This window comes from Gopherus evgoodei, chromosome 6 (genome assembly GCF_007399415.2).
Source record: "Gopherus evgoodei ecotype Sinaloan lineage chromosome 6, rGopEvg1_v1.p, whole genome shotgun sequence".
NCBI classification, from domain to species: Eukaryota; Metazoa; Chordata; order Testudines; family Testudinidae; genus Gopherus; species Gopherus evgoodei.
In genome coordinates this window covers 58,627,610-58,748,282 of record NC_044327.1, presented here as the reverse complement: position 1 = coordinate 58,748,282, position 120,673 = coordinate 58,627,610, and the positions used below count along the sequence as shown (strand labels likewise).

The 120,673-nt window shown below is 39.6% G+C and overlaps 1 protein-coding gene across 1 annotated transcript; it reads right to left on the bottom strand.

The window, feature by feature from the left end:
• Nucleotides 1-43,747: 43,747 nt before the first annotated feature.
• Nucleotides 43,748-111,399, bottom strand: CEP120 (centrosomal protein 120). Its single transcript, XM_030566431.1, is given in 24 exon segments — nt 43,748-44,264; nt 44,924-45,069; nt 57,846-57,944; nt 64,769-64,891; nt 69,564-69,725; nt 72,177-72,269; nt 72,731-72,820; nt 75,999-76,148; nt 76,242-76,338; nt 80,720-80,811; nt 80,814-80,884; nt 80,887-80,903; nt 82,159-82,308; nt 83,781-83,814; nt 83,817-83,862; nt 83,865-83,955; nt 87,786-88,006; nt 88,213-88,440; nt 89,523-89,720; nt 99,938-100,086; nt 103,156-103,297; nt 105,863-105,977; nt 106,931-107,087; nt 110,999-111,399. Coding segments are annotated over 24 exon segments (2,958 nt in total). The 5' UTR covers nt 111,048-111,399; the 3' UTR covers nt 43,748-44,026.
• Nucleotides 111,400-120,673: the final 9,274 nt, after the last annotated feature.

The window sequence follows — 120,673 nt, the reverse complement described above, 5'->3', positions numbered from 1 at the left end:
ATTTTTTAACCAAACCAAGGACAATTTTTTTTAACTAAACAATTTCCTTTTTTTTTTAAAGCCTGCTCTCGCTTATATCGTAAACGCTGCAAAAACATTCTCTAGTGAACAATTCTGCAGTGCCAGGCAGACGACTAAATGAAATAAGAAGGTTTTTCCAGCTGTAATTTTTCTGGTTTGTGCAGTATATTCTAAAGAGCAGATGCAGACAAAAATATCCTCTCACTGGATAGGTCAGCTCAAGAAAACTTCATAAGACTGAGCTGCAAAGCTGGCCAGCAAAAGAGAATTCCAGTAAATTAGAGCGTCACTTCTCAAATTCAGCTTCTTCTCAGTCTCTATCTGCCTCCGTCTCTATATCACACTAGCAGGAGTTACCAAGTCATTCACTGGATTTAATGGTGTCCAGGGGCCTCATTTGCTATGGGCAAGGGAGGAAGTTCCCCCTCTCCTCGAAGTTGGTTTGCCCCTCCACCCCTCAGACTTCTCATAGATCTATATGCTCCATTATGTCTTCCACTTTTTGCCTGCCTCAGCCTTTGGGTGCAGTCTTTAGGAAAGCAGTAATTACCTATTTTTTTCTCATTCATGATACTGTTTGGGACAGAGAATAATCTGTATGTTGACACATTTCCCTCTCCCTCCTTCCCCGCAAATTTTTCTGAAATGACACCTCTGAAATGTGTCTATGTCTGCACCTGGGAAGGAACAGTGTCATGAGCCTATATTATGATTATTCAGATAGGTATTAACAGAGAACATCCTTCATGGCTGCAGAGCCCAGTAGGCTATGGAGCTTCCATGGGCCAGCAGACAATGATGGTTTCTGTTCCAGGGTCTAAGAACTGACTTAATCCTTCATGAAACTCCACTGATTCAGAGTGACACCAAGGTTATACGCAGCCATAAACATGCAGCCTCCCTGAGATGTCTCTCATATTTAATCTGTAATGAAAAGAATGCACCCCAATAAATTATTAATCAGCTGCCCAGCAAAACACATATAATTCTAATGAAAGTAATTAATTGGGTCATCAGCATCCACCTACATAGATATTTGTCAGAGGCATATATTTGTCTGGGCCTGTTCCTGGTCTGGAGAAAGTACTAAATAATTCCTGTGTATTCACTCAACTTCTCACCCAGCCAGATCTTGTTTACCTATTGCACACTCCCACTATATTATATATGCTATATTTCTTTGCAAATAAGGTTCATGCCCTAGCCTTTGTCTTGCTGTAAAATAAACGAACAAGTGTGAGAGGTGGTTATTTTATTCAGTCATTCCACATAAATTCTTATCTTCCTTCTACTTTTATATGATTTTATTTAAGAAAAAATTGAGATATTTATATAGAAAGTCATATCTAAATGTCATGCAAGACAGGCAAGCTAAAGCCTGCAGTCCTTGTTCAGTCATTATCCTGGCACAGCTGCTACTGAAATCAATGGGCATTTAGCCTGAATAAAGACTAAAAGCTGCAGGATATGGCCCACTGCACATAATTACTAGAGATGGACAAACTAGACTGGAGAGAAGAAAAAAAAACAAAAGAAAACCTTTGCTCAAAACCAAAACCATACTGAAGCCAATTGCTTAGCCTTCTGCCGTTGGTTTTAATATTTGTGAATGACAATATTCACAGGCCCCCACATGATGTTGGCACTGAATGTGGTATCACAGGATGCTGGGCAACTTCACACAGCAGCCTTGTCTTATTGCAATAGAGGCACTGAGTTTTCCGATCACAGGTATTCTGCTATATGAGAGCAGAATTCAATTCTGCTCAGCACCACAGCAGAACCAGCAATGATACAAATACTTCCTATAAAGGTTAAAACTTACTACAGAGCAATGTTTGAGACATTTTGTTTTAAGAAAACTATGTACGTTTTGAAGAGACTGAGTTTCCATGAAATGAGGATTGAAATCCCAACTATCTAGCTATTTGTTCCACTTCTACTCAGCTCCCTCAATCTTCCATTCCCCTAGTTTCCCTACAACAAGCTTCCAGTGATGTCATGCTCTCTGCTCCATAATGAGCTGAATAAAGTGGAGTTCTAGTCATGGGGCCAGCAGACCAGTGCTCTTAATGCACCTTTTATGATAGCATGATAGTGCTGCTCTACCAGCCTGGCAAGAAAGGATGCCAACTCATTCAACCCCATCAATCTTTGTGTGCCTCTGCACATTCTGGTCTGGACCATAAAAACTATTTTCACAACATGTTGGACCCCAAAAGTGGATAAAGTAGGTTCAAACAGAAAGGTGAGCTCTCACTGCACCAGCCAAGGAGCAGGGGGAGTTTGGAGGGAGCACTGCTAACCCACCTGAGAGAAAGGCCTCCACCCCACACTTTCCTTTACCTTGACCCAAATTAAGGGTCCAGTTCTGCAACAGGTGTAGTCCTTACCTCACATGAGTAGTCTTGTAGCTGCAGTAGAACTACTCCTATGAGAAAGAATTATTCACAAGGGAAAGGTTGTCAGATCAAGGAAGGAAGGGCTGGAAAATTCAAAAGAAATTCTGTTGTTGTGAGATGTCCAGCTGTATTTCAGGAAAAACAATATTCAGATAAACTATGGATAAAGTATCCAAACATGTGGATATTTAGCTGATCTGAACCTTCTATGGCCTGAGAGTCTCATTAATAATAATCATCATAGAGTAATGCAGAGAGAACAACAGATATTTGCGTTTTGCTTTATGAAAGACAGACTTTTAAATTCTGGTAGTTAATATATGTAACAGAAAACAGCTCAGCTAATTTACTAGCCCTCCTGTTGGAGCAAAAAGGTGGCAAATCACTTACATAGCTTCAAGCTGGAAAAGTTCTTAAAACTCATATTTATCAATTGAGTGATTGAAAAATACACATTCATATTTTGGAAGGTATTGAAAAGTAGCCTCATAAATTTAATCCTCAGATGTTATGGAGCCTCAGTGATAAAACTTAAAAAAACCCTTCTCCAGATTCTTCAAACTGCAAAGGCAAATGTACCTGCTATATATTAACATTTTCAGACACCTAGGCATTACAGTGGATTTTAATGTGCTTCCTCAAAACACTTAAAGGCACTTTTTATAATATATGAACCACTAAATAAAAAACATGAAATGTAATCTTCAAGACACAGTGATTAATGCAAGATTGACTCGAATAAATGCAGTTTATGGCGATAGTCCAGCTTGCTCTCTCAATGCTAAAGAGAGTCATACAATAGTTTTCCATTTTCAAAATCACATCAATTTTTACTTATAACATTTTGAAAACAGGTACAGCAACTTCCAATCAGCTGCCCTGCAATAATTTAAGATACCATTTCCATTACATTGTAAAAGTTTGAATCATGGGAAGAGGACAAAGCTTTACAGTGTTGATCTTCTGGCTGTCATCATTTCCAGCATTGTCAATTGCTGTACAGTACGTCTCTATGAAGACATGAATAGAGCTGGTCAATTATTCATTGCAAATAAGTTATCCTGATGAATTTAGCCCTTCCTCCCCCACTCTCATTCATGAACCAATCTTGATGTATCCAGATATAGTTTTAATGACAAGTATTTGTGGAAAAGTTTATGTAAACAGATGCAAGGCTGGAGATTGTTCATGAACAATTTGTTTTGATTGATTGTTGTTAGTGCTGTGCAAACTGTCACTAACTCACATAATATTTTCTCCTCTCTAATCAGAGGGCAAACTTTTTGAAGAGGAGAACAACAAATGAAATATTTGTGAATAATTAACAACATCTAGGACCAGAGAAAAACAGACAAACATAACAACTTTGATTAACATGATTTTTAAGAATAAAAAATTTGGCTGAAATTGCAGGGTGCAAAGAGCTTAGCTGTTGGGTGAATCAGGGCTCATGTTGTGCTGAAATGCTCTGGAATGCTGTTCCAGGCACTATATGTACACACATCCCCACATACATCCACTATACATCCAGGGGCAAAATAACTGAGCAATACACTATACCTATATAATATATTTTGCAACTTTTTGTGGGATGTGGCACATCTCTTAGTGAAGCAAAGTGAAGTGATAGATGAATCAGAGCTCACCTTTGTTAAATCTGGTGTGCTCAGATCTAAATCTAGCTGAACAGAATGCAGCATTACTTTCCTGACTGACAGGTGACTCTGTGTTCTGTACAACAGGCATGTGCATGAAAAGGAGAGCAGGTAAAGCTTCTGGGGTGATTGGCCCCTGCAACAGGTGCTTTTAAATTTTCATCAGGTTAGTGTGATATGGGAGATGAAGTGTTTGGTGACTCTAGTCTGGCCTTTTGGCAGAAATGGATTATTGAAGCTGGGAATCAAGGAGGAAGCACAAGGTCACACATTGAGTGAACAAATCAACTAATAACAATAATGTCCATAAGCCTCTCCGTTGCCTAAGAGGAGTCGGATAGAAATGCCTAATCCTCATAGTGATATTTGTGGAAGTTTGTCACGGAAAAAGTGCTCCTCCCCACAAACCAGCAAAAATGTTATGAAACGTTTTACACAGTGCTCTGTCTGGAACATTTAGAATGTTGGGTGCATTTCCAAGGCAATTTAGATTCCCAACTGACCTCAGCTTCTTCCACTGCTTGCAGGAAATTCGATACTGACTAAAATATCATTTTCACAGTTTCTTAGAGCCTGTGGCTGCTTTGTGACCTGGGAGTAAGGATCACAGATGAGCAACATGGAGGTGTTATTCCAGACACCCCATCTGTAAGTGGATCCAAAAAGGCATTAGGCACTAATGAAAGAGATTTCACCATACACAAAGAAAACAAAAAACAGCAAATGAAAAAAGAAGCAGGAAAAATAAAGTTCAGACAAAGTCTTCATGGATTCCAACATCAATATTCATTTTTAAGACTAAAATGTTTGAACCATTTTTATGACAAGAAAAACCTTTTTTATTGGCTGCTGAAAGGTTTGTGATAGCTCTATGATCTAATCTATAATTTCTAAATTATTCTTAAACTTGTCCCTCAGGAATCTCCCTCCTGGTTAGCCAGAGGAACTTGAAACCTCACAATGTCATAGTCATCACTACTGCTGAAAAAGAAGATGCAGGTTCATAGTTACCGGCACAATTGTGTCTTGCCCATTTAACCTATACCAAATACATGCAAGGAGGAAAAGAATGGTTACTAACCTGGCATGTAACTGTTGTTTTTTTCCAAGATGAGTTGTATATGTCCGTGCCGCTTCACTGAATCAGAGGCAGTTCAATTTGGAGGTGGGTTTCAGAGTCTACCTGAACAATGACTGAAGAACTACTTGTCCAAACTTGGTATCATCCCTGGGATGCTGAGTTAGAGCATAACGGAGTTGTAAGGGTATGTACTGATGACCAAGACCTCTACAAAAATCTGTTATAGGTACTTGAGCAAAAAACTGTGGAAGCTGTCTGAAATCTTATAGAGTATGCTACCACTCTGCTTGGTGGGAGGAGGAAGGGGTTAATGTTGGCAACGTCATTGCACAAATGAAAAGCCTTTCATCCTGCATACATCTGATCCATGAACAGTTTGGATGAAATCTAAACAACCTAGTTCTGTCCAACTAAAAAGTCAATGCCATTCCAACATCCAAGGTACGGAGCCTCTCCTCATTCTTATGAGAAGTGGGGTTAGGGAAGAAAGTCAGTGAGACTATATCTAGGTCCAATGAGGTAGAATTCTCATACTACTTTAGCTAGGAAATTTGGATGTGGACATAAGTATACCTGATCCTTTAAAAAGCAGTATATGGAGGGTCAGCTACCAATGCTCATAAAACTCTGCCAAACTTCTCACAGGTATAATAGCTACCAAAAATGCTACTTTCATAGACAGATGCTGTAAATTCAGATAGCCATAGGTTCAAAGGGCAGACCCATCAGCCTTGTTAGCACCAGGGAAGAATGGGATCCACCACAGTCAGATATAACCAGACCCTTTCAGAATCTGATTGACATATGATTGGAAAATACTGAGTGGTCTGTGATTGGTGAGTGAAAATTGGATAGCTGTTAGAGGAACTCTAATGGAATGAATCAATAGGCCTTGTTGCTTCAGTTGGGGAAAAAACAGTCCAAAAACATATTGGACAGAGGTCAGGACTGGCAAAACACCATTCTGTTTTGACCCTAAGGAGAATTGTTTGCACTTCAATAGGTAAGTGTCTCTAGTAGATAGCTTCCTGCTATTCAGGAAAGTGTTTTGACATTCCCCAAACACTCCACCTCTTGAAGCATTAACTATGGAGCCTCCAGGACATAAGATGGTGAATGGCCAGGCTGGGATGTAGCAGGAGATCATGATCCTGGGAGATTGGGTCAGGTTCTGGAGGTAGTATCAAAGAGTACTAGCAGAGAGATTCAGCAGACTGGAATAGCAGCACTGGTGAGGCCAACCCAGTGCTATGAGGATCACCCTTCTTGAGCTTGACCATCACCTCGGGAAGAAATGGAATGGGAGCATAGGCCTGAAATTTGTCTTTCCAGGAAAGCATCTGTCAGTGAGCCCTGACTGACTTTCCCTGGAATAAAACAGTTGGCACTTTCTATTGAGATTAGTGAACAGGTCTGTGTGAGGGACCCCCAAAGTTTGAAAAATTAATCTCATGAGATCTGGCCTGAGAAATCTCTTGTGATCTCTGCTGAACAATCTGCTCATGAGATCCACCAATCTGTTCTGAACACCAGGAAAATGAGACGCTTTGAGATGTATTGTACTGGTGATACAAAACTCCTGAAGATGTATCACTTTTTGAGAGAGGGGGTCTGATCTTACCCTTCTCTGTCTCTTCATGTATGACAACATCACAGTGTTGTCCATGAGAACTTGTAGAGTCTCTCCCCTGATGTGAGGGAGCAAAGCCTGACAGGCCAGATGAATAGACCTCAACTCTTGCATCTTTATGGGGAGAATTAAATCTTGATAAGACTACAGACCTTGAGCTTGTAAGTTTCCTCGGTGATTCCCCCAACCTAGAGAAGTAGCATCCGTAACCAGAGTCAATATGGGTAAGGGAGAAGTGAAGGAAACTCCCATACACATATGGGCAGGATCAGTCGTCAAATCTGTGGAGGCTAGTACTCCTGCAGGTACTCAAACCAGCATGTTTTTTGTGATTGGGCCTTGAGATCTGTGAAAATGTGTAGCAATGTCTGGAATCTGGCTTGAGGTAGGAATGTCCTGGCTATGATAGAATCCAGGTTCACCCTATAAATTATGTTCTCTGAACTAGGGAGAAGACTGACTTGTCCTTGTTGAGCAACAGACCCAGAACATTGAAGAGGCATCAGATCCTGGACAGACTGATCTCTTGGAGCATGGATTAACTTTGTACCAGACAATCATCCAGGTATGGAAATATTTGAACACCTGATTTCCTTAGGATGTCAGCCACACCTGCTTTACATTTTATAAATACTCACAGGGCAGCAGTCTGTCCAAAGGGTAATGGGTGAAATCTTAAGACCAGAAATCTTAAGAACCACCCAAGATGGATAGTCTCATGAAAATATGTATTCTTCAAATTGAGGGCAGAGTACCAGTCAAATTTCACAAGTCTAGGATGAGTCTGAGACCTCCTTTTGCCTTTGGAATCAGAAAGTAATGTGAATAGAAGTAATTCCCTCAGTGGAAAAGGGGAACCTCTTCTATAGCTCCCAAATGGAGAAGTGACTTCATTTCTCAGAGGACGTCCTCATGAGAGTGGTCTCTGAAGAGACACAGGGAAGGGGGTTGGGAGGGATGGAAATAAATGGCAGAATGTATCCCTAACTCCACAGTACTTAGAACCCACCAATCTGTGGTAATGTGGAACCTACACATAGTAACTGGAACAATCTGTTGGAAAAAATAGGGGCGGGAGAAACCTGTACATCAACAATGTGTTACTTTGTCTTCAATAAGGCAGTCAGACAGACTGTTTGGGATTGAAGAACCCACCTAGGAAGAAAATTGAGGAGGAGTTGATCTTCTATGGTTTTTCCTTCATTTTCTGAATTGGTCAGGCTACATAAATGGGTATTTGTGGATAGAATGAAGGCAGGGAGACCTTCAAAGGGGAAATCCTGGATCATCTGCAAGACCTGTTGTGGGAGACCCAGGGATTGAAGCCATGAATATCTGTGCATAGTTATGCAGATGATATGAGTCTGGCTGCTGAATCTCCCCCATCCAAGGATGCTTTCAGAGAGATCTGAGCCATTATTTTGCCTTTGTGCAATATGGCTTGGAATTTCTGTCTAGCATCCTTTTGCAACTTTTCTGAGAACTTCTCCATATTGTCCCAGAAAGAGAACCCATAACTTGCCAAGAGGTTTTGTGGTTAGCAATGCAAAATTGTAGACCAGATATGGAATACATCTTTCTGCTGAAAAGTTTTAATTTCTTGTGTCTATTTACTTTAGGGCAGATGATCATCCTTGATGTACTCTTTCATTTACTGTGGAGATAACTGAGGAACACAGCTAAGAATGAGTATAAAAATGTTCATAGCCATGAGACGGGACATGGTACCTTCTCTCAGTTCTCTGAGATGTCAGATTCAGACAAGATGATGTTCACTACGATGATTTTGTAGGCTCTAGTATGGAATCATTGACAGGTAGAACCCATCTGCTGAAACAAAAATGTGCACCAGCCTGTGAGAACTCTCTTGGACCACCTAACAGAAACATCAAGAAAAGTATCTATTCTCTTTAAAAGATCTTGATAAGCTTTCTAATCATTGTGGACAGGAGAGGAATCCCAGGGAAGTACAGTCTCATCAGGTGATGAGGAGGAAGAATGTGAAGGAATTGTAAGCTGATCCTCCAGAAGTGCAGTGGGTTGAGGTTCTGAAACCTGACTCAGGCTTTGAGAGTCTTGCTTGGTGTGAACAACAACACTCTGTTCATGTGAGCTAGCCTGTTGTCTGCTAGGAGATCTGAAAGGCTGAGGAACCAGAGAGGATCTGGAAGTGGGAGACATGCCCTATGGCCATGAGTACAGCATAGGACCTCAGCCATGACTGCTTCAAGCATCCCTTTCCCTGGACTGTCTCTAGACATCCAGTGGGCACCAGTAGTGGAATTCCCTTGATGAAAGTGAAGGGAGTTCTGTCATCTATCCGAGGCTGAGGGACATAAGAACTTAGGGGGCACAAAGATGTTAATATAACCCAGTCACTGTCCAACATTAAACAGTGTTAAAGTTCAGGAATTGCCATACAGACACTTCGGCCTGCTTTAGTACCATGGCAAACACACCCTTAAAAATTCCTTAAAAGAAGGAAAAACAGCTAAAACTTTTGAAATGTAAAGGAAAGCTTTCATTTCAATATTTTAGAAGGAAAACCCCCTTGTCTGACAGTATCTTAGATGGTATCAAAGAAGTTAATAACTGTCCTTTTGAGTGAAAGATAAAAAGTTGAGACGGGCTGAAGCTGTTGTTGTCGCTGCTAGTAAAGTTCAATCCTATTTCATCTCAGATGTTGTCTGGGATTCAGTTAGAGCTGGTAGTGGTGGTGATGCCTCTCTTTGGCCCAGTCAAGTCAGAACATCTCTCAGGGTCAGGATGACAAAGGCTCAGGGTCCCAGGAAATGGTTGCGGGTGTTAACCATGATGGTGCAGCTCGCTCCAGTAACCTCCATCTGGTTCCTCCATTTTCCAGCCTCATGCCCCCCACGAAAGTCTCTTCCTTAAGGGAATAGCTCATCCCCGCATCATTTTGTTTACCAGTTAGGCCTATTTTTGACTCACCAGTTTTGATTTACTAATTTCTGGTTCCGCATCTTTTGTTTTTACTAGGCAGGATTCTAACATAGGCCTGCTCAAGGACTTTTTGACTACAGTAATTTAGTTTGTCTCTCTTTTGTACATTTTCCTATTCACATTTGTTATTATAGGGTATTTTGACATTTTATCAATTTTTTACCATACTTTTCACAGCTGAGTTTACAATTAGTGTATATTTGTAGACCCAGTTATTACAACATAATCTCTCATTTTTTAATGAGCCAATTTCACCTAGGACTGGACATCTGTTTTTAAAAAAAGCAATTACAAACAGAAACCTTATTTTAGTTTAAGCATTTAGAAGAAGGGAAGGAAAGATATTTGGTTATATTTTAAGGTTTGTAATTTGTGTATACCAAAATTGGGAGATATTACATAGTACTGGAGTAGATGTTACAAAAATTACAATTAAATCCTCCAAATATTAACAAAGACAAGAATTTACAACTTACTTTATTTGTAGCTAAAACAAAACTTGAAACTGTTGCTGTTGCTTGTTTGTAAGATGTTAAGAAACAAACTAGCTCTTATCACCTCTTTGGCTTCTTGCCCAGAATGAGTAAAAATGGCAAAAACTCCCTCCCCCATTTTGCTGCTAACATTGTGCAAATATACAGCATGAACTAACGACAAACATTCTATGTATTAGTGGTTACGCTTGCTTACTCAGAGAAGAACTTTAGCCCTGATGGCATTTTTAACTAAGAGTGTTGCCTCCTTTAAAAAGAAGCAACAAACTGATGTTCTTTTGGGAATCATTTTAGCATTCATGAGCTATTTGAAACACTCAACAAAAGGGGGAAAACACCGAGGAAAAAATTGCACAAACAACTAAAAAAATTTAAAAAATCAAAACAATTAGAAAAAAGTCACCAAAAAGTTTGGTGTTGCTTGCAAGAGCCTTTGGTTTTGGTGGTTTGAAATTTAATTTTTAGTCAGTGCAGCAGCAATTCTGAATTCAGCTGGCATTTGGTTAACAAGGAGGGCTACCCAATATGTTATTTTAGTAAAAAATCTGCATTAGCAACTTCACCTTCAACAATTTAATATGCTTTGTTTATGCTTTTTAAAAAAAAAATTAGTTAAACCTTTAAAATTACTAATAAAAGAAAATACGAACCTTAAAATAAAAAATTTAAAAATTGAAACAAAACATTTGTTAACATATTTTACAAAAAAAACCTTCAAAATTGTTAACTCTTTTTTTTAAAAAAAGCAAAAACATCAATGGATTGCTTTGTATGCTTATTTTAAACAAGCTTAAAACATAAGAATTAAAAAAAACTATTGTTTTAAGCTAACTTTGAAAATCATTGTTTTTTCTAAGGCGTTAGCTTTTGAGTATGTGTTAATCCTAATGCCAAAAATGTTATATTAATATAGAGAGAATATAGGGGCCCAAAGATGTTAACATAGTACAGGCACTGTCCAACACTAAATAGTGTTAAACAAGGCTCGGGGTTTGGTATACAGAGAACAAACACACCGTTAAAAATCCGTTAAATCTTTTATTAAAGATACAGAAAAGAAGGGAAAACAGTTAAAGCTTTTGAAATGTAAAGTGTTAAGAAAGCTTTTCATTTTAATATTAACATTTTTTCCCTTTCCCTTTAGCTGGAGTTTTAGAAGGAAAAAACCCTTGTTGGAGAGTTGCCTAGATGGTATCGAAGATGTTAATAAGCTGTCTTTTGGGGAAAAGAGGAGAAGTTAGTTGAGATGGACTGAAGCTGCTGCTGCTATTAAAATCCAATCCTATTTTCATCTCACTTGGTTTTGGGATTCAGCTATAACCGGTAGGTGTGGCAATGTCATCTGGACCCCCTCCTTCTGGTACAGTCTGATCTAGACACCTCTCCAGATCTAGATGACAAAGGGCCAAGATCCCAGGAAACAGTGGAGATGCCATACTTTTATATGCTTTTTATAGCTGAGCTTACAATTAGAGTAAATTTATAGGTCCAGTTATTACAACACTACTTCAGATTCTGAGAAGGGCCCTGAGTCACCTGACTACAGTAGTGCTGTGCCGGTGATACCGAAGTTCAGGGGTATCTTTCCAGAAATATCGGCACCAGGGACAGCATGCTGGGTCTATCCCAGGACCGCACCAGTCAAGAGAGAACTGGACATTCCGAAGACCTAGACCTCCATGGTCCTGAGAGCTTAATCACAACTCTGAGGTGAGGTAAGTCCACAACCAGGACCTGATGATACACTGGTACTGCCTGGCTTGTTTCCTGAACCATCAGAGAGTCTGGTACCAAGAGGGAGAGTAGGTCTCATGCTGTTGCATAGGCCCCCAATGCCATTTGTACTGAGAGACTTTCCTGGTGCTGTTATTCTACCGAAGGAGTCGGCATCTTAGTGGGGGTTGGTGTTAACAGACTGGGCACTGGTGCCAGAAATGATAACAACAGACAAGAAGAGGTTAGTACTGGGGAACATCTCTTTCCAGAAGATGGTCTGTCCTGTCCTCTTTGTTGTTCACTGGTGGACGGAAAGTGGGACCTTGATTCCCTAGCAGGGCCAAATCTTGGATCCTTCAGTCAGGGGTCTGATCTTTTGTGCTTCTTTGTCAGCATTGGAGAAGAGGATTGGTGCCAAAGCTCACTTCTTACCAATGCCAAAGAAGGTTCAGAAGGCAGATGCAGTGCAGCCTCCATGAGGATGTGGCATAGTTGCATCGCTGTTCCTTTTGCTGGGGTTTGAAGTCCCCGTAAATATGGCAGTGATATTGAATGTGACCTTCACAAGACCCTTCTGGCAGGTGGAATGATGGTCACTCACTGCCATAGATTTTTTGCAGATGTCACAAGGCTTAAAATACAGAGACTGATGCATATCCTGGTAGTGGGCATGAATAAGAGGGAACCCACACCAAGAAAAACAACAAAGCTGACCTACACTAATCTAATACTAATGAATATCACTACCTTAACTATTTACAAAAGGAGGATAATTTCCCTGCAAAGGGAGAAACTTGCAGTAGCAACTCAATGCAGTTTGACTACCAATCACACGTAGTGAGAAGGAAGCTGGGGGTGGGGTCAGAGGCAGCTCAACCTTTATACAATTGTGAACCAACATGAAGTGGCTGATGGCACATGTGCTGCCCTGGTGTACCACTAAGGGAAAATATCAAGAACTGTGGTGCACTGGGCATGCACACACATGAAGTGGAAAGGACACGTGCAATTGTTCAAAAAAGAATACATGGGATCAGGATGTTTAAAAAGAATTGTTACTGAACAATAAGAAGCAAAAGGAAAATGGTTCTGGATCTGATATAATTAATACTTCTTGGTGGATTGTACTTTGTGTCCTAGCAAAATATTTCAGGTTGGGGGTGGTGGTGGGGCAGGATGGACTGACAACACTGACTACTTGGAAAAAGAAAAACATAGCCCTTTAAAAGGTGTGATAGCCACTGAAACAGCCATGTTAGAAATGGATAGCAGTTTAACTAAACTAGACACAATTAGGACTTATCTGTCCCCACTCTTATGCAGTTCAGAGCTCCCAAGTTTGGCTGTCAAGGCTATGATTCTTCAAAGTACTTAACCACATGCACAACTTGAAGCACTAAAATCAGTGGGGTAAAGAAGAAGGGTACCATGTAGGAGATGGCAAATCCTGAAGGGTTCTATTTGTGTTTGGGGTATAGAATGGCCTTAAACTTGGCTTTGCTCCTGATCCAAGGCCCCCTTCTCATTGACTTTAACAGACTTTGGGTCAGGCTATTAAAGGTTGTGTGTAAGATAATTCCCTACATCTCAGTGATCCACAGCTACCCCAATGGGGCTATGGGCAGTCAGTATAATGTAGAGCAGCCTTTAGGCTACATTAAACTGAGGGAAACAGTACTGGTAAGCTTTGTACTTCATCAAGCTTGTTATAGTTCTCATGTAGCACCTGAGATAATATGGCAGAGAACCTTGGACAGAGCTCGCCAGCCAAAACATAGACTGGTCCAGATCAAATAAAGCTGCTCTGTAGCACCTTGAACTATACAATGCATTAAAAAAAAAAACACATCATTATTGACATAAGTTTACAAAAAGTGTAATAGAGATTTCTGTTACATCTAGCAAGTCTTCGTTTTGAGCAACAAAGGACTTCATTGGAGTCTTTTAAGCCTGGAGTTACGAGTACCACAGAGCCATCAACCCCAGTGGGGGCATAAGCAGCCATTCTGTTTCAGGGAGACAGTATGCCTCATCCCAGAGCTCCTTGTCATGGAGAGGGATCACTGTCACTGCTATACCCTCTTATGGGATGCAGCTTGCACTGTCTTGCTCAGTGAACCTGTGCAGAGGAGGGTCAGAGTCATGGCCCTGCCTGCTATTTGCCTTGTTTGGGGTAACCTGTAGCCTTGGGAGAATATTCAAGGAGCAGTCTCTGCACTTCCCTCCATGCACAGGCTACATTTCTGCCTGGCCCTCTACATGCACAGTGCATAGAGAAGGGGAAAGCTCTTTGTTGTAGCCCTTCCCTCATTGTGCTCCTGCATAAAGGCCAGTTACGATTTGGCCCATTGGGAGAGCAATGCAAGGAACAGGCTATACTAGTAAGGAATTGCAAAGTTTTCACAAGAGCTTTTTATTATTTCTCACTCTATAAACCAGTTTTCATTTTGATGCTGGAAGAAAGGTGCTGATTAAAGATTCTTCAGCGTGTGAGTTCATAAGGTAAGAGCCTCAGGTTAAGTAGCAATACTAATGCTCTTTCAAACATGGCTTGGGTCACTCCCCAGCCTCCCAATATCATCTCCATTTCAATTGGAAAAAAATTAGTTTGAAGTAGCCAAACACATATAATGTTTTTCTTTCTTTTTTTCCCCCCTCCAAACCTTAAATTCTTTTGCCTTGTTCAAGCTCCCTAGTGTTTTATGTGAGAATTCAGAAGTCTGGTTCTCTGGAAACTATTGTTATGTCAGCTGATATTAACACAGCAAGCACTTTAACTATTTTTCCACCATATCCATCAAAGGCAATGGCCAAAACATTCTCATTACTCTTCAACAAAGTTTCTCATTTTCCTCTAATTCCATCACTAGACAGCCTCTGTGCAGGCTCACTTTACAAAACTATCAAGTCATTTAACTGAAATGACTTTAGGAAACCTTTTTTTGGTGGTCATTTATGACACATTTGAACTCTTTAGGTCATAAGAGAATGAAAAATATGCAGTTTCATTTACATGAACAATCTAATTATCTATCACTATAACTAATTCACAAATTAGGGAAGTGAAAATGGTTCCCCCCCCCCCCCACAATCACCTAAAAACAGTCAGAAGAAAAACAGAGGCAAGAGATCTGCTACTAAAACTTGGAAAGATCTAGTTGCTATTGCTGCCCGTGACAATGGGACTTTCATAGAACGCACAATTAAACAACAATTTTAGAGATGTCAATTCCAAGTTTTTCCAATGAACATTGTTCAAGGAAGTACAGGGGAAAATTAGCTGGAATGCAGTTTATTATATGTATTTATATCATAAGGTAGTTGCAGTTAAAGGCTTAATGTAGGAGAGAATCAGGCCATCAGTGTTTACTAGCAATTCTACAGCAAGGTATCTAAATTACAACAGTTTTTGCCTAGGAAATGGCATCTCTGATACTTTTTACATGAAGAGCCCTAAGAGACACTCTAATCTACATTTCAGTTTTAAATACTAGCTCAAGAATTTATAGAAAAACTACTGTTAAGAGAAGTAAGCCCCTGTGGTACATGTTACTGGATTTATTTAAACAGAAGAATCATATCAGAATAACTCCAACATAATTTCTTGATGCACTCAGGATTTATGTGCAAAAACTCCCAGTGGTATTAACACAGGCTAACACCAGTAATATGCCTTTAAAGCAAGACGAGGGTAAGATCCTAGAACATACACAACTACACACACTCTGAGTGATAATATTTTGAGGAACTGATTATCACCTCAATGAGGCAGAAATAATTTGAATGTGAAAATCCTAGCAGAGTTATTAATGGTAATGATCCATTTCAATTTCTTGCACAGCAATAAGGGAGAGGGGAAAATACATACAGACATAAAAAAATGTCCACATAGATGAATTCATACTCATCCATACACAGGTTCTCAGACTAAGGTCTATAGAGCTCTGTCTAGAGTTAGCTAGCTAGCGGTCTAGGAAGAATAGCAGAAAGGGCACAGATCCCAACCATATACTATCCAAAATTGCATTACTTTTTTTTCCTGCCACATCATGCTGCAAACTCACATCTAATTTTGCATGTCTAATGTTCTGTCCACTGTCACCCCCAGATCTCTTACCAGCTTCCCATGGATTTTTCCTCCTATTGAGCAGATTATTAATAATTCAGTGTTACATCCTATAATATAATAATAATAATTGGAGACATACCTATCTCCTAGAACTGGAAGGGACCTTGAAAGGTCATGGAGTCCAGACCCCTGCCTTCACTAGCAGGACCAAGCAGGGTCTCCCAGAGGATTCAGGGGGCCTGGGGCAAAGCAATTTTGAGGGCCCCTTTCATTAAGAAACAGTTGCAATACCATAGAATACTGTATTTGTGTGGGGGACCCCTCTGGGGCCTAGGGCAAAGTATTGATTTTTGCCCCAGAACCTTAAGTGGACACCTCAAGGATTGAACTCACAACCCTGGCTTTAGCAGGCCAATGCTCAAACCACTGAGCGATCCTTCCCCCCAATAACAAAAGGTATGCATGTAAACCACTGCTGAACCTGTTCTCAGAAAACTACAAACGATTTGAAGCAGCATATTCTGAAGAGCAATTCAGTGGTAGAAAACAGATAACTCTAAAATGAAAATCTTGGAACACTTGTGAAGAGTTCATTTTAGCTAATATGTTCCAGAAATACAAGATAACTTCAAAAATACCTTGCAAACTGCAGATAATCCTTAACACTCATAAATGTTTTGCAGATAAAAGACATCGTATTATCTAGAAAAAGACCTCTAGAGTAAAATCCATATCTCTAGGTATTTCTTTTAAAGGGGAGTAATTTAATAAAAACAACAAAGACAGAAACCAAGAACAGTAACTTTCACTTTGCTTAGTTACATGCTAGTATTCTTGCTGTAATTATAACACAGAGGTCATTCCATACGAATTACCAGCCTTCAAATGATATGAGACAATTATTCTCAAGGGAGTCAAACAAATTTGTAATACAAATACAGTTGAAATTTCAGACATCAATCTCTTTTTTACCATAGCATGGGAACAAGGGAGCTGTGAAATGTAATTTTACCCTAAGGCCCAACAAACGATCACATTAAAATGATTTTTCCCTCCCCAAAAAACCTTGACATGTGAATATATCCTAGAAAATGAACATGGTGTTCAACTTTTATAATACAGTTTCCTGTGGGTAATAGCATTTGAAAAGAACCAAAAAACAGTTCTGAGAGACTTTATGGATCTAGATATAAATTCACTAAACCACAACCAGTATGTAAAGACCAAGCAGACACTCATTAGAAATCAGACTGAGCATCAATATCCAGATCTGAAGCTGAACTTTCTCAAAATTTCATACGTTTGAATCTGGGGTAAGGATATAGTCCATTATAGGGATTTGGCGCCAGACTTCCACAAAGTTCAGATCCAAGGTTTTGATTTGGGTTTCATTCTAGTGATGTTAGTGGAGACCCTTAAATTGCTGCTTACTGACTTCAGTGGTATTCCCTATATTTAGGGAATTTCCACAAATGCACATTTTTAAGAGCACTCACTATCTTGAACTAGAAGCAGCTTTTGTTACAAAAAGTGAATTTCCAGGAACCGAGAAGAATGCCAGGGCTTCATTTCAGCCCAAAGTGAATAAGAAATGAGCGAATTAAAAAAACCCATAACAACCCACAACCCCTCACAAATGGGAATTATAACAGGAACATCAACAGACTTTTAATTGTAGCTGCTGCTGCGTACTGCTCTCATTAACAAGGTACATTCTTCTCCCTGAGGACAGGAAAAATAGGAGATGGTGAATGAGCTTTATATTACCACATCATAATAACGGAAAACGTAGGGGACTTTCCCCAAGGAGAATCCTGTTCTCATGAGCCAGTTATACCAATGCTTGGAAGAAATGGATAAAATTAGTTTTGAGTGCTTGTTATCCACTAATATACTATTTGTGTGTGCACCAGTGTAACTGTGGGTATGATACTGTAAATTTTAGTATATACAGGTGGGAAAATTCTGCTGTCCTTACTCAGCTCAATGTCTATTCATCTGTCTGCCTGAGTTATTTATATAGTGTCAGTCATAGTAGTATCGATTTAAACAACAAGATTTAGCTTAGTATGTGTATTATATATATTCAAAGTTGTGAAGTCGGAATGGATAGAGGGGAACTGGTTTTTGGCTAATGTTTGATTTACAGAAATCTATAACACTCTCTTCAGATAAGTGCATTTCTTCAAATACCATTACTCAAAAAACAGGCTTCTTAGATATCTTTGCAGCTGATAAGTTACAATGTGACTTTTGACAACTTAGAAATACAGTGCTTTATGGTTTTTATTGTATTTAAATAGTATACTTATTTTTAATCATATGTGGAATTTAGGCTTAGTCTTTATGAAATAAAATCTTTTTTTTAGTTTCTCTTAGGCATTGCTTAATTTGTGCATGTGTACACATTTATCTACAGAGAGAGAGGATGTGTATGTACACACACAAATTTTCTCTACTATCTATTTGTTATTATGATGCATTCTTGTCCTTGGTAACATATACTGTCAACAGCTGACTACAGGATTGCATTAGGTATAGCCTGTGAAAATATTTACGTTTACCTGCTGACTTTTGTTGATTACACAAGAATGATTCCCAAATGGAAGCTGACAAATTAATGAGACATGCAAATACATTCCGGTGCAAATGACTGCAAAACAAAGTTGTGCCTGTCTGACTGATGAGGATGATTGACTTAGGAAGCCTGTGCAGTGACCTCCCTAGGTACTTGGGATGAGGATAGTGGTTGGAATGGCATATTTCTGCTTACCAGATCGAATAATCTCATCTCCCCCTCTCATCCCAACTGTGTTTCTAAGGTACTGTAGCTTCCCCAAGAGATCTTGAAGAGTTAGAAAAACTGGAAAAATCTTTGTGAAGAGTGGCAGACATTTTGAAGGTGACTTGAAGTGTTTTCTAGCAATACATCCACATCTAACTGATGGTGGGAACCAGCTTGGAGCCATATAATGCCCCAGCAAATTCCCAGCAGTACAGAAATTATGAGTCCCTTGTGTCACAATTTCCTAAATTATTTGTAAACTATTGTGTTGTTACATTGTCAAATTGGGGGAGAGGGAGATAGGGAATGTCCAGAACAGCAACAAGCAGAACAGTTAAAAATATATACACGATTTTTTTGTAAAATATAATTTCTTGCCCATTTTCATTTTTATCTAACTTAGGCAAGTCTCAGATCACGGCAGTGGTGGTTCTCTGATCGTTGGGATACTGTACCCCCCCGGTTTTCAAGCACACTTGAAGTTCTATTTACTGAATGTGGGCTCAGTACATTAAGCATTGGTAAGGGGGCATTTTGTTTTGATGAAGCAAGCTAAGGGCTTCAGTAGGGCAACATTTTTGGTCTGAGATGAGGCCAAAAGAAAAGGTTAAGCTGTCACTGCTTTCATGTCAACTCATGGTAGCAACTGAAACCTCAGTGCCAGGAACTTAAGGAGACTTGCTTGTGGGAAGAAATCATGTCATGTCCAGCAATGATTAAACTAAATTATGAAAAGGACTTATATATAAAATTCCCAAAGAAAATCAAATTAAAGTTAATGCTGAATCCAACAGTCATGTTAATTTCAAACAAAATGCTTGCAGATGGTTTTAAAAAGCTGTTGAACTTGCCTAAGCTGCCTAAGCTCTGCATCTCTCCTGTGTGTGTATTTGACAAGTAAATCGAAATTTTAAAATCTATGAAAGCAATTATCAAACAGCTGATTTGTTATATTTATATCCTCTAAATGAGGGATAACTTGCTTTAAATGTTAAAGACATCATTGACACTGATTCCCTCTAAATGCTTAGTTGTAACGACTCAGTCCAAAGGTAGCATATTCACTGAATTTATTTTATATATTGATATTACTGTACAAGTATTGCATATTGTGAATATATTAGTCTGATGTCATCTTAGCTTCACTCACATGAATTGTCTACTGTCCCATCATGAGCACAAACTATTTGTGATGTGAGACCAGTAAAGCAAGTTGTATAGAAAAGGAGCTTCATTTTCCAGATCTTTCAATTCATTTCTAGAGGAGTCAGAATTACATATGTCCAGAGGAATTCATGAATATGGGGGAAAAGGATCAGTTTAAAAGTAACTATTTTTCTTCCTGTTTTTAGTGAAAAAGATAAGAATCACATAGAACATTTGGCATAGTATTTTTTTTTCTTGTATATCACTATCATTATCTTATGGTTATAAGAGGTGACTCCAGTATCTCTCTGTTGGCCTCAATCTTGCAGATTTTCAGAGGATGCCCAGGAAAACTAACTACTTCTGCAAATCAGGCAGTAGAATTTAAGACAGAGGCCAGACAGACAAACATTAGGACGTCAAGTATCAGAGGGGTAGCCGTGTTAGTCTGGATCTGTAAAAAGCAACAAAAAGTCTTGTGGTACCTTAAAGACTAACAGATGTATTAGAGCATAAACTTTCATGCGTGAACACGCACTTCGTCAGACACATGATGCAAACATTAGGACATTAGCTCTGGTTGTAGTTCTGGTAGCTGGGATTGGCTCACCATGCTTAGCCAACTCAGCAATCTAACTTTTAAAACAAATATTTTCATTTCTTTGCTATGAACCTGGAAAAGAGATCAAAACAAGGCCAGATTCTCCACTGGGGTAAACAGATGAAGTGCCAATGAAGTCAATAGAACAGTTGTGGGCAACTTGTGGCCCATCAGGGTAATCTGATTGCAGGCTGTAAGACATTTTGCTGTCATTGACCATCCTTAGGCATGGCTCCCTGCAGCTCCCAGTGGCTGCGGTTCTCTGTTCCTGGCCAATAGGAGCTGCGGGAAGCAGTGGCCAGCATATGCCTGCAGCCTGCTGCTTCCTGCAGCTCCCAGTGGCCAGGAATGGCAAACCGTGGCCACTGGGAGCTGCAGGGGGCCTTGTCCGTGGACTGTCAACGTCAGCAAACTGTCTCGCAGCCCGCCATCAGATTATCCTGATTGGCCGCAGTTGCTCACCACTGCAATAGAAGGTCCATAGAGCTGAATTATATAATACCCATGGTTACAAAATGTGTTAAAATAATTTATTCTTTTTGTTGGCTTGCTCAGAATATGAATTTGTCTAAGGAGCCAAGCAGAGCTCTTCCACTCCACTGATTTGCAGGTGAATCTGAACAAACACACACACTCAAACAAAGACTGGCTGCCTTTCTGGAATATAAGCTTTAGTCAAACAAGTTATTGGGCTCAATATGGGGTAACTTGGTGAAATTTAATGGCTTGAGATATACAAGAAGTCAGATTAGATGATCTAATGGTCCCTTCTGGTTTTAAAACTCTATGACTGTATTGCTTTAAAATGTTTTTTTCTTTTAATTTTGTCTCAGCATCAGCCTTAAAGTAAGCTGGTACAGCACAGTTCCTACAGTGAAATGTGAACAGAAGTAAACTTGTTCCTACAGTAGAATGAAGAGTGAATTTCACTCTGAGCAGGTTTTTATTCAGTTTCTCAGCTTTGTTCCTGCTGATGAACTGATATTCATTTAAACGGATTTCACAGGACACACAGGAGCTGTGCAAATCAATGAGCAGTAAATATATGCTCTTAAACAGCCTTGTTGTGCCCTTGCCCAGGGCAGTTGTTTACACCATGACTCAAAGAGGGAGACACTGGTTATGGTAGTACCTCTATTTTAGGAAAGTTCTGAAAATGGGCTGCTACTGCTGAATGTATGGTCCCTGTTTGCTTCAGGGCAGAATAAAAAAAGATGCACAGTCGATAAGCCCGATGATCTCACAGTGTTCTTGGTTAAACACAGGGTTTTAGATAGAATTTCCTCTCACTAGACCTGTGAGACTCATAATAGAGTCTGTTCTGCAATCATTGCAGGTATTTTGTCTCATCTAGTCAGAGCTGGAATCATTTCCCTCTTTCATTTCTGTTTTTGTCATCTACCTCTATAGTCATTAAACTCATGTGCTATTTTGAACAGGGGATGTATGCTCTGCGTTACCTAATTCTCCCCTTCAACATGAACCCTGAGTTGTGTGCTATAACTAATGCTGCTAAGAGCATATGTGGAATGCTGGGAGAGGGAGGGACAACAGCTCTCGTACATAGCAAAGCACCCTTCTGAGGCATGCATGTAGTAAGAGTCCCAAATACTTGTGCCAAAGATTCATAGGTCAAATCCAGGATCTTGCTGCAGAGAAAATAAGCTTTCTAACAGGGATGGTTCAAATAATTGTTAGGTCTCCTGTAGAAGTCCACTCAGTTAAGGCCCTTCAGCTGGAATACTCAAGATTAATGGATGTAGGATTGCCAACTGTCTAATCTCACAACCCAAACACCTTTGCCCTACTGCTTCCCAGGCCCTCCCCACTCACTCCTCCCCCCCTCGGCTCCATTGCTTGCTCCTCCCCCACCCTCATTCACTTTCACCGGCGGGGCGGAGTTAGGATGTGGGAGAGGGGTTCGGAGTGTGGGAGGGGACTCTGGGCGAGCCAGGGGCAGTGGTGAGGGTTGTGGGGTTATGGGAGGGAGCTTGGGTGCAGGAGGGAGCTCAGGGCTTGAATACAGGGGATTGGGCTCAGGAGAGGGTGAAGGGGTGCAGCTCCTGCTGGTGGCGTTCACCTTGGACAGCAGCACAAAGCGGGCTAAGGAAGGCTCCCTCCTGCCATGGTCCCACGCCGCTCCTGAAAGTGCTGCACAGTCCCTGCAGCCCCTCCATGCACAGTCTCTGCCTGTAGGCACCACCCCAACAGCTCCCATTGACCACAGTTTCCAGCCAACGGGAGCTGAGGAGTCGGTGCTTGGGGTGGGGGCAGTGTACGGAGACTCTCTCCCTCCCTGGGGCCGCAGGGATGTGCCGGCCGCTTCTGGGAGCAGCGCGGGGCCAGGGCAGGCAGGGAGCCTGTCTTAGCCCTACTTGTTGCCCGACTTTTAGCAGCCTAAAATCTCCCAGTTTGACTTCAGTAGCCTCTAAGACAGAACCTGAATTTGAGAGACTCCCAATGAAACCAGGAGGATTGGCAACCCTAAATGGATGTCCTACTCCAAACTTTTTGGCCTGGCCTGTTTCAGAGGTAGGGGACAATGTGTGTTTATGGAGGGAGTTAAATGAATGGCATGTGTTAGATTAAAGGGAGTGTGTCCTCTGACATGCTTCAACCAGAAGCTCTCTGCTAGCATGAAGCTGGTCATACTCCAAGCTATGTAGCACAGGATATGAGCAATAAATAACACATGCTACTATGGCCTCACCACAACCCAGGCTCCCCAGTAGCTGTAGTTTCCAGGAGACCACTGGAATTGAGTTTGCCTTCTAGTGAATAGGAGTTGAAGAGTAGGAAACCTAATAGTCTAGGAAAAGTTTGAGTCGATCTATTGAAACATATATTCAAAATCAGACAAGAACACAAAAGGTTCTGCATAACTGCAGAATATCCTGCCTATTTATGCAGTGATTCAAAAAATTATGAAAACAGAGGCAGATAACCAGCAGGTGCAAATTGTAGAGCTTCCTTAGCTGAAGTCAGGGAGCTATGCCTAGTGACATCAGCTGAAGATCTTGCCTTGGAAATTTGAATTCAATTATTCTTGAACACACCTACTACAGATTGGCAGGGCGGAATTAACAGTGAGAGTTATTACATATATGACTTACCTTTTTTCTCTATTTTTCATTCTGCTATTCCTACTCATATCGCTTTTAAAACACATATGCATTTCCTATAATTTAAAGTACTAGGCAACAATTTCTCACCTGATTAAAACCAAGGGACCTTGCAGAGCAACTATATGTCATAGGATTTCTAATTTTTCCTGTTTTAAAATTTATTTAGTGCTGGTGAAAGGTGCCAGATGTTAGCTCTGAAAACTGAAATCATCCATGTAATTCTCAGAATAGGGGAGTATAGTAAGAGGCAGTACATGCACACCCTGCCCGTGACTTAACAGGCTTTTAAAGGAACAATCTCTGTAGGGTGAGAGAGTTAGCTTCCTTGTACATTCAGTCCAGGCCACTGTGTTGCGATTGTCAGACTAACAGCCAAACAGAGAGAAGGTTTGTGATATGGATCTATGTCTACTTGGAGCTAGATTTAAAGTATCAACTCATTACATATAAGCCACTGGAATACCTGCATAGGACTCAACCACTACCATCTGGACTGAGTAAAGACTGGACTGGTGTGAAAAACACTGAACATTATATTTCACGTCCAACTTTCTGAGCAATGTATCCCTCCATCTGATGTGGGTTTCATTCAGAATGACACAAAATGTAGCTTTACCTCTTCTCACCACTTCTCGGAAATGCTACAGAAAGCATGGTCTAGCAGTCCTAGCAGTAGATTGGGAACCAGAACTGGAACTTGGTCACGCCTCAAGTGCAGGAGGCTGGACTAGATGGCCTTTTAAGGTACCTTCCAGTCCTCACTTTCTACGATTCTATTGTAACCCTTCTGCCCCTCTGATTGGGCAGCACAAGGGGCCGGGTTCAGTATCCAGGGGTTCCATTTCAGTAACACAATGCAAACCGGCTCGAGCCCCCACCCGTGACCTGGAACACTCACATACCACACCCCCCTGGGCGCCTCTAGGAGGCAATACTTCCCCCTCTCGAAGCACGGAGTCTGAGTGTACAAAATCTTTTATAAAGGAGGAATCAATGCAGCCTCCCTTGGAGTAAACACCACAACAGGGTTATAACACAAACCATAAACAAAAAAACCCACCTCCAAGTTTGGCACTGTCCTTTTTCCCCTTAGGTTTTAAGTCCAATCACCCCAAAGTCCAACAACCCAAAAGTCTCTGGTCAATGCCCACCCAGAGTTCAAGGGTTATCTGTAGAGGTCCCTCCCCCCAGCCTGGTAGAAAGGGCACCTTACGTGGTCTGGGGCCAACTGCCCTGCCTCTACGTGGGTTCTGCTTCCACCTTCTCCACGAACGCTCCGCTTTTACCAGCTGCTCCACTCTGCTCCTCCAGCCGTCCTCAGGAACTGCTCCGCTCCACCAGCTGCTCTGCTCCATGAGCCACTCTGCCAAACTGCTCAGCCCGCTCGCTCTGTGGGCCGCTCCACTCGTCCCACAGCTACTCCCGCTCTGCCAGCCGCTCTGCTGCCACCAGCTGTCCCGTGATCTGCGACAGCCGTCCCCACAACTGCTCCCTCCGCCAGCTGCTCTGTTCCACAGTATATCTTCAGGCTCCCCCACTAGTTAGCACAGTACTCAGTGCTCTCAGCTCAGTCATTTTCAGCTCTTTCGTGATTTCACTCTTAGTGATCTCATGGTCCTTAGTGGGGGAGCCCAGTGCTAGTGCACCATTAGCCCAAAGTGCATTCAGCTCAGTAACCTGTATTTAGATTCTTGAGGGAAATAAAAAATCAACTCTGACATCCACAGTGGAGAGAGGAGGGGGTGCAACTGGTGCTTCTGGCTCCACAAGGAGCCTGCACCACCAGGCACAGACACCTGTCCCCCAGCCTCTCTCAGTTCACTGGGTTTTGGAACCCATGTCCCTTGTCTAGCAAGTACCACCCAACTGAGGGTGAGTCATTTGTCACCAAGCAGTCCCACCCGTCAGCAGTCTGGGATAGGATAGGCGTGCTATGCAAATACTTCTCTGACATTCTTTCCACCAGATGTCAGGGTAGAGCTTATCCTGACTCTGCTTACATCATAATGCCAATGTTCCAGTCTTACTACTGACTGACGCTCTTTTGTAGCCTTTAACAAGTCAATTAGCTTATTTACTTCTGCTTCTTCATGATAAAATATTTACTACGGCAGAGGGGTGTGGTGAAAACATAATGAAAATTAAAAGTACTATATAAGTCTAAACAGTAGTAGCATACTCTTGAAACCCAAAATTAACCATTCTAGTAACATTATATGGCCCCATAATATCAGTGATCATTCAATGTCATTCAGTGGAGGCTCACTCCAGGGAAATTTTGGTACTGCTAAAGCAGACCACTATACATGAACCTAGTAATAAGAATGATCCTCTCTCTCTCTCTGCCTTTGAGATGTGCAAGTTTTATTACAAGGAATATACAAAGCAGTCACAACAGTTTGCTCTTTTTTGCCAAAGTGGGACCCTGAAAGATCAGAGCAAAATTTCAAGTGAATAATAAACACCACCAAGTGCCAGACAGCCTACTAAAGCCTAAACCTTTTAACCTGCTGAAGAATTAATGGGACATCCCCCAATAACACTACATGTGCTTAAGCTAAGTATCAACATAACTGCTTTCCTGAATGGAAGGGATCTTAAAGATGACTGAGGTTGAGAGAAGTGGAAAAAGAACCACTGGACTATATTCTGCAAGTACATCATTTATTTCTCCTTGAGCAAAGGACATCTGATATTAAATTGATAACTATAGTTGAGCTTAACCAACAGGCCATCTGCTGTCCTCTGTTTTACTCTGAAAACATTGTGTGTATTTACCTGCAACAACCAGTTTCAATTGATTTTTCTAAAGGTATTTCTCTCTCCTCCACCCCCTTCTTTCACTCTGATTAAAATCATATCATGACCTCATCAGGCCTAGACAAGTATTGATGGGTTATAGTATCATGAGGCTAATAAAGAGTGTAATCCAGTATTTTCTCCTGACACATAAAACTCCCTTATGAAAGATACAGGAGAACAGAGTATAATATAAATGCCATTCTAGTACAGTGGTATTACAGAGTACATATAGCCAGACATTAGTGCATTCATTAATGGACTTAAACAGGGTTAGAAGTGTATGTGTGTATTTGGGGAAGGGGGGTCACTAGAGGGAGGGAGAGGAATGGAGTGGCCTCCAACAAAGTGAGCTTTCCAAAAGTGCAGCTGTTATGATTGGGGTGAAGTCAGACAGGTCCTGGTGCACTTCAGAGGAAATAAATCCTCTGTGTGCTCAGTCTGAAACACTAGCTTAGGACCTGATCCAAAACCCTTCCAGTCCGTGGAAAGACTTCCATTGACTTTAATGGGCTAAACATATGGCCTATGGAATACTACAAGAATGCTCTGTCTTGTGTCCTTCAGGTCTTTCTTTCATTATTTACATACTGATATATTATATAATGCCAATACCCTGGCTATATTAGACCTTTGCCTGTTTCAAAATAAATAAAAATGTTCACTGGAGTAGAGTTCTGTTTCACACCATTTGGGGAGATAAATGTAAACAGAAGGGATTTTGATTCAACAAATACCTCTACACTTCTTAATAAACCAAGAACGGTACCCAAATAATAATAAACAATCAAATATCTTACATTTATGTAACACTTTCAGTCACAAAGCATTTTAAAAGTAAAAGCCCAAAATACAAATAATTCCCAGATTTTTCATCCACCACTCTGGAGTGAAAGGCGGCAAATGGAGCGTTTCAGCATAATGCACAGTAGTTTAGGACACAAATTTAAACTACTGCTGGAATCTAGGTAGCCAGGAAAATCAGATCTTAAGCTCAATTTTTTTACAGCTTTCCATTGGCATAAACATAACTGATGTTTTTGAGCAAGGTTAGATGATGTGATGAAAATGCCTGTGTTTGGTCTACACTAGAACTTGCTCTATTGATAGCACCAGTGCAACTGCACTACTGCTTGAAAATGGGTATAAAATGTGGCTTAAGTTTCAGAAGTATCTGGTGATTTGGATGCCTCAATTTAGACACATAAGAGGGGCCTGATATTCAGGAAATGCTAAGTACACCCACTTTAGAAATCTGCCCTCTGTAAAGTATCTAAAGTTTGGCACACAAAAATGGAGGCAGCCATCTCCTAGTGTAGATGGACACTGGATGGTTACACAAATACCACATGATTCAGCACCACAGCTAATATTTGCTCAAGATCCTAGGACAGGACTGCAAGTTTGAGGTGCTTTGGCACAAATGTGTGGCATATTTGTATATTGCCTGCCCACTGTATACTTAGTCCTGACCAAAGTTTAAATTATGCCTATATAGTGCCAGCCCACTGTATTTCTGGTCCAGACCAAAGTTATTAAGCCTTCACTCTAAAAGGGGAATTAAGTTCACAACATATTAAAAAAAACAAACAAAAAAACTGGATTCCCACATTGCTGCAAACATATCAAAACCGTATATGTACCCCCACCTGCAGCATGCTTGCATATGTTATACCCTTCACCACAGCATGTGTACACATAGCCTATGGTGTCAAACAACACAGTACGCATGCACAGATTATTTCTTGTAGGACATGCAAAAAGCTATGGCTGTTTTTCTTAAGCTATTTTACTGTTGAACTTACTGGCTTTTATAAAGAAAAGAGGGAAATCCTGACATTCACATCTATGAGGGAGAGAAAATATCTTTCCTGAATTAAGTAATTTTAGAAGCTTGATGAGGATGGGGCCAGTCACTTCATGAAAACTCAACAACAAAAGAAAATCCCTCTTTTGTGTGTCTCCGCCCCCCAGCTCAAACCTTTGGAAATAACTTCACTCCCACAGAGTCCTTGAATATAAACTTTGCTCAGCACACTCAGGGTAATCTTTTCACATCATAAAACTTATAATCCTCCTAAAAGTGGTTTCTTAGGGTTTGAGGTATGATGCACTTATCAAATAACTGGAACAAATAAATCAGTTTATTTAGGCTGTGGTGTGTCTGTGTCTGTGTGTGTGTGTGTGTGTAGGGAGGGAGGCCAGCGCCATACCAACATTTGTATACATTAGCAACAAAGCTGTCTGTGACAAGCTGTCCTCTGCATAACTAAACATTTAGTTTGTATATTATAAGTAACTCTGAAACGATTAAAATGAGTTAGAGTGTGCTTTTCGTTTGTACTGCACTGAAAGCAATGTGGGAAGCCTCACTAGTATGTAATTATAGGCAACATGGCAGAGGTGATTACATGTGTATAGGGGATAACTTTTAGCACAATAACTTCAAGCTGAGATACAAAAGGAGAGGTTACTTACTATTCTCTGCTGCTGCTGCCACTGCATATTCCATGCTGTTGGGAAAAGGAGCCCTGCAGCCACTGAGTTCCAGAACCTTCTAGCAAAGTTGTGCCTATTGCAGACCACTTCAACACTGCATGTGATTGTTCAGTTACTGAAGTTATATGAGTGAGAAGCAGTTCCAGCCACTTCAGTTCTTTTGCCCCGGCTATACAGGAAGACAGGGAAGGTGCAATGGATGTGGTTTAACTGAGATGCAACTTTAGTCACTTAACATATCTGGGAATACCTGGCAATGAACTGTACAGTGCAGGTCATCGTTCTTTCCTTCATCATTTGCACCCATTTTGGAAGGCTGCCATAAACCCTCCCCCTTGCCAACCTGGTCCCAGCCATGTGCTGGTTGGGACCCTGCTATCCTCCTTGTGTTGTATGAGTGTTAATGGGAGGGGGTGTCCCTGCTGTAGCTAATGGTAGAAGTTGCAACTCCTTTTTTCCAGTTTCCTTAGAGAATGCCTCCCACAAATCCACTTTCAACTCCTGCTACAGGCTCCCTGATAAACAAGTACCTGCACTGGACACCTTGACAAGGAGGCATCAGCAATTAGGTGGATGCCTCCTCCACAGCCAGTTTTTACATACTTCACAGTTCTTTCCCTAACATCAGCCAAAATATGACTGATATGAGAGCGCGGCTTCTGGACTGCAGAGGTATAAATACCTCATTCTCTCCCCTCCCCACCTGCAATGCACACAATGGGTCAATGCCCTCATCTGATCTAGCCACATCTTGTTCCCCTCCTTTACTCTGCTCAGATAAGTCCACCCCCCCTTTCCCTCCCTCATTCCCCAAATGCAGTATGGACTTTTAAACAAGCCCCATCTACTTTTTCATGCCAGACAAAGACCCCCCACATTTAGTTGAGGTGAGCACTTCTTTCTATAGTCACAGTAGGTGAAACTACCTTTCTCTGCATAGTCTCTTTTCAACAAGACCAGGCTCCCTCTCTCTCTCTCTTTTTGGGGGGTGGGGGGCATGTATGAAATTTAAAATGAATCTAGTTAATTGTATTTTTTTTAAAATCATATGTAACATTTATTATATATCAATCACTGACTTGTGAAGATTACTGTAATCCCGTAGTTCTGTTGCAATTGTATGGAGACCCTGAGGCAAGAATTGTGGTACAGAAAAGGATGCAAGAGCTGATGTTATTCTTTGGTGCAATTTTACTAAAATGAAGTGCCTGGGTTTTTGTTTTGAAAGAAAATAGCATTTTTTGCCTGAATAAAATTCCAAATTAAAGTTAACTGTCTTGTGACAACTTGAGGGTGCAGGAGTTCAGTCATGTGGATCCTGTTCTATCATCTGGCCCAGCATTTGTGGTGTTTTACTATGAGAAAAAGATTTCAGCCACAATTTGCCTACTTTGAACAAGGATGTGGAACAGACAAGTTGAACAATCTTCAATAATATGAATCTCTTTTTCCTTTAGAAGAGTCATACTATGGAAAAGGACAGACAGAAAATGCCCATCATATAACAAAAATAGTTTATGCAAAAAAATTGACACTTGCTCGAGTGTAATAACACAGCTAGAAATTAAAAAAAAAAAAAGTCCTGTTCAAAACTGTCTGGAATAAATCTCACACAGCTTTGAATCCTACTGTTACTGGCCATGTTTAGTATTCATTGAAGCCTCCCAGACACTATTATAAGTGCTCTACAATCGTGTGCCTAGACTAAACCTGGTCTCCACCAGCAGATGCTACCTCTAAGACTTTATACGTTTCCCATTCCTATTTAAACTGTGGTTCTTCCCACTAGTTCCTAGTGGGAAATGGTTAAAGCAGTGCTGGTCACACGACTGTCACTGTGTTAGTTAAGGGACCATATCAGTGTTTTCACAGACCATGCCATATCCCAGCACATTACAGTTACTGTATTCTGCAGTCTAACAAGGTATATACCAATACCAACAACGTGGGACTATTTCTCCATTTTAAAGATGTAAATACAAACAAAAGAAACCTAACATCAGAATGGTTTCAATTACAAAAATAAAATGAGTTCTATCATCTAGTTCACTGTATTGCTCTATTTTAAAGATTGTACTGACACCCATTGTTGTGTAAGAGATTCTGTTATATACATATGGGAGTTCTGTGGATGGAGGCATAGGATATTTTTTTTAAACGTTCAAGTGTTACAGGAGGTAAATAATGAAATTAAAATGCATAAACAGTTGCTAGAAAGTCTGCCAAGGAAATAATCTACATTTTAAATTATCTACAGTAAATATGTATTCATATGCTAGTTCATAACAGCTCTGCAAATACTGAATGGATATTTTAATTATTGACATAGTAAGTATATTTGCTTGAAAATGTATGTATTTGCATAGACAGAACTATTAATGCAATCATGTAGTTTATAGCACTAATACTTCTGTTTTAACACGGACATTGTCAAAATGGTACTACAGGGGGATAAAATGATTTGCCTATTGTGTTTTTGAACACAGGTTTACAATACTTTCCCTAACCCCACCTGTTTTGTGGCAGTAAAGTGAAACTGAAATCAAGAGACAATTACTGTGTTTGGATTTTAAAAGAATAGGCTAACTTTATGATCATTGATAACATCTGCAGATCTGCAAGCAACAATGATGATTCCGCTCATGTAAAGTACCTTATGCTTTAAGTCTTCAGTTGATCAGCTGTGCAGGGAATTAACTACCAGAGAGCCTAAACCTGTTGCAACTGAAGAGACTAGGAGACTTGCCATGGCTTCAATGGGTCCACATATATACAGCATTGCACAATGGGCTAGATGTGATAGTAAGATGGGGTTCATCTGCCACTGCCAAACACTTAATTTCAAGGACATAGAAATGTAGGATTTTTCTATACAACATGACTCACATCAATTTCATTTTACTGCCAGGATAAAATAAAATGGGGGAAAGCATTACACGCGACTGAGTGTACGCCGCACACATGGAAAAAGAATCCTTGCACTACTCTGGCAACATAGAGCTGAAAGTTTGAATCAATAGATCAACTCAACATTGCAGCCCTTATTTAATACCATCCTCACTACCCCACCACCCAAAACACTGAGCTTCTAAACAGGATACAAGGCCTAGTGCTGCAATGTACTAAGAACCCTTCCTGGACAAGATAGGAGTGAAGGTCTCTCTCAGACACTTTTGGGATCTGGACCATTGTGGGCCAGTTTCTGCCATGTCATATTGAATGGCACCTTGTGCCTCAAGCAGGCCCACTGAGTTCTGCTTGGGACTACCCAAGCAGTGACGTGCTACTCAGTGTGAAGAGCAGTCACTGAATCTGGCCCCATGAACAGATGAATGCTTCATTTGCTGGTCTGCGATAAAAGTTACATTATATAGGTCAGATTTTTAGTCTCAAGTGTAAATACATAATTACTGGCTTTCTAATCTACCACGAATAACACATTTTAAAAGTTAACAATTAGTGGTAAAATTTTCAGGATAATCACTATGGTTTGTAAGCACTGCTACAGATGAGAGTAAACAGCAGCACAATTGAACAAGTTCCTCCCCTGGAATGCATATTAACGCGAAGTCCTGCCCTGATTTTTTTTAATCTTAATTTTTATGGAGAAATGTCATACTTGAGACAATGGCAACAAATCAGCCTTTATTCAAGTGTGAAAATTAAGGAACAACTTAATTCCTCTTAGCTCTCAAAACAATGTCCCATTACAAGAAATGTAATATTTTGAAGAGAAACAGGAAAAAACGTATCAAAGTTTTTGTTATTATTGCATTATCCTCTTGCTTGATCTACCAGCTATAGATATTCTGGGCCTGCTTAAGTGCTTTTCATTTTTCCCATAAGCAAATTCTGGTTGAAGACCATATATCTTTTTACTCTTGTTCACTGCTAGCCTCAGTGCCTCATTACAGCAGAGCACTTTTTGAGACTGAGCTACAGCCCAGATAAATGATTGTATAAAGTTTTAAATAAACATACATTTATGTTATGTTGTTGCACTGGGATAATTTATAGTCATTTTCTTCTTCCAGTTCTGAGTTCTGGACATAAAAGACACTGAGCTCTCTGCTGTTTATCAAGCTAAATCCTCTGTTTGTTCTGCATAAGCGTTCTTGATTCTTTAATATATTGCAGGCTTTAGTTTCAGGTTTATTCCCTCTGGGAATGGTGGAATTAGATACATTAACTGACAAAGATAAGGTATGGACGTTGTAGCTTAATAGCCATTAAAACAGATACTATGATAACAAAAATGGAACTAGAAAAAGCAGTTTAGATTGTGATATTTTAAAAACATGTATTATGAGGATGCATGAATGTAGGATTTTAAATCTTCCATTAAGAAACCTCCCAAAGCTTGTGTTAAAGAGATGAAGGAAACAAGAATTAGCACAAACCAGGAATTTTAGCTCACGAAAATCTCATGCTTGATGTTGCCTTTAACCTGCACCAACGCTACTTTTAATCCCCAATGAGTGTAATATCTACTTTTATAAGAAAATTACTACAATATTTGATGTTGGTGCCCTCACCTTTGTGATACTGCCTCATAAAAAGGAGGAAAAAAATAAATAGCAGTATTTTCTAGCTTGAAGATGTCTAACTATAACACCTATCAACTCCATATTCTACCATTCAGCAGCAGCACATTTTAAAAGAAATCTTGTATAGGGTTGTTCTATGCTTATTCCATACTTTCATCCCTTCATAAATGGATCTTGTTCCTCTTCTCTCAAAAGCAAACATTTGAAAGGGCTTCAGCAACTTCTATTGCTAATGAAAATGGAATAAATCTCTAGTTAAACCTCTGATTAAAATAGACATCTTTTATTATAACAGAGAAGAAATCAGTTAAGCTAAGACTTCAGGGACCATTAAAGGTGGTTTTCTTTTAATAAAAAAAGAAAAGTAAGTCAATATTAACTAGTATATAAGTAACAGTCTGGTACTTTCACTGCCAAAAGTTACCTACTAAAGTTTGAATCCAGCAATATAAACAGCAGACCTGCCTGTACTCACATAAGTTTGTTATTTTGTGGTACACAACTTACTACGTTGTTCATTCTCTGTAATAGATTGCATTCCTTACAGCATGAAATGTGTTTTTATCTGAAACTTGAGTGGTAAAATAAGCAGCAGCAAAATGAAGATATGGACAACCATTTATTTTTTAATTCTGGAAGCGTTTGTTATGGCTAAGGTACATTATTTCCATTTTTAGCAGAATATTTCCATTAGAACTGGAAGGACAATGAAAATAAATTTTTGTGAATAATTTATTTGATGACTGCCAAGAGACTGCCAAATTATTTCCCGACCACTATTTGTGCACCTATACATGCAAGTTAAAAAATTAACATTTGAGAAGAATTTTTTTGGCAAAACACTTCAGATTTTTTTTATTTTTTGGGGGCAACAGATACTCTGATCTAGCTTAATTTTGAGGTAAACACTTAAACATACAACTTTTATTTGCATTTACCCACCATGTGTTCATTCACACCTTTCATCAGTAACAATTTCACTAACATTAATTTCTGTTTGTAAGAGGAACTTGCCTCTCTCCTAGTGTGTACACACCAAAAAGAAAAGGGGGAAAAAGCTCCATTGTGGAGTGCGATTTATCAGTTTTTTATCACCAGTTTAGAATGGATAGACTCGTCACTCTAATCTAAGCTCTATAGCACTAGCCAAGGAGTAAGTGGCAAAACAAAGGGCTGACTACCAAACGGACTCTGCAGCAGCTGTTAGTCCTGCACAAAGTGTATCAGTCTCTCCTCCACCCCCCTACTAGCTCCCCCTCAGAGATCAGATATTTTCCACCATCACAAGAATGCTGGTAACTAGTTGATATATAGGGAGATATTTAGGTTTTGTGATTCAGCAGCTGATAGTGAGCATTCTCTGCAATAGACAATCAGCCAGAGCTAAGCAACTGCTTTCTCTGCCTCTTTCTCTCTCTGTGGTCCAGCATCCCTCAGTAGTGTTTATGCTAAACTCCAGGCCAGTTTAGAGAATTTATAGCTTTATCATTGGAATTAAATTCACTGATGAGGTATGTGTGTGTCTTTGTGAGGGAGACATTTGGCTTCATACAGGCTGAGGGTTATTGTACTAATGCTTCCTTCCAGACCGTTAAGTTTCACTTTGAACATTATCTGTCATGTTTCTTAGGATAATAAGGATTCACTTTTATTAGTACTCCAATACTAATAAGTCAGCAAATGATTTTCCTATAAAAGAATTCACTAAAACCCTCTCAATTTCTTACTCACTTAACATAAAGGATCTGATAATAAACAATGCCTCGCCTTAATGTTCTCAAAGCACAATACAAACATTAACTAGTTGATCCTCAACACCCCATTCGGATACATCATGCGCATTTTATAAATTGGGAAACAAAGGCAGAGAGGAACTGCCTAGAGACCACACAGTAAATCAGTGGCAAAGCCACAACTAGACTCAGAACACTATAGCACACCCCGCTCTGTGCTACACATCCATTTCTTTTCTCTAGGAAAAAAGCAGCCTGCCAAGGTTCTCCTGAGAAATTACGGGACTGGAAAAACCTCATTCAATTTTAGAAATTAAAAAATGAAAAAATCCTCTCTTAAGAGGCTCTTATGCTTAATTGCTAACCAAACTAGGAAGTAATAGTTGTTAGATTTTGCTGCATCAAAAGAAACTAACATAGGCAACTTCTATTGACTTGCTCGAGAAAGATAGTTCCAGTAGTGGCCAATCCCTCCTTCCTTCCCTCATTTTTGTGTATTATTAATGAGATAATAAAAATCCACTCTGATATATTGCTTTTCATTTGCAGGCCTCCAAGTGCTTTACAGAGGCAGTCAGAATCATTAATTCCATTTTACATAGGGGAACTCAGGAACAAGAGATGAAATGACTTGCTTGAGGTCACGCAGCAGGTCCAGTCCTGTGCGCTATCCACTACATTGCATGTACCACTGTATTATTAGGACATTAGGAGAGGTCAGCTCTGTTAATTGAAGCAATTAAAATTGTCATTCCACATTGTGTGATTGTTGCAGGGATGTTCCCTTTTGTTGATTTCTCCTACCACCCCTATCTGTCTGTTTTCTGTTATGCTTCACCTACACTTCCAGTAACCTGTGAAAATTAAATTTAAAAAAAAAATCAATCTTAAGAATCTTTACTCATTTTAAAGGTTTAGAACCCTTTTATTTTTGTGTAGAACAGTATCCGAACCGGATGCTGAACTTCAAGTTGACATGCCTGAAATCACTGTCTGACTAGACTTTCAGGACAGCATGAACAACCACTAAAGCTCCTTGGCAGTAGAGGTAGCAGTTGAAGATGTAATTCTTCAGACTCACTAAATCCTTGGAGTGGTAAACCAGAGACTCCACTACTAATGGAATATTTAGCATTGACTTCAATAATTTGAAGGCTGGTTCTAATCTAAAAGGGACTCTAAAATAGCATTGTGGGGTTCCATACACACTGTTTCAAATGACTCTAGATCAGATTTGCTCAGTTAACTAATAAAGGGGTGGTTTTTAAAGCTACCATTCCATACAACCTCAATCTGGCGTCTAAAAGTCAAGATGTATTCATTCTGGCACATGTATCGCCAACTGAAAAATAAAAAAATAATTCTGCAGTCCAAATTCTCTCCTCAGTTACACACGTGCAAACCTCTCTGACTTCAAATGAAAATGCTGGCCCTGCACTTAAAGTTTCATTTTTGCTGATGATGCCTAGTCGAGAATATAACCCAGTTCACTTTACTAGTTATGTTGGTTCTGAAGAGCTAAGCAGGAATAAATGGTAACAAGCTACTTATTGTTAAAATCAACTGATGTGACTCTCAATACAAATATAATTCTGATCTGCCGAGTAAGAAGGATCATTTCATTTCTGAGCTATTCTGATATCACCTCCTCTCTGAGGGGACAAAAGCTGTGACTGAGCTAATCATCATTACCATGATCCTTTGGATTTAGAAAGGAGCAAAACACCAGGAGCAGCTGCTCACCAGCCCTGTCCCAATCACTCGTCTCCTACCCCTTAAACCTAAAAAGGAGCGTCTGCAGGCTTCTAAGGAGAGAAGTGTGCAGCTTCCATCCCCATCTGTACTAACCTACCCACCTCAGCACATGGTTTGCTACTTTAGTCAGATAATCAGATTCCTCCTTTTTTATCCACTCTACATTGCATATACACGCGCACACACTTTTAGCCCTACAATGTGGGCATAATATTGTGGTTGAGGGAGACTCTAGACATTCTCCAAATTCAACTAACTTAAGATCATGTTAGATATATGATGGGAGACCAATGATTTGTTTTGTATGCAATAGGAAAATACAATCCTGGAGCCATAAAATGTCATTTGTTCTCAAGGGACTGTGCGTTTCCCACCAAGGATCACAATGTTATTCAGTGGTATTCACAAAACAAGGCAAGAAGCCCCCAGAAGGACAAGTATAGAGATTTGGATATAGTCTCAGGACTCACATGGTGCAAACTGGTTGTTCATGATAAGGCAGTACAATAAAAATCTACAAGTGGGTCAAAAGCAGATGGAAAAATGGTGGAGGAACTGGTAGGAAACAGAAAGCAAAGTCATTCAGGAAAGCATGTGGGTAAAACTTCTCCCTTTAGAGATTGGATGTATAGGGTGACATACATGCAAGCTTTCCCAAAGTGGTAGCTTCTTCTCCCTGATAGGGAGCCATGGTAGAGATTATGGTATGTGTGTGGTAAGTCAGCCTGTGCTCTTGCTGACATCCTGTGAATTTGCTTCAGGTTATTCTGAGTTGCAAACTCACCATTTGTTCAGCAGACATATTTGGGTTATGGTTAGCCCATAAACATCTCCAGAGAGAGATGAAATAATAAAATAGATGTTTCAAGTAACATCAGCCATACTTCCGAAAACCATAAAATAAGAAAAAAAAAGTATGTTAGCTAAGTGAATACATTATAGAAATTATACAAACCTGATAACATACCTTGACATAAACATGAACTTTGTTTTTAAACTCTTTTCTCCACACAAAGTTAAAAAGGGTCTCAGAGAAGTAGCCCAAACCAGCTCTCTACACTCACAGGTGTGTGACTGCTCATAAAAATAAGGGATTAATAGTATTAATTTAAATTACTGTACATAAAAATAAAGCTAATAAGCTGTATAAAACTGTAAGCTGTTTGGAGTGAGAACTGTTTTCTTATGAGTATACAGTGCCTAACACAATGGGACACTGCTCTCTAATAGGGGGCCTTTTAGGTACTACTATAAATAAATATGACGACTATTTCCAGTCACAGTCCTGCCAATACACCTCAGTCCTGATCTGTAACACCTGGTCTGCTCAAGTCCTGGGCGTCTCTTTCACAAACACAGACAATACATTGCACATATTAAAAAGGTGTGTGTTAACTTCCACTAGAATTTAAGATGAGACCAACAAGCTCATTTTCCCATTGGTGACCTACAGCAGAACTTGAATCACGTGCTGAAGTAAAAGACTAGTGCATCATCCATCTGTACCACCTTGCATCAAATCAGCAGCTTGGTTTAAAATACATGATAAGACATCATATGGAACTCATTTTAAACGATTTACCACCTAAATGCTTTGTTCAGCTGCAGTGCCATTATGACTTGATGTACTTTATTTAGCGTTTTATGCAATAAAACAGTCTTAAACAGGACTTAGAGTGATGACACCTTCTGTGAAAAAATTTTTAACGATTTCCTCTTATAGTAAAACCAAACTCCATACTGGTTAGAAACAGGATGGAGCCCCCCAGTGTGATCATTTGACTTATCAAATCTTGTATCTTCTGGAATCTTAAAACATGAACCTACCTTAAGTCTCCATACATGTTCTGAATGTTCATCATGAATTATTTTGTCAGTGCAAAACGTGCCTTTGTCACAAAGTGCCACACATGCACTAAAACCATCTGATCAACATTCAGCATACCTCTGTACTACTACACTGGTGTATTGTGTGTACATTTGTGAGGCAAAACTTTCCCTCCATAAACACACAAAATTCTCAAATTCTGTCAAGCTGCAAGTATTTTACTTGAAATAAAACTGGCCTACAATTAGTGGGTGCAACATTTCCAAGAGCATTATTAATGGGGCCCGTTTTAGTCTGCTATTATGAAGAATGACAGATTTGTGGGGGGATTTTAAATTAAGAATAGAAAACAATTTCTGTACTTGCAAGAATTCAATTCCTCTATCTTAAAGCCTCCATGGGGTTACTGTACATTTATATTCAAAGTGAGTAAATTATTTTTCCATAAAATTAGTCTTTCAAAGATGACTCCCCCCAGCCCCTCTCTTTCTATTCTGGATGCCAAACTCCTGACTGCTTCTCCACCACAGAGACTTCATATCTGGAGAGCCAACATCTGTAAAAACATTTCTAATGAAAACACTACTAATACAACCCCCCCGGAGAAGCAAATGAAATGAGATCTAAGTATACAGACGCTTTTCTGCAGTTCTGTCTTTAACAATAGCAGAGCTGGTGCTTCCTCTTCAAGACTTGACACAGGTCATGATCATTTAAGCACAGAAGTAGCAAAATACATAATTGAGTAAATATGTATTAACTAGTACAGACATAATTCAGTAGCACTTAACAGATGTGACAGACAACTTCCATTCTTTATCATTGCATCATGCGTTTGGGGAACCTCAATGGATGGAAAGGAGAGGCATCTTAATTCCAGTGAAAAAGGGTAGGGGTAGAATACATGAAACCTCAGCATCAGACATAATATTACCATTGTAGAAAAGGTGCAGATCTTGAAAGTGGATTACAAAGTGTAAAATAACAATTATAGTTATGAAGTGCAATTGCCATAACTCCACACAAAAAGCAATATATAGGAAAATAAACCATGCAAATCTATTTTAAAAATCTAGTTTCAAAGCACACACTGCTGTTTGTTTTTTTATATATATTTCATCTGGCAAATTTCTTTATCTACTGAATTCCATTGCACTGCAGTTACAAACTTTTTTAAAGTTAAGATATTTCAGATAAGCATTTTTATAATTAAACATTCTTTCAATTTGTTTGTACAAATCTCAAAACCTTTATCAAAGCTCCACTGTCAGTTGTGAGGGTATAAAAACATTACACATCTACCCTTCTATCTTTAACCAATAGCGCTACCTGGTTCTTTCAGGTAACACTTCTAGTAGTGAAGTTGTGTAGTGCAAGCAAGTCAGCATTGCTTGATATAAAATTCAACAATTAATGTGGCTAAGGGAGATGAGAAAATGGCTATCATATATAAGTAATAAGTTTGCAGATGCCCTCATTTTTGGAGGTACCAATGACCCACCACCAGTTGAAGAACGAATTTGGACAAAAACGGGCCAGGTCCTGCAATGATTCCATGCAGGAGTCTGCCCATGCAGAGTCAATCACAGAGCCATGGCCCTGACCATACTGGAGATTAAGACAAATTGAATTAATCTCTAACAAAACTGCAAAAACCAACAAACACAAACAGCCCCGATGTATAAAAGTATTATAAAATCGGGAGATCACATTATTGCAATTTTTGGATTGTCTAGAAATGTTTTTTCATGCTTTTAATTTTCAAACCCTGAATCTCTTAGATCCTTCCCTTTGGGATCACCTCCGTTAACGTGACTATGGTTTCAACATGAAAAACTTTGGGAACCACTTAAAGCTATTTCAATTTAAGGACCTAACACTGTAAACACTTAGAGATATGAATCCCATCTACTTCATTGGTGAAATCCTGACCTACTGAAATTAACAGGATTTTTGCCATGGACTCTGATGGGGCCAGGATTTTAACTATGTGCATAAGTAAGTGTTTGCTGGAGCTGGTGCATGTGAATTTCCTAGGAACCTGTTTCAGTTATTGGATTAACTTAAATAAACCCAAGTATCTTGTGTTTGTGTGTGTATTTGGGGGTGGGGGCAGGGGAGGACAGGGTGTTGGTCTTATTCCTGCCTCACTGAAACATTTTACGGCAGAATAAAGTGAGATTTGGTCTCACTGCATTGTTAGTGTGCTGGAACAAGATCAGATCTTCAGTTAATTCAATGCATTTAAAAACAGCTCTGGAACACAACGCGCACACACAAATACATAAAAACCTCTGGAAAAATGTATTGTACCGATATAACAAACAGCTATTTTAGACAGAAAAGCCTTTGGGCAAGTTATGTTTGAAATAAACTAAACCTACTCTGCATATACTAAAGTGCCTAAAACTCCATCCATATCCTTTTCAATCCTGGTCAAAATAGAAACACAATCCATTGTCAATAGGTACTAAGAAAAATGTACAGAAAACCTTTTATCTAGAGGGTCACAGAATATACATTTCCCATTCTTGCAATGCTGTTTTTAAATGTAAATGCACATGGACATCCAGGTAACATGCCTAGAAACAGCTTTAAAAAAATAAAGCGTCCTTATCTTGCGTATTACTAAAAACGTTTTAGTTGATTAAAATGAAAAATGTTTACGGTGATGAGGTCTTAAAAAAAAAATCTTGCACCACCACCACCACCTTTATTTTTGTTATAAAAGACTTGTAAAACTAGACAATGAATTAGAAACAAATGAGTTTTCAAACTGAATTTGGCAACGTTTTCATTGATTGAATATACAATTATGTGCAAGCATCTAACACACTAAGAATAGATTTTTGTAACAATAAATTGAAGTAAAATGTTTTCCCCAAATATACAGTCCTCTGTAAAATGTGAAGTTGTTTAAATTCAGATTTTATTTGTTAAATAAAAACATGAAAATCACAAAATTTAAAAAATTATAATTTTAAAGATGAGAATCTTTACTTCACTTAAGCCAAAGAAAATGCACTTTAGTATTTTAAGAGTTGCCTTTTTTTAGTCTAAGGCCCCCTCTAGTGTTGGAAAAAATTATAATCCCAGCAAAGGAATAAACTTTGAGAAAGATGACTCAAAGAACTCGGAACAGGTCTTGCATTCAAGATAATAAAACATCCCACATTTATTTGACTATATTTGCATATAATCATACATCAGTGATACAGAATATGTAGCCATAGTTAAACATCTACAATTCTCCATGGATTTATAATGGTTACCTGAGCATTCATTATTCACACAGCCAGTTGAGGTTTTTTTGCTGTATTTTTTTTTAAACTAGCATCTTTAAATCCATTAACATATTACAATAAACATTTTTTAAACATTGACAAGCTTACTAAGTATTGCTTTTTTTTTGTTATGAAATATATGCGTTTATTGATAAATGATCATTCCTCATGAAAAAGTTTTATGTTCACTTTTCCCCCCACAAAATAATTGTTTTAAAAAGTTGGTTTTCTTCCAAAAAAGTGACCTAAACAAACCCTCCATTAAATAAATTGCTGACCTGTGACAGAATAAAGAAATACTATCCTCTTTATCAACATGTCAGAAGTAAACCCAGAACCAATACAAAAATTTGTATTACATGAATGCAAAGCTCCAAAAGAAGAGTATGGCACTTACATGACTGGGACACCATAAAAAAGTCCAGTGATTATTTTAAGTAAAAAAATTAAGTTCTCTGTATTAATTGTCTTCATTCATGTTTGAAGTGAAACTGAATTGTTAGGGTTTGTTTTCAGTACTATGAGATTTGCACCAGTCACTAACATTTGGGCTAGTAGGTGATATATCAAAACCCCAGCATTCGTTGATGGGAGAAGAGATTAAGTCTAAGCTTTCAACCCTGCTAACACCACGAATTTTAATTGTGCCAAAACAGAGTAAAGGGTTTATAATGCAGAATGATCCTTATTCAACTTTGGCAGTCAGAAAAAAATAAAAACACCCTATTCTTTGTGCTCTTCTCTTATGGCAATTAACAAATACTGTATAACGTTTCATTTTTTTAAGCTTCTTTATATCTCAATTTCACATAAAAATTTAAAACTGAAAACCATAGATGATTGAAAAAAAACTCTGTAGCCACTGCCATTTAGACTTTCATTCAGGAAAGCATCTTTGTTTACAAAAGCACTAATTATAATTGTATTGGCATTAAGCACGTATTTACATTTAAGCGTGTGCTTACAAAGAACTAGTGTTTTCCTGAATAAGGATGGACTTAAAGCACATGCCCAAGTGTTTTTCTGAATTAGGACCTTAACTGCCTCATAAGCAACTAATAACTGTTTTACCTTTCTATGCAAAACTCTCATCAATAGCAAAGAGATTTCCATGCTAAGAATGGTTACAAGATCAGACTTGGAGTTACCTAATAATTTGTGCAGTTTCAGTTTGGTAAATTATACCTCTGGTTTTATCTTCAAAACTATGTCATCTACAATGAGTACAAGTTTAAAAGAGGTGTTCTGCTAAAAGAATGGTGAGCTACAGAATTTATGATAAAATAATTTTAACTGTGGTCACAGAAATAGTTTACAAATTAAAATACACTAAACATATTTGCAAATGTAACAGGATATGACATTTGTAGAAGTGCAGCACTTGTTTTGGCTAAGAATTAACAAAACTCATATCACTGGGAATTACTGCAGTCACTTTTTACTAATACAATTTTATTGAAAAACCTATTTTGAAAGAAATCTATAAAACAAGTTATGATAAATACTGAAGAGGAGCGTAGAATAGATATTTTTAAAAGTTTTATTATAAATAAATCCAGCCAGGGGATGGGGAAAGGTAGAAAATATTTAAACAGAAAATCCAAAATATATGTAAGTATATTTACATATAAATATATTTTAACATAAAAATGTGTTAAAAAAACAAAAACAAAAAACACCTTATGCTCTGATCCTGCATAAACTTACACATCTGCTGAACTTCACATCCTGTGAACACTTACATTGGACTTCAAAAGGTCTCCTAAGTGCGTAAAATATATCATGTGCCTAAGCCTCTTCAGGATCAGGGCCTTAGTTTGTAAAATTAATCATCCTAGTATGCTAAAACATAAGGTATCTGACTTAACTTACAAAAATATTTTCCAAATATACTATTTGCTGCTGCTTCTTTTTGCAAGAGCCTCTCTGATTTGGCGATCCAGTTCACTTACTATATGGTCTTCATGGTTATACACACCTGTTCTCAACAACGTATCTCTCTCTTCTATCAGGCGAGTGAGATAATCATCCAAGCTTTCATTTAATTGTCTAGTATGAAGACTACCCACTTGCTCAACTGAAATATCTCTGGAATCTTGTGATTGCTTTTTGTCTTCTTGTTGCTTTAGCCTGACAATAAAAGAAGTACATCATACAGGTAAAGGACACACAAAATTCTGTCCTGTTAAATACATTCTAGATGGATTTTTACTGAAATTTCTTACTGAAGTAGTAGAAATCAAAGAATTTTTTTTTAAAAGTAACACAAACTAACCCTTGCTTGATTAAATTTAAAGGAAGCCTTTCGAATCTAAGAATACCTTAGATCACTTGTGTACATATTACCATGATTTCATCAAGGTTTCTGCACTGATAATGCAGTTTAAAAACCCACATAAGTGATCAAGCTCAGGTTTCAAAATTACTTGAAGCATAATAATAAATGGAGGACAATATTAGATGTACTTAAAATATAAAGATATGGGCCAAGAGGAGAGTTGAAAGAATCACCATTAGTGTAGCTTTTTATGAAGCAGTTCTGCTTAGAGTTGAGGGTAAAAAAGGCTTGCTGCAGTATAAGCACAATCATGACAAAAGCTGGTTATAGTGGCCTTTGGCATAGATTTTCTATAATACAAGACTCTTACATTTTATAAATGAGCGATTTTTTACCTAAGGGACACTAAACTGTGTTCTTTTACTAGATTGACAGTCAATTAAAATTTGATTTAACTGAACCTTCCCCTATTTTGAGGCAGAGGGAAAAAATCCTACAAATGCTATAATACCTGTTCAGTTCATTTCTAATATCCTCCAGCTCTTTTCGCTCTGTTTTCCCCATTTCCTTCTCCTCTGCTGCCAAATAGCGCAGTCTCATGTGTTCCAGCTCTTGTTGCTGCTTTTTAAGGCGAGCCATAGCATTCTCTTGCTCACGCTAAGGCGGGGAAAAAAAAAGCAATCATTTGACATTAAATATTACTGATAAAAAAAAGTGCTAATTCTAACAAATCTTACAGTGTTTCAGAATCCACAAGTAATAATATGGAAACCGTAACTAAGTAGCACAAGTCAATACAAAATATTTAATGTAGATATGAGATTAATTCTGATGTTGGTCACAATGAATAAGATTGAGGCAAAAGATTGCCTCAGTCAAGATCACACTAAACATTTGTCCACAACAGATTGCAACTGAAGCTGAGGGCAAAAGTACTAGCTCAACTAGTAGCAGACTATCCAAGGGGTATATTTAGAGGTGGTGTGCAAGAGTCTGAAGATATTGCTTAAACTGAAACACAGACTAGTGTCTTAAATACCGCTCAAGTAGCTACAGTAACAGGGGTTATATAAATACCTAGACATAAAATTGTACGCACAAAAATTCAATACAGTGAGAATTAATATTTCAAAGCCCTAAGTTAACTGTATGCGACTCTCTCCCCCTACTAGCCCTGCTATGCATAGCACCACAAAGTTTTGTTCGGCAGAGATAAATTTATATTGTGAAAAGAACTACTTTTTAAACTGGTATCCAGTCTTAGGGCATGTCTACATGAACATTTAGTTCGCTGCAAGCTGGGATGTGAATCTACCCCGCAATAGCCTGTCATACACTGTCATTGTGGATCCTGTTGATATGCACTAACAGATAGCGTGCTTTAATCTGCTCCTGTTTCAAAGTGTGTAGATCAAGCCACATTAATGAACTGGACATTTAAGGTGCTGGAGGATAGTGTGGGGTAGATTCACACGCCAGCTTGCTGCAAACTAAATGTTCACGTAGACAAGCTCTTAGAAAGTCAGGGGTGAAAATCTAAATATTTAGATTTCTTCTTACATTTATTCAATTTTTAAACTCTGAATAAAAGCCCAGAGGGGGAAAAATGGAACAAAAATTAACTCAATATACATTTTTTAAAAACTTCGTTCAATTCCTAAATGGGTTTTTCAAAGTCCCATAATCTAAGATATAGTGCCTTGCCCAGCATCAAATATTACATTTTATAGCAGAACAAGGGACAAAACCTAATTCTTCTTGGTGATATTCAATTGCCTTAACAAGGACTATCCTTTCGTTTCCTCTTGTCTTCTGACTAATGCTCTACATAACCCTGCTTCATTTACTGCACACAGTCCATCCTGTACACTACAATAGGCAGGGGTCCTGGAGGGAAAAAACAACATATGATCACGTTATTAAATACTACGCCTTACTGCATGGTCCCCCTTAATTCTGGCACATCTTAACTTGCGCTTGCTTGACTTTGCAAAATTTTACATTTTTTGCATGAGTTTTACTCTCCACGGTCTGACTTCATTAATAAAATCTATTTGTGCAGTATACGTAATTCACCAGTCCTAGCACCACTAGCGAGCAGAAAAGAAGAGAAGAATTAGGAAAGGACAGCAACCTGTAGGTGCCAGCAACTGAAGAGAGAGTATCCAACAAGGAAAGAACAGATTTTGTGATGATTAGTAAATGAATGAAGCAACTACCAGGTTGCAGCCCTGCAAATGTCTTCATGAAAACGCTATGTCTCTCTTACCATGAGCCAGCTGCTGACTTACAGGCTAGATGAATGTCTGCTTACTAAAGCAGAAGTAGTTTCCCTACTGACTTGCAGACTGGAGCAAAGGACAGTAAGTCTATTTTGCTATATGGGTTTTGGACATAGTGAATAATCCTACTGAAATGGGGCATTTGGTATTAAATTCAATGGGGCAAAGAGACTATGACCTCTTTAATATCACAATATGAAACAGAGCACACAATCTGTAGAAGGATACAGTACTTATAGGTCTCAGCATCCACATAAAGGCAACTTTCAGTAGGAAAGAATAGGTAAAAAGGCGGAAGAGTAACATCCTAATTAATGTGAAAGGCTCAGTTCACTTGGGACAAAACTTCCAGAGTTGTTCACAATTCTACTTTTGTCCAGAAGAACTGTAGGAAAGGTTCTCCTTAATGGTTAAAGCTCCAAACTCATTTAATCTCCAGGAAGAGGTAAATGCCTAAGAAAAAAGTTACTTCAATGGTAAGAAAGAACAATGACCATATCATCCTGGGCTCAAATGGAGATTGGTACAATGTCAGCAAGACCAGATTAAATTTACATCTACGTAAGAAGTCAAAAGGTTGGTCTGATCATCTTGACTGCACAAAAGTTTAGAAATATGGAGAGGAGGATCCAGTGCTTTTCCATATATCCTCAAAGCTTTTGGTGCTCCCACTAGAACCTGCAAGCAGCTTAGTCTTTGTGAAAAGACGAGAAAGAGAAAATAAAGTCAGCCTCCAATTAAGGCAGTGTTAAGATTAATACTAAAAGGAGGAAATAAGGCTGCATACAGAGACAGTGTTAAACCTTGGTTGTACAGTTTTGATTGGACTTCAGGAGATTATCCACCATCTGAATATTCAGGAGATTATCCACCATCTGAATAGAGTAAATCCGGAAGTTTCAGCCTCTCCGTCTCTAGATAGAAAAAAAGAGTCTAGGAACATGCGTTCAAATAGCTGACCATGTGGCCTTTCAGAAGACCCTCAACAACAGGAAGTCTGAAGAGGTTTGTTAGAGAACTCCTTGAAACAGCTGCCACTAAAAGGTGGAATGCCCAACCACCATTATTTACTTCATCTAGTCCCACCTGATTTTCTTGTTGATGCTACCTAAACAATGATAAAAGAGGTATAGAAGAACCTCACTTGAACACAGCAGTGAGAAGATTTGACGTGCCAAGCCATCTTTACCCAGTGTCTGGGAACAACTGGACCATTTTTGTGACTGTAGGGTACAGCTGTGTCTACCTGTGGGGTTTCCTAGAAGGCCAGCACCCTGCAGAGAACCCTACTCCTTTGGCTTGAGAACTAGCCCAGATGTTGAAAGTTTCTTGTATATAGGAGGATGACATTATGATGTTCTTTCAGCCCAGATCAGAATTCTGAAGAGAAGAGCTCCAAGGGCCTCTCTCTCCTCTTTAAACCTGTATCACAATACAAACTGCTTAGTTGATATGTTCCAAAGGATTGCTATGGATTCTGACGAAGGAGTGAATTTCTAGAAGAAATATCCTATAGTCCTTAGGTCGAGCTATACTTCAACTAACCTCCTTCTATACTGCTGCTCCTGTCATGTAAAGGAAACTCAGATGGGTATCCTAGGTCCTCAAACTTGTTTCTCTCAAGATTCAGACAGAGAGATTCTGGGGGAGATTTCACTTAATTATCGGAAAATTTTCACCATCTCAGCAAACAAACAAGCTGGAAAGGTGTTGTATAGATTTAAGTTCTCTTCTTGGTAGTCTCCTCAAAAGAGCAAAAAGGTCTGAAGAGGTTAGGAGTGAAGCCTGTCTGTACACAATATTATCTGTATTACCGCAGAATATCATGAGGATGGAAGGTGAAGGAAGCATCAGAGGGTTGTGAATGGAATGAACAGAAATATTTTGATTGTATCCTTCAGTGTGTGGAATGTGTCACCGAGGAGAATCACCTCCTTGAGGTGAGAATAGGATCTGGCGCTTAGGTGGTCCAAGCTCCTCAAAAGGCAAGCCTGAGCTCTTGCTGAGGTTTGGCATAAAGCAGTGGCTTTGGAGAACTGAAAGAACCATGTTGGGGACCTAGGAAGCACTCTGAAAAGAAGAAACATCATATAAGGATTATCTAAGTAATGCAATAAACTGATACCTTCCCATTTAAGGCTGCCCAGTACAATCACCAGGAGTTTCAGTGTCTTGGGAACAAAGACACAACAAAAGGCAAGACAACATGCTGGTAGTATCATTTCGACAGCAAAGAAAACTCAAGTGTGCTAGAAAGTGAATGTACACATTTTTTAGGTTGATGGACCAGAATCATCTTTGGCTGGGTGGATACAAACTAGGAAAAGGCTAGAAACCTCTAGATTCTTTCTTAGTCAAAAGACAGTCTGGAAGTCCTCTTTTATGCTGGAATGGGCTAACAGCCCCCATGTCTAGAAGTTTCTTGATACAGGTAATAATTACTAATCATTTATAAGGGTCACAAATGAGGGACAAGCCAAACAGCAGTCACAGATGGGGTCTGTGGAGGTAACTGTGAGGGAGACCTTGTGGAGAAACAAGGCCTACATGACACTATCTTTGTCCTGCATTGATCATTTCATCCTGGCAGGATGGGTTGCATCAGGCCTTCCAGCCTTGCAAACAGGCTGAAGCAAAACTTCCCTGGAAGTGGAAACAGAGCTGATTGGTGATTGTACAAAGCAATTTTTTCTAAATGGGCAGAGAACAGAGAGGGAGCTGCTGCAGTGTGGCTCTGGAGATAGTTTAATTTGAGTGTGTTGAAGTGCCTCTTGTCCACACAAACTGGGAATTGATCTCCAAGAATCTTTTCTCCAATGACAGCTGGGGACAGTATTTCCCAGCAGTGTCAAGATTAGTAAATTGGGTACAGTATGATAATTTCTGTGTAACACATTTCTGATCAGATAAGCAAATCTTAACTAAACTTATTGCAATACAATCCTTCCACACAGTAGAAGACCAAGTCTGGTATATTTACTGCAGTCATTTTTTATTTAATTACTTTTGTGGGTTTATATTAGATTATTATAAAAACAATAAAAAATAAGCACTTTTATACCTTAAGAGGATCAAACAAAACAATAATGTGAATTACCTGACTAGATGTGTCACTGGAAGATGTACTTATATTTTTAGCATTGTCCTTTTCTCCTTTTTCAATACTACTTTATCACAACTATCTAAGACCAATCTTCCCCTGAAAAATCCATAAAGTACATGGGAAGTGATCCCATAGACTACAATGACAATTTATGGTGTATAATGTAATTATGTAGTTTAAAATGCAAACCTACATTCTAAACTACATAATATTATTTACCCAACATAGCTATTTGTAATCCTTTATAGTCTGTCAATCTGTATGCTGAACATACATAAATCACATTTGTTTATGAAACAGTCTGAACAAATGGAAACTAGCTCCCCATATAATTCTTCAATAAAGGAAAATGATGTCAAAGAATGTACATTATTTGTTTGATATGGATAGGAGAGTTAGCATACAGTATGTGAAAATCATACTATGTATGATACAATTCAAAGCTAAGATTTAGTACTAGACCAGATCAGAGGTCACAAAAAGAATGGATCCTTTGTAAAACTCAGATTTTGGGAAGGGAGGGTGAAGGAAAGATTCTTTACCCTTATTTGGTAATGAAAATTGCTTCCCTTTATCAAAGGCTCTTTCAGATAACCAAAAACCCAATCACACTTTCAATACCAAATTATGCAACAAGCTCCGTAATCACTGGTGCTAAAAGTAGTTTATTGTGTAGGATTATTTCAATTTTAATGGAAATTAGTGAAAAACATCTTTTGAAACCAGGAAAAGATATATAAAATGATGTAGCATTCTCACCTTCATTTACAGTATCTATATTACATACTACTCACACTTAATTGACAAAACAAGAACAAAATTAATTTTTTGCAATTTCTATAATGTTAAATACTTTCAGTATAAATCTTCTACATATTAATAAGAAATAGGAAAAAAAGGTCTCAATTTTCCGTTGCTGAAATCATGACACTTGGACTGCCACTGCAAAAATTTATACTGCCACTGATACTTTGAGGTAACTCTAATGCAACCATTAATCCGATTATTAAATATCCTCTAGTAGGGTTGCTGAACAATTTGTATAGTGGGGGTGCTGAAAGCCATTGAACCAAACTGTAAACTCTGTATATAATGGAAATCTCAAGCCAGAGGGTACGGAAGCACCCCCAGCACCCGTAGTTCCAGCACCTATGTTCTCTACCAATTTATCTTAAACGAAAAAACATGGTTAATACATTTTAAAAATGTATTTGATCTGAGCATTCCATTTGTAATACTCCTAACCTGAGGACAAACTGAAGAGTATTTTCAGGTCTGAAACTGCACTCATTGCTTACTGAGCTGTTGCTCTCCTCATGTGGCAGATGTATGCCTTAGACAGATACTTTGCCTGGATGGGTAATTTTTATATTACATCATCAAATTTTGAAGTTTAAAATCTGAAGATGGTTACTGAGCCCTGGAGCAGTCTAACTGGTTTCACTAAATGGTTGGAAAAAGTGTGAAACGTTCCTGAAATATATATCCTCAAATGAATATCTGCTCGCAGAGCAGAGAACTACAGCTGCTGTAGGAACTGCAGAAAAGCAAGAGGAGCAGCAGTGTGGTAGGAGATGAAGGCTGATAGTGCCTCTGAACTGAAGGTACCCCTAGTCAGGTATACCAGGCCTTCAAATATCAACAGTCCCCAGTGCGGCAGTGGGACAAGGTAACCTCAGAAGACCCAGACGCCCATGGACGTCAGCACACTACACTTTGTATTTGCTGAAGTGATTCTTTTTTTTAAAATGAGACAGAGTCCTGTGGCACCTTATAGACTAACAGAAGTATTGGAGCATAAGCTTTCGTGGGTGAATACCCACTTTGTCAGATGTTCATTGGTTATCTGATCCGACACCATTCTATCACTCTCTTCATATTGACAGTCTCACTCTCCCTGCCTTCCATGCTGTCCTGTCCTTCCCGTCACTTTTCCTCCCTCTATAATCATTTATTCCTTTTGCATGTTCTTATCCTCAGGTTAACTCTGCACTCTTGCTGTTCCTCCTTACTCCACCAATGACCCCATATCACCACCAAAAAACAAACAAACAAACAACCCCAAACATGTATAGTTAACAAGAGGTGCGCCAATCCTCTGATTATTTATGCCTAATATATTCTTTCCCCAATCCTTCATTTCTTTGTGTGTCTTGAGATTGCACGCCCTTTGGGGCAGGAATGATATCTTCTTAATGTTTGCACAGTACCTTTCACAATGGGGCTCTAAATAATGATTTTGGGCCTTTGGTACTACAGTAATTTAAACATTAATTAATTAATCAATCAGTAAGAAAGAAAAATAATCAGATTGTAAAAGAATCCCATCATGCTGCCAGGTGCTCTAGTTAAGAGGCTCTTCAGTCAAAAGAGGACAATCTATTTTGCCATAGCTGCCTATAAATCCAAAGGGGAGATGTAAACATACATACACTAGACTAAACAATGGCTAAATAGCAGCCACTATTCACTCTCCCACTCACGCATACCATGCAAGTGTGTGGGAAAAAAATTACGATTGAAGCTAAGGAACTCAAGTAAAGTTTTCTGAAAATAACCCAGAGCTGACAAGTCAGGAGGAGGGCCTGGATGGTTTCAAGACACAGTTTTTAACCAAGACTTGGACCTCCATCTGTTTTTTCTTTTTTTTAAACAAAGATTTACATCCCATCCTTGGCTAAATTACTTATAAATTAATCAAATTAATTACTCTGAGTGGATAAGCAGGAGGCTGGACAAGATAGAGCTGATGTCAGCCAATAAGGTCTGTGTTGTTTTAAACAAATCCATCAGTTCTGCTTTGAACAAATCCATAGAGTACAAATATGGTAAGAGACCTAAATCCTACAATAAAACCTCTTATCCCAAAATGTACATAATTCTAATTTTAAGCGTAAACATTGTTTTTGTTAATTTTCCAGACCAGAAAAGGGAGATTATCAGCCTTCAAAACTGACATAAAACACTGTTGCTAGTTACAGCTGCAATGGTAATATGCTGCATTATTCTTAAAAAGTGATTTCCTGCATCACTCAAACATTTGTTAAATTTTACATCTCGAGCCTGCAAAGTCTTAAACGTGTGTAACTCAGCACAGGAGTAGTTCCACTAACTTTAATGGCTCTACTTCCATGAGCAAAATTACACGTGCCTAAATCTTTGCAGGATCTGGGTCTAAGTTGGTAAATTTTAAAGGCCAAGATTTGAAAACTTTGAGTTGTAAAGGAAAAAAATGCACGTACATGCACCAAATGTGCACATTTTTGAATTTTTGATCTTAATTTTGAGTAAGACATTTTGTTAAGCAGTACAAATTAAAAAGTTACGATAAATACCTTCAAGAAAAAATGGGAATGGGCACGAAGGAGAAAGATCTGAGGGGCCTTATGATATTGTGAAAACCCACAGTCTATTTTATAAACTTTATACACCATGATCAAATCTGTTAAAATGTGTAATTTTGTAGTTTTCATATTTAAAGATGAGCCTATGTCACAAACATCCGTGTGCTTCAGGCCTTTCTCTAGTTATAACTGGTATTATGTTTTATTATCCAAAATTTCTAGATATAGAGAGAAATTAAGAACTTCTTCCTTTTAATGTCAAAACAAAATTTTCAAAGTTACAATGCACAAACTTCATTTTCTACAGAATATAAAGCCATCACAGCAGTGTTCTAACATAACTAGTTCTCAAAGAAAAAGAAAATGCTATAATTAAGGAAATATGGACTTTTAAAGTTGAAAAATCAGAAGAAAAGAACATTTTGCTAAAAATACTCAGCCAGCTGATTATGCTTTTTTATTTCATAAATTGACTGTACTAGGTCACCTTTGAGTAATGGAAAACTCTGTTTAAACAGTTCTTTGGCAATGGGCACAAAGCATTAGATCTCATTTCCAAGACTTACCAGCTGGGTTCTGTCATTAACATTTATTAACAATCTAAGATATGTCTTTCAATGTCTAATTCTCACTACACAAATGTTTTGTATAGTCCTCCAGAGGGCTTTGGTGTGACAAATTACTGGCACAGATTACAACCCTGTGGCTATTCACCCAAGGCAACACAAAATTAATATGGTACTAATCCAATTTAAACAAGAAATTGGATGAACTATTGCAATTCCACAAATTATCTGAACTAAAAGCTGATGTGGAATTCCTGAAGGCAACTAAATTTCCAAATTTATATTCAGACACAGTCCACGGGTTCCTGATCAGTTTTGCTTTTTAAATTTTTAAATAAATTTGAAGTGCCAGATTGACTAAATCCTATTTATCAATAGAATAAAGTATAGGATTAACAATAGTAATATAAGCATTAATATATTATTTCTCACAAAAAAAGCCTCCATCTAATTTTAAGAGGACTACTTTCAGGGATAAAGTTTTAGGGGAGTTTAAATGGTTCAGATATCTAACAAGGGTTTCAGTTGGTCCTGGACTGGAACCACTAGTTTAAAGTTACCAAACTTATCATCTACTGATGGTTTTTGTCACTACCCATCTGGCATGACTTGAACCAGTGAACTAAAGGTGAAATGCATCTAACAGGAATCTAAATAGTTTTTAAGGGAAAACAAACAAACAAACAAAAACAGGCAGGACATTTTAGTGCTTCCTTTGGGAAATCCAGCATCTGGTATGAAAAGATTAGAGGCAAATGATCACCCTGTCATGCATAAGTACACCTCTACCCCGATATAATGCGACCCAATATAACACGAATTCGGCTATAATGTGGTAAAGCAGCATTCCAGGGGGGCAGGGCTACGTGCTCCAGCGGATCAAAGCAAGTTCGATATAACACAGTTTCAGATATAAGGCGGTAAGGTTTTTTGGCTCCTGAGGACAGAGTTATATCGGGGAAGAGGTGTACTTCAGAAATATTATGGGCTAATTTCTGACACCTACAATAATTAGACAAAAGGAACAATCTGAGGACAGCACATAAAACTGAACCTTTGATTTTCTATCTATTATCAAATATACATTGCACTAATTTCTTTGATTTATCTGTAAGTTATAAAATAAAGAGCACTGAGAATTTCGGATCTCAAATTCATTGAGTTCAGATCTGGGCACTCAAATTGACTGGCTTATCCAAAGATTTTGACAATGACCCTGCCTTAGGCTCCATAACCCTCTGTGATTAGCACCCAAATTTCTCCTCTCCTCCCAACAAGATCATTGGACTCTCACTGAAGGACCTTCCTGAAGCTTCAGTTATTCATTAGATTGTGTTTTCTCTTCATGGGGGAAGGAAAGGAAAGGTAGAGAAGTAGCAGCATCCTGCTTATCCCTTCCCATATCCAGAAAGGGTCTCCTTTTGAGCAGATATCCAAATAGCTAGCTCCTCCTCCTTCCCAATCCAGTAGACTTTCCTTTCCAATCCACAGATGTAATTTTCTGAGAGCAACTGGTTGGCCTATTCTTCAGTAATGTCTCTGCTAGATCCTGCTAGATTACTCCTTTATGGACTGCACCAGAAAGATCTCTAGTACTGCAGGAAAAAGAGTGAGTTAGCCCCCCCTTCTTGCTTTTCCTCCTGGGTGTCTATATTCTGAGGAGATTAGAGCCCCCTTCATGCCACTGCATATCTTATGGAAAAACAGGGAAGGCAGTTTTTATACTGCAACCTGGATCATACACATCAAAACCTTGCAATGGAAAAGCAGGGGAACATAATCCAAAGAGTTATTGAGTCCTGCTGAATTAGACTTGGATTCAGGGAGCTGAGGTGCTCATTTATTCTGTGATGGGTGTCCTTAATGCTGGAGTGAATTAGAAGTGCCTCTCCTTGAAAAGTAGCCCTTCTACAAAGCAAAAAAAGGATGGGAAACAGGGGTGAAGATGGAGTATGAAAAATGAAGACCCTTGTTTGAATCCTCAGTCTTTAAATGTATTAGGCTTTGTTTTGATCTAGGAATTGGTAAAATTCTTGCTTTTTCTAGTGTGTTTGACTGTACCTAACGGAAGTGCTTATGGAATCTTAAATTACTGCAAGCACAAACCATACGATATTTATAGAAGGCAGTAAGTAAAGGAAAAATAATATACTGGCATGTATATGCATTACTGAGGATGAAGGAACTGCTGCTACATGTTTGCTTAAGAGAGATTTTAAATGCCTCACTGACAAACACAGAAAAATCCACAAAAACAAACCAACCAAAAAAAACCTCTACTGGCATCACTGATGGGAAAATTCAGAGACAGGAAAAAATTGTGTAACCTGTGATTTCTGGATCTCTCTAAGTTAGCTGTATTCTGCAATATTCTACAAATTCTATCACTCTTTAAAAGCTAAGGCCCAGATTTTTAAAGGTATGTAGGTGTTGCAGTATACCACACTGAAATACCCAACTGATTTAGGAGCATACATTTATTTTTCAAAAGTGATTTAGGCATTTAGGAGCCAAAATTCTATTGACAGTGGGATTTTTGGCTCCAAAGTACCTATATCCCTTTTGCAAATGAAATTTAGGCTTCTAGATACCTTTAAAAATCTGGGCCTAAGTATTCTTTATGACCATATAGCTGTCACAGTGTAAACTGATCTACCGATGCCTGTTAAGTCAGTTTTGCAAAAAACCAAAAACACAAACAAAAACAAGCATGCTTCCAAACCAACAGCAGCAAAGATGGGTACTTACCTCTACCCTTCATTCAACACACTACAGTTAGGATGTAGACTTTGTAAGCCTTAAATTTTTTTTTTAAGTATTTAAACACACAAGCAATTTTTACCCCTCAGTCACACTTCTGTTGGAAAATACAGAAAATTAAACACACAAAAACCAGAGACTAATGCAACAAGGTTTAATTCAGTTAATACTGTCAAACATGAATCTATAATGGATCCTCAGATACATGGGCACCTCATCCCCACCAGGAATAGATTAAAATTCAAGAGGGTTTCATTGCTTATGTTCCAGTACTACAGAATATGGTTTACAAACTTTACTCACAGTGATATGCCATCATAACCTGAGATACCTGGAAAATGAGATATTTAACTAAAACAAAACTCTAGGTTAGGTACATTGTAGGTAGCCACTTCCTGTTTAGCAGGAAATCTCCATCCACTATTACAAAGTCTACTTCTCAACTGCACAGTATTTCTGGACACATGATTTATACCTCTACCCTTCCATTTGACATTGTAAAGGAATTTGGGGCAAATTCCATAAGAGGTCGGGCAGCAAAGAACTTTTCCAAGTAATTCTTTTGATTTTGCAGCTAGTGGTGATGGCGCAGGTTCAGAATCAATGCTCTATTTCTCCCTACTATTGAATGAGACATTCTAGATTTTCTTAAAACAGTCCTGAATGCAATGTTAAGGTTGCACAATTAAAGTAAGGGTGTAAAAGAGAAGAAATGCCAGTTCAGAGTCTAACAGTGACATTAACTCAACTGCATTATTCATGCATAGCATTTTTCATTCTTGTTTTTCTGGTTCAATGCTGAATATGGTTAAATATGTTAAATATTGCAGTTTCTGGCATAAAATATAAAAACAGGATGTGCGCCATGGCCAAGATAAACCACTGTAACTTTTTATTTTTTTGACTTTTTCCAGCAGATGCTTACTGAGCATCCTCAGAAGTAACCTCTCTTTTTTTAAATCACCCCAGTTCCAAGCCAAGCAAAGACCTTGGTCTACAATGAGAATTATGTCCAAGTTTAAGTTCCAAACTTCAGTCAGTTGTTCAGCCGTAAAAATAAGTGTAGTCAGAATTCTTTTTTTAAACTTTGGGCAATAGATATTTTTCCATTTTTCCTATACTCAAAAATAGATGAAGAGATTTTGCTAAAAATGACTGTCAGACAAAGCCCATTTGCAAAAAATTCCAGCCCAAAGCTGACTGTTTAGGAAAGTTTTGACCGTTTTAAACATACACTGGTAGTTACAATGGAAATCAATACGCAACAATAGCAGGCATGACTAGCACATAATATTAAAAAAATAGTTTTTATCATAGAAACACAAAGAAAAAGACTACTACATCCTTATTGTGCATGTGCTCTACCCTATTTACATACCTGTTTTAGTCTTGCAAGTTCTTTCAGAGCCCTTGCCCACTGTTGCTTGTAGTGCAGCTTTGATTTGGTAGCTGATTCCAACTTTCTTTCAAGTTCAACCTTATGGTGATTAAAATCATATCAGCTGAAACACTATACTAGTGGTAACAATCATGGAAAGATTATACATACAAAGAGTCCGTTCAAGAAAAGTGCTTATGCAGTATAACATACGACATCATCTAAAGCTGTTATGTAATTTAATGTAAATATTATGACACATGAACATTTTCTTGTTTAAAATATAGCCTTATTTTTATTGTCTAGCAGTCTATACAAAAAGAACTAGATCCATCTCAGCCCCAAGACAGCTAATGTAAACTTTTTTTAAAGTCTCAAAGCGGTGAAAAACACATGCATTTTTCTATAATAAGCTCTAATTGTTAGCATTCCAGTTTAAGGGGCACTCTAAACTTTTAGGGCCAAATCTTGCCTTTAGAGGTGTAGGCAGCTTACTAAAGCAAATATATGTCTCAGAGGGCAGAATTTGGACCTTTGATTTGGGGGGGGGGGGGGGGAATCAGGAAAGTTGGCCTAGGTTTCATTGTTATCCTCTATACACAGGCAAATTTGCTATAGAACACTGCAAAAATATTTTGTTGTTTAACTTATCATTGATCAAGATATAAAACCAACTAAACAAATATTTGAAGATTACATTAGAATGGTAAAACATGGTAAGAGATAGTTACAATTATAGGCAAATACTTGTTCAGGCTATATTTAAAGTATACAGAAGCAACTAGGCACCAGTGGGAATAAAAAAAATATTTATTTTTATATGCACTAAGCAATCTGTTATACCTGCATTAAAGCCAATTTGGCTAATTTTCAGGAATGCGCTGCCTCAATGTCTCAAATTAAGAACCAAGTTAATTATTGTGGCCAATACAGAGTTGGAGTTTTATTAATTAAACGATAACAAAAAATCTGTCCAGTTTCAGTATAAATTCTCTCATATCTGATCTGACAAGTTGTGATACAAACAGAATGGCTAATTTTATCATTTCTGAATTGTGAATGATTTTGTAAAATTGTATCATAAAATTATTGTGTCATGGAAAGCCTACATATGTGGCTCCACCATGGGTTAGCAGAGTTGTGTCATATCTCTGCCAAGCCAGAACCAATGGTAAGTGATGTGCAATCATCTATTCAATGTAAAACATCTTGGAACAATAGGTTAGCTCTAGCTGAGAAAGATACCCTCCTCTTGTTTGAAAAGGGGGATGTGGGCAGTATTTGAGAGAAATGGAAAATTGCCAGGAGAACTAAAGGAAGTACGTAAACACCAGCAGCAACCCATAAAAGGGACTCACATGGGGGAACTAGGGAGAAAGCCTTTTTGTACCAGATTAAGATGAGGAAGGCGGCTGCTGGGACCGTGCATGCAAGGGAAGCGTGTATGCCAGTCTGCTTACCTGACAGAACACAGATGGATCCCCCAAAGACTTCCAAAAGAATGGTTAGCTAGTGAGGGACACAGTGTTTAAGATGTTTTATTGTTTTGTATGACCTGTACTCTCCTGTGCTTTATCTACTAAGTAAAAAGAGCATAAAAACATAAAAGAGGAGGCAATGTGTGTGTGTGTTGACAGCTTCGCAAATACTGCGTGCCCCGACAGAGTTAAACTGTAAACTAGAAGCTTCACATCTGTTGGAGTGGAGTCCTGGGAGAGAGATGTGTTTAAGTACTAGGGAGTTTGGGGCCAGTGCTGAATTCAGAGGGCCTTGGTGGCTGGACAGCAGATTCCAACATGTAGAGGGAGGTGTCAGACAGAAGGTCTGCACCTTGAGAATGTGCATAACGACCTCAAGATTGGTGCAGTGCTGGACTGTGTTCAGGCTCCAGGAGCTTGAAACATTCCAGGGATCCACAGCAATAGAGGTTTGGAGTCCCCTCAGAGCAGCCCTAGTGCGTGGTCAGGCAGGACTGCTCTCTAGGATGTGTGACAAGACATGATTCAAATATAAAATAGTTCAATCTTTTTCCTGACTATTCCTGTTCTAGGCATGGAATACAACTCCGACAAAGAAAATGAAAGGTAAATGTGAAAATGCCACTGCTTTAGAATTATGAATCATCTACATTTATCACAGAGAAGTTTAGCATGATATACAGAAGTATTAAACTTCATGCTACAATTCAGCTACAGAAATTTTAAAATAAATTACATTTTGGTAAGAGAGACACGATATGCTATATCAGAACATTTAGCATGGCTATCCTACCTCAAACTAGCAAAATGTTAGATACTTCAGAAATGGAATGGCAACTCCACAACACGAAAAAGAAAGAAGCCAAACTTAACAGCCACAGCTACTTCCTGAGTAAATACAAGAAACAAATTATCAACCCCAGAAGACCCACCACCCATAAACCTCTGGCCACTACATACAATTTTAAATATGTTGAAAAGCTCTGCATAAGGACTTCAGAAAAAAATAAAGAGACATCTACATCTCACATAATTCCACCTCAAAGAAGAAATCATCAGATGCTCCCACAGAACTGAAGGCGGGTGGGATAGGGGTGGAACTTCAAAAACCTAACACGCAGGAAATCCAAAGCAACTATAAAAAAAACTTTATGACAGCCATCCAACACAAAACCGAAAAGTAGAACCGACTACAACTCCACAATCCACAGAACATAACCTCCAAGAGAAACCACAGCAGCAGGATTCAGCACAAGACACTACCTGACACCCCAACATCAGTCTATCAAGACTGTCACTAAACAGAGTTGAATTATGTAGTCTCTCCAAAGGATTGAGCTTTTGCTCTATCACAAGCATGTGGAGGAACTAGAAGAACCCTTTCACTCACTCAAGGCTGGTCTTCACTACAGGGAGATTGCTGCTGCAAGATTGATTTAGTGGGTCTAGTGAAGACTCACTAAACTGATGGCAGAGCGCTCACTGGTCAACTCCAGCTCTCTGAGACGAGTAAGGGAGGTCGACCAGAGAGCGTCTCCCATCAACGCAGTGCAGTGAAGACACTGGGTAAGTCGACCTAAGCTACGTCGACTCCAGTTACATTATTCACATAGCTGGAGTAGCGTAACTTAGGTTGATTTACCCCCGTAGTGAAGACAAGCCCTCAGTCTCAAAGAATTCTTCCTCAAAGATGACACCACCCACACTAACACATCCCCATCGACAGTTACAAGAAAAGAAAAAAAAATCATCTGACTGGACATCCCCCAGTGGGCAAAACCACACACTTGCTTGTTACACTGATTGCTTCAGGGAAAACAAAAAACAGAACTGAACTCCTTAAACATCACATCCTCTCAACCATCAAGAGGATTGCTATATAGTTCCTGAAGGTCAACCACCAAATTGTGATCACATCAGCAGATAACCACGATGACAACATATCAATGAGACCAACCAACATCTCTCAGAATACACCAACTATAAAAAACTCAAAGACTACTTTGAGTCTACTACAATTCCCACAGGTATTTAAGGATATAAACAAATCCTCCCCCAAAAAACTCCAAGAGAATCGCTACATCATTATCCCCAACCCCAAGGACCGTCTACATGCTTCTCAAAATACAAAAACAAGGGAACCCAGACAGACCTATCATATCTGGTCATGGCACTCTTACTGAAGAAAATATTAGGACTCATAGAAACCATCCTCAAACCACTCCCCACACAAAGAGCCTGCTTCCTCCAGAAACTCTGCAACATTAAACACCACCGTCTTTGCCACCATGGTCTCACCTCCTATACACCAACATCCCTCACAATGACAACATTGCTGCCTGCCTCATATATTTAGTAGATAATGGACAAACCTCAGATATCCACCCCAAACACATCCATTAACTACCATACATTTAACAACAAACACTTTGTCCAAACCATGGAAACAGCCATGGATGTTAGGATAGCTCCCCAATATGCCAACCTTCATAGGCTACGTTGAGGAAGAATTTCTGGACAAATGCACCATGAAACCAATGATATACCTGAGATACAGCAATGATATTTTCATCCTTTGGATAGACTAAACTCCCTCAGATTTCTACAACTTCACCACTACCACCCATCCTTCAAACACTCTCTAGAATACTTCCACATGACCATTAACTTCCTGGATACCGAAATCAGCTTCAACAATGGAGACTCTAGAGATGACTATGCAGAAGAAACCCATGGATCTAGTAACTACCGGAACACACCAGAAAATCCATTATGTATAGCCAGGGCACCACAGAACATGCTCCAAGGAGAAAGTCTGAGATATATCCTTAATGTAATTAAAACCACTTTTACCAAACAAGGACATTCCATCAGAGAACCACATCAAAGAATGGGTATCCAAAGACCCTGAGAGAATCAATCACCCACAATACAGAGGGAGAACACAAATCCACCCCACCACTGCACACTTCTAGTGGTCACCTACAATCTCATACTGGAATCCATACCAAGTATCAATTACAATCATATTTGTAGGGAACCACATCCTGAAAGAAATGTTTCCCAATCCCTAATTCTGGCCTTCTAACAATGCCACCAACCTCACCAACATTGTCATCAGAAGTAAGCTCCCCACAGATCAGGATACATCAACTAAAGGCGCACCAGACGCTTCCATAACAGATGTAAAACCTGCAGACATACCTCACTGCTGCTGATGATCAACATGCCTTTCAAGATACATGAGTCCAAGACACATGGTATACCTCATTCAGCGCATCAAATGCCCCAACGACAGCTAGGCTGATTTCACCCATGTCACTACCCTCTCAAGTGAACAGAAAAATGATGAAAGACAAATGCACCTTTTCACAAAGCCATCACTGCATTTCTGACCTCTCAGTCCTTGCTCTCAAAGGAAACTTAAATCAGAAGTCTTCTAGACACCGAAAAACATGGTCTCAGAGACACTGGTTTTATGATTCATTACAAAAATCTGTAACCTGCTAACCCTCTTTTGTGCTATGACTGCAGAGGTGTTAATTGCCTGCTTCATTTTAAGTGGTTTCTTGCCCCATGTTGAACCCTAAGGGCATGGCTACATTAGAGACAGTTTATAGTGTGCCGCTGTAAACTCTAATGTAGCCATCCTAAATGACAGAAGAGAGCTCGTCTGTTGGCTTAACTTTTCCAGTCCCTGCAAGTGTCAGAAACTATATCGGCGGGAGAGTTTCTCCCACCAACATAGCGCTGTCCACACCAGTGTTTATGTCAGTGTAACTTATGTCACTCAAGAATGGATTTATTCACATCCCTGAGTGACAAATTATGCCGACAAAAACTGTAATGCAGACAGCCTTATTCTTAATTTGCTCGCCTTGTATTTCATTACCTTTTTCAGACCTGAAGAAGAGCTCTGTGAAGCTCGAAAGTTTGTCTCTTTCACCAACAAAAGTCAGGGCAATAAAAGATACTATCTCACCTACACTGTCTCTCTCAGATACTTCTGATGACGTTGTAAATGTCTTCCATAATACACTTAAGTGTGTTGCCATTACCCTATGAAATTCTTCCAGACTTCTGTCAGTAGTACATCATATTTTTAATTCGTATATGAAAAGCTAATTCTCTGGATATTTACTGAGCTATTAACCCCCCAAATCTTATGGCAGCGAGTTTCATAGGTTAATTGTATGACGTATTTAAAAAAGAAAAAAAAATAAACAACAACAACAATCATCCTATGGATCTTAATTTGATTTTGTTAATTTTGAGTGCCTGTTATGTTGTATTCTGGAAATGGTCCACTCAAGTAGTCCTAAACATTAAAAAACACAACTTTGATGAGATTTATAGTTTTTAACAACAACTATTTACTATTCAGTCTTCGGGGATCTCAAAGGAAACTGGCATGAAAAACAAATATAAACATTAAAGGCCAAAAATTTCAAAAAGAGTGGGCTTATGGTCTGAAGGCAAAAAAAACATATACTGAATTGTGTGTGTGCATAAACCTCTGTTCTCACTTTTTAAAAATGTGAACCACAGAGAAAAATTAATAGTTTGACCCAACTCATACCACCATGGCAGGAAAAATAGGGATCAGTGGCCTGAGTTGATAACAGAATATCTGGGGCTGGATGGTTCAGTGGATTAACAATGATATGGTCACTGCTTCTTAGAAACTAGCTCAAGTCAGTAGTAAAATAAAGTAGTCACTACATGACTGCTGTTCAGTGACCCATTTAAAATAAGTTGATGGCTTCAGTTAAAATCTCTGTAAACAATGTCCAGATGGGAAATGCACACTCTCACTGGTAGTCAAGCAAGAATGCAAAGAACCAAATGAACACAGACTAAAACTACTCTCTTACTCCTAGTTTTGGTGCCATTCTATCTAAGGTTGAAACTCATTGAAGGAGTTGAATGGGGGTAGTTATCATTGCTAAAGCAAATGTGGTTTCTGTCTGTAAACAAACAAGTGACTTCTTTCTGGAGCACTCTTTAAAAAATAATAGTGGAATGTCCATCTTAAACTTACCTTAACAAAAGCTAGGAAATTCAAAACCCTCAATTCTTTTTCTCCGCAGGTTTGCTCTTCAGAATCCCCCAATTCTAACTACAGTGGTAGTCATTAAAACATAAGCATTTTCCAAGTGGTATGTAAGTTTCTATGGTTTCCCCCTGTACTTAAAACTGGATATAAATGTGGTAATTGTTGTCAAATATTGACTTCTAATAGTCAAAAACTGTCAAAAAAGTTACATAAGACTATTCTACAAGATCAGTTTTACCTACAAATGGGTTCTAAATATTTAGTGGCTGAAGAAATTGGTGGAAGAGCCAAAACAAATGGAGATTAACCCATCTTGAAAACAAATTATTCTTTCATCTTCATTAATAATGAGAACATCATTATGGAAGATTAGTAAAGTCCAAAGGTACCTTTTCTAAAGTGAGAAGATTAATTTCTGATTGTAACCGGATTTCTGGTTTGCTGCATTGCTGTTCCTTGTACTGCTGGAACTCCTTTTCCAAAATCTTATACTTGTTTTCTGCTTCATAAAACTACATTAAAAACACCCAGATATGAAATCCATTAGAATACATTACTATAACAATAAAACACGTTCACAGGGGATGGATTGAGTCACAGAACTTAAATTAGCCCCTGGACCTAACATTTTATTTCAGTCAAGTAACTGATATAAAACAGACACTAAAAGCTTCACATTCGTAAGTAATGAATTCTTGATTATGGGCTATACAGAGAGTGCAACAGAAATAATGTTTAAGGAAAGTTTTGGCTACACAGGAAGGAAAGTTCTATTTCCCTCTGACATACAATAAAAATGTATAAATATAGCTGTTCACCAAATTTTTCATGTGAGACTTTGTAATTCTATAGAATTACAACCAACAATACACTTTTATCAAGTTTGTACACGTCTGTCTCTCTCTTTTTTTTTTTTTTTTTTTTTTTTTAAAGTAAACTATATTCGTATCTTCTATATGAAGTTTTTATTATTGACTCAACTTCACCAGTATAGCTTGTCCAGGAATGTCTGGAAGAGGAAATAAATAATATTTTGGTTAGCCAAATAATGTTTTAAAAGGCCGAAGCAGCAAGACTTCAGTGACAAATGACTTAAATGTTAGGCACCTTTGCCCTCACAGTATACTTGCAGAGTTGCAGGAAGACAGGATTTTTGCTTTCTAGATAGAAATGGATAATTTCAAAGATGCTGTCTTAACCAACATATGGCCATATCAGTCCATCAAAAGAAATAGGCAAGTCATATCTTTAAGTAACTAGCACTTTCAATACTCCAGATTGGAAATGTAAAGAAAATGCCTGGCAAACCAGTTTCAATTACCTACTAGGAGTAGGAGTACATAAAGTAATGATATAAGTTAGTTAGTTAATCTAATTGACTAATTTTCTAACAAACTTGTTTCACCTCAATAACACAGTTCACTTCATTAGTGGAAATAAAGCATTTCTAAAAGTTGGATTTTGCTTTTCTTTTAATATGTAAATATAAAACTCTCTCCATGGGTTCTCTCTTTAGCTTAGCAGTTTACAACCACATATTGGGGAAATTATTCATTGTGGTTAAATGCATGACATTGTTGCATTAATACATCTATTTATTTGGGCCCACTTGCTCAACACATTTTGGTATCCAACATTTAAAACTGTCTATTATTTTGTATAGAAATATCATCAGAAGATAGTAGTGCTTAAAAAAAACCCATCACACACAAGGCAAAGACATTTAGGTTCCAGTCATTCTCATTTATGCCATTTGAAAAGAATTCATCATACTTGTACTGTAAAAGTAAGGCAGCTAACATACCATCTCTCTTTTTATTCCTACTAATTCCTTTGTAAATATGGCATTATATGTTGACCAGCAACAAGGCAACTAACCGGCTCGGTTGTGAGGAAATGCCTGTAATGCTAAAAACATTTGCACCATATGTCTAATCCCTGGCTTGTTTTCCAAGACCTGAGAACCACTTCCAGGAGAAGTGTGGACATGTCTTGTAACCAAACTCAGAATAGATGCCCATGCTGTGCAAACAGTCAACGAGACTCTGCCACTGGGAAGCGTTACAAAACAATCTACATAGCTGTCAAAAACAAAACAGGATTCTGTTATTAGGTAGGTCTCAAATAGAACAGTTCGAAAACGACAATCCAAATATCCGTTCTTGAAAATGATTGGGCTCACCTTCATCCACCAGACACTACATGACAGTCATTTAAAATAGTATTTTGAAAGAATTCTTCAAGCATGAAAAAAATGAACTATCTTAAATAGGCAAATGAATGAAGACACAAAGATAGGCCTTTTAATAGGTCAGAAAAATGAAGAAGCCCACACTAGTGGATATGAAGATCCCTGCATGGGGTTACAGCTGTCCAGATTCACTTAACTGGCACTAAACAATAAAGATACCACAGGTCAGACTTCTCATCTCCCATTCGCTGCAACTTTAGGCAACGAAAAGGCAAAAGCTTTTTTAGTTTTTCATACTTTAGGTTACATTTATTTGAAGAGCCATAAAAATATCTGGGAAGCATGGAACGTAGTGAAGCATTTCTTGGTAGGTCATTCTTTAATTACTAAAATCACTGATACATATCTGAAGGAAACTGAGTAGCATGAATTATTCCTTTATATCAACATCAGGCCACTGGCAGTGTCATTGGGACAAGACAGCACTTGGTCTTCAAGCAATCGATGTATCCAGGCAAATTTGCACCAGCACAATTTGAAAGCAATGCACTAGGTTGGGCAAATTTGGGGACAGACTGCTGTACCAAAACCGAAATGTCAAGATCCAGCAAGTGGGGTGGAAGAGGAATCCAGTTGGTGTAAACCTGCATGAACGCCAGCAGGATGCAATAAGCTTGTCCACTGTGAATTTCATGGGACTGATAGGTCTGATGTATGTGGTATAAGGACAATGGCAGGTGGTCAGCACTATGCTACTCTGCTGAGGAAAAAAAATATATATGGGCCAGTCAGTGACAACTAATATTTTACTAATTAATTAGTGTGTCTTCTGGTTCATCACATTTACTAATATTAATGAATTTTAAGGCTATATTTAATGATCATCAGAGCTTAGCTTTGTACACTAAAGGCCAGATTCAGACGTGGTATCAGTGGAGTCTGAATATGGCCCTCAGTGTCCCAAGCTATGGTTTGATTGGGTTTCTGGTAATGAACTAATATATTAACTTAGGACAGGGGCGGGAAAACTTTTTGGCCTGAGTGCCACATCAGGTTTCCAAAAATTGTGTGGAGGGCTGGTTAGCAGAGGCTGTGCCTCCCTAAACAGCCAGGCATGGCCCAGCCCTGCCACCTATCAGACCCCTCCTGCTTCCTCCCCCCCGACAGCCACCCCAGGACTCCTGCCCCATCCAACCCTCCCTGTTCCTTGTCCTCTGACAACCCCCGGACTCTGACTGCCCCCTGCTGTCCCATCCAACCCCTCCTCTCATTCCTGACTGACTCCCAGGGACCTCTGCCCCATCCAACCACCCCTTCTCCCTGTCCCCTGACTGCCCCCTACCATCCCCTCTCCTTCCTGACTGCCCCCGGGGACCCTTGCCCCCATTCAACCCCCCTGTTCCCTGCCCTCTGACCGCCCTGACCCCTATCCACACCCGCGCCCCCTGACCACGCCCCCGAACTCCCCTGCCCTCTATCCAATCCCCCTCACCCACTACCTGCCCCCTTACCGTGCTGTCTGGAGCACCAGGGGCTGGTGGCACAGCTTGCACCAGGACAGGCAGCCGCGCTGCCCGGCTGGAGCCAGCCATGCCACCGTGCAGCACAGAGCACTGGGTGAGGCCCTGGCTCTGCAGCGGCACTGAAGGGAGGGGCCAGGAGCTCAGGGGCCAGGCAGGAGGGTCCCCGCAGGCCACTTAGTTTGCCCACCTCTGACTTAGAATATGAGCAGAGGTGTGGCATGACCAGGTCACATAAAAGTATTTCATGCTCTGAAGATTGCAAAATAGCTTAACTAATCTAAATAAAAATAGTTAATATGATTTATGTAAAAATTGCAATGTATGCTTGTGTGATATATTCACAATTTAAAATGCTGGCTGAACACAGCAGAATGAATTTGGAAGGTGGGCTCAATTTTTAAATGATCAAATATGAATACAACAGGCGTCATGCTTGTAATCAAAAGTCAATGATTTTTGACTCAACAACTGGACTATTTCTAGGTTGTCAACATCTCAACACCACAATGGAAAATTTACATTAAACCTTGATACACTGGATACTACTTTTCACATGAAAAAAAAATCTTAAAACCAAGATAATGCTAAATGAAAATTAAAGACATATTGAAAAGGACAAAATTGAAAAAAAACCAGCTGTTTCTAATACAAAGGATTCCTCTAGCAAGATACAGATGGATCTCTTCATTAGTCAGTGATACTGTGGGGATTACCAATCCATAAACTCTCATGTTAAGAAATGAAAGACATGAAAAACACTAAAGAAAAAAAAAATACCATTCAAATGAGCTAAACACACTACGGAATATTGCTTAAATATTTTTCAGTGTATTTCCAGTAACAATAATTGAAAGAGAGAGCTGTAAAATGGCTCAACTGTTAGAAATAATGCTACTGGAATTAAAAAGAAAACATGCTTTATTTTTCTGTTACCAACATCCTTTGTAACATTCAACAAAAAGGTTCGCTACCTATTCACATGATAGAAAGATAATTATACTAAGTGAAAAGAATAATGTATTCTCAAAATTATTTTTTCCATTTTCAAATATTTAACTATACTAGCATTGCTTTACAATTGGGTTGTAAAATGAAGTGGTCAGAATAGTTAGAAATGTCATTAATAAATTCTAACTGCTTCAGCAAAATTTTGGAAATATACACTACACTTCAGTAGCATCACTCCCAAACACAATACACCTTTGTAATTTCAATTTGGTTTTCAGCCTCAAAAAGAAAAATAATGCTACAATACCTAACTGGTAAAATAAAGGCCCTGCTCCTGCAATAAGCTTCTTATAGGTGGATGTCTATGCTTGCTTCAAGCTCATTGAATGATTGGGACCGAAGTGTTGATTTCCAAGTTGCCAGATTATGCTTGTGTCTAAATATACAACTTTTTAACATTATTTGTATATTTATTTCCACTTAACCCAGTGGGAAGGGAGGTAATTTAATTACTTTACTCACATGCTGTTGCAGGCGGACCTTGTCCTCTTCCAGCTGTTTGATCTTTGACCTCTCCAGTTCAACTTGATGTGCACATTCTTCTTTGACTCGCCGCACAGAATCCTGCAGTTCTTGAAAGTTCCGCTCATGCTGTGCTTGTAACTCTCTCTTTACTCTTTGGAGCTTAAAATTAAAACATTTTTGAATGCAGTAATAGACAGGTTTATGATCTTTAGTTGGAAGTCTTCATTACAACCACTGGTACCTGTTTTAATAAATTCTCATTACACTTGGATCCACTCTTTATGGCTCACATCTATGAAGTATTACTCTCACTTCCTTGATTGCTATATTTCCAATATAGACTATAGTCATCCGCTATTCCCTCCCAGACTCGAAATAGTGACCTTCACATTACTGCATACTGGCCACAGATCTAACTCTCCTCTAATTCACCTGCCTGTTATGGGCCAGAGATACCAACAACTTACTGTCCAAGCGTAGTCCACAGACAATAAGCCAAAGAACTGAGTTTATCCCATCTAGCCTATTATAGTGGAGCAATAACAGCGCGATCAGATTTAAGGTTGAATCAAGATGTTCAGTTCAACAGGTCTCAACCTTCACATCCAGAACTGAACATGAAATATGGTCTTTCTTGGATGCTTGAATTTTCCAAAAAAGGTATGAAGAACAGTAGGGTTGCTACAGGCTGAATAAAACCCTCTCAAAAAACCTCCTTCTGAAATTACGTACATGCTAAAGACTTCTTCAAAAACAACAACAACAAAAAAACATGTTGCATAGATACTGTCGAACACAACAGCTTCATAATATCTCTAAACCTTCAGGTCAGTCTCCCATTAAATCCAAAGCAAATTTTGAGCTAAAAATATCTAATTCAAAATTAATAAAAATACCTTCCCTCAAGACTGAAATGACCATGGCCAAACTCTGGCCACTGGATATTTGAACGAAAGCTAAAAAGGAAATTTGTCAGATATATGACTATTTACACAGAAAGTTACATCTCAGGTATGCAGGGAATCTCAATGTAGGGCAAGGCGTGGACAGAGCCAGGACAGCCCATTCTGAGAGCACTCTTATCTCTGTCCACAAACCTCAAAAGAAGTTGATGAAATGGAATGATATTCATATTGGGGGTGATAAACAGCCATATCTACCCACACTGCTAAGAAAATGTCCAGAAAGGGGGGCAATAGCGAAGCCTTCTCCACCCCACATCCACAATTAGCTTTCTCCTCCCCTAATACGGAAGATCCACTGGGACCCAGCAGCACTGTTAGGTTCTGCTGCTCCTCTTTCTCCCTTGTTCTTGGGGCTGTTATGCTAGGAGATAAACAGCACACACATTTTATCTGGTTGCCAGAATTTGAACAATTCAGCCCATCCAGCCCCTGCTTGGCACGTTTGTATGTTAAAATGGGAACAGGGAGGAGGTGGGGAGTCTCTTTCTGAAGCTATTAGAATAGGGGAGTAGGGTTCCTCTCTAAGCAACTTCTATACCCAGCAATCTTCTGCTCACTTGCCAGCAGGCAAATGCATCTGGTGGCCCTGATCAGGCTGCTCAGACAACAAAGGAGCTCTGAGGCAGAAGCAGGAGTCTCTGTAAAAGGGGCAAGAATTAGAGCTGGGGGAAGGCAGAATGCCCTTGCGGGCAGATTGATGCCCTCATTCTCAACTCAACCACTTATACTAGGATGGGATGGTGACACTACTGGGTGATCTGATGCATCCAAAAATGCATTCCTTATAAGGGGAGGCTGCCAAGGGGAGTTATTTGTGGATGTGAAGTCTTGGAGAACTCCTCCCCACTTTAGACCATTACTACAGCCACTGTACAATAGGCATTTAATACCTGCCTGCTTCTGCCTTTTGTCAATTCTACCTCACTTCCATATTCCACACACATCCTCCTTTCCAACTGCTGGGTCCTTCACAAACAAACAAACAAAAAAAGGCCACCCAGGAAAACAGCAAACAGAGACTTTGTTAAAGTCAGTTTAGGCACATCTAGGGCTTAACCCACCCACTCACAAAACCTAAAAATCAAAAAAAATTGCAAATTAATAGAGAATTTTTTTCCTGTACCTTTTCACCCATGTATCAAATTACACACTGTCTATGAGAAAATGTGGCCCTCAACAGAAAAGTGATGTTCATTTCTAACAGATACAGGTACATAATATACTCACCAAATTCATTTGACTTGCAATGTAATGCAAAACATTAACTATGACCTCAGTCTTTCCCCAAGAACATTTCCAATGTCATCTACAACCTGGGCAGATGTCTTCTCTGCACACATACTACTTGTTGCTGAGGTCACAATTCAGATTTTCCATTACCGCATATGAACAGGTGAATTAGGTGAAAGTAGAGTACTGCCACACAGATACCAGAAATAAAATTGCACCCTTATCTACGTCCACAAACTTCAAAACAAGCTGATGAAATGGAATGATATTCATGTTGGAGGTGATAAATCCCCATATCCACCCAACTGCTAAGAGAATGTCCAGAAAGGGGGGAAATAGGAAAGCTCAAGAAAATGTATATATGCATGCAGGATTTAAACACATTCTCTTGGACATATTGATAAGTATTTTTTACCTCTGATTCTGCACTGACAAGCTGTCGTTCACGCTTCTCTAAATCTGTCAAGGTTTTCTGAAGTTGCTCTTCCAAATTCGTATATTCCGCTACCTAAAACCCAAGCACCGATTTCTTGATTTTTTTTTTGTAATAAAATCCCAATTTTAGATAAGCCCAGAGCTCCAGATTTTATATAATTACACACACACACACCCCAATATTTATATAAACAGAAAAGATATTAAACTTAAAACATGCATGTATTAGGATCAGAAATTAGAGATGAACTTCTATACTATACAAGGCAAGTCAAATCTCCAAATATTGAGGCTGGCTAATATAGAAATTACATGGCATGGCAGAGATCCTTTTACTCTTTCTAATACACTACCTCAGTACCATGATAGGTAGCACAAGTGACCTTTGTTCTAGATTTAGTTTGACAGATGGATTTTGTCTGCCCTTTTAATGATGTGAAGTCTTGGTCCCCACTAACAGCCGCACATCCCCAACTATGCTCTTGTTTGAAGTCACCATATTGCAAAACAATTTGTGTTGATCACTCTCCTTACCTTTTTCTTTACTAATGCTTCTCTTTCTTTATCCCTTTTTTTCCACTCCTCTGCAAGTGCCTGCATGTGAGCCAACTCCTTCTTTTTTAGCTAACAAAACAAAAAACAAAACAAAACACACACTTCAGCTTTGGAAGTCAATAAAATAAAGCAGCAAAGAATCCTGTGGCACCTTATAAACTAACAGACTTTTTGGAGCATGAGCTTTCGTGGGTGAATACCCACTTCATCGGATGAATGCAGTGGAAATTTCCAGGGGCAGGTATATATATGCAAGCAAGACACAAGCTAGAGATAACGAGGTTAGTTCAATCAGGGAGGATGAGGCCCTGTTCTAGCAGTTGAGGTGTGAAAACCAAGGGAGGAGAAACTGGTTTTGTAGTTGGCAAGCCATTCACAGTCTTTGTTTAATCCTGAGCTGATGGTGTCAAATTTGCAGATGAACTGAAGCTCAGTAGTTTCTATTTGAAGTCTAGTCCTGAAGTTTTTTTGCTGCAGGATGGCCACCTTAAGATTTGCTATTGTGTGGCCAGGGAGGCTGAAGTGCTCTCCTACAGATTTTTGTATATTGCATTCTTAATATCTGATTTGTGTCCATTTATCCTTTTCTGTAGAGACTGTCCAGTTTGGCCGATGTACATAGCAGAGGGGCATTGCTGGAATATGATGGTGTATATTACATTGGTGGACGTGCAGGTGAATGAACTGGTGATGGTGTGGCTGATCTGGTTAGGTCCTGTGATGGTATCAGCCACACCATCACCAGTTCATTCACCTGTACATCAGCCAAACTGGACAGTCTCTACAGAAAAGGATAAATGGACACAAATCAGATATTAGGAATGGCAATATACAAAAACCTGTAGGAGAACACTTCAGCCTCCCTGGCCACACAATAGCAGATCTTAAGGTAGCCATCCTGCAGCAAAAAAACTTCAGGACCAGACTTCAAAGTGAACCTGCTGAGCTTCAGTTCATCTGCAAATTTGACACCATCAGCTCAGGATTAAAAAAAGACTGTGAATGGCTTGCCAACTACAAAACCAGTTTCTCCTCCCTTGGTTTTCACACCTCAGTTGCTAGAACAGGGCCTCATCCTCCCTGACTGAACTAACCTCGTTATCTCTAGCTTGTGTCTTGCTTGCATATATATATACCTGCCCCTGGAAATTTCCACTACATGCATCAGACGAAGTGGGTATTCACCCATGAAAGCTCATGCTCCAAAACATCTGTGAGTCTATAAGGTGCCACAGGATTCTTTGCTGCTTTTACAGGTCCAGACTAACACGGCTACCCCTCTGATAATAAAATAAAGACTACAGAAAAAATTAAAATGCACAGCTAGCCAACTGTAAAGTAATTATTTAGGAGAGTCTTCCTGAAGAATGAGAACCAAAATTCTGTTCTAAGATCCACATAGCATATTTTAGTTAAAATATTCTGGCTTTACACAAGCAGAACTCCTTGGGAGATCTGACCTGTAGACGAGCAGGATACTGAACATGCTGGGCTTTTAGTAGAAGGATGCCATGCACAATACTTGTTAAAACTATTTAGTACATTGAGCCACTCTGCATCTGATTTAACAGTGTAACACATACTGTGATATTGAAACATCTTTGTACTTTAATAGCATTTAGCAGTACAGCATACACACAGTAGGATATGCAATAATTATCTTTATTTATATTTACTATGATAAAAAATTTCCTACTTAAACCCAGGATCCCTTGAATTTATTTTTATAACAATGTTTGCCACTATTTTTGAAACAATGCCTGTGATATAAATATTATGACTTCATGAACTGAAAGACAGCAAGGATGAGACATCCTAGGAGCAGCAGATTTTAATAGAGAATAAAAAATATTCAGGTTGAACAGTGGGAGAAAGTTAGAAGATAATACCTAACAGTGGTCATCTTTTCAACTCAAGTTTCATGAAGTTTAAAAAAACTCAAGAATCTATATGTTTTATTATATCCTTTAAAAATATTCTCAGTGATATATTTGAGCTCACCGGTTCCCAAACTTTTTCCTCCCATGACCTCCTTTGGGATCACCGCCATTAACATAGCCCCCAGGAATCTAAGAGGTAGGCGGTTTGAAAATAAAAAGCACAAAAAAAAAAAATCACGTTTAGACCACCAAAGTGATCGGAAGGAGAGCAAGTGGAGGAACTGAAACTCAGCAGTGGGAGAAGTGTGGCCGGTGCCCTTCTCCTCCCCTCCTCTGCAGCTAGCACCCAGTGCACCTACCTCCTCAGTCGCTGGCACCTGTGCCCCCTGCCCAGCTGCCTCTGCCCTGCCCTTCCTGCCCCCAGTGGCTGGCCACATGCTCTGAATCCTGCCCTTCCCTGGGCCAGGTGTCTCCACCAGGTGCTATCTACCCAATCCAGGTGGACAGCCCAATCTTATGCACCATATCAGCCACTTCTCCCACCCATGTCAAGAAATGGTCTGAAGTAAATATGATGAAATTCAGTAAGGACAAATGCAAAGTACTCCACTTAGGAATGAACAATCAGTTGCACACATGCAAAATGCGGAATGACTGCCCAGGAAGAAATACTGTGGAAACAGATTGGGGGTCATAGTGGACCACAAGCTAAAATGGGTCAAAAGCGTAACATTGTGGCAAAGGAAAAAAAAAAGCAAAATGGAATAAATTGCCTAGAGCGGCTGTAGAATCTCAATCATTGGAAATTTTTAAGAGTAGGTTAGACAAAACTGTCAGGGATGGTCTAGATAATACTTAGTCTGCCATGAATGCAGGGGACTGGACTAGATGACCTCCTGAGGTCCCTTCCAGTCCTATGATTCTATGTGCATGGGGAGGGAAACATAGCTGGGGCCCACTCTCGCCTTCATAGATATTGTAGCAGAAGAAAACATTGGAGGGTGGAAACATACATCAGTTCCCTCTCCAAAATCCCTTCCTTTTCCCTCCTCCAACATCCCACAACTCCCCTGGAACTCTTTTGGGGATCGTGATCCATAGTTTGTGAAATGTTGTTTTAGCTCACAGGGTCATATAAACCTGCTTCAGTCTACTGTTACGTGATCAAGAAGTAACCTCCTACTGACCAGTAAGAAAAGCTCGGTCATATGATCCTGTAACAGCCAGCTGAATTGTTTGAGTTTTTTTGAACAAGTAAATTAAAATTAAAAAAAAGTGTATGTCTAATGATTTTTCCCCATTTTGTTAAATGTCACTAAAGCAGAGATGCAGTCTGAATTTTGTTATAAAAATATAGGTAAAGGAACCTGGTTCTCAAAGATGTCCTCTTGCATTTCCTTCCACATTTCTAACTCAAGAGCTGCTTTGTATTCAAGAGTTTCTCGTGGCTCTGGCTCAGTTTCTGGGACATGATGAGGCTGAGGTGGAGGGACCTGCTGCTGCCCAGCACCTGAACACTGATTATGAAAATAATGCAATTTTACTTGTTTCGTTAACTTTAATTGAAACTTTAAAGAAAAAGGATTAGGTTAATGTACTGTATAATTTACCTGAGAAGAATCTGATACCAGAACTTCATGCATTTTCACAAGCCCATAATCTTCCAGAGTCACAGTGTAAGAAAGTTCTGCTATCCTATTGTTTGCCCTAAAAATTACATAAGAATGATTATGCTTTATTTTTGTTGGAAGTTTCCATAAAACATACTGTAGTTCATTTACGGCAAGGTAGCGCAGAACAGCAAGCCTAAAAAGGCTGAATACGTTACAGTGTAGTCTGTTTGAATCTCTTCCAAAGATAGCAGCTGCATGTGAGTTCTAAAACCTATTAATTACAAAACTTACAGTACTGTTTCAAGAACAGTTAGACTGTTGCTCCTTAGGGTTTATTTTTTTTCTTGATTTTTTTTCTTTTATTACACATAACCTACAAAAAAGATCAATGCTTCAGTTGGGCTAACAATTCTTCAATCTCCCATCTGAAAAATACACTTGATTAAAATATTTTCCAACTGAATTTACTTCAGGAACCCTATATTCAATTGTATGCTTAACTTTTTAAAAATCAATTACAGAAAAAATGACCTAACTGATGTAGTACTTAGCAACATATCTGAATACTATTCTTATAATCAATATACCTGCCCATTTAATTTGTTAACCTTTTCCACTTCAAACTCTTGACATTTTAATTTAACCATTTTCTCACTAACTCTCCTCTTGTTTCATCACAGAGCAGCTAGTGAGATAGTCTGAACTATTCCTTCCAAAGCCCCAGTCTCAAATACGTTTTATACAAAATGTGTCACAAGTGAAAGTTTGTGGGTTCCTAATGCTCACTTTAGAATGGGGAATTATTCTCCCCACATCCTATAAAGAAAATCTGAACCTCACCTAGGGGATCTCATGACAATGCTATTGTACTGAAACTGATATGCAAAGTGTCTTCAATAAGAGATTTACTATTCTAGATATAAAAAAGGAGACATCTTTTACAATTTGTGAGTACACAGAGAGTAAATGATGCCCACTAGCCAAGAGAAAATTTTGCCTGTCCCATCTCTCTGGGTGTGGAAGGCAGTGGAATCAGTGTGTTTATATTGGCATGAGAAGAGGATGTTTAAATAAGAAAAGTATGCATATAAAGCCATAGAGATGAAGGCAACATCATTCCAGCATCGACGGCTGTTTTGGTATAGAAAGTTCTGGTCCACACACTTCTTTATTCAGCATTGTTTAAAAAGATATACTGAAGTGTTTGTTAAAAGGTTTTTAAAAAAGCTATATTCCATAGGCATAGTATGAGGAGAGCAGGGGGCATGTTGCCCCTTTCCCTTCCCTCCTCCCACGCAGCAAATTGCAAGCCTTGGACAGGCAACAGAATTCCCCCTTGCCCCCCATGCGTAGCCCCCCATTCACCTGACTTGAGCTGTCTCCTCCCCCCGCCACCCAAATATAAAAAAGTCAAACTAACCTATGTTATATTCTATTTTCCAAGGGAGAAGTTAACTAAATTTGAGAGTGGGGTATGCAAGATTATATTAATTCTCAGACTTGTCCTAAACTTCTGATTTCTGAAAATAATAGAAAAATATAAATATTTTGGATAAGTTATATTAAATGTATGCAGTTTACATAAAGAGATGAGACGTTAAGGTAAATTGTCTCTTTGAACACCATCAAATTAAAGTATTCACTATAGCACTAAACGTTATGTCAAACGAGAATGAAACTAAAAGTCACTACCACAATAAAAACACATGCTAATAACATTTTTGAAAGTGCCATCTATTGGTAATTAAGTTTTGTGCAATACTGCCATGTGTTCCATTCTGAACAGAGATTTTCACCTCTTGGGGGAAAAGTCCATTTGATTCTATAAAGAAAGTCATAATTTAGACCGTGATCCTGCAAAGAGCTACACATATGGGTTACATTACAAACCAGGGGTGAAATCTTTGCCTTATTGAAGTTAATGGAAAAAACTCCCATTGGTTTCAATGGGGCAGATTTCATTCATGTGTAATCCCATTGATTTCACCGGGAACTTCGTAATGTGTAAAGGTTGAGGCCCCTAAATCTAGAATTTTCTATTCACAAGCTATTATACTATTAGAAAGTCCTCTGAAGGACATTGTCCAACAAACTCCTGCTCAGTTTCTTATAATCACAATACTGATTCAGGACACCTAAATGAAACCTCTTGCACTCTGATTCAGCAAAGCACTCAGGCATATAGCTAACTTGCATTGCAGTCAATGGGATTTAAGCACATATTTGAAGTTAAGCGTAGGCTTAAGTGTTTTCCTGAATGAAGGCCTTAATGAATGGGTTTTAATTTACTACTCCTTCTCTGTAGTCACCCAAGATTACAAAACATATAAAGGTTTGTAAGCTTTGATAATACTAATTCTGAAGTTTCATACTGAGGAAGTGATATTCATTTTGGGCAGCCTCAAGCTGGAAAGTTTTAAAAGAATAATATGTTCCAAAATGAAGAGAGCAATACAAGATATATTTATCGTAATTTAACAAACCAATCAACCAACCAAAAAGTATGGAAGGAGAAAAAAGCCAACAACAATTACAGCCTATGTTTTGTCAGCTAAGAACAGACCCAGACCTAATAACTTGCATGGAAGGAGGAATGAGGGTGCAGTTGTGTTTACAGCTGGATCTGAAAAAAACTAAACCTGGTTATAGGCTACGTTATTTCCAGGAGGTAGAAGCCACAACAACATAACTTGTCCAAACAAATTAGTGGGAATTTTCAGCTCTGTCACTCTCTTAATGGTCCCTGAAGTTACTGTTGTCCAACTGCCTGCTTCCCAGCCAAAAGAAAAATTTGACTTAATGCAATACTGAGAAATTGTCCATGATTCTCAATATATTTATAATCTACAGTTATTAACAGCGACACTGTCCTAAAATATTTTGAAAAATAAAAAGTTCCTTATGTTACTAACAGCACTTCAGATTATTAAAATAAGATTTTTTTAAAAATCTAAATTTACTTTTCACTATTTATTCTGATTATCTTTGCATTTCTTAACTTGGAAAATGAAAGTCAGTCAATATAAATTTCAGTTTCTCATACTCCAGTACTATCATTTGTACAGCTCCAGAAGGGAATGTTTATTTATATGCAAATTACAAGAAATATTTATATTGGCTTTCCAATCAGTTTTGTGAAATCTTGCTTTACAAAAACAAATTTGGGGCCAAATCAGAACTACAAGTATATAGTATCCCTTCAAAGAGCAGCTCAACTGAATATTTCGTTGAACTGTCAAACAATATTTCTTACCTATTTTCAAATTTTAATCAGAAATTTCAGAAATAATTTAAGCTTCTACAGCACTTTGAACATAAATTCAAAGTTATTACAGGTACATTTTTCTACACAGAAATTCTGTAAAGTTGTTAAAAAATGGAAAAAAAAATCAACCCCAAATACCACAACCGTATGTATTACAGCTATTCATAAAATTCTATGAATGTAAAGTTCTATCCCTTTCAAGCATCTGACCTAATGCTTCAAATAGAAATTAAGAGTAAAAGATTTTCAAAGTAGGATAAGGGTCAAATAGAGGGAGGAAGGGATTCTTTTATCAGGAGAAAACATTAAACAAATAAAATTACAAGGTAAGACATGCTATTATGCAAACTACACCTCTAACCCGATATAACGCGACCCAATATAAGGCGGGTTCGCATACAACACGGTAAAGTTCTGATACACTGCTCTGAACAGCATGCTAAGGGTGCTGGGCCAGGCCGGGGCTGAGGGGTTTGATAAGGGGCAGAGGGTCTTGGGGACAGTCAGGGGCTCCCGACCCCCAGGGTCTTGGGGGCAGGAGCTGTAGTAGGGCACTTTTGGGGGGCCTGCAGTCCCAGAATGGGCCTGGGGCATTAGCGGAGGGCCAGGAGCAGACCCGCTCGCTTCCCTCTCCCCATTCCCGCTGTGTAGTGTGCGGGGGAGGGGGACTTGGGGGAAGGGATCCCCCTCGCACTCACCAGCAGCACCAGAAGCAGACAGCCCAGCCCCCTCCGTGACGCTCCCCTCCCCGCCGCAGGTGAGTGCGGGGGGGCATCCTTTCACCTACCTCCCCGCACTCACCGACAGCGGGAAGCGGAGTGCCGCGGACTGGTGCTGGGCTGCTCCACTTCCCACTGCTGCCAGTGAGTGCCTGTCGGGGGCAGGGGGAATAGGTGTCAGAGCACACAGGGGACAGAGGAGGTTCAGTAAGGGGTGAGGTCCTGCGGGTGATTAGGGATGGGGGTCTCTGGAGGGAATGGTCAGGGAACAAGGAATGGGGCAAGGGGTGGGAGGTGTCAAAGCAAGTTTGATATAATGCGGTCTCACCTATAATACAGTGAGATTTTTTGTCTCCTGAGGACAGCGTTATATCGAGTTAGAAGTGTGTGTGTGTGTGTGTGTGTGTGTGTGTGTGTGTGTGTGTGTGTGTGTGTGTGTGTGTGTGTGTGTACACATATTATATAGATTTAAAAAAAAAAAAATGTTTTACCCTTGTGCTGCCATAACACCAACTGTTTCACTACAGGTCTGACGCCAACATTGTTCACCATTAGTACCCAAGAATCGGGTTTTTTTCCAAGCCCAAAACATTTTGAAAGCTGCAGCCTGGCAACTCCCAGAAGTATGTCTTTAGTCATTTTATCTTTGTGCCACATTCAACCAGCAGTGGTAACCTGAAGACAGAGAATATTTTAGTAGTATCAGATAGGCCAGACAAAAGATGATATTCACCTACATGGAAAAGCAAGAAATAACTTACAGAAATAACTTCCCAAACCAAACTAGCTCATTCTTACCACAGCATAAACATACCCTTGATACCTTTCATTCCCACAGGAGAAAGACTGACTCACAACTCTGCATCTTCTCGTGCATTCCGTCACTTTGGCTAGATCACTACCCTGTTCCACTTTGTATACAGAGAACAATCCTGCACTGAGATAGTGATGGGCTGGATGATCTTACAGCCTTTTCCATTTCTCAAAATGTTAATCTATGACTTATTTACTGCATCTACAAAACCTCTCTCCTCTACCCTTCTTTCCAAAATACCACTTTGTTTTAGGGCTTTAGGGTGGGAGTGTGTGTGAAAAGATATTCTCCACCCTACTCACATGCTACAAAAAGGGAGCAATGTAGTGGGGAAACATTCCACTACAATTTCATTTTTCTAATCCTTACAGCAACTATGTTTCACAAGTTATGGTTGGTTTGATTGCCAGACTCCAAGTCAGCTAGAGTAGGTTACACACCCATGCCTGGTCTACACCGGGGGGCGGTGGAGGGCCTGAAAATCGATCTAAGTTACACAACTTCAGCTACATGAATAACGTAGCTGAAATCGATATACTTAGATCCACTTACTGTGGTGTCTTCACTGCATTGAGTTGACTTCTGCTGCTCCCCCATCAATTCCACCTGCGCCTCTCACGGTGGAGGAGTACAGGAATCAACGGGAGAGTGCTTGGGCAGTCAATTTATCGTGTTTAACCTAGACGCGATAAATTGGCCCCCACTGGGTCGATCACTGCCCACCGATCCAGTGGGTAGTGTAGACATACCTCTAGAAAACTTACTATGATTCTGTGAAAGCAGAACTGTTTTTTTCAGGCTACATCATGTAACCCTTACTTTGATAACAATTTACCCAAACAGATGCTCCAATTGATATCACATTTCCTGTTTAAGTAAATGTTCACAAATATGAGTAAGGTTTGCACAATCTCACCTTTACATGCTAGACTAGACAGTCTCAAAGGGCAAGAAAAATATCTTAAGTATCCAGTACTAACTGCTGGATTTCTCTTTTACACAATTTAAATTATTCTAAGACAGTAAATTTTAAGAAGTGTAGGATTTACAAATTTTTATACATTAAAAAACAGTTAAATAATGCTTCATGTAATAAGATAAAAATACAAGTGCTACCTGAAGAAGGTGTCTTGTAGCTGATGAGACATAGTTGCAAAATCAAATGCACAATAGGACTGAGGTAGAAAAACTTCCATGTTTTTTCTCACTTCTATAGGAGGGTTTGTCATAATAGGTGCCGCACTACCAAAAAATGGATATGAGTACCTAATGAGAAAAAAGAAAATGCAAATTTAACTCAAGTCATATTCTTGTACGCAAGAAAGTCAAGGAAAATCGTCATCAGTTGATGAAACTAGTAGCTTAGGACCAAATTCTACTTTTGGAATATGCATGTGCAATGTCAGTTTTACAAGCATATCCAACATCAGAATTTGGCCCTTGATGTTCAACAGCTGCCAATTACATTAACAACGCAGAATCAGAGTCAAAGTTCATCATCGCCTGAACACAAAACACCCTTTATAGCTATTGTTAATCTTCAGGACGATGAAATTTATATTTAATTGTAATTAAGCCTTCTTGCACACATCTAATTTCTGTAAGGGTGTGGGGGAAAGGAATTTCATATCGGATCAGGTTGCAGAGATCACAAGCATTTAAAATTGGATATTAGCTACAAACAATTACATTTAAATCCTGAAAACACTAAGCCTTTAACAAGAACAACAAAACCCCACAACCAACAGAAATTAGGTTTCTACGCCATTTCAGATCTGTATTTGAAAAAGCAGATTAAGTTCCTGCTGCTGCTAAAAGTCCAACTTTCTCTGGTTGTGTATGTAATACTGCTGTTTAAAAAGTTAGTTTAGACCTTCCTGAAAAATGTAACTGAAGATGCATATCAACTTATTAGGTAGAATATTTGGTCTGCTTTTAGGTCTTTGAAGAAAAATCATCTGCTGGCATCAGCACAATTATTTGGAACATACAAATAGGGAAAAAAATATTCTTTGTCTTAACTACTAAAACAAAATACTCATGTGATGCATGATGACAATTTGACTCTGAGCTCTGTTGTATTGGAGTGCATTTTGTCGACTTGTTCTTCCACTTAGCAATTAGGTGGGAAGGTGTGTTCCCTTACAATCCAGAAGATCCCACTTGAGCCTAAAAATGAATTGTGCCTAAGAAACAGAAACAATCATCCTGTCTTTTCTCAGGGCTGAGTGACAGTCTATCACATGGTCTGAAATTTTCAAGTGATAGGCACAATAGGAAAATCCAATATAAATAAGTACAAACGCTTCCCAACTTATGCAAGTGTTCCGTTCTGGAACGCCGTGTGTAACTCAAATTTTGCGTTAAGTCGGAAACATATACCTGACCATTACGCAACAAACACACACACACAGTCCTATTTCTAGCTTATGGAACTTTTTTCATAAGTGTGGATTTGCATAACCGGGGGGGGGCATCTGTACTATGTTTTACACACTACTCGAACTCTCTCAAATTTCATTTGTGATGAGCATACCTAACATTTCCAAGTGTTTTGCCCACTACTGAAAGGTAGCTACTTGAGAAGGCATCAGGTTGCCTGTGCTACCAATATTCTAAACCGTGTGTAATTTTCTTTATTTTTATTTTTTTAAATGGGGGCGGGAGGGGGACAAAAACAAAACAAACCACCAATGAACCTTACTGTAAAAAAGGGGTATCAGCTGAATATATCATACCTTAAAATGCAATTGACTGGAAACCCAACCTCAGACTGTGAATACTCCGTAATCTATTGAAAAAGCAAAAATGATGCGATGCTTAGCGGGAACTGCAATTTTTTGCCCCGAAGTAACTCAGCACACGGACGGCAGCTCCAGGGTGGACTGGGAACAGGTGCCAGAGCATTCAAAGCTGAAAAATATAAATACAGAGGCGTTTTACACATAGTTTTAGATCCTCCATTTTATCCAAAATATATTATTATTTATATAGGACAGGACATGTCTGGCACTTTAATGAAAATAGACAAGTTGCCACTCTGAAACACACTACAATCTTTGTTACATTAGAAGCAAGAAATGACATTTCAAGTTTTAAGTTACCACTTTTCAAGTAGAGGAACCTTTGAAAGATAAAATCCCATATGATCACAGCTTTACAGTGTGTACGAGAAGGAATATCGAAGGGGAAGCTACTTTATCATCCATTTTAAATGGACACATTACTTATATAGCACAGGTAAGTATATTCAAATTGATAAAATTGGTCAACAGAGGGTCTTTCAGCACTAATTTTAGAACCTGACACTGAGATTTTAGGGAGCATCAAACCTTGTAAAAAACACCCATTAAGAGTTCAGTAAGTATGTGCAATAAAACACCATGTTAGCCACATGCAAATTACCAATGAAAATGGTTGGACACAGATTCTAAAAGCTTTCCTTGAAGGAATGAAGTATCAAACAAATAGTCTGGATAGAGCCTTTGCTTGGAAAGAAGCAAACTCCCAGGCTTGTCCTGGGTATGGAATCAAAGTGCTTAGATTAAGTAATAATGCCTCCCTCTTATTTAGAGCTTTTCATCCTCAGATCTCAAAGCACTTCAAAAGAAGTTTTATCTCCATTTTACAGGTGGAGAAACTAAGGCACAGAAAGATTGATCTTGGGTAAGACACACAATCAGGTGGCCAGCTAAGGCCTCCTAAGTTCCAGTCCGGTGCCCTACCATCTACACCCCACCTTCCCAAATGCTCCTTCAGGGAGCTGACAGCAGGTCAAGTGGTGGGTTTGATGAATGAGGAGGCTACCACGGCATAGCTTCTTCAAATCTCAAAAGATATGTTTATTCACTCCTCAACCTATTTTACGATCTAAGATAGGGACAGGATTATCTTTTATAATTGAAACTCATTTTAAATTAGTTACTACAGCATATCCTTAAACACTGGTTCTTCTGCTTTTGGTCTTTCAAACCTGGTGCAATTTGTCATATTTTTGAAGATAGGTCTCATACTAATAAAGAGGTAAAATAAATAAAAAAAACTCATCTATCTTCTGCTGGCTGGTGTTTTGTAGCATTAACAGTAGCAACATAAGAAAGGTACAGGAAAAAGCTAAATATGATGGCTTTCAAAGGATGCTATTCAATATATGGAGGGGTCCATGGAAAACAGTTTGAGGGCAGTTTAAAATGTAGTATTCTACCCTTTATTGAAAAGATTCATTAATTGCATTATGTAGCCAAAATGACTGGACAGGAATCAGAGTTCATCACAAGCATTACAAATCTGTAGCAACTTACAATTTTAAAAAATGAACCTAAGCAATAAGGTTGACAAATTTTCAGGGGTCTATGGAAACAAATACTTTTATTTTCTGTTTTTAAACAGAGTTGCACTGATTAGAGTTTCTATGACTGAATATTAGTGAACATTACATGAATTTTGCAGCTCTGACTGTAAAGGCGACTTTGCTCTGCTCTGAGATTTGAAAACTGCTAGCTCTTCAGACTCTTGGTTGTTAACTTCTTTGCAAGATTCAACCACCAGCTCTGAAAGATAATTGTGAAATGACTTAGGAATAACTACTTGCGCACTTGCAAAAATGTCTATTAAAGGACAAACAAAAAAAAACACCAACAGCAAATACAACTCTGCATTTCCCTCATAATCTATAAATTAACTCCTGTGCTCTTGATTTTTATCCCGGTCATGTTTCAGATTAAAAGCCCAATCCTTCTGACTTTTCTTAGAGAAACTCTATTAATGATTAAACGGCTATTGCCTGAATAAAGGGAGCAGAATTGAGACCCAGAGTATACCCCTGTAGTATAGTATAGGACCATTCCCAAAAAGCTGAGTAACAAAAAGTTCATTTAGCAAATAAACCGAGTTCTTGTTGATACCACTGTCTTGGGATGTTTAGCCAATCATACTGCTTGACTAATACGCCTCTTTGAAAAGTCTTGAATAATGTTCAACAGATAGTGTCAATGTCTCTTCTGGGCTTAGTTCTTTGATCTTTATTTTATTAAATAAAAATATCCCCCTTTGACCACCCCACCCAAAAAACCCACCTACACCTTTGTTGGGTCTCCTCTGTCTATATTTTTATGCTACTACTGAATGTTTGGGCAAGATCAAAAATGTTTTATGGCTATGATACTGGGTATTGTCCAGGTAACCTATAGACAAATTAATGTGCATTTACAGTCACAGATGTGTTCTAAGACACCGAGTGGCCTACAACTGGGAAAGTATTTACTCACTGAGCTGGTCAAAAAAAGTCATGAACATTTTGTTTCCATTTTTGTCCAAGTTTCAAATCCCAAAGAATTCCAGCCAGCTTTAGTATATGTATAAAAGCAAACTGTTCATACTGTTTTGTACAATAAGGTCTTACTATTTTGCACCAGGCACTGGGGAAAAGTGATGTGAGTTAATGAGTGAGAAAACAAAAATCAAGAATAGTACATATTAAAATTGTACTTCTTTTCCCCATCTTTTTTGTCAGAAGTAGTTTAGGTTATTTTATTTAGTAACATAACTCATTGCATTCTGGTTGATTCCCTGATAAAAATCTATGTAAAACCAGAGTTAAGGATAAGTACACATCACTAACTTAAGAGTATAACAAATTGCAAGATGTTGAATTACCACAAAAACAAGCATTGCAAACCAAGGGAAGTCAGAATTAAGATTAACTGAAAAGAAATCAGAGGATATTCAAGTATATAAATGCTAATTAAAGCACCCAAATCCATCTTCACTCTACCCTGCAGTGAACTGGATGCAAGACCACAGTACGATTAGTGTACAATACTGATTGTAGCTACTAATGACAGAAGCTGGGTTTTAAAAAGACAACAGGGTTTTTTTCCCCTTCTTCTCCACTCCCTACCCCTCCACACACGGAGAAAATGGAAAATTCAACTCAACCTTAGCCAAGGAACCAAGACGGGGGCTTCCATGATAGTCAATATTTAGTAAAAATTAATTAAATCTAATCCCCTTCTGTTAATCTCTGATGAGAAATGGGAAAGATCTGGGTTTAAAAAAAAAAACAACCCAAAACATTGTGGTTAGCAAACAGAAAATTAGTGAAGTTCTACTGTACATTTAAATATTAATGTTATCTGTAATAGTTTTCCTTTTCTCTCAAGGATGTATCACTCCTAGGTTTCATGAAGTTGATGCACTACAATCATTAAAATAGGCAGCTAGTCTTACAAAAATTAGATTCGCATAGACCATTGTTGAGGAGCTGTTTTCCACTTCCTTAAAGAAGTTAACTTTCAGGGTTAAATATCCTACGCTCCTCCTCTCCTTCCCCATTTAATGTATTTTTTCACGTCAGACCTTTTCACCTAAAAGTATCTTTAAGTATCTTTAAGATTTTTATCTAAAATCTCTAACCCACCAATTCCCAAATTCAGAGAGAGGTCTTTAGATATTTGCGGCACTGCTGGTCAAACTGCTGTCCATGGACCACTGGTGTTCTACAGTGCAATGGTTACATAGGGCTGGCTCTTCTACTTATTTTCAGCTGCCAACACACATTAAAAAGGCAGCTAGAATACATTAACTACTCTAATATGTTTTTCTACATAAGTGATTCTTATTTGCCACAAGGATATGATCACAAATGGGAGAGGATGAGTCCAGGAGGTAATCTGTGGGTTGTGCTATGAAAACATTTAAGAATAATTGGTTTATAATTATGAATACTGATAGGCATAAATCACCTACCTTTTTTGTTTAGTTTTGTGCCCCTGTCATATTGAAGACTTTCTACTTCACTCTCTGTTGCTTCATCTTTTGTGGGAGGAGAATGGCCATTCTGAAGTGGGGCAGAAGGAGCACTGTGAGATCTTTGCTCTGGGCTCTTTGTTTTATCCCGTGTGGCAGACAAAACTCTTTTCTGCGAGTGTTCTGGCTCAGTTTGAAGGTCTAAGTGGAGCAAAGACTGAACAAAATAATGCAATTTTCTTATTAATCATAGTTAGCAGTGAAAAACTCTTTACTATATTTACAGAATTTGATTACTCTTATGGCATGGGTAAGGCTTTTCTTTTCATGATTTAAAGTGTAAAATCTGATTTAACAAAATCAAACTTATTTTTTATCTTTTAGAACAGCAGCTGAACCACAAGCTAAATGACTGGATTGTACCTGGGTATTTATGCCTTCCTTTTGTAGGGTTACTGATACCCCAACAGTAGGAGCCATATCTAAGGCCAATGGTGGCAACTTTTGCTTGGCTCTATTTGGTGGAACAAGGTTGAATGCCCCTTCAACTGCCACAGGTTGCTGATCAATCTCTACATTTCCTTTCTTCAGCAAGCCAGTTAGTGGTATTTCAGTGCTTCCAAGAGACTGGTCCCCACAGCAAAGATGGATCTATTGTAAAAAGAAGTGCTCAGAAAATAACTTTGAGATATGTATTTACATCTCCCACTGCCAATATCTGAAACTGAACCTCTTTCTAAAAAGAAATGAAAAAAAGATGGAATGAGATCCAGTCCCCTCCAGTCTCTTTACACTGAATAAAGAGGCTGGAGTGCTGTAAATAGACCCTAAAATCTCTGTATCAATCTGGGTAAGGATTCTCTCAGAGCAGGCACTGTAGTATATAGACAAGATACACAATTATCTACACCACAGTGAGGTAGGCTATGTCTACAGTAGCAAGTGAAAGACAAAATTGTGTCCTTCAGAGGTGTTTAAAAACACACACACACACACACACACACACACACACACGCACCCCTAAAGACAAAAGGTTTGCTGATGGCAAGTGCCAGTGTGAATAGCGCTTTGTCAGCAGGAGTGTGCTCCTGCTGACAACACTAACGCTGCTCATTGGAGGTGGAAGTTTTTTGTCAGCAGGAGAACCAAACAAACAGCAGCTACGGTGTGCCCCTTTTAGAGGCACGCTGAAGCAGCACAGCTGTGTTGCTAAAAGCTGCGCAGTGTAGACATAGCCATATGCAAAGGGAAAAAGTTAAGTTATGTATCTGTATGCATCCACATATTTCAAACATCATCCAAATAATAAAGACTTAATGAACTACTAGGGGAAGTCTAGAACCGTGCAGTTCAGTAGAGAAAAGATACAACAGGAAAAAAAAAATCCTATAAATTCAGCTCTACACTTCACATTTAAACAACAGACTAATAAAAAAGGACAAAAATGTGTTATGTTTGCCATATGACTTGCTCATCAACTGTCTAACTTAGGGCCTGTTCCTACTCCCATTTGGGAATTTTTCTATTGACTTTAACAGGAGCAGAATCAAGCTCTAAGAGGGGTTTATAAATATTACCCAATAAGCTCAAAAGATGACAAGACAAAAGATTAGCCAACAATATAATATTATTGATTTTGAAGTCTACTGCATTAAAGTTCTAGACTGGCAAGTTTAGATCTGAACTGAATTTTACTTAATGTAGGTTACCATAGGTGTGAAGACACAATTTACCTGTATTTTTGGCTGTGCAGAAAAATAAACTTGAAGGACTTCAACAGTACTGCGTATTCGAACTGATGCTCTCTCTGGTTCAAAGTTTGGATTGATTAAATCAGTGAAGGGTTCATTTGTTACATCATTTCCGAGTAACGAATAGTAAAAGAAAAACTCAGGCTGTCGTTCTGGAAGTTTCATTGTACTAGGAATTAACTAAGTGTGGGGAAGAAAAATCAATTTATTTTTACAGACAAATAATTACAGCTGCCTTCAAGCATCTGCTTAGAGTTATAAATACTGCAGCAAAAAAACTGTCTTCAACTCCAGAAGAGCAGACTAACCTAAATCCCAGATTGCAAGAATGTTTTAAAATATCTGTATACATGGGGAGTCAGTCTTTCCATATTAATGGCCAGATTCTGCCACTATTCCTCACATTGAGTGATATTTCACTTCAGATGCAATCCGAAAGACTTCAGTGGGACTACTTGTGGGATAGCTTTAATTTGTATTAGGGCTGTCGATTAATCGCAGTTAACTCATGCGATTAGCTCAAAAAAATTAATGATTAAATATATTTGTAATCACACTGTTAAACAATAGACTACCAATTGAAATGTATTAAATATTTTTGGGTATTTTTCTAAATTTTCAAAAGCATTGATTTAAATACAGAATAAAAAATATAAAGTGAGCACTGTACACTTTGTATTACAAATATCTGCATTATAAAAAGAAACCGTATTTTTCCATTCACTTCATACAAGTACTGTAATGAAGTCTCTATCGTGAAAGTGCAACTTACAAATGTAGTTATTTTTTGTTACATAACGGCACTCAAAAATAAAACAATGCAAAATGACAAGTCCACTCAGTCCTACTTCTCATCCAGCCAATCATTAAGACGATCAAGTTTGTTTACATTTACAGGAGATAATGCCACCTTCTTCTTATTTACAGTGTCAACAGAAAGTGAGAACAGCAGTTCGCATGGGACTTTTGTAGCCGACATTGCAACGCATTTACGTGCCAGATGCGCTAAAGATTCATATGCCCCTTCATGCTTCAGCCAGCATTCCAGAGGTCAATTTTCCATGCTGATGATGCTTGTTTAAAAAAAAAAAAAAAAAAAAGCTTTAATTAAATTTGTGACTGAACTCCTTGGGGTAGAATTGTATATCTCTGGCTCTACTTTACCCACATTCTGCTATATATTTCATGTTATAGTAGTCCTGGATGATGATTCAGCACACGTTCATTTTAATAACACTCTTACAGCAGATTTGACAATGTAAAGAAGGTACTAATGTGAAAGATAGCTATAGCACTCAACGCAAGGTTTAAGAATCTGAAGTGCCTTCCAATATTTGAGAGGGATGAGGTGTGGAGCATGCTTTCAGAAGTCTTAAAAGAGTAACACTCACACGCAGAAACTACAGAACCCAAACTACCAAAAAAAAGAAAAATCAGCTTTCTGCTGATGGCATCTGACTCGGATGATGAAAATGAACATGCGTTGGGCTGCACTGCTTTGGATTGTTATAGAGAAGAACAAGTCATCAGTATGGATGCGTGTCTTCTGTAATGGTAGTTGAAGCAAGAAGGGACATATGAATCTTTAGTGTATCTGGCACATAAATATCTTGCGATGCTGGCTACAATAGTGCCGTGCGAACACCTGTTCTCACTTTCTGATGACATTGTAAATAAGACGGCGGCAGCATTATCTCCTGTAAATGCAAACAAACTTGTTTGTCTAAGCAATTGGCTGAACAAGAAATAGGACTGAGTGGATTTGTAGGTTTTGAAGTTCTACATTGTTTTAGTTTTGAATGCAGGTTTTTGGTGTGTGTTTTTTTTTTTTTTTTTTTTTTTACATAGTTCTACATTTGTAAGTTCAACTTTTACGATAAAGAGATTGCACTACAGTACTTGTATTGGGTGAATTGAAAAATGCTTTTTTTTTTTTACAGTGCAAATATTTGTAATCAAAATTAAATATAAAGTGAACACTGTACACTTTATACTCTATGTTTTAATTGAAAATCAGTATATTTGAAAATGTAGAAAACATCCAAAAATATTTAAATAAATGGTGTTCTATTATTTTTTAACAGAACAATTAATCGCTTGACAGCCCTAATTTGGATTACACATTAGTGCCTAGAGGACTCAACTGAAATCAGGGCCCCAACACAATAGGAACTGTACAAACACATAGTAAGAGTCTAGAATCTCTGCACCTTGGAAACAAACAAGGGAGGTCAGAGAGACAGATGTGTAATGACTTGCCCGAAGTCAATGGTAGAGATGGAAGTAGAACCCAGGTTGCCTGATTCCCATTTCAGTGTCCCAGCAACTAGATCATACTGTAGTACTAGGATTTTATAGTTGTATTTTGTATAATTTAGAATGAAGGATAAAGAATAATGCAGCATGTATTAAATTTATTGATGTGTGATATTATTTGACCATACTCTGCCAGCCACCATTCCTTTCTGCTTTCAGAAAGGAATGGCCTCGCGTGCCTTGGTAAAGATACATCTGCCAGAATCTTGTGTCTGAAGCTGATTTCAAGGCAGTAAAAGACCTTTAGTGTCACCGCTTTGTTGTAGGTTTAAAATTAGTATTTTGAAATAAGTAAAAGAATGCAATGATTATTTTCTCCTGCATTGCAATTTGATGTTCCTATTCAAATGTTCTCTGTAAATCAATCCTGTTTTGTGTGTGAATGACGAACATGTGCGTTAGAAGACAAGCGTGAAGGCTATCACCAAAGCAGATGTTCTAAGGAGGACAGACAAAGGCGCCAGAAGATTGTAACATGCCCTTATTGAGATGTCAAAGGAGGGCAGATTGATGACTCTAAAAGATGAGGCAAGCACGTATCTACCAGGACAAGATAGCTGTGATCAAAACCAGCATGGGGTAATTCCCCAAGAGACTAATGAAAAAATAAAATAAAGAAGAAGAAGAATTTAAGAAAACAAGCACTTATCAAACGGCAATTGATTACAACATGACGGTGCAAAACTCATTGGTCCCAACGAAGGAAGATCACTATATAAACAGAATGCTTTGCCATTAAATTTTGGATTTGTCCTCCCAAGACTTCCCCGGAGCATCATGTCATGACTGACAGTAACTGGCTCCTCCCTGCCCATGATCAACCTAGCTGGCCACTAGGTTGCTCCGGACTCTGGACTGGTAACTATACTATCGACTGGCAGGACAGTGTGTATCTGTATGTGAGACTGAATACATATGCTAATTGTTGTATCTTCAATAAACGCATGTGTTAACTTTTCCCCTGAAAAAGATCTCGTGTGCTTCTTATAAGTATAATAATACCACTTTCAAATAAGGTACTCAATGTAAAAGTAGCAAAATCTGGTCCTATGATTCCAACCAGTTTCATTATAAAGCTCTAATTTTGTTTCCCTATGATTTTGGCATGGAAAATTGCCAAATTTACTCAAGGAAAAGACGACTATTTCTGTAAGGTTTGAAGAAAGTTCAAATAACTTTAGTTACAGATCAGATCATTTAAAAACTACACTGATTTGAAAGTATTACTTATGTTTAACAATTATGTGTGTCCTTGTAATTCAAAAAGCAGCTTGTTGTGAACGCACCACCTTTTCCATTCGTTAAATCTCTCTAAATTTATTTGTGTCTATATTTGAAGAAATAGGTTGTATTTAATTAAAGTTATTGCTTGGATAGTTTTGAGCCCAATTACAGTGTGAGAGAGAGAGAGCGCATGTTGTCTTTTCTGGGCTGGTTGCATCTTAGAAAGAAGAGAAAAAAAGTTACTCACCTTGCAGCAACTGAGGTTCTTTGAGATGTGTCCCTCTGGGTGCTCCACTCTAGGTGACGGTGCGTCCCAGCGCTGTTGATAAGAGATTTTCGGTAGCAGTGCCTGGTTGGGGCGCATGCACTCGGTATCTCCCGCCTCGTTGGAATCATCCCGAGTGTGTGCGCCCTACAACCTTCTCAGTTCCTTCTCTACTATGGAGAATCCTACTAGTACTCCAAAGTAGAGGGGAGGAGAGTGGGGAGTGGCGCACCCACAGGGACACACATCTCGAAGAACCTCAGCTACTGCAAGGTGAGTAACTTTCTCCTCTTCTTCGAGTGCTGTCCCTGTGGGTGCTCTACTCTAGGTGATTGTATAGCAGTACCCACTATGATTGGTGGGACTTTGGAGATGCGGCAGTGAGTACTGTAGATAGTACTGTATGGCCTACTATGGTGTCAGCCACGGTGTCTTGCATGGGAGCACAGTGTTTTGCAAACGTGTGTTCAGATGACCATGTAGCCGCTTAGCAGATGTCAGGAATGGAAACGTTTTGTAGGAAGGCAACGGATGTCGACATGGCTCGAGTGGAATGAGTTCTAATGCCTTCGGGTGGTTGAAGATTTTTCGCATGGTAACAGGATCTGATACAGTCAGAGATCCACTTGGATAGGCGTTGTTTAGAGATAGCCATGCCTTTCGATCTTTCGGCAATGGAAACAAAGTCGTGGAGACTTGCGAAATGGTTTAGTCCTGTCTAAATAAAAGGCGATTGCTCGCCTGACATCGAGAGTATGCAGGGTTGCCTCTTGTGGAGTCTTGTGAGGTTTGGGATAGAAAGTAGGTAAATATATAGGTTGGCTGAGGTGGAAGGTTGATACCACCTTAGGAAGAAATTTAGGATGTGGTCTCAAAGTGACTTAGTGTAGGGAGGATGGGCCATCAGGGCACTCATTTCACCAACTCTACTTGCCGATGTTATGGCAACTAAGAAAGCCACTTTCATGGACATATGGAGATGAGAGGAGGTAGCCAAGGGCTCAAACAGAGGCTTCATGAGAGCATGAAGAACGAAGTTAAGATTCCATGCAGCCGCTGTTGGGTGAATTTCAGGGTAGAGATTTTGCAGGCCCGTGAGAAAGCATTTTATGGTGGGGTGGGTAAAGAGTGAGTATCTATCTAATAGGTCATGGAAGGTGGTAAGCGCTGCCAGGTGCACTTTGACGGAGCTGAGCGAAAGTCCATCCTGTTTTAGTTTCAGGAGGTAGTTTAGAATGTTAGGCAGGTTCACGTTATTGGGTGCTTAATGATTATGTGAGCACCAGAAAGCAACACACTTCCACTTCTGCAGGTAGGTTTTATGAGTGGAGTCTTTCTTACTGTGCAGGAGGACATATTGGACTTGCTCGGAACAGGCTAGTTCATGGGTTTGGAACCATGAAGGAACCAGGCTGTGAGGTGGAGCTTTTGGAATTGAGGGTGAAGAACTCATCTGTTGTCCTAGTAAAGGAGATCTGGCCTGGTGGGGAGAGCCCGTGGGTGACGGGAGGACATGTGGAGTAGGTAGGGATACCACGTCTGTCTTGGCCAAGTCGGGGCAATAAGGATGACCTGAGCCTTGTCGTCCATGATCTTCCGAAGAATCCTGTGTAACAGAGGGATCGGTGGGAAGGCGTACAGGAAGTAGTTGTTCCATGGGATGGGGAATGCATCTCCTAGGGTGCAGTCCTGAATCGTGCTCTGGAGCAAAACCGCGGGCATTTTTGTTTTATGGTCGTAGCAAAGAGATCTATTGATGGGGTGCTCCAGAGGGAGAAGAGCTGTTGGAGTATTGCGGGATACAGTTTCCATTCGTGTTCTGTCGAGAAGCGCCCGCTGAATGCATCAGCAGTAGTGTTGTGGCAGCCTGGTAGTGATGATTTGTATTCGATGTCGTATGCACCAATTCCATAGTCGAATGGCTTCCACACAAAGGGAATGTGATCGGGCTCCCTCTTGTCTGTTTACTAGTACATACATGGTATCTGTCTCTGTCTGTTAAGAGCTGCAGATACTTGTTCTTTATGAGGGAAGAGAGTGAAGGCATGCTCTCCCCACTGCTCTAAATTCTAAGAGATTTACGTGTAGATGCGTCTCTGATGTGGACCACCGGCCTTGTGCTGTGTCCCCCTAGATGCGCTGCCCAACCGATTAGGGAAGCATCCGAGGTGAGCATGAGCATTGGGGATCGTTGCTGGAAGGAAACTGTTGTGCACAGGTTTTCTGGACTTGTCCACCACTGTAGCGAAGCTATAACATTGGAAGGAGAAGTTAGCAGCATCCTTAAGGTGTGTCTGTTGGGTTTGAAATTGGAGTTGAGCCAGCCCTGGAGACATCTCATGTGTAGCCTGCCGTGTTGAACCATGAAGGTGGTGACTGCCATGTGGCCGAGGAGCTGTAGGCAGATTCTTGCTTGTGTCCTGGGACGAATAGAGAGCGTGCGCATGAGCTGCATGATAGTGAGGAATCTGTTGTATGGGAGCGAGGCCCTCCTCTGTGTTGAGTCAAGATGAGCTCCGATGAACTCTCTCTGTTGGGTAGGTGTCAGGGTGGATTTCTGGAAGTTTATTTGGAGGCCTAGGCTGCGTAAGAGGGAAATGGCGAAATGCGTGGAATCAAGGGCTCGCCATAGGAGTTGCCCTTGATGAAGCAATCGTCCAGGTAGGGGAACAGTGTGACCTCATGTTTGCAGAGGTGAGCCACCACTACGGCTAGAGTCTTGGAAAAAACTCTTGGTGCTGTGGAGAGTCCGAAAGGAAGAACTCTGTATTGAAAATAGTCGTGACCGATTGTGAATCGTAGGAAGCATCTGTGAGCTGGATGAATTGATATATGAAAGTAAGCATCCTGTAGGTCAAGGGCTGTGAACCAGTTCCCTTGATCCATTGCAGGTATTATTGTGCCCAGTGTGACCATCTTGAATCTTTGTATCCTCACGAATTTGTTCAGTCAGTGTAGGTCTAGTATAGGCCTCCATCCTCCGGTCTTTTTCTGCGTTAGAAAGTAATGGGAGTAGAAACCCGTTCCTTGATGTTGCGTTGGCACAGTTCCACCACATCTAGTTGCAGAAGATATGCCACTTCTGTGCGAAGTAATTGCTCGTGAGAAGGGTCCCTGAAGAGGGACGGAGAAGTGTAGGAGGGTAGGATATAAAAGGGATGGAGTAACCAGCCTGAACTATTTCGAGGACCCAGCCATCCTGTGTAATCCGCTGCCGGGCATGTTGGAAATTCTGGAGGCGGTCGCCAAATGGGCAAGTAAGCGGTGGAATCAAGGGGCGGTCATGCAGGCCCTCAACCACCATTTCAAAACTGTTGTTTATTGCCCGATGGACGGAAGGTGGTGGCTTGATTTTGATTTTGTCTGTGCTTGGGGGGGGGGGGGTCTAGTACGATTCCTAGTTGTGTCATATGGTCTGGGTTGAGGACGATAGTACTGATGTGTGCGTGGTCTTTGGTAGGGCTGGTATCGTTGTCTCCTGAGAAGGGATGGGTGAGTGCCCGGGTGCACAGTGTCGCTCTAGAATCTTCCATGCTATGGAGGAGTTCATCAGTTTTTTTGGAGAAAAGTTTGCCCTTATCAAAGGGGAGATCCTCCACTTTGGTCTGGAGTTCTTTAGGAATGCCAGATGTGGAGAGCCATGAGGATCTATGCATAACCACAGCAGTTGCAGTGGTACGGGCTGCTGTGTCCGCCATGTCTAAAGATGCCTGTAGGGCTGTTCTGGAAATCAGTTGGCCCTCAGTGAGGATTGATTTGAAGTCTGCTCTTTTATCCTCTGGAATGTAGGAGGCAAATTCAAAAAGTTTATTGTAATTATCAAAATGATAACTGGTGAGGAGAGCAGAATAGTTTGCATTTCTGAATTGTAGCACAGAGGACGTAAAAACCTTGCGGCCCAGGACGTTAAGGTGTCTAAGGTCCTTGTCTTGCGAGGTGGGTCGATATTGTGACTGTGTCGTCCTCTGTGCAACTGCATCCATGACAAGAGAGTTCAGTGGTGGATGAGAAAATAGGAAGTCTGTGTCCCTTGCAGAGACATAGTATTTACGTTCAGCATTCTTGCAAGTTGGTACTAAGGAGGCTGGGGTTTGCCAGTGTGTGTCAGCTGGCTTCATAAGTGCTTCGCTTATAGGGAGCGCAATTTTTGAGGGAGCAGACGGTTGAAGGATTCTGAGGAGTGTGTGCTGCGTCTTCTGAACCTGTTCTAAGGGGATATTTGACTGAGTGCCACCCTCCTAAAAAGCTCTTGAAACTGTTTGCAGTCATCCACAGCCTGTGGAGGTGAAGGGAGGAGGGCTTCATCCGAGGCTAGTGGAGAGTTAGTGGTCGGTGAGTCAGGATATGGTGCATAGCTCCCAGTCTCAGGAGGAGGCTCCTAGAAGTAGATGGAGCAGGAGACTGAGGCACAGAAGGAGGATGATTGGTAGGAGGATGTTGTCATGGGTACCACTGAGGCCAAAGCATAGGGTAAGAGAACTCAGGTGCCGCCCACGGGGGGTGGGGGGGGTGGGGAGGATAAACTGAGGTTGTTGACCTTGAGCCATGACCTGAGGTGGCAGAGGCGCCTGTGGAGGAGAAGCAGGAGGAGAGAACTCCGCTTGCTGCTGTAAATCAAGTTCCCCGTCAGTGAAAGCCAGTTCAGGTGGAGCGAGTGGCTGTTCAAGAAATGAGTCCTGTGTGTCTAGGAGCGGAGAGTGAGGCTCAGGCAGCACTGAAAGGTCACTTTGGGTGAGAAACTGTCGCTCCTGCTCCCTGGGCTGAGCTGAGCCTACTCTCTGCTCTAGCTCATTAGTAGGAGAAAGTGAGAATGAGAGTGTTGCTGCAGACTGCTTAGAGGTGCCCTGCAGGGGGTCTGCTTCTGGTGCGCGGGTAGAAGACAGGCTCGGTGCCGAGACTGAGTGCGCTGTCGGCATCATGGCTGTTCTCGCTGTTGCGGCTGAGTGCGCTGTCTGCACTGCGGCCGTTGTCGGTGCCGATGAGGAGCGCGGTGCCGGCGCTGAGGCTGTTTGCGGTGCCGAGGAGGAGCGACAAGTCCGCGCCAGGCCATTTGCGGCGCTGTGGGGACCGGATCCACAAGGACCTTCCCAGAGTGGGAAGTCGGGTCCCTGCCTCTGTGCTCTGTCAGAGCCGTGGCTGAGGCATTAGAGCAGGCAGAGGCACCTGTCTTTGGTGCTGTCAGCACAGAGGGTAGAGATCTCGAAGGAGACCTCCTACCCTTGTTAGAGTCTCTTCTGTGAGACTGTTGTGCTTCTTGCCTCTGCTCCAGGAAGGGTGAAGTAACGCTTCCCACCGGTTCCGATCTGGCTGGGGAGTGTGAGGGAGCAGGTTTAGCCTTTCCCGCCTCCGACAGCAGCTGTAAGGATTTTTCCATCCTCAGGATTTTGAGCTGTAGATCCCTGTCACGACGAGCTCTTGACTTAAGGTTTGCGCAATGGAGGCACTTCGCGGGGATGTGGGTGTCCCCGAGGCACTTCACACAACATGAGTGCCCATCTGACTGTGGCATGGAGTCCTGACAGGAGATGCATCTTTTGAATCCTGAAGCTCCTGGCATTATGAATTAGAGATGGCTGAGGAGAGTGTCTCAACGGGAGACAAGCCTGAGGGGCTTTTTTTTTTTTTTTTTAAACTAAGTAACTAACTATGTAACTATACTAAAGGAAGGTAAACAACTGGGAAGTAATTATTAATTATTTCTACGTTCTTTGTTACTGTTTCCTATAAAGACCAGGGAAGAGAAGGCAACACTGCCCCGAGTCTTGTCTTTAGCTGAGGATGGTTGAGAAGGAACTGAGGAGGGTGTGGGCCGCACGCACTCAGGAAGATTCCAATGAGGCGGGAGATACCAACTGAGTGTGTGCGCCACAACCAGGCACTGCTACCGAAAAATCTCCGATCAACAGCGCCGGGACACACCGTCACCTAGAGTGGTCACCCACAGGGACAGCACTCAAAGAACAACTTAGGATGATTTAGGGTATTTCTATAGGAAATAGAGCTTCCTTAACCTCAAGTGGCAGCGATCTGTATTTTTGAAGATGAAGGACCAAAAGTTTTCAAGCTTCAGCTAAGTAAGTGTGTAACATTAAATGTGGAGAACATCTCCCTTATACAAACTTGCAACTACAGTTCCATGATTAGGTTGATCTGATTGCAATTAAATTTAGAATTACAAAGAAATTTTTTTTTAAAAAACCAAACAACTTGGCAAGTTCCAAACAAAAAAACCCAAAAACCACTATTTTAGAAATCAGTTAAGGTTGCTGAGTGATGACAATGTACCCATCTGACCACTAACAAACCCAAATGCTGAAGAAAATAAATGAATGGTTTGACACCATAAATCTTACACTGTTCACATAAAATTATTCTTACCAAATATAAAGTAATGCATAATTTTTCAAAATACAACTTTAAATCTAGCCCAAAATGAATACTATTCTTATCTTTTAAATCTTTATCATCTTCTGGTGAAAGTCTTGTACCAGAATACAGGAAATAGGAAAACAATAGCCAAACCATTACTTTTTCACAAACTATAAACGTTTTATTGGCATAATGGTCTTAAAAGGTGAATAATCATCATTACCTGTTCCAATTGTGTGGCAAATGCTATAGTCACAGACAAAACAAAGTATTCTCTGCAATATTCTGCTGGTCCAATTTGATGATAGCCTTCTTCCTCATTCAGGACTGCTACAATGTTTTTAGGATCTAGCCCAGAAAGCAGAGCAGGCACTTTAAAAGAAGATAATTGAATTTATATCGTTATGTCCTTCTACATCTCCAGATGTGTATTTCATCTGTTCTTAAATAAAATAAAAATAATAATCAAAAACAAACAAACAAACAAAAACCACACAACTGAAACCCTCCCACCCCAAAACTACATCATGGAGCATCAGACTGATATCCACCTGGGCCACCAGCAGAGTTGGAACTTTTAGATCCATCACACAAACAGACAATGATGATTGCTTGAGCGAAAAGCATAACTAATAGCAATATCAGACTGGCATCTTCTATGTGGACCAGAACATTTTACTAGTGGGTTTCCTGGGCATTTACTGACAGCAGAGGAACCGAGAGACTTGGGTGATTTGGGAATCCCAGGCTCTGGAGGGGAGTATGCTCTAGCAGACACCAACTCACATGCCCATTCCCACCCTAAGCATGACTCCTTCTGCTCTGTCTCCTCCAAATTATCCCTGTCTCTGCCCATCACCTCCCTGTTCTTGGCTCCTCCTGACCACTCTCATTCCCTCACCTAGTTAGTCTGTCTCCACTCAAGACTTAGGAGATACCTGGTGGTGCCTATTAGCCTGTGGGAAACAGGGAAGACCTTGAGTCTTCACAAACTTCAAAAACCTTTCACATATGCCCTCATTCCTCCTCCCAGGGAAGGGTGGAAAATTTAGGGGAGTGAGTTAGGCTGAAGGCAGCCAACCCTGACTACAGGTTATTTAACATGATGCCATTTAACACTGCATTGAACTGTCTTGTTGTGACAGTTCTCAGGGCACCCCGGACTGACAGTCACCTTGTTACCCCTGCCTCCAGAAGAGGGAGTCTTCCCTGTGGTAGCTCCCTAACACCACCATCCTTTCAGCCACTCAAGCACTTTGGTCTGGGCTATGCCAGCCCAAGCTTCGCCTTGCAGGTTAACAATAGGTGTCAACAGGTTAACAATTCCTGAGTCCCTCTGAATCATTCCTCTGTGATATCCAGCCCCTGGGTACTTACAGAAATCCCAGATCCTCTGCACTCAAACATGCATTCCAGTTTTACCTTAAACCACTGTTCCTGTAAACCACAAGGAGCTTGTGAGCATTTATAACTGTGTAAGTGGAGAAAGAGACAAAGGGAATTTGAACTTAGAGATCCCAGTGTCTAGGAATAGAGCAAGAGTCAGGCTACCAAAGTCAGGCTGACATGGACTCTAATAACACGAGACTAGAAGGGCTAGGCGAGTAGAAAGCGAATGAGAACAGAATGTAAGAGATACAGTTTTGACTTTGTGTTAGCTAAGAATGGAACGTAGACTGTGGCAAAAATTAAAGTGAGATATCAGAAAGAAAATGTATAACAAAATACATTTGTTGCTGATTACTATATTTAATGAAAGGTATAAGAGCTTGCCTAATTGTTTACCTAATGGAGACCTGCCTCGGGAGGGGAAGCCCCGCCCAACAGTACTCTCCCGTGCATTTGCAATTGCTTGAAAATAAAGCTGCCTCTAGCTTGTTGCTTTAAACTCAGAGTGAGAACTTGTTTTTCTCCCACATAATAAAATCAGAGTAGTTTTCAAAAACAAAGATTGAACTAGAAATAATAAAGAGTGGTAAAAACAAATGGTTACAATTAAAAAAACAAGAACGCATGAACCTGGGTCTACACTTATCAATAGTTACCTTTCGTATCTAAGAAAGCTGACTTTCTTCCCCTCCTGCCAAAATTCAGTCTGTTGCAGGGGTTCCCTCAGTGAATGGATGCATAGTGTCCTTCCCCATATTATATTATACTGAAAAGAGTTTTGGTTTCTATTCACAGATAGGACGAAACCCTGCCTAGCTGTAAAGTTTCTTTTTTACCTCAGTGGTTTTGATTGTTTCTTGTTGCCTCTGCTGGTTTCCCATTCAAAAGTCTTAGGCTATATCTACACTGGCAATTGAAAGACAAACGTTTAGTCTTTCAGGAGGTGTTAAAAAAAACAAAACACAAAAACAAAATCCTGCTGAGACAAGTGCCAGTGTGAACAGCACATTGCCGGCAGCAGTGCTCTCCTGCCAACAACGTGAACACCGCTCATTGTGGGCAGAAGTTTTTTGTCAGCAGGAGAGCTGACAAACAGCAGCTATGCTGCACTACTTTTAGTGGCACGGCTGTGGTGACACAGCTGTGTCACTAAAAGCAGTGTATTGTAGATATAGCCTTCATATTATGCAGGGCTAAACAACCTAGTCTTTCTAGTGCATCACTGGCAATCAAGGCAGAGTGACAACTCCCCCTTGCCTATACGGGCCATCACCAAGACACTGTCTCCTTGTGACAAATTTCTACTCCAAGTCCATCAAGCATACTTTCAGTACATTATTCCTTAAACATTACCCATACACATTTCACAGTGATTATAACTCTTAACAAATTACAAGCATTTGGAGTTATATTACATGTTACTCTCTATAGATAAATAGGTAGTGTTTCAGATCTGGTGCAAGAAATATTTACAAAGAAAGAGGATCCTTTGCCAAGGGATCTATGAGTCACACTCGTTTTGGAGCAGGAGAGCACCAGCTTTCTCCCATCTTAAACTAAACATTAATTAAATTTTGCACCTTCTGCTTTAAAAATCCATCTCTGTATCTGTATTTTATTTTCCTGCGTGCCCTGATCAACTCTTACCCATGTTTTCTACTGCCTCCTTTCTAGACTACTTCATTTCAATACTTTATGATCTTAAGTACTATCAAAACTACATTCTGACAAGGAAATAAGCAGCTTTTTTGTTTTTAAATGACACAAACCTCACAACCATCCTATTAAAAACAAACAAACGCACACAGACACTTTACTGGATCCTGATATGATTGGAAAGCCATTATAAAATAACCCTTGCACTCAGGGCTTATATTTATATGTACTACATGCACTGTAACAGGTTGTAAATATTTTATATAAAAATGCTATTAAAGTAAAATGCACTTGTGTCCCAAAACAATGATTTGCAATAAACCATATTTTCTTCAGGCACATGAAACAAAAACTTTTCTAAATAAAATGTAATTAAATTTGAATTATGCTACTAACCTTTCCCTTCTCTTGGAGGTGCTTCTTTTGCTTTAAAGCCATCCACTGGTGTTTTTGTATCAGTTTCCAGCATTATACTTATCTGTATCTCAGATTTAAATTTAATATATTTGTTGCTGAGCAAAGGATACCATTTTGGTGCCTGCAGAATTAAAAAAAAAAAAAAAAAGTTTCAAAAATAAGAAAGCAGAGAATGGCAAAGGCATATAATGTGGTAACAGGTTGAAATACATCTTTTGGCAGTTAGGCTGTAGCAGAGTTAAGATGAGCTTGTGTGTTTATTTTCAAAATATCAGACTGATTCTCTGTCACGTTCTACCATAATAGCTTTGGTTTTGTTATATGAAATTTCTTAGGTAGATTGATGTGGACCAAACCTTTCTGCCTAACAGTCTAGAGGTCTAACAACAATGCCTTGATAGGCTGCTTCCCATGCACTTCCAAAGGCTAAGATGGAGCAAAAAAAAAAAAAAAAAAAAAATTACAGCAAGAGGTTTATGGGACTCCATGGCAACATCTGAAACTGAACCTCTCCCTCCCCACCCGAGACCTGGGGGAGGGTGGCAGGGAGAAGAGGAGGCAGAGAGCGAGCTTGCCCCAGACTCACCCTGCAGAGGCGCCTCCTACCCCACAAGGCTGGGCATGGTTCCCTGCTGCAGGCATTGTGATCTGGCACATGAGATCACTGATCACTCAAATTTGGCCCAACGACCTTTCCATCATCACAGAGGAGTGGCTGGGCCAAATCAAAGTGGCACTGTGACCTTGTGTTCCAGGTCAATACTAGGTGCTCAAATTCCAAAGGTTTGGGAGCCCTCTTAAACGGGGACTGGAAGGTAAACTGCCATTTCTGCACATGCCCCATCCCAGGCATCCCTGAGCAAGGTTTACTCAAAAGTGTCTGCAATTCACCTAAAAAAATAGCTCCCTAAAAATTGCCAAACACTAGCCTTTTACTTTATTTTTTCCTTTTTAAGATTTTTTTCTCTCTGTCCCTCTTTTTCTCCTCTAAGGTAGGCAACTGTGGCTTAATGACTGCAGAAGAGGGAGCAGAAGTCAAGATATCTGAAGTCTATTCCCAGTTTTGCCCTAATTCCCTGCATAACCTTGTGCAAGTCATTACCTCTCTTTGTATACCAGTTTACCTATCTGTATAATAGGTTGCATCCTAACTCACAGGTGTTTTGTGAGACTGATAAGCACTGTCTTAATACACAAAGAGGGTGTGGTTTTTTTTTAAATCCAATTAGCTTAACATAACTAAAAAACTGAATCAAGACACAGACTGACATATTCGAAGCCATATTAGCTGGCCATATTTTAAGTTAGACTCCTAGAGGAAAAAACTCCACATATTCCTTCCAATGCCTGGGCATATTCAACAAGATAACAGGCTAAAACCGCCATAGAATCTTTAATCAAAATAGAGAAAAATCTTGTTTTTCCTAAGATCTCATCTGATAAACCCTCCTCACATGATAAAACTGTATGGAACGCAAGCTTTCTCAACCCCGCTAAAATGGGAACCTATGGCTCTAGGGACTCCAGGCTATTGTATGACCAGCATGGTGTAGTTTAAGGCCAGTAAGGATCATTAGATCATCTAGCCTGATCTCCTGTTAATCATAGGCATTAAATTTCACTGTATTGAGCACTATATTTTACATTTGGCCAAAGCATAATTTCCAAAAATACATCCAGGACTGATTTGAAGATATCAAGAGATGGAAAATCTGCTACTTCCCTTGGTAATTTGTTCCAGTTTCACACTGTTAAAAATGTACTTATTCTGTCAGTGTTACGTATTGGTCCCAGGATAGTAGAGACACCAGGTGGGTGACGTAATATCTTTTGTTGGATCAACTTCTGTTGCTGAGAGAGACATGCTTTTACAGAGATCTTCTTCAAGACAATCCTCAAGCTGTCTCTCTCAGCAACAGAAGTTGGGCCAACAAAAGACAGTGTATCACCAACTGGTCTACCTTATTTCTAGTTAAAACTTACTGGCTTCAGCTTGTCCTTTAGTACCCGGTATTTTCTCCCTGGGAAGGTACTTAAACATTGTAATCAAGTCACCACTCAGTCATGATTTTGATAAACTAAACAGATTCAGCTCTCAGTCTCTCACTCATTTTAATCATTGTTTGAGTGTTTTTCTGTGTACTATTATTTCATTGTCATGATCCGAGGGCTTTTATTTTTTTTTTAAGAATGGAAATTTGGTTGTTTCAGCAAATAAGAACCAACTACTCAATCACAGACAAAAAAATAAAAACCCAATACTAGTCTGATTATTAGACACAGCTTACAGAGAATTATTGATGTATTTGTATTTCATATGAAATTTAATATTGCAATTCTCAAAATCTTTAAAATTCAGGAAGGAAAAAGAAACTTCACACATGTTTAACTTGGCCATGTCACAGTAATCTCCAATGACCAATTTAAGGGTCAGATATATTTTACATTTCATTATGTTAATAAAATGTATACAGAATATTTGTATTTGTTCTTCACACATGCTATTAAAATCTCTTTTGAAAAGGTTCTGAACCTTATGCTCTGATGAGTCAACATTCCTTCAGATGGAATTTGCAGAGCTCTCAAATCCTGTTTAAGAACTACTTCAGTACCTACAAAAATGGAAAATGTAGTAAGTACTGTCAAACTGTCAGTTATTACCATCACTTCATAACAAATAACATACTTGTTTCTTTTCTTGAGCAGCTCTTAAATCGAGTACAATATAGCCTATATTCTCCTTAGTTGAAGATCTAGGATCCAAAGCAAAACACTGGAGTTTGATAGGCGTACGCTGTAGCCTGAAAGAATACCAGAATGAAATCCAATTTGTGCCAACAATCCCTGTAATCAGACTCAACTGATGAAAAATGTCACAGCATGGAAAGATGACAGTATAAAAGAAATGTGAAAATATAGCAACTTTTTAACTGGTTTACCTCGAGTTATGGTACAAACTGAATGTACTGTAAGACTTCTACAATCTAACACTTTTATAAATGATAAGGAGGTAGATAAACCCACTTAAAAAAAGTTAGTTCACGAGACCCTTCTAAAGCCCAAGGGATCATGGAAAAGATATAGTGGTATTATATGAACCTGTTCCTCACCAGAAAGAGAGGCGGGTTCCGATTCTACTCTCAGACATGTAACATTCATCACCACTTAGTTTTAACTAAATTCAAATGCTTGTTTTGTTAAAATATGATATATGTTTGCGGTTGAGGAAAACAATCCAGAATACATAAACGTTGTTGTTTTAGTTAAATAAAACAAATTAAATGTCTGTCTGGTGATGTTCTCCTCCTAATACAGCATGGCAAGAAAATCCTCCAAATATTAATGATTAACTTGTTGAGTTGGAGATAGCACCTCCAGATGACTTCATAAATACCTGCTTCAATTACCTTGGGTAATTGAAATAACCAAACAATTATTCATTTTCTGATATAGCCATAAAACTAATCTGAAAAGTTTTCAAAATAAATATCACTTCAAAAATGTATAGTGTGTACCTTCTAAAAATGAAACCTACATCTATCTGAATTCTGAAGAATATGTATTAAGCTTATAACACCAAGAAGAATGCACTTTAATGTAGAAATGCATGATTAAATCAAGTCTTCCTGACTAGTGATTTAAATCAAATCCACCTTGGTACTACTGTCATTAAATTTTTTAGAAACCAAACATATAGCTTTCACTGGCTGTAAAGATAAAAATAATGACAAAATTGACAATTTTATAATGTAACCTGTGCTGGTGAAGTGCTTTCCTATCAAGCTCCCAAGCCAATTCAGTGGCAAACTCTGGCTGGTCCGCATGATCCACGGGATCCGTAGCTAGCTGTTCACCATCAAACTTCGCTTCTACCACAAGCATATGCTTTGCACGTCTGGGGAAATGGCGTCCTGGAAAAAATACAAAGGCACAACTATCAGGCATCTCTCCTAAAAACACAGAAGAACTTCTGTTTTTTGACAAAAAACAAACTGTACAAATAAGTTTCCTGTATCATTTTTCTTGAAGTTGTTTTAATATGTATTAATATACTTTCCACATCTTAATTTTAAAAAGAAGTGGAAGGTGGACTTCAACACATATAAAGGTAGAAAAAAATATCCTGAGTAAATATATGTGATAAATAAATTTCTATTAAAAAACTGGCTTTTAATCATTCGGTCCCATGCAAACATATATGTCAGTAACTTTACTAGTGAGTAGCTTTATTAAATATAATGGAACTACTCAAATGAGTAATTTTACTCTCTCATGTATATAGGATCAGGTACTTACTATGATATTTTGATTTTTTTCCTTTAGTTCTGGAAGTTCATTGGGTTGTTTAAATGGGTATAATATACAATCTTTTCTAACTTTATCTCAAGAGCCAGGGCTGAATTTTTACATTATTTGTTGTACACCAACAGTGTCCTAGTACTGTCATAAGCAAGAATAATTCACTGCCTGCCATAAAGAGCTTGCAATCCAAGTTGGACGGACAATACAGTCAGATACATAGCAGGAATGTTGCTGGTGCAGACTATTTATTTATTTGTAAATGGTTCCTTACAACCTGCCATTAAGTTTTCCACCAACCTGATGTGAGGTTCTTATTTTTTTAAAAACAATAATGGGTAGAGCAAATGAAGATGGAGTCATACTTCTTGTGTTCGTTTGTTAATTTTGTGATTTGGGTGCTCATAACAGCAGGATATTAAAAACACTCAACCAAATAGGCATTGTGCAATTCTCCCTCCCCAAATTTTCACAATACTTTATTTAGGGATTTGACTAGCATCTATCTAAATTTGGTATACAAGTTTTCAGCCCAGGAGCATTACCACTAAAGATGTTTGAGTTGTATTATTGGAATGTAGAAATGTAGAATCACCTCCTAAAGCAAGTATAAGCTGAATCTTGAAAGCTATTGGTCCATAAAGAGTAATCAGTCTTACCAAATTTTTATATATACACCTGGAAAAGGAACATTATTACGACCGCAAATATTTATATACATCCTAAAATTCTCAACACTTCATAAAATGCAGCCTACATTTTCAAATGTAACAAGTTATTTTGAAAGTACTACTTGGGACTTTTAAAGAGGTGGGAGCTCAGTACTCTATGAAAAGTAGGCTTCTTTAAGATAATTGGTGGTACCCAATTTAGTTTATCTTTTTTTGAAAATTTAGACCAGCATGCCTCTCTCAATTAGTTACTACATAGCAGTAACTCCTGAAACAAGAGAGATAAGAAAGCAGTCTGAATCAACACTCTTCTGGCCTAATGGATTTCTCATTTTAAGGAAACAAGACAGAGTTTTTTCTCCTTATGACTGTGAATGTAAATCAACATGTATTTTGTATTTACTGTAGTTATGTCTCAAAAATTTGTTATCAGATTATGAGAAAAGTTATTTCAAATTATATACTGTAGTGTTGGGCACTTTACAAATAACATTTAGAACAATTTCTTGAAAAAGATCTTCCCAAAGTCATTCACTGAGAATCTAATGCGGAAACACAGAAAACACACAAAGTGCCTCATAATAATGAAATAATCAGATATTTCAGACAGAGTAGAGTAACATTAATTTAGGAAAACCTGCAACTGAAGCATAAAAAAGCCCGAGATATTTATTTAACCGTCCTTTCCCTACCTACCAAAATTTTAGAAAGTTAACAGAAGGCTGTAAATCACATTTACAAAGTGTATGTCCAAACTGACACGATTTTCAGAAGAAAGCTCTCTCCCAAGTAAAGACATTTTGTGTAGAGAAATGAGGTGTGGATACATCTGTAAGGAACATGAGGCCTGCATGGAATTTTTTACAATACCTAAACCTTTCAGCTTCATTTGTATTTATATGTTAGCTTTTGTCTTTATATTTTAAAGAAATTGTATTTCTATAGGGTTTGGTCAGTCCAGGTATCAAACTTTATTTGATTATTATTTTGTTAAAAAAATTAAGATATGGATCATTAGGATATGGCAAATAAAGGGACATACAAATTTTTTAAAAAGCTGAGTAGAGTTGAGCGCCATGAGTATATCAAGAGTTTCAAGAATTATACCTGTCTTTAAGTTACATCTGTAAAATACACAAAACTTTGCAGTCACCCTGTCTGCGTTTCTCTCCCCCAACCCCTTCTTTTTTTAAAAAGTCTCCTCCTCCACTCCCCGTTTGTTTATATGTGAAAGCACTGTGCAAATAAAACATTAAACTGATCATACACAAACTATCAAACATTCTAACAACATTGAAAATTAGTTTCCCCCTCACCAATTTCTTTCTGTTAAAGTAATCATACAAACAGCAGCTACAACACTGAAAATGTTGTTTCCCTTTTACTGTTTCAATTCTAACTTATACATAGCCGAAAACTCACTTTCCCTCAAGTAAACCAGAATCAGGGATTAATCTAAAACCCTGGAACTGATTTTTACACCATCTAATTTCACGGTGTTACATGAATGAATGTTTTCTTTCAATATTTTCTGTCATTTACAATTGGAGAGAGAGAGCACCACCATAAAGCAAATGAGACAAGCAAAAGTTTAATACGTCTACTCTCCAACACCTTAGAAGGAGTACTCTGTTATTTGCAATACCCTGAATTAGCTACAACATCCAGGGCAAGCAAGCAGAAAAAGGGGGGGGAAGTTCTTAAAGACTGCACAGTTATTACCCAAACACCTGCTTCACCTTCCCAGTTGGGAGGTAGTGGCTAGGAGACCCTTAAGATATGTAGGCCCTACATCAGCCTTGCCATTAATGTTAGTCAGTTGCACTGAGAAACATGGCCATTTAAATCAGAGCTGAATTTGGTCCACAGAGCTTTCAACAAAACTAATGGAAGTTTGCTCATTCATTTAGATTTTAAGTAATTCTGACTTTATTAAGACTACACTACCCCCCGGATCAGTGGGCAGTGATTGATCCACCAGGGGTTGATTTATCGCATCTAGTCTAGAGGTATAAATCAATCCCCAAGAGCTCTCCCATCAACTTCTGTACTCCACTGCACCGAGAGGCGCAGGCAGAGTCAATGGGGGAGCGGTAGCAGTCGATTCACCGCAATTATGACATTCACATAGCTGAAGCTGCATAACTTAGATTGGGGTTGGCAACCTTTCAGAAGTGGTGTGCCAAGTCTCCATTTATTCACTCTAATTTAGGTTTTGCATTTGAGTAATACATTTTAAGATTTTTAAAAGGTCTCTTTCTATAAGTCTATAATATATTACATACAACAATAGTTTAGTTAAGTAATAAGGTTTTAAAAATTTTTAAGAAGCCTCATTTAAAATTAAATAAAATGCAGAGCCCCCCCAGACAGTGGCCAGGGACCCGGCAGAGTGAGCACCACTGAAAATCAACTTGCGTGCCGCCTTCAGCATGCATGCCATAGGTTGCCTACCCCTGACTTAGATCTATCCCCTCCTAGTGTAGACCGGGACTTAGATGGAGACTGTGCCTCTAAGGAGTAATGTAACTTCAGTTCTGAAACTATTCTTGTATATTCCGTATGAAGTACTCCCTGTTGGTAATAAAGAGAGAAATCAGACAAAAAACAAAAAAAAAAACACATCAGTTGTAAGGCAAGTCCATATACCTTACTTAAAAGTAATTCAGTCCCACATCCTGGCATGTTACAAGGATTACTAAATCCATCATCGTGGTATTTTAGCAAAATTTACACAGTCCAAAAACAAACAGAAAGGGAAAATGAAAGAGTGCAAGGATGTTAATGCCAGGAGACAAACGTGCACGGAGCCAGAGCCAGCTCTGGGCTCAGAGGACAGCTCAGTACTCTACCTTCCAGGATGGAGACAACGATGAGCAGTTGGTCGGATTTGGAGACCATTTCTGTTTTGGGGCTGTATGTGAAATCGGGGATCCGGGCTAAGGCTGGCAGCCTGCGGGGTGAGTGGGGGTCGGGATCTGAGGCCGGGGCGAGCGGTGTTCCGGTCTGAGCTGAGTCCGGTTACGGAGAAGGGAGTCTCGGGCCCTGGCGGGGGGTCCCCACATGCAGCGTTTCCAACCTCTATGGGGACAGAGCACAAAGCTGCTGCCACCGGAGAGCGAGATCCGCCGCGCCCAGCTCCGCTCGCGGTGCCGCCACCCACAGCCCTTTGCCGCCTCGGCCGCGCTTTAAACCAAACCGCTGCCTCCGCCACTCTACTTCCGCCTAGCAACCAAGCCACAGCGGGCACCCTGGCGGACAAAGAAACACAGAGACTAGGGTGGAAGAGGAGAGAGCGCCGCTTCCGGTGTGGGGTCACTCCCGGCCAACCTACAGCCCGGCGTTTAGGGTGGGAGGAAGCGGCGTGTGTGGAGCAGCGCCACCTTTGGCTGAGGCGGGAGAACGACACCCCGAAGGCTCTAGATGGGGGTGTGCAAAAGCAAGAGAAAAAGGGGCGCTTGCAATTATGTTATCCGTCCTCCTAGCAGTGCCGTAGGGCTGGGGTGCGAGGAAAAGCTCCGGGGGGGGGCTGCAGGGAGTGTTGGCGGTAGCCTCAGTTGCATACACATCTAACCCAGCTACTGCAATCCTGGGACTGTTACATTGCACTGAAAGGGGTGCAGGACAAAGGAGTGCTACGTTAGAAGGACCGAGCTACAATTAAAGTTGACATAATTACAGCACTCCAGGAGTGCTGAGTTCCATAGCTAAATTGACCTAACTCCAACTGTAGCAGGAAGGTCAACAGAAAAATGCTTCAAGGAGCCTAACCACTGCTGCTCAGGGAGGAGGAGTTCCTATAGCAATGGAAAAACCCCTTCTGTCTCTACAGGGTACACTTGGCTTATGCTAAAAAAAAAAACAAATACAAGGAGTCCAGGGGCACTTTAAAGACAGATTTATTTGGACATAAGCTTTCGTATGTAAAAAAACCTCACTTCTTCAGCTGCATGGAGTGAAAGTTACAGATGCAGGCATTATATGACAACACATGAAGAGAAGGGAGTGCCTCATAAGCACAGACCAGTGCTGACAGGACCAATTGGATCAGGGTGGATGTAGTCCATTCCCAATAATAGATGCGGAGGTGTCAATTCCAGGAGAAGCAAAGCTGCTATTTTAATGAGCCAGCCACTCCCAGTCCCTATTCAAGCCCAGTTAATGGTGTTAAATTTGCAAATAAATTTTAAGTTCTGCTGTTTCTCTTTGAAGACTGTTTCTGGTTTATGCTACCATAGTTATGGCAACATAGGTATAGGTATAATCCCAGTAATGTAGATATAATCTCAGTGCATCCACACAAGGTGCTATACCAGTATAATGAGAGCAGTACCTTTACAGCCATATATAGTTATGCTGGTAAATGTCCACATGCAGACAAGCTCTTACCATGAGGGAACAAAACGTGGTTTTAGAGTCTCCAGACTGTTGAAGATTTCCTTAAGAAAAGTAACTTAAATTTCAAAGTAATTAAATTTCTATTTGTAAAATTATGCTTTTTTTTTCTCGTCAACCACAGCCATGCTGCATGCATGATACAACTATATATATATAATTCACAATCTCTTCTTCCTTCACTTCAATAAACATTTTCAATTGCTTCTCCATTAGTGGTGTTGTTGCTGCATCATGTTTTTACCTTATGCACTTCTGTAACCTAACTCAACCCCTAAAGGAACAGTTCCTTCTATAATTACATTTTAGTTCATTCTATTCCTCTGTTCTTTTCTACAGAGGTTCTTGTACCATGCCTATCACTGTAGTATCTAAACACCTTCCCACAGTGCATTAAGCAATATGACTAACATATGACACATATTTGTTCTCTCATTTTCTCCCCAGGAAGAGAAGTGTGTTCAGTGGAGTGGGGAATTTGGGATTTATTTATTTTTTTAATAATAGAGGCAATGGCCCAAGTTCATTCATCTCTGCAATAGTTAAGGTTGAGAAGCCCTTTCTGTTTGTAGCTTGACTCTTCAAAGTGCTATAAAATCTGCACTGTTACTTGGATTGTCTTGAAACAGTGTGTGATTCAGTTGGACATGGGATATGGTTGGTAGTCCAAATTTGGGGTCATTTGACACAGAGGTTCCACAGATACAGCCCCCCTCCAAAACACCACTTTTCTTAAAGTTGATACACTCTAGCAATGATTTTTTGCCCACAGACAGAGACCAAACTGGGGCTCAGATCATTGTGCCAGGTTATCAGATGTTCCAGGGTTACCCCATCACAGTGCATGGCACCCAGCAACCCTTTGGGGGAAATTAAATTAAAACACTATTTGAAAAATAGTCCACTCCCCACCCCCAATCCATCAAGCATTAAGCGACTCTGAGCCCTGGTCTACATTACAAACTTATGTTAGTATAACTATGTCACTCAGAGTTGTGGACGCAGTTATGCCAACCTAACTCCGTGTGTAGACACCACTATGTTGGTGGGAATGCTTCTCCTATCAACATAGCTACCACCTCCCGTCATCTTAGGTACTGTCTTCACTAAGCGCTGCAGCAGGGCTTGTGTATACTTACAGCTCCACTGCAGTAGTGCTGTAAGTGTACAGAAACCCTATGGTTCATGTGCCTAATCATGCACCTAATGGATTACACTGCACATGTGCATAGAAAAAATTGGAAAATTACCTCTAGAGCACAAGACCTGGGTGGCTCTAAGGTATGTTATAGTCATCAAATCCAAGCACCAAACCACGCACTGAGTGCAAACCCACCCCAGGACAGAAACCTGAAATAAAACAGAGCAGACTTTGGTTCCAGTCTCTCTCTATCAAAGGGGGGAGGGTTATTTTGAGGAACTATAATCTAAGTACAGCAGAATATTCAGAGCATGCAAAACCATTTTGGAAAAAAAATAAACTACACCTGCAAATTGTCATTGGGACGGGAAGGTGTTGGGGTGGAAGAGTAGGTGAGAATAGGAGAAAAGGGGGTTGAGTAGTAGTGAGGACAGGCACCATTATGGGGAAGGGGGGAAAAGGGATGGGTGGGGTGTCAGGTAATAGGAGCAGAGGGACACTGGGAAAAAAGAGAGAGTGGCAGTGGGACTGGGAGAGAGAAGGAACAGGGATGCCGGTCAGCTCCACATTCTCCCCTTCTGTGTGCGTGCCAGGATCTAGTGTACCTCTGCTCATCTGTCAGGATCTGACCCCCACCCAGGCCCTGCTCATGTGATTCAGGTTCTAGAGGGGCTTGCCTTTCTAGGGGTGTCTGAGCCCCTCTCCGAACTGGGATCTTGAGTGCTACGTCCCTCCGAAGGGGGTCAGAGACCATCTGTGCACCCACTTCCCCCATGTGAGTCAATATCAGGGGAAGCTGTGTCTTTCAGGATTTGGAGCTTAGGATAGTGCATGCTCAGAGCATACACCAAGAACACACTGATGACACTAGAGTGAGGAGCTGAGAACTGGCATGCTTAACACATATACAACCTCTCCAGCAGTGGGTAGGGAGGATGGGAACACCCACTGACATGAATGGAGCAATAACATATCTCAGAGCTGTTGTTTCAGGCTATAGGCGTTGCCATAGGGTATTCTCTTCCATCTGAAAACATCTCACTAAGATGAATGGACCATCTCACATCTCTCTGCGCCTGCTATGCTATTGCTGGATACATAGAGCCCCTCCTCCTTCTAATTTCATACAATATTATAGCCAAGAAGGAACTCTCACTAACTAAGGTTGGAAAGCCTGTCCTGTTTAAAGGATGACTTCTACACATGTGCTAAAATCCTGCTTGCACACATTGTCTTAAAATTTCCTATGCAATAGAGTGTGGGGGTGTTGTGAGCAATGGGTTCCTGAGATACAGCCCCAAGAAGAAAAACAGTATTTTATTAAGTTTACACATTCTTTAAAGTTGGAAACCAACTCTGAGCAGAAAGCTGAGAATGAACTGTACACTTTGGGGAAAATCTGTCTGTGTTAAGGATGTGTTGTTAGTGGTGATTGTCTAAGTGGTGAGTTTGTTTTGTGTGTGTTTGTGTGTGTATTTACTTGTGAGAAATGTAATCTTGAGTACAGCAGAATATTCAGATGGCACTGAAACTATTTTTGAAAAGAAGATAAATTATACATACAAGTGCTTGCTGGGAGGCATGGCGTGATTGTGGGGGGTGCAAGAGTAGGTGGAATTATGGAGATAAGGGTTTGGACTCTGAGTACAGAGCAAGGGATGGGAGTATTATGGTGAAGAGGATTAATAGGAATGGGTAGTTGGGAGAGAAGAGGGGCTGGAGGCTCAGCTAGGGGGAAGGAGTAGGGATTAGGGTGAGTGGGAAGGATTGGAAAATGTGAAGTGTAGCAAAGGAAGTTGGGGATTTGGGGGTGGGGAGGGATCAATTATTCTTTCCTGCAGTGTGTGCTTTGGGATATACTGGAGCCCTACCCTTTTGCAGCAGTCTGATCCCCTCTCCCTGCCATTTGTTCTGGGGGCCCCTGCTCCCTTTGAGGTGTCTGTGTCCCTGTCCCTCTATGAGAGCTTGGATTGGGGGTGGAGAATGGACTGAAGACAACACAAATATAAACATCTGAAAGCCAGAAAATGAATATTTAAGATACACATCACCCCTTGGTGGGGTGGGGGGGAACTACCAGAGAGTATGTGGGAAGTGGGGAAAGCAAGCATGTGACCTATGGAAAGACCATTGTTGTGGGACTATTACTAGCTCTGCCACTGGCCTGCTGGGTGACCTTGGGCAAGTTACCTCACCACCCTCTGGCTGATGAAAAGCACTATGTGAAAGCTGAGTCGTGTTAGGCTATCAACTGCAAACCTAGGTGACAACTATCTAAATGGCTACTAACTACTACCAACAAACATTTCTCTTTCTGTTTTAAAAAAAAAATACCCACAAAACACTAGTAAATCAAATGGCAAAAATCCCCAAATAAACCCTTTATTAACACAGAGTTAAGGTTGTCAGTGACGACAGCAATAGCAAGTTCAGCAAGCTCACATCTCTGATAGTCAGAAAATAGACTTAAGGTAAAATAGCCATATAACTTTAACACCCACATACCTGCCCTCTTTAGTGATGCCCCACAACACCCAGACTCCCACACTGCCCTTTCACTGTAACAGACAGGTGCTTCCTGATCTTGTCCCATGCTTAAACACTGAGCACGATCCTTCTACAGCATACCACACTTGTAAAATTGAACAATCACTTCATACTCTTTTATAATTCTTCACATTTGCACACAGGATACCAACTAAACCTATGCTTTCCCCTACCCATCATTAAATTTGCAGCACAACCTCACTTCTGAGAATATCTGTGGCAAAAAGAACCCATTGCCCTGCTACTGACAACCTACCTAAATCTGTATTGAAATGACGTGGACTGAAACCTCTTTATTTTGAAAACACTCTTCCTTTTGATTAATTTCTTTCCCTTGATCACATACCTGGGAGGACTCCTGCCCAGATCTCCTCATATCACAATCACAACTTTTCCAAACTTCTTCAAGGTTTCTCCACCATTCAACACAGCTATGCCTGAATGCACCTAGAGTGCATAAAGATAATTCCTAGTGGCTATTGCCAACTTTGGGGGTTTGTGGGCATGTGCAGAGTTAAGGTGGCATGGGCATTTACCTCAGCTCTGTATTTTCTGTTTTTCAGAAATTTGAGTTTTGCTGAACTTAAGGTTGCTTGAGCCCTTCCAGAACATCAACTTGTCAACAAAAATTGTTAATGCTATTTAATTCTATAGACAACTTACCCTTTCCTTACAGACCACACTTAGTAGTTTGCACAAATTAGAAACATTGCTTTTGTCATAGCAGATGAGATCATTGATCCACCAGCTGCAGCGTTGTGCCCCTGCAGTGGGCAATAGCTGATGCCTCAAACAATTGTGAATTAGCTATATGGATACCCTGTTGACAATTTTAACTTACAATTAGGAACAGAATGTAGGAGTTTAAGCAGGATAGAAGATGATAATCCTTGTGATCTTACTTAATAATAGGTAATTTATAATTTTAAACAGGGCTAAATTAGTCTGTCTCCATTCACATCTCAGTTCTTTGTAGTTAGCCTTATAGCGCTTTCTGCTTTGAAAGCATACACAGTTTCATTCAGAATGAATGCCACTGATATTAGCATTTAAAAATCTACATTGAATGCTGATACTCTTAATTTTACATTGTCCCCCACTATTTTCAGCTCCAAGATTGACTTTATTTGTTTCAGAATGACCTATTAAATCACCACTGCATAGTTATTTACTGACTATTGTCTGCTTATCTCTTATGTAAGCCTGCCTCAGGTCCCTTTAATTTTTACAGATCACTTTACCTAGTAAGATTGGTCTGTCCTAAAATTAAATAGCCTTGCACAGATCATTGTAAATTGCTCTGTCCTCTGGTGCTTATGAATAGAGCTTCTGATAAAAAAATTGGAGCACAACTTTAGTTCCTTTTATCAGCCATGGGTTGTTTACAGTTATAGGAAGTAATCTGATGTTTTGTTCTATTTCTTCATAAAATATAGAGAATTTCAATAACATATTAAACTGTACTTCAGGGGTAGGCAACCTATGGCATGCGTGTGGAAGGCACCACACAAGCTAATTTTCAATGGCACTCACATTGACCAGGTCCTGGGCACAGCACTTCAAAAAGATTGCTGACTGTACTTTATATACAGTTTGTATGTGACAGGGTGTAAATACTATCCTTGAGCAAAGAACTAAAAATAAAGGTCTGTCCTCACTGCATGACGTGCTAATGCTCAGGAAGAGCAAACTGATCATTTAGGGAAGGAAAAAACTGAAATAGGAGAAAGATGGTTTGAGAGTATTGTTTTTGCAGAGTTTGGACCAGCAGAGAAATAAACATTGTCCTGGGAACAAGAGACCAGAACTGTAGGATACGCTCCTTCAAATGGATTTGATCCAGCTGTACTGGGCAACAGGTCTGTTGAAAAGTTTATACTTAAGGGAGCTGGTATTCAGGTTGGAAGCAGCAGCAAGGGAAGTTTACTAAAATAAATAGACAGTGGCTCTTTATGATATTGCTTTTACTTACCTCTCTAGTCACAGGCTCCCAGCAGCATTATAAAATATGCACTAGCGACCGGCTAAGCCAGAGTTTTAATAGGCAGAAAAAGTAAGAAAGTAGTAGTAAGGTAGGGAAGGAAAAGGATAAAAGGATTGCAGGGAGACACAGTCTCACATCTCAGGGGGTGGTTGGGATTCAGCTAAAGCTGTTGGAGATGGCAAATTCATCTGGCATCCCATCTGGTCAGGATGGAAATGGAGGAGGTCTGGTGTCCCAGGAAACAGCAAAGGTGGCAGCCATGAAGGAGAAATTCACTTCAAGAGCCAATTTATCTCCCAAAATCTATTTAAGGACCCCAAAAGGAAATAATGGTTAGTTTAGCCCAGCCCATCCCCTTATTATTTTGTCCACTGATTAGACCTAATTTCTGATACCAATTTTGATTCATTGATTTCCACTTTTCTCAGGAAATGTGGACATGAAAATCAATATATAAGTAGATCTTTTTGCTTGGACTAATTTAGTTTCTCTCCTTTTTGCACCTTTTTCCAATCAACATTTGTTGTACCAGTTTACTCGGACATCTTCTGAACTTATACATTCACTTTTTACAGCTGAGCTCACAATTAGGGTACATTTGTAGGCCTAATTATTACAACATACCCTTCCATAACTAGAAATATAGAAAGGGGGGAGCAGAAAGGGTATAAATTAATATACTTTTATACCGTGCTTTTCATTAGCAGATCTCAGAGCACATGACAAAAAAGGGCAGTATCTGTAATACAGTGAAAGCAGCAAAGAGTCCTGTGGCACCTTATAGACTAACAGATGTTTTGGAGCATGAGCTTTCGTGGGTGAACATGCTCCAAAAAGGTCTGTTAGTCTATAAGGTGCCACAAGACTCTTTGCTGCTTTTACAGATCCAGACTAACATGGCTACCCCTCTGATACTGTAATACAGTGGCAACAACCCCCCTGAGGCCAGGGGTGCCTCAACAGTGCCCTGCTCCTGTTTTTCCTCCTCTTCCTTAAATAAAACTTCACAGCTTTGCTCAATTGCAGCCCTTCTCAGGGTCTGGATATTTTATTATATTAATACAGTACCCAAAAGACACTCACAAAATGCATCTTCCATCTAGCCTTAAACTGGACACAGCCTCTCCTCCCTGAGGTACTGTCCCTTCCTGAGAGATTCTGCAGGAGACTTTCTCTTGCTATAGCTTTATCTGCTATTCCCTTTATTTCCTTTGTCTTCTCCTCATTTTCACTCACTTGATCCTTGTATCTACTCCCTCCTATCAATCCCATCTTCACAGTCTCTCAGACTTGCCCAGTCTGCCCCCTGGCCTCGCTGCCTTTTATATTGGAATCACTTGATTCCTGTCAGCTGGGGCTCCTCTTGTAATCAGGGCTGACTTAAGTCCAGGCATTCTAGACCAGGGGCAAACCTCTGTTACACAATTGTCATCTCCTTGTTAGATAAAGAAACAGACATAAAATGACTTGCCCAAGATCACCCAGCAGGCCAGTGACAGAGCCAGGAATATTGGTGTTCTAAGCCCCAGCACAGTGCTCTATCTACTAGACTACACAGTTCTAGGTATAAGGGGTTAATACTTGTTATGCTTTAATGAAAGAATCCTCAGCTGGAGGAGGAATATTATTTAAAAGTTTTTAAATTACAAGATATATATTACTTGTGTAAGCAGAGTCAGGATGAGCTCTACCCTGACATCTGGTGGTGAATTATGGGGAGTGTGGAAAGAATTTCAGGGAGTGTGGAAAGGAATTTCAGGTATTTGCATTGGCACACCCACCCCACCTAGCATAGCCCATGGCAGCCTGGGATGGTTATTTTGACAGCTCTGGGATCCCCAATTTCTTTGTTATTGGGGCAGGAAGAATAAAGTGTTGTCACCCTGATTATGTGAATGAGGAACTGCTTTATGACAGAGATGACTCAACCTCAGTTAAATAGTACTTGCTGGATGAGGGACATGGGTTCCAAAACCCAGTGAATAGAGAGAGATTGGGGACTGGTGTGTGTACTTGATGGTAGGGGCTCCCTTTTGAGGGCCTGGAACACCAATTACACATCCTTCTCTCTCCATTGTTAAAGAGTAGAACTAATTTTGATTCCATTAGGACTCCATCTAAAGGCAGCTGAGCTGAATTCACATTGGGCCAACGGTGCATTAGGGCTCCCTTACTACAAGCTGAAATCACTAAAAAGCTGAGCTGAGATCACTGAGTGCTGTGTTAACTAGTGGGTGAGCCTGAAAACCTATCGCTAAGCAGCAGGCAGAGCGGAGCAGTTTACAGCATGTTGGAGAAGCCCATGGAACAGTGAGCGGAGTGGAGTGGTTTGTGGGGATGGCTGGAGGAGTGGCACAGCTGGTGTAGTGGAGCTGGTTGTGGTGAAGGCTGCAGCAGAACTCCATGGAGAGATGGAGCAGTTGGCCCTGGCCCACGTAAGGTGTCCCTTAACACCCTGTG